The sequence below is a fragment of the Taudactylus pleione genome, unplaced genomic scaffold (genome assembly GCF_031769625.1).
Source record: "Taudactylus pleione unplaced genomic scaffold, aTauple2 ptg000080l, whole genome shotgun sequence".
NCBI lineage: Eukaryota > Metazoa > Chordata > Amphibia > Anura > Myobatrachidae > Taudactylus > Taudactylus pleione.
In genome coordinates, this window is record NW_028284482.1 from 9,778,706 (window position 1) to 9,922,884 (window position 144,179).

General features: G+C 44.9%; 1 protein-coding gene and 1 long non-coding RNA gene across 2 annotated transcripts; one reads left to right on the forward strand and one right to left on the reverse strand.

Annotated features, from left to right (window-relative positions):
• Positions 1-3,134: 3,134 nt before the first annotated feature.
• On the reverse strand, positions 3,135-98,154 carry LOC148532292 (cytochrome P450 2D15-like). The gene is made up of 9 exons (XM_088468061.1): positions 97,900-98,154; positions 73,930-74,095; positions 59,139-59,291; positions 44,550-44,710; positions 39,727-39,900; positions 31,719-31,857; positions 15,358-15,545; positions 7,730-7,871; positions 3,135-3,638 (listed from the first exon to the last, which is right to left on the reverse strand). The coding sequence occupies exons 1-9, from the start codon at positions 98,098-98,100 to the stop codon at positions 3,457-3,459; spliced, it is 1,506 nt and encodes a 501-aa protein (XP_088324187.1). The 5' UTR covers positions 98,101-98,154; the 3' UTR covers positions 3,135-3,456.
• LOC148532293 (uncharacterized) lies at positions 65,912-77,369 on the forward strand. Its single transcript, XR_015877750.1, has 3 exons — positions 65,912-66,270; positions 72,987-73,155; positions 76,488-77,369. It is a non-coding gene; the product is annotated as an uncharacterized LOC148532293 (long non-coding RNA).
• Positions 98,155-144,179: the final 46,025 nt, after the last annotated feature.

Genomic DNA, 144,179 nt, shown 5'->3' on the forward strand with positions numbered 1-144,179 from the left:
ACCTCCTGCCAATGTAAAGCCACATACCTGAGGTTGGTATAACATACTGTACACCTGTCAAATAGATCTTTTGAACTTCAATACACTCCCCCTGTGAATCTTAGATGTCTTCCACTAAGTATCGTCAGTGGATAAAGATAAAATGGCCTATAGTGTAATATTGTCTAATTTATTACCATCAATTTTAGTATTTCGTCTTCCAATTTCCTCAAGAGGTGTGGGAGGCTAGGAGCCGATGTAAAAGTGCCCCCTTAAATAGCAATTATAAGTCCAAAATAAATTATCCTGAATGGCATTTCTGCCCAAAGAAATAAGTGTTCCGGAATCGGAAGTTTGGAACCATACTCCTGCCTAGGCAGTATGTGCTGGTTGTACTTCACTTACTCTTGTTTTCATTTTAACTTTTATATGAATTGTTTTCCTCACACTGTCACTGCAGTAGAGCCGGCAATTATCCACCTACTACAGTGGTAATCACACAGAAAAGCCAGCAGGCGCTACGATAGCTAACGGGGACTGAAGCATGCATTTGTGTTGTAGCTGATCTTCCTAAAGGAGCCTCCCAAACCCTGCTATTGCTGCTGCATTTGGGGAGGTGGGATGACCAGGAGAGTGTGAGACACACAGAACTATATGGAGATGGAATCTATCAGAAGTGTCCCATGTTGAGATATGGAGTACGCTACTATGCAGTCTCCATGATGTTCTTTTAAGGAGACATCAACACATAATCAAGATGGCTGCAGTTAAGTATACAGTGCATGTACAGTGCTATCTTGCACTGTGAATGAGCACCACTGTGGGGCATGGACATGTCCCACATAGAGAGACCTTGCTATATCCTGCATTAGATGCCTGTTGTCACCGCTACCCATATACAGTCATCAGTTGGTGACCTGTACGCTCCGCACTAGCTCCACTCCAAGAGTCTGTTTGTACATAACTGTTAGTATGACTGTACAAATCACATTAATGCTTAGTAAATCACCCCACTGGTTAAGTATTGGGCTGATCCACTAGTGTATATGTCCACAAGAGGGTGCACCATTTTCTAATTCTATTCCTTTTTGGGACTCGCCAACTGGAGGACACTAAAGGTGGCCATACACGGTGAGATTCAAAAGTTGGTCAGATCAATTGTATGATTTCCCTTGAAAATTCTTCCCTTCAGATACAGGATGATTTGAATTTAAAATGCAACTATTTCACATAAGACCATACGATTTGATCAATCACATCACATAATGTGTGTCAATTCCTACACGAAACCATCTGATCTGCGATCCAATTAGTTGACGGCGGGGACGCGCATCGGGGTCGCAGAAGACTCAAAATACAACTATTTTCAAATGATTGGTCTGTCCAACCAGTAGAAACTGCCCAAATCATGTGATCAATTGTCCCGTGTATGGCCAGCATAAAATAAACAGCCCAAATTTGTTGTGTGACAGCCAATGCTGGGCAGAAATACAATGCCATTTGAAGTTGAATGAATGCAACCCTTTTAAAAAGTATACACTATTCATTATCTCTGTTTTATTTTTTTGGACAGGAGAATCTTCGCTACAAGGTTCAGTTATATTTGAAGATTATAGGATTCTGGAATTCCTAAGACCTTCCATAGTAGCTCAGTTGAAGAGTGTCTTGTTTACCTGATTACTACCTTTGATCCTCTTCAGTCTTCAATTGTTCGTAGGAGGGAAGCAGGTACTATTTACCGGACCTGGCATTGCTTGAGGAGCACAATGAGCTTTGAAGGAGACTTGACTTCCTCCATGGTGGATGGTGCCCATTCCCGACAGTGCACATAGTAGTTTCCTATTCTTTTTTCTACTGGAGTCGTGGTCATATCTCCCACATTTGGCCATGACCCCTGTATCACCCGGGTCCGCATGTCTCAACAGCTTTAGTAAGTGCAAAACCAGCCCCAAAAATGTCAGAAGCCACTCTTGATACAACAGTTAACTGTTTAGATAGATAGATAGATAGATAGATAGATAGATAGATAGATAGATAGATAGATAGATAGATAGATAAATAGAGCATCCCCCTTGGAACTTGGACACACTTGAGTATCAATATAATTTAATTAGGCAGCAAATGCAACACAACAAATATGACCTAAACCTTGAATTTGGACTACATTAAGAGCCACGTGGACCTGGGGGGCTCTGACCAATGCTGTGTGGGGGAGCCACCAGTGTCATGTGGCCTGTACATCCAATCTATGGGCCTGATTCTGCAAGGATCGTAATTGCAAAGCTGCACGCAGACAGCTTTGCAATTGCGATCCTTGCAGATATGGTAATGCACAGGAGGCATCACGTCTCCTGTGCATTACTTATGTGAGCTGCGTTGTACAATGCAGCATCGGATAATCTGCGTACCGTCGGCCGGCTCTGGTGACCCATGGTGTCCCGCAGCCGGCCGCCACAGTTTAGAGGAAGAGGCCAGGAAATCTCCATCAGCTGACAGAGACTCTGGCTTCTTCCATCCCCGCAACGGCGGCGAAACGCCACCGTTTCGGCTAATGGAGGGCATAGCCGCCCACTTCCCACCCACAAACGGCAGAAGACTGTCAATTACTGATCATCTGCTGCCAGTCCTCGAGCGAGTTAGCAGGACCCATTCTGCACACTTGCAGAATGGATCCTGCGCCTGTGCAGATTCCCAAACATTGGGAATCGGCGTTCAGCAGTGCACTAGCTGAATCAGGCCCTATGTCAATATCTACTTAAAAGTATAAAAGTAGAAAAATTCCATAACTTTGTGAGGAAAATAGAAATACAATATGAATATTTATGATTTATGGCCACCCATGTGACCAGCTGGGCTGCAGATCATCATATTGTCATGATGAAGAGTCTATTTTCATGTGGAGGCCGGGAGCTGTAGTCCCACTCTTCCCATTGTTAATCTGGTCCTGCCTTGAATGGGTATTAAACTATCTTCACTCTAAACAAACCTACCTGTCGGACACTCTTGCCTCACTCTCGGGATGCGTGCCTTACTTTTAAAAGCTCCGGTCATGTGCACATTCTTCCCACATGCCTCACACCTCAAGGAATGTTACACAATAAACTGAATACAACTTTTTCCAATTGATGGTACATTTTTAATTATATTTACATCACCAAAATGGGCATTTCACTGATTTTAGGATTTATCGTTTTATCTATTGTCAATTTGAAAAACATTATAAAAAACACATTATTATCCATAACCATGTACAGTATCCATTTTACTACCATTATATTTATTATAATGTACTGAATGTTTGATATAAGAGTTATCCCAGTAGTTTAAGTGGTTACGTTTATATATTATAAAAATTACATTCTCAACCTAACAAATGGGTTTTACGATAATTAGGAAACATCTATTCTAGATGGAGTTAAAGTTAAAAAAAAAAAAAGCAATGGAAATTTAATACAGATCTCTCCTCTGTTTAGTAAATTATATTCTGGCTACAGCACACACATCATAAGGATATGGACTTAGTGTAAAAGCATAGGAAGGGTCGTCCCGTGGGCGAGGTTGGTCACTTGGTATCTCAAATGTAAATTGCTGCAGGAGGGCTGTGAAGAACAGGAAAAGTTCCATCCTAGCTAGTTGCTCACCCACACAAGCTCGCCGACCTGCAAGAGAGCAAAACAGTCAGTGCCATATTATCAACAAGAGTAAATATATTTTTTTTACACTATACTTGAAAGAGTATCTTAAATTCCACTTTTTTCCCCTTTTGCCCAGTCTCCCTTGACTTATAGGGTATTATGTAGCAGTAAACTGTGGCAAAACACGAGAGTTTTAACTTTTAAATAAGAAATTTAATTCCCCCACCAAAATATATATATATATATATATATATATATATATATATATATAAATAAAACAAGTTTAAAGTCTGGCAGTTAGGTGATATAAATTAAAAAAACACCTCCCTTAGCAGTTCTGCCCCTATCTTTCTGGCAGGGGAACGCGGTTGGTATAATGGTTAGTATTACAGCACTGATGTCTAGGGTTTGAGTCCTACTACAACCCTAATTGTATGGAGTTTGTATACTCTCCCCATGCTTGTGTGGACTTCCTCCAGGTAATCCGGTTTCCTCCCATAACCCAAAAATATACTGCTAGGTTAACTGGATCCCAAGAAAAATGTACCTTAATGTGTATATGTGGTAAGGAATATAGAATGTAAGATCCACTGGAAACTAAACACCAATAATCTTACATACAGGACACCATAGAGATACTGAATACTATACATACATCAAGTGGCAAGAGGATTACTGGTTATGCATAAGTGATCATTACACACAGTCATCAACCACCAACAATTATAGAAGCTACACAACACTATATAGAAAGAGACAAATCAATAAGACCAGAACAATCCCGCTTCATTGTCCAGAGATAAAAGTACATATTAGAACACAATTACGTGTCGTTTTTTGAACATGTTCTACAGACAGATCACAGTTGATGTGATGGGGATCACATTTGCCCCAAGTTACAATAATTTATTCTTGACCAGGTGGGTGGATCTCTACATTTCGTCTGAGTATAACTTTGGGGCAAACCTGGCACTCTGGAGGAGTTATATAGATTACATTTTATTTGTATGGCAAGGAGATGAGCTATCACTAACAGCATTCTTTAAAAACATCAACAACAACAGCAATTTAATATTCACAACAGATTTCAGCCAAAACACTTTAAACTTCCTGGGCATTACCATTTTCATAGAAGACAACCACCTCAACACCAATTCAAACAAAAAACCATGGACATTAATAGCTACATCCTATCGAGTAGCAGATATCACACAAACTGGGTGAACAAAGTCCCTATGCGCCAATTTATGAGGATAAGACATAATTGCACCTAACTAGAGAACTACAGATCTCAGGAGGACCATATCAAACAATTCATAGGCAAGATATGTGATAAAACACTAGTCAATGAGGCATACCATAGATCAGAGGCGATAGACAGGAAATCCCTGCTAGAATACAAATCCAAACCTCTAGACAACAAATGTAAATACGTCACTACATTCAAAACACAGTACAGTAGGGACTCCAAATATCTGCAATTAAATTTAACCAACCTTTTGCACATCCTTCTAGAAGATGAACCACTAGCAGACTCATTACCACCCAAACCCATAATGACATACAGAAAGGCACCAGACATCAAACAGAAAGTAATTGCCAATCAATGAAGATAACGACCAGAAGACAATCCACATGTACAAACATTTCAAACATCAAATGCTTTTATCATTGTGGTATGTGTCAGAACTGCACAACAGCCGGATGAACAACCAAAGGAACCCTCACATTCAAATCCAACCAAACACAAGAAATATTCTAGATAAAAGAGCTCATCACATGTAACAGTTTAGCAGTTATTTATTCGGCAGAGTGCCCCTGCAAAGTGCAATATGTTGGAAGGACCATTAGACAACTCAAAGTCAAACTCAAAATAAACAAAGAGAAGCTGTAATGGACGTACACACTAAAAATATTCACACCAGCAGGTCTTAATAAGGATAATTTCTACAGCACAGCTGGGTGAATACCTGTCACACAAACAGACAGAATCCCATCCCAACATCAATACAAGACAATTACCACAAGCAAGAGCTGTAACTAGACTTTTTGATGCCCTGTGCCAGAAAGAGCATTGGCCAGGAGATGCTGGGGATGAAATAAGAGGAAGCTACAAGCAAGAATGATAATAAACAAAAATTTGACAGGCCCCCTGACCTGTGGTGCTCTGTGCGATGGCACCGGCCGCACTACCCTAGCTACGGCACTGACCACAAGCAGAACCCCATTGGATGTTATATCCACTTGACCAAAGATCACATGATGCAAAACGAGGATATAAGGCAAAAACCTCCAACAACACAATCACTCCCTGAAGAAGGCTGATACATGTTGTAGCAGCACAAAATAATTTTTATTACCTATAACATACTAAATCCTTCTCCCCGGCTGGGGAGCCTGAGCAGACACCGCACAGGGAATTTTGGGCCCTGGGCCACAAACTCTCATGGGAAGGCGGACCTGGACATCATGACACCTCCAACAGTCACTACTACCCCCACCCCTAAAGTCTCCTCCTAGATAGGGTTAGAGCACGCACACCACCATAAGTGCCAGGGTACAGGCAATGCTAATTCACAGATCGTGCAAACCAGTATATCCAAAGGCACTCAGAGGTCACTGCAGATTACAATAACACCAACAAGTCTCCTCCCACTTGAGCAGTCTGAGTGCGCACACCCCCGGGAGTTGCTAGGCTATGGGCGTGTAGTCCCGCAAAAGCACGGACTTCAAGCCTTGACAGCAACCGGAGGTCACTGCGGTTTATCTGCAACAATTACGACAGAGAACAAACAAAAGCCATGCCCCCTAGACCCTACCCATCATATGGGTTTTCACAGGCTATGTATTATACAGTTGTATTCTGCTTTTTATCTATGTTTGCATATAACCATTACACATGTGATTTACCATCTGTACTAGAGGGCAATATTAGCCATTTATTCCACAGAGCATTTGTTTATAACACCCTGTTCTGCATGTGCAAACATATCATATACTGTGTTAAACACTAGATGCAACAATAGTTGTGAGCACTGTGACTTCTCAAATAAATATTTTTGTATCCAGCAACCATTATCGCATCATACTTTATTTTAGGGATGTGCAGGCTCGGATAGGTTCGAGTTTGCACGTTGAGTTCGGATTTTTCTCTCCTAAAAAACGGAACTCAGAAAGAGGCTAAACGTCCAGGAATGATGATGTTGGTCCATGTAAGATGACGTTTAGCCTCTTTCGAACCTATCCGAGCCTGCACATCCCTACTTTATTTACCAACACATTAGCGGGTCACTAAGAATTCTGCACACATTATAGTGCAGACGAAGATCCTTATCTTTATGCTAATATCACAGAGTGGGACCTTTCTGCTTAGTCTGCAGCTTTAACACTTAGAAATCCATTGGTGAGCACTAAGGCCTCATTCAGAGCCTCTCGCAAAACGCGAGTGCTCGCTATGAATGGGGGCGGCCGCTTTTTTTTTTAAAGCCGGCCTCCTGGCCGCTCGCTAAGCTGTTGGTAATGGTCGCGATGGTCAAGACCATCGCGACCATTGGGGCTCGCGACGAGACCCTTGTGGTAGGATCTCGTCTGCAGCAAGCCCCAGTAAGCTTTCGGCTCTAATAGAGCCGGAAGCTCACTACTGACATCACTCGTTTCTCCCAAACGGCAGGCGTTCCTTCGGGAACGCCTCCGTTTGGCCAGCTACCCCCCTCCCCGCCTACAAAATGGGGCGAGCTGTTGATCAACATCGATAGCCACCCCGTTTATAGCGAGCCCGTTTGTAGCGAACCCCGGAGCGAGAGAATTTCTCTCTCGCTCCACGGCTTCCCCCACCATCGACCCGCTTGCGAGTGCATAGAGCTTGCGAGCGGGTCTGAATGAGGGCCTAAGTCCAACAATCTTTGCACTGGGGCAGGGAGAAATGTGAATGGTAAAATATTCTCTGGTAAGCACTGCAGAACAGGTGTACGCTATATATAACTGGTAATAAATAAGTGTCAGGTCCCGCAATCCCTCTAATTGTCTCAAGCAGATTTCAAATTCACTGGGCATGGACATGACAGCTCTGTATATAGTAAACTCTTCAATAAACAAAAACAGGTTTATAAGTTTACCTGCAGAAAACGGCATGAAGGCTTCTCGCTTTACAAATTTGCCATTTTCATCAAGGAAGTGCTTTGGATAAAACTGCAGAGGTTTCTCCCACACTTGCTTATCCTTCAGCACAGAGGACAGGTTGGTGATGATGGTGGTCCCCTTTGAAAATAAATATTAGAATATGTAAATCATAATGAAATAATTATATCTGATCAGGTAAGCTCTCAGAATGAATTTCCAATCAAATAATGACAGTTTTGTGGGTTAGAAAGAGGAAAAAACTTTTAGGAACCTTCCAGCCCACATCTGCCAACACACTTGCCAATGTGCTTAACTATAGCAGGGAGTGGTGTCTTGGTCTCTAAGGGGTCAATTTCAATATTGCATGGGAGGTGATAATTAATGAACTCCCAGTTTTGCAATGCAATTGTTCTCGGCGCACATTAATTATCGCCCTCTTCACACCCAGTAGACCGGGTTTAGCCGTGTAAAATGGCTAAACCCGTCTAAAGTTCTGGTTAGGGTGCCCTAACTGTGATTAGCATTCCCTATAACACATTTCTTATTGCACCCTCCTGAGGGTGTGAGCAGAAATGTCGGCGCTGGCAGCTATTGCGCTCAGATGGAGCAACAATTAAATTGCTCCATCGGGCGCTTTAAAAAAACAGCCACTGGCAAAGCAATTGAATAACCACCTAAGAGTGTTATATATATCCCTAGTTTCCTTTCTGTGTGTTCACCAAACTGAACAAGGCAAGATAGCAATGGTCTTGGAGATACCACGATAGTAATTTCATGTGAAACAAAGAGACTGGCCTGTCTAAGATTTTTGAGTACATATACAAAACTGGGAGGCATCTTATAATGCATTTGATATTGGTCCCCACCACTGTGAAGATAATATCTTTGGTAAGAACCACCACAATGTTGGCTAAGGGAATAATCATAGTCTGGAATGTCATTTACACATGGTTTTGCAAAAAATCCTGGAAAGAGCATCTGCTTTTAGCTTCATGGAGCCATGACTGTGTGGTTCAACCTGGAGAAAAGAAAAAAAAAAAAGAGTACCCACTGAGAATGCCTTCAAATTAACCTTTTAGTTATTTCAATCTAATGAATATTTTTTGTCAACGTGGTGGTGTATGTGGCTTCTTTCAGCCAATGTCTACGTCTTGAATGCCAATTTGATGACCAGTAATTCCTTGTTGCCAACATTGTAGTTATTTTCTACCGAGGACAAGTTAATCAAAACAAAAGTATAAGGATGACATTTTTTTTTTATTTTCTGGATTTACATGAACCAAATTGTTGTCAAATCACAAGTGCCAGCATAGCCGGACATCAATGGCTTTGTGGCACCTGTACTCTAAAAAATATTACACAAAACAGAGTAGGCACTAACTGAATATTGAAGTATATTAATAAATAAAAACACCCCCATTTTTTTCACACAATGTAGGGATTCACATTTTTTCAGGTCCATGTAGCATCCCCAAATCTTGGTAACACATAAATAATGCTACTGCTTTCCTTGAGCCCCACTGCGCATGAGAAGACACTCGGGGACAATCTCCATTGGAACGAGCTGATTGGTCAGTTCGCTCTGATGACCATTTCCAGAACTTAGTGCTGTAATCTTTAACTGATATATGGCCCTGTCTCAGAGACCAAGGATGTGACTGAGCCATGGCCAGTCTATCAGTGTCATTATTTTGGAGGCCTAAGACTGCAAAGATGAGTTGACTGTAAGAAGTACAGGACTATTAGGGTCTAGTGCAGATGCCTGGGACTTCAGGTCACCTTACAGATGTGAAACTATAAAACCAGTTCAATGCTGCTTACAACCTGACAAGACTGACTTTACATTAAAGTACAACTTGCAGCTCTGTCTACAGTCAACAGCAAAAATGGCTGGCAGATTAACCGTGGGCTCATTTTTGTGAAGGACTAGTGGCCTGGTGGCTCATGTTGGCAGAGAAACCTTCTCCTGAGCTAATACATGCAGGGATAAATCCTGGACAAACTGTGAGAAGACCTACAAGATCCTGGTCAGAACCTGCTCAGGACTGTGTGATTCAGCCACCATTAGTGTTAGGCCCAAAACACATTTTTAGTTATGATAATGTTATGGCAATGTTGAGATAATTAAATCCCTAGAACTGTTTCAAGAAGTCTTCCCCTGTAGCAAGCTGCCTTTTCCTTACAGTGCTATATAACGACTGGTAGGTTTTTAAGCTCTGAATAGTATGGACTTATTATCTCTGAGTATTGTGAAGTTGGTATGAAGGGCAGAACACATTAAGAGGCAGGCTCATGACAAAATGCTCACAATGTGTAAAGGCACATATCCACTACACGATATAAATGGACGATTGAACGATAACGACATCGTAATCATTCATTAATCGTGCAGTGAATATGCCGGCAACAACCAGTGATGCATGCTCCCGCTGGTTGTTGTCAGCATCTGTCATCTGTCATCACCTGAACGTACTGCCAAACCTGACAATATCGTCAGGTTGTGCATGTTCGGGGATGAGGGAGGGTGCCGGCACTGAACGACATATCATTCATTGTGGGCACAATATCCACTGCACAGTATAATGAACGATTGAATGATGTCGTTATCGTTCAATCGTTCATTCATCGTGTAGTGGATATTCCCCTTTACGGTGCTAAACATGGTATGCTTTCTATTGTGGTTATATCCTTTAAAGGTCATATATACTGTATATATCACAACCTGGGAGTAGGAAGGCTGCTAGTTGTCATCTCTTTATTAACCAGCACTGAAGCAAGAAAATAGGCAGCATCTGAGTGCAGGATGCCAGCAGCCATTTCTAGGCAACAGCTGTGAGCTAAGAGGTGGCCTCCACTGATAACAACAGTAGAGGGACAAGTTTGTAAAGTGATTTGCAACAGTGGTCTGAGTCATAAATTAATAATACATTTCACAGGGGGGGACCTATTGGTTCTAGGCAGTATATAGAGTTTTGTTGGGGCTGAAATTGCTTTCAAATAGGGGTATGTGCATGAATACTGTAGGTAGACTGATATCATAGGAACTGGGTAGTTGACAAATAAAATAAATCTGTAAGAAAGCAAAAGTACATTGATAAAAAGCATGTGGAGCAGTAATGAATGAAACAAGTGGATAAGGAAAGGAGAGTGGAATTTAGTCTAATAATGGTGGAAAAGTATTGTGTTGAATATAAAATGTGGTAAGGGAGAGAAGAGAGGGAACCAATAGATCTTAGCAGATCCTGTAATTCCTTTCCACACACAGTACCCTCATTAAACTTAGCCTACATGTGAACACCCTGTTACCAACGAATTACACATATTCTGCCATAAGTGGAGATACGACTGAGATTTGTACAACTTAAAATCACCCACAGATGAGCACACTTAGCTATGGAGCATCTGCAAATGGATTCTGTGTAACTCTGCATCAGTTCCACTATATTGCATTCCAAGTCCAAACTTACTCCCACCCCCTAATTTCCCTTCCACAGCGTGAGCCCCCTCCTCTCTGGCAGCGCAGTAGAATTTGGTTAATGCAAGAATCTACTACGCATGCACGGGTTCCTGGGAACTGCGCCTTATTCCTGGAGACATCTCTACAGTGCATGCGCAAGTCTCTGGTAAAATGGCCATCGCCATTCTCCCTGTGATTTTTGGCCCGGTGTTGAAGCCGCAATCTGAACGGGGTCTGTCCCAGGTTGGAACAGTGTTTCAAATACTGGGTAAGACCAGGGATTTTGGTGTAAAAGGGGTATAACTCTCTACCCATCTTGAATCTCCTTTATACTGTAGATGTACCAATAGCCCTAGTTCTCCAATTCCTTGTCTCTTAAGACTACCTATAACTTTAAAAGCATACTGCACTGTACTTAACATTATAATGTTTCTCCACAGTTCTCTAATACCCCTTTCCACCAAAATGGTTTGTCTGAGCCAGGTTTTTGAATACAGGTCCAACCTGTGTCATAGCCAAGTCAGAACACTTTTAAACTGCACCGTGTACCCGGGTTATTTCCGGGTTGGCCCCGTTCACACTGAACCCAGGTCTGCCCTGCAAAACTTGGATATGTCATTAAAAATAACCTTTTTGTCAGGCTCACAAAGATGTGGTCATAAAAAGTGGGTGGTTACTGCATAATGAAGCTCCAATTAGCGGCTTTTATGCTTGACCCGGTCGAATATCCTGGGTGACGCTGTTTAAATCACACCATTACCCAGGTCTTTCCAGGGTTCGACTTTGGTGGCAACCAGGGTTGGATTCCCGCATAACATGCCCGGGTTATTTTTCTTAGACCCTTTTACATCAAACTTCGAGCTGGGTTGCCTCAGCAATACCCCGAGTTATTTGTTTGGTTGAAAAAGGGTATCAGCTATCTCTATTGCTAAGCTTACAGCTGTTTGCTAGATACAGAATAGAGCTCATAACCCCTTTAGTGTGTTGTAAGGGGTTATTATAACTTGTTCCTAAATATAGCCCTCAGTGACAAGACTTTGGTTATCTGCATAAACCCTAGGGAAGCAAGATGCCCTAAAGATAAGGAGCTGCCAAATGGAGGAAATCTAGATGCAGCAGAAGAACCATTATTCCCTGGGATAAGTATGAGATGTTAAATAAAAAACTATTTTTGAAATGATTGATTTTTGCTGTTGTCTATTCTGTCATGCTTAAATGCTTATAACATGTATGCACCCTGTGTTGGAGGTCACGAGGATGCAATCTGTATTGTATTGTTGTCTCAGGGATGCAGTCTGTATTGCATGGTAGTGTCTCTGGGAAGCTTTCTGTAATATATAATAGTTTCTTGAATGCTCTTTATACTGTATGGTGGTTCCTGGGATTCTCACAGAAATTGTTAACAGATCCCTAAAATTCCTTCCTTTGGCATGGCTCTGAAAATACATAGTGCTGGTGGTTGGGGGGAAGGGGGAGGGGTGCCACAAATGTATTGGCCTAGGACAGCCGATACCCTTAAGCAACAGGATGCAGTTAATATGCGGGCTGACAGGATGCCAGCAACCAATATACCAAAGCCGGAATCCCGCCAGCCGGCAAAATGCCAATGCCGCTATCCCAAAGGATATCACGATACCGGCATTGGCATCCCGACTGCCGGAATCCCAAATGAAGGATCCGGGTACAGTAAGTATCAGCGTTAGCCTGGGGATGGGGGAGTTAGGTTTAGGGACCCCCACTGGGAAGTTAGATTTAGGCACCCCCCTGTGGAGGGTTAGGCTGTGGGGAGAGGGATATGGGTTAGGCACCACCAGTTGAGGTCAGGGTTAGGCACCACCCATGGAGAGTTAGGTTTAGGGTGTGTGAAGGGGGGGGGGGTTAGGATTAAGTATCACCAGGGGAAGTTAGGGTTAGACACCACTAAAGGAGGGTTAGGGTTAGGGGGGGAGAAGGGAGGAAGAAGGTACTTACCTGCCCCTGTCGGGATGTTCACTCGGGCTATATAGCCACAGGTATTTCATACCCATTCCCAAGCAACCTATATTTATGCAGCAGATGCATTTAACATACTGTAAAATGCTAAGTTATATGTACAGTATCTTAAGATGTAAGTACGTAATTGCATGAGGCCCCTATTTAATATCAGTAAAAATACATGTACATTGATTTTCTTGTACACATTTAAGAATATTTCTACTTCTTTGAGTCTTGTTTTAGTTAGAGAAAATATATTTTCAGGCACACAGTTTTGAATATGTGCTGCAGCTGACAATATTGTGTTGCATTTTATATGAATTTGATTTCCCTCTTACAGTCTGTCCACCTTCGCATTGCCATCATATACAATCCCCCTGGTCCTGTCTACCAAATGCTCAATAATTTCTCTCATGTGAACTCCCCTCCCTCATTCTGGTAAACTCTAACATCCTGATTTATGAACCCTAAAATCCTGCTGCTTCTAAGCTTTTCTTCCTCTCCACCTCATTCAGCCTCTGTCAATCAGTCTCCTCCCCCTCACATCAATAGCCACTGCCTTGACTTGGTCTTCTCTCATCTCTGTACTATCTCCCACTTCATTCAATTCTCCCCTCCCTCTCTCTAATCAACATTTCCTCACTTCCAGCATGTCCATTCCACCTACAACTCACCCCTCCCCTGAGACCACCTATTACCATACCTTCACCATTGCCCTTTACTCTGCTGTCCCAGCTGTCACCATCAACCTGTGATGGTCCCCACAGCAACCTTGCACTCTTCTCAGAATGCTCTATTGCTGACTCCTTACAGTTCAAATGAATTCTCTCCTCCTATAGTTCTGCTCTTTCACTGGCTATACAGTCCTACTTCAAGGTCCTCATCTCCTCCCAGCCCTCTAACACTTGCCACTTCTTTGCAACCTTCAATGTCCTCATTTCCCTTCTACCAGTTTATCAGCCAAGATATATTTTTCTCTTTACACTCCTCCCAAACAGGGCTTCCTACCATGTCCTCATTCTCACATCTCTGGTGTAGAAATTCATGCCCTCCAATCTATCCTGCACCTGCTCCCTTGACCCATCCCCTCCCAGGTCCTTTGCTAACTCCCATCTAATTCCTCCTCCTGTATTGCCAACCTGGTCCATATATCCCTCTCCATTGGCACCTACTCCTTCAAACATGTTCTGGTCTTCCCTATCCCTAAGAGACCCTGCTTGACCCATTCTTCTCTAATTACCATCCTATCTCACTGCTTCCCTATGCCTTCAAGCTCCATGAGCTGGAGGTGTGCAACTGCCTCTCTTCTTTCCTCTCCACCCACTCCATTCTTGACCCACTCCAATCTAGTTTTTGGTCCCTTCCCTCCACTGAAATTCTCCTCATTAAAGTCACTGATAACCTCAACATGGACACTTCTCTATTCTAATACTCCTCAACCTCACAGTAGCATATAAACCATTGACCATCCCCTACCCATGCAGACCCTCAAATCTTCCAGGTTCCATGAAAGCTCTCTACTGGTTCAACGCCTCCTACAACTGCTCTTTCACTGTCTCTACACCCACCTCTACCCTTTTTCAACTTCAATTTCCATTCTGGGTCCATTACAGCATTGTCCTTGGCCCCCCTCTCTTCTAATTCTACAGCTCCTCCATTTTTGAATTCGCCAGCTCCTTTGGCCCCATTATCAACCTTATGCCAATGATACCTAAATTTACCTCACTTCCCCTGATCTTTCCCCTCAAATATTGTCGTGTCACCTCTGATCTATTGGCTGTCTGCTAGATATCACAATGCATCCTGAAACCCAGACAAGGGGTCTTCACTCTCCTCCTCTCCCTCTCTGCTGATAACATCTCCATCTCCTCTTTTCCCTAAATCCATTGTCTGATGGTCATCCTTGACTCTGCTCTCTCTACTTCTTCCTTGAAACCCAGAGTACAGCATTATTAACAGAATGCAGCTGCAGAGAATAACTTAACTGGAGGTGAATCCAACATGTTATAGAAAAATGAAACTACATACAAAAGGAGGAAAGAGAAATGCATATAATGAAGAAACATACACAATTTTCATTCTAGCTTTCCGTAATATAGTATCTTCTAAAACAAAATAATTATTAATAAATATATGGCAGTCTAGAGAAAAGCAGATTAATTACATATTAGCCAAAAGTCAGCTCTCATTTACCTTTGGTATAAAATGTTCTTGAATTTCCATGTCTCTGTAGGTCATATGTGGCAAAGCCAAGGGAGTGATATCTCCACACCGTTGTATTTCATGGATCACAGCATTAGTATATGGCATTTCTAACACATCTCCCATTGCAGGCTTTCTCTCTCTCCCAATCACTCGATCAATCTCCTCATGGACTTTGGCTGAATCACAATGATAATTTCTACATGAAATCAGAGCCAATGACTAGGAACAAATGCAATCCCACAGCTCATTATTTCATTTGAATAAATGTTCACCATTGAAATTCGTACTGATGCTAGGAAAACAGGACACAATATACAGTATAAAGGACAAATATTGGATGATTAAAATAGTTTAGTTTGTGAAGAAAAACATGTCCTCTGCCCTGCAACATGCAAACAGGTTTAAATTCAATAAAAATATTATATTTATATCCTTTGCTGGTTTCCAATGTGTATGCATTTATTTATTTTGTATCATGTGCTTTTGCTTATTTAAATTATCAGAGAGTCTTGTGCATCATGCAGAGCTTTTAAAAATTGCAAAAGGAACGGGTTACTGTAGTGACATTTTTCGGTGTATATTTTCTACCAACAAAGTATTTAAGACTTGGACATCAGAAAAGAAAATTGTGGTATACGTAAATGTATGTAAATGTCCCGAGAATCACCCTTTAGTGATGCAATCAGATTTAAAGCCCATAGCCTTCTGGTCATTGGGACAGTACAGTAAAACTAAACTGGCTTCAATAAAACAGCAAACACCTAGCCTCCATTCAGGGCACTTTCTCAAATCTACTATCCAGCAGGCAGCAAAGCCACTTGCTACTTTCACTGAAGGGGCACAACTAACAAAAAATGCTACACAGTCCTTGTATTGCAAAGGTTCCCTTTTCAGCTGCCTACTGTGGTCTCTCTTTTGTTTCTCTAAGACACATGATTCACCTGAGTACTAACTAACTTAAGGGGCCTATCAATTAGGCGACCTGAAAAACTGAATGTCTAGCCTTCAGTCCTTCAGGTCGCCGGGTGCGGTGCCCGCACTGAACGGCGTTCACTGAACCTCATTCAGTGCAGGAGACCGACCTATCTGTGAACATGTGGAACCTGATGCTCGTCGTCAGGTTGACGAACATGTTCCACAGATAGTCGGGGTCGGCAAGGACCCAGCATGCACGCGCTATCCTTGCTGGCTATCCATTAGACGACTTGCTGAACATTCCGACCAAACCTCCATCGTTCAAAAAGTCATCTAATGGATATGCCCCTTTACAGTAATTCCCTCAGTCTTTTCTGGCAACCTCTATGTTTCTATGTGTAGTACAGGACTCTCCTGAGCTCTCCTCTGGTTGAAGCCATTTCTCTTGTGACAGACCTCTTGTCTACCTCCAACTGGTTTTCTAAGATTTATTTCACTTCCTATGTGCACAGTTAATCACTTGTTCATCTTTAGAACAGTTTTTTTCAAAAATGAATTTACAATTCTTTTGAAGTTAGGAACTTTTTTTTGTAGATGTGGGTGTAGAAAGACTGAAGTGACAATGCTCAGGAGTGAAACCAAATGTTATTACTCAGCATGACAAACATACCAGACTGACCAGGAAACAGGGACCTTCTAGCAAACCGAGCACAAATGACTCAGTATCTGCCCGGCCCAGGTCATACTGTACATTTACATCCTTTACTTCAAGATATAGATAATGGGGTGAACAAGGGCAACAGGTTAATGGGAGAGAGAGAAAGAGTGACATGGAACAATTACCACTATGTTAGTGGTAAAGTTGCTGTAGGAATTACCTCAGGCATACCTAGCAGGTGACAACATTTACACTCACAGATGGCACCCTCAGCTTGTACCACATAATATTTGGGACGTATAGATTAGCAGGATGGTAGCAGTTCTATCATATCCACAAGGATTTTGCATTTGGACAGCTTGGACTGGAACAAGATGTAGAAGATGTTGTGCTGCTCAGTCATAACTTCTTTTGTTGGACATCAGCTTTCAGGTAAGTACTGTTTGTGCTTGTGTTTGTACTTGCTGTTACAACTGCTGAGCAGGTGATGGTAGACCATCTTGTGGTATGTTTATTAAATTAAGCAATGCTACAAAAATATTGGTATTATCACGTGTGAATATTTCCAAGAGCTGAACGGAGAGCTCTTTTTGCTAGCCCATTGAATTGATGATAGGGGACTGCTGGTAGTGTGTGTGAAGTCCAAGGTATTTGCAAACTATGAACTCTCAACTCATGAAATGCGAAGCAAAGTGTCTCTTGAGTTTAGCAATAACAGTAGTACTAGAGAGATTGGATAGGTAATCAATCTCAAACCACCCTATAAGAGTCCACCAAAACTAGATGTTCTTTTCCTCTCCATTCAAACACATCTGCAGCAGACAGACCAGGGCAAATCAGGAATATTGGGTAGTTGTTCCTTTGGTTGATGTGTTTTGAGAGCATAGCAGGGACCACATATGGAGACTTGTCTTTCAATATTACTGAACATAGCGGACCACAATAGTGATTCTCTAGCCCTGTGCTTGGTGGCTTCAAGGCCTGGGTGCTCCAGGTGGAGCTGCTTTTTATAGTATTTCTGCTGGGTGCATGGTATTATAAATCTGTGATCCCACGGGAAGACACCATCAGGCAACATAAGCTCATCTCTCATGGCACAGAAAGGGTGCAGATCCTGTGAGATCTCACTAGAGGACTGGGGCCACCCATGTAGTATGAGTTGAGACAGTTGTTTGGCACAGATCATTTGCCAAGATTTCATCCATTTAGTGTGAGGAATATATCTGCACAGACATGGCATCATATTCATTCTCAACTTATTGGCATTCAGTGTAAGGTAAGTCAGCCCAGGAGAGGGCATTAGCCACAAATATTTTTTTGTCATGCTTGTAGACAATATCCAGATTGTATCTCTGCATCTTGAGCATCATCCTTTGTATGCAGGCATAAGTATTATATAGAGGTTTCCTCAGTATGGTAATGAGTGGCTGATGGTCCATTTCAAAAGTGACAGGTCGCCCATTTATTTTATTTATTAACAGTTTCTTATATAGCGCAGCATATTCCGTTGCACTTTATAGTTGTAAACATTAATTGAACAAAACTGGGTAATAACAGACAGATATATAGGTAGGAAGGCTCTGCTCGCAAGCTTACAATCTTACAATAGGCGCATGCATAATCATTGATCTTGTGGCAGGCAAATACTAGTGCTCTGGAGTAGAAGGGTAAGGTATTGCTATTCTGAAAGCATTCAGAACCTATGCAATGCTTTGAGACATCTGCAGAAATCACCCCCGGTAAATACACATTGAAATACTGAAGTACTGAAGGACATGTTAGCATAGGTTGAATTTTGTAACTGCAGCCTGATGTTGCTCCTGCCAGCACCATTCTGAATCTTGATGAAAGAGCTGTCATATTGGTGCAGTTGTTTCATTGTAGTTGATAAGAAATTTTGACTGGTAATCAATTCCCAGGAATCGCTGTAAATGGAGTTTGTTCTCATGGGATGGCATTTACTGAATACTCACCATTTATTCAGGGTCTGGCTTGCCCCTCTTATCAGTAAGGAGGTGACCCACATATGGAACTTCCAATGCATGAATCTGCATTTGTCTGGGTTGAGCCCTACGTTTATGGCACAGATCCTTTCCAGCACTTGACAGAAGAGCTCATCATGTTTTTGCATGCAACTCCAGATGAGGGTGTCATCGATAATTATTTCACATAGAAAACCTGCAAACAGCTGTTCCATGAATCATTGGAAAACATCACTGCTGGTGGTCAGGCCATAAGGCATACACAGAAAAGCATATCGTTAGCGGGTGTCATTAATGTCGTAAACCTGGACGACTCTTTATCCAGTGCTATCTTGAAAAAAATCCACATTTAGCATCCAGGGTGCTGAGGATTTTTGCCTCAGGCATGTCAGCAATACCTTGCTTGACCATTCTCAATGTGTATCGATGCCTCAACAGTGCTTTGTTGAGGTGCACAGAGTCTACGCATCTCCTGACCGATCCATCTTTTTTCACTGTGGCTACCATGGCTGAGACCCACTGTGTTGCTTTGTCTGTCTATTGGGGTGATTACAATGAACCTTGTCATGCAGTCTAATTCAACAAGCACATTGTCCTTCATGGTGACTGGGATGCACCTGGGTGCACAAACTGTGTAGACAATCGACTCATCTAGTCGCATATGGATAATGACAAAGAGTTTACCAATGGTATCAAAGTGAAAAGATCTTCGAATTTCTTGAGCTCTGGAGTTTCTTGCTGTACCACATGGACTTCAGCTTTGAGGTGTATCAAGCCCATTTTAAACTTATCAGGCAGTCCTAGTCCAGTCCTAGTAGTGTTCTGTCATTACAATCAACTATGTGAAACTGTAATGGCGCCCATGTGAACTCTAATGTGGCTGTGCCCATAGTCTTAATGATTTGACCTCTTTACACCACAAGCTTTACAGAATCTGGTCAAATTAGTGCCTGTGGGTTTGTTCTGTTCAGAAGAGTTTTTGACATAACATTTCACTTTGCACTAGTTTTGATTTTTACTTTAAGCATGTTTCCTGGTTGTGCGACCAGATCTACACATTAATGACTCTATGCGGCTGCCTGTCCCACTGTCACGTCTGAGGGTTGAGGTTGGCTGGAACAAACGTGGGAGGCTGAAGTGGAGACTGAAGAGGCGTGTATGAAACTGGATGGTTTGAGCCAGCTCTTCCTCATGTTTTGAAGAGAGAGAGAGGAAGCAGAGGAACTGCTGGAGATGGTTGACCTGAAGATGAAAACAGATATGGAACAAATTTATTAAACTGGAAGTTGAATTGTGAACTGTAGTTGATTATATCAGAATTGAACCAATGTTGAAGATATCGGACTGGGATCGATGAGGTAGAACTAATGATGAGGAATTGTATTGGAACTGATGATGTTGAATCGGATTGGAACCAATGATGCAGTGTTGATGAAGTAGAACCGATGATGCAGAACTGAGATAGAATTGGATAGGAGTCAATATTTGTAAATTCGGATTGGAACTGATGTTGGAGATATCGGATTGGGACTGATGTTTGGAGATATCAGATTGGGACCGTGTTTGGAGATATCAGGATGGAACCGATGTTTGGAGATATTGGGATGGACTGATGCTGGAGATATTGGATAGGAACCGATGGTCGGAGGTAGGAACAAGTCTCTATGGAAATTCAGACTGGAGTACTAATGAAAATGGAGACTTGCATTAACCAGACTTAGAACTGGAATTTCACGGACTGGAACCATTCAGATACAGAGTACCTGGGAGCTCAGCACACAGCTGTAACTTAAGCAGAGCGACGTTGTGCTGGCAATGTGGGCCAGTCAGGAAATGGAATTTATCCGTCGTGCGCATGAGCGAGACCCGAATAGGAACGGGCAAGCTGTCGCTCTGGGTCTCGCTACAAAGGGGGCGTGCTGTTGATGTTGAGTGACAGCACGCCCCCTTTGGTGGGCATGCCGGGGGCGTGGCTGCCCAGATGGAGGTGTTCCCATGGGAACGCCTACCGTCTAGGGCCGGCCCCACTGACATCACAAGTGATGTCAGTGGGTGGACTTCTTGCTCTGTAAGAGCAAGAAGTCCACTGGGACTTGCGGCAACGAGACCCTTCCATAAGGGTCTAGTCGCAAGTCCGATGGTCGCGATGGACTTGACCATCGCAACCATCATCCTGGCCGCTCGCACTAGCTGTGGGTGGTCATTGTTCTTGGGGCATTTTCCCTTCAGTTTTGTCTTCATCAAGTGAAATGCATGCTCAATCGGATTCAGGTCAAGGGATTGACTTGGCCATTCCATAACATTCCACTTTTTAGCCTTAAAAAACTCTTTGGTTGCTTTTGCAGTATGCTTCGGGTCATTGTCCATCTGCACTGTGAAGTGCCGTCCAATAAGTTCTGAAGCATTTGACTGAATATGAGCATATAATATTGCCCGAAACACTTCAGAATTCCTTCTGCTGCTTTTGTCAGCAGTCACATCATCAATAAATACAAGGGAACCAGTTCCATTGACAGCCATACATACCCACGCCATGACACTACCACCACCATGCTTCACTGATGAGGTGGTATGTTTTGGATCATGAGCAATTCCTTTCCTTCTCCATACTCTTCTCTTCCCATCACTCTGGTACAAGTTGATCTTTGTCTCATCTGTCCATAGGATGTTGTCCCAGAACTGTAATGGCCTTTTTAGATGTTGTTTGGCAAACTCTAATCTGGTCTTCCTGTTTTTGAGGCTCACCAATGGTTTACATCTTGTGGTGAACCCTCTATATTCACTCTTGTGAAGTCTTCTCTTGATTGTTGACTTTGACACATATACACCTACCTCCTGGAGAGTGTTCTTGATTTGGTCAACTGTTGTGAAGGGGTTTTTCTTCACCAGGGAAATAATTCTTCTGTCATCCACCACAGTTGTTTTCCGTGGTCTTCTGGGTCTTTTGGTGTTGCTGAGCTCTCCAGTGCCTTCTTTCTGTTTAAGAATGTTCCAAACAGTTGATTTGGCCACACCTAATGTTTTTGCTATCTCTCTGATGGGTTTGTTTAGATTTTTCAGCCTAATGATGTCTTGCTTCACTGATAGTGACAGCTCTTTGGATCTCATATTGAGAGTCGACAGCAATTGACTCCAAATACAAATGTCACACCTAGCATCAACTCCAGACCTTTTACCTGCTTAATTGATAATTAAATAATGAGGGAATAGCCCACACCTGTCCATGAGATAGTTTTTGAGTTGATAGTCCCATTACTTTTGGCCCCTTAAAAAGTGGGAGGCACATATAGAAACCGTTGTAATTCCTACACCGTTCACCTGATTTGGATGTAATTACCCTCAAATTAAATCTGAAAGTCTGCAGTTAAAGAACATCTTGTTTGTTTAATTTCAAAGCCATTGTGGTGGTGAATAGAGGCCAAAATATGAAAATTCTGTCAATGTCCCAATATTTATGCACCTGACTGTATATACATACAGTGCCTTGCAAAAGTATTCACCCCCATTTGCATTTTTCATGTTTTGTTGCCTCACAACCTGGAATTAAAATGGATTGTTTGAAGGTGTGCATCATTTATTTCACAGAACATGCCTACAACTGTGAAGTTGTGTTTTTTTATATATTGTGAATCAAACAACATTTAGGACAACATAACTTGCCCCTGGGATTTTTGCCCATTGCTCAAGGCAAAACTGCTCCACCTCCTTCATGTTGGATGGTTTCCGCTTGTGAACAGCAATCTTCAAGTCTGACCACAGATTCTCAATTGGATTGAGATCTGGGCTTTGACTAGGCCATTCCAACACATTTAAATGTTTCCCCTTAAACCACTTGAGTGTTGCTTTAGCAGTATGCTTCGGGTCATTGTCCTGCTTTAAGGTGAACCTCCGTCCCAGTCACAAATCACAGACAGACTGAAACAGGTTTTGCTCAAGAATATCCCTGTATTTAGCACTATCCATCTTTTCCTCGACTTGAATCAGTTTCCCAGTCCCTGCTGCTGAAAAACATCCCCACAGCATGATGCTGCCACCACCATACTTCAATGTGGGGATGGTGTTCTTGGGGTGATGGGATGTGTTGGGTTTGTGCCAGACATAGCGTTTTCCTTGGTGGCCGAAAAGTTAAATTTTAGTCTCATCTGACCAGAGCACCTTCCTCCATACATTTGGGTAGGCGCCCACATGCCTTTTGGCAAACTCAAATCGTGTCTTCTTATTTTTATCACTAAGTAATGGCTTTTTTCTGGCCACCTTTCCATAAAGCCCAGCTCTATGGAGTGTATGGCTTATTGTGGTCATATGCACAGATGCACCAGTCTCGGCTGTGGAACTCTGCAGCTCCTTCAGGGTTACCTTTGGTCTCTGTGCTGCATCTCTGATTAATGCCCTCCTTGCCCGGTCTGCGAGTTTTGGTGGGCGGCCCTCTCTTGGCAGGTTTGTTGTGGTACCATGTTCTTTCCATTTGATGATGATGGATTTGATGGTGCTCCGGGGAATCATCAAAGATTTGGCTAATTTTTTATAACCCAACCCTGAATTGTACTTCTCAACAACTTTGCCCCTGACTTGTTTGGAGAGCTCCTTGGTCTTCAAGGTGTGATGCCTCTTGCTTAGTGGTGTTGCAGCATCTGGGGCCTTTCAGAAAAGGTGTGTTTATACTGACAGATCATGTGACACTTAGATTTCACACAGATGGACTTCATTTCACTAATTATGTGACTTCTGAAGGTAATTGGTTGCACCAGAACTTTTATGGGGTGTCATAGTAAAGGGGGTGATTACATATGCACATGTCAATTTTCAGAATTTTATTTATAAAGATTCTATTTTATATATATTTTTCTAATTTCACTTCACCAAATTAGACTATTTTGTGCAGATCCACCACATAAAATTCAGATAAAAAAAATAAATAAATTACAGGTTGTAATGTAACAAAAAAGCTAAAAAGCCAAGGGAGTGAATACTTTTGCAAGGCACTGTACATATTATATAATAAGGATGAGCCGGTTCAGATTTTTCGAAATCCTAATCCCAAGAGCCCCCCCGATCCGAGCCGGGAACCGAGTCCGGCTCGGGTTTTCCCGCCAGACTAGGTTCCCGGAACGAGGCAAAACGTCATCATCCTTGTGTCAGATTCTCACGAGACCTGGACTTTACACATTTCGCGCCTCCAGTCTATTTAATTAATCCAAATATTTTTTACAGGGGCTGCCCTAGGTGGTGTGGCGGTACACTGCCCTGTGCTATGTATTCACTCCAGTCTATTTAATTAATCCAAATAATTTTTATAGGGGCTGCCCTGGGTGATGTGGGGGTACGCTGCCCTGTGCTGTGTATTCACTCCAGTTGACTCTATTTAATTAATCCAAATAATTTTTACAGGGGTTATTCACTCAATAAAAATAATGCACTCCATTAAAATAATGGAGGACAATAATTTGGAAGATAAAATAGGGAAAGATCAAGAACCACTTCCTCCTAGTGCTGAAGCTGCTGCCACCAGTCATGACATAGACGATGAAATGCCATCAACGTCATCTGCCAAGGCCGATGCCCAATGTCATAGTAGAGGGCATGTAAAATTCAAAAAAACAAAGTTCAGTAAAATGACCCCCCAAAAAATGTTAAATCATCTGAGGAGAATCGTAAACTTGCCAATATGCCATTTACGGTACGGAGTGGCAAGGAACGGCTAAGGCCCTGGCCTATGTTCATGGTTCAGCTTCACATGACGATGGAAGCCCTCCTCCTCCAGCTAGAAAAATGAAAAGAGTTAAGCTGGCAAAAGCACAGCAAAGAACTGTGCATTCTAAGATATCACAAATCCCCAAGGAGAATCCAAGTGTGTCGGCGGTTGCGAACACTGGACGGGAAGAGGTGGCTCCTTCCACCATTCGCACGCCCTCTGCAAGTGCTAGAAGGAGCACCCACAGTCCAGTTGCTGCTATTCAAATTGAAGATGTCACTGTTAAAGTACAACAGGATGAGGATATTGGTGTAGCTGGCACTGAGGAGGAAGTTGCCGAAGAGGATTCTGATGGTGATGTGGTTTGTTTAAATCAGGCACCGGGGAAGACAGTTGTTGTTCATGGGATGAAAAAGCCCATCGTCATGCCTGGGCAGAAGACCAAAAAATCCACCTCTTCGGTCTGGAAATATTTCTATCCAAATCCGGACAACAACTGTCTTGCCATATGTAGCTTATGTAAAGGTGTAGTAAGTAGGGGTAAGGACTTTTACCACCTAGGAACATCCTCCCTTATACGTCACCTGCAGCATGTTCATAAAAAGTTACTGTCAAGTTCAGAAACTGTGGCTAAGACCGTAAGCAGTCCAGGGACACCTAAATCCCTTTGTCCTGTTGTATCCAAACACCTGCAAACCACACCAGCAACTCCCTCCTCATTAATTTCCTCCTCAATCAGGATCAGAAGTAGTCCTGCAGGCCATGTCACTGGCATGACTGACTCCTCTCCTATCTGGGACTCCTCCTACTGCTGCTCCTGTTGCTGCTGGGAGTTGTTCATCATCCCAGAGAGGAAGTTGGAACACCACTACTTCTTTTACTAAGCAATTGACCGTCCAACAGTCCTTTGCGAGGAGGATCAAGTACGACAGCAGTCATCCTGTTGCAAAGCAGATAACTGAGACCTTGACAGTTATGTTGGTGTTAGACATGTGTCCGGTATCCGTCATTAGTGTAGTGGGATTTAGACAATTGGTGGAGGTAGTGTATCACCGGCAGCAAATCCTGTCTAGATTCCACTTCACTGGGCAGGCGTTACCGAGAATGTACAGAGACGACAGAATAAGTGTCCTCAGTGTCCTAAAAATGCGGTTGTACCCAATGTCCACTTAACCATGGACATGTGGACAAGTGGAACAGGGCAGACTAAGGACTATATGACCGAAGGCCCACTGGGTATATGTATCACCTTACGCAGCAACAACAGCAGCGTCACCAGTAGCAGCATCTCAGAAACGCCAGCTCGTTCCAAGGCAAGCTATGCTGTGTATCACCATTTTCAGTAAGAGGCACACCACCGACAAAATCTTAGAGGAACTGAGGGAAATCAATGCCCAATGTATTACCCTACTTAGACTCTCCTGGGGATTTGTGATATCTGACAACGTCACCAATATTGTGCGGGCATTACATCTGGGCAAATTCTAGCTCGTCCCATGTCCCATGTTTTGCTGGTGCAGAATTTTTTTAAAAATAACAGGGCCATGCAGAAGATGCTTTTGGTTTTTTGGGCCACTTTCGCCATTCAGCGACTGGTGGCCGAAGTTTGGAGTGCCAGCAAACACTCTTGAACCTGCCCTGCCATCACCTGAAGCAAGAGGTTGTAACATGGTGGAACTCAACCCTCTATATGCTTCAGAGGATGGAGACACAGCAAAAGGCCAGTCAAGCCTATACATCCACTTATGACATAGGCAAAGGAGGGGTATGCACCTGACTCAAGTGCAGTGGAGAATGTTTTCTGTGTTGTGCAAGGTTCTCCAGCCCTTCGAACTTGCCACACGTGAAGTCAGTTCAGACACTGCCAGCTTGAGTCAGGTCATTCCCCTCATCAGGCTTTTGCAGAAGCAGCTCGAGAAAGTGAAGGAGGAGCTAAGATGGAGCGATTCCGCTCAGTATGTGGGACTTGTGGATGAAGGGCTTCATCCACTTTGCCGGGATTCGAGGGTGGTCAATCTGTTGAAATCAGACCACTTCATTTTGGCCACCGTGCTCGATCGTAGGTTTAAAGCCTATGTGATGTCTCTCTTTCCGGCGGACACAAGCCTGCAGAGGTGCAAAGACCTCCTGGTGAAAACACTGTCAGCTGAAGCAGAACGTGACATGGCAACAGCTCCTTCTTCATTTTTTCCCACAACTGGGGATGCCAGGAAACAACTTAGATATCCTAACCAACCCACTGGTGGTGATGCAGGGCAGGCAGGACCAAGCTTGGACATCTGGTCCGGACTGAAGGACCTGCCAACAATTTCTGACATGTCTACTGTCACTGCAGATGATGCTGTCACCACTGAAAGAATAGTGGAGGATTACATCAGTGACAGCATCCAAGTAGGCATGTCAGACAGTCCGTACCTATACTGGCAGGAAAAAGAGGCAATTTGGAGGCGCCTGTACAAACTGGCTCTATTTTATCTAAGATGCCCCCCCCTCCAGTGTGTACTCTGAAAGAGTTTTTAGTGCAGCCAGGAACCTCGTCAGCGAAAGGCATAGGAGGTTGATTCCACATGTGGAAGAATGTGGAGGAGATGATGTTCATCAAAATTAATGATCAATTCTTTTGGGTAGACTAGCCTCCAGAAAATACAGAGGGACCTGTGGTGGTGGATTCCAGCTGGAACGCATTAATACTCTGTGAGGATTAGGATGTACACAACACTGAAGGATGAGGAATTGGTGGATGAGGATGAAGTGTCTCTGTAGAGCCAGGGACAGATTAATTGCCAGCTTGTTTTGTGGGAGCCTAAATGAACCAATCATTTCAGCCACCGTCGTGTGGCAGACCCTGGCCCTGAAATGATTGGTTTGTTAAAGTGTGCATGTCCTGTTTATACAACATAAGGCTGGGTGGGAGGGCCCAAGGACAATTCCATCTTGCACCTCTTTTTCTTCTTTGCATTATGTACTCTTTGGGGCCCAGTTTTTCAAACTGCCATCCTGTCTGCCACTGCAGTGCCACGTGTTTTATGCCGCCCACTTGTGTCGCTTAGCATAGCCATCCAGCTACCTCGGTGCAACCTTTTGGCCTAAAAACAATATTGTGAGGTGTGAGATGTTCAGAATAGACTGGAAATGAGTGGAAATTTATGTTATTGAGGTTATAGCATAGGAACAAAACAAAAACAAATTCTGTGATTTTTAGCTGTTTTCCCAAAAAATACAGATCCAAAACCAAAACCCGGAAGGGTGGTTTTGGCAAAACCAATCCAGATTCAAAACACGAAGGAAGATCCAGATCCAAAACACGAAAAGTGGCCGGTGCACACCACTAAAATTATATATATATATATATATATATATATATATATATATATATATACATATATATACTGTATATATACACACACACACATACAGTAGGGCAAAAAAGTATTTGGACAGCCACTGCTTGTGCAAGTTGTTGCACTTTAAAAGATGAGAGGGGTCTGTAATTTCCATCATAGGTACACTTCAACTATGAGAGACAGAATCAGAACAAAAAATTCCGGAAATCACATTGTATGATTTTTAAACAATTTATTTGTATATTCTTTCTGAAAAAAATATTTGGACAATCAAAAAGTTTAACTCAATACTTTGTAAAGTAACCTCGGTTGGCAATTACAGAGGTCAAACGTTTCCTGTAGTTATTGACCAGGTTTGCACACACTGCAGTAGGTATTTTGGCCCACTCTTCAATGCAGATCTTCTCTAGATGTGTCATGTTTTCGTCGGGCAACACGGACTTTCAACTTCCTTCACAGATTTTCTATTGGGTTGAGGTCTGGAGATTGGCTAGGCCAATCCAGGACCTTGAAATGCTTCTTATGGAGCCACTCCTTTGTTGCCCGGGCGGTGTGTTTGGGGTCATTGTCATGCTGGAAGACCCAGCCACGTTGCATCTTCAATGCTCTTACTGAGGGAAGGAGGTTTTTTTCCCCAAAGTGTCACGATACATGGCCCCTTTCACCCTCTCCGTAATACGGATCAGTCATCCTGTCCCCTTTGCAGAAAAGCATCCCCAAAGCATGATGTTTCCGCCCCCATGCTTCACAGTGGGTATGGTGTTTTTGGGATGCCACTCAAAATTCTTTTCCCTCCAAACACGGCGTGTGGAGTTTATACCAAAAAGTTATATTTTGGTCTCATCTGACCACATGACATTCTCCCAATCCTCCTCTGGATCATCCAGAATGTCACGGGCAAACTTTAGATGGGCCTGGACATGTGCTGAGTTAAGCAGGGGGACCTTTCGGGCACTGCAGGATTTCAATCCATGACGACGTTGTGTGTTACTAATGGTAACCTTTGTGACTGTGGTCCCAGCTCTCTTGAGGTCATTGACCAGGTTCCCCCGTGTAGTTCTGGGCTGATCCCTCACCATTCTCAAGATCATTGATACCCCACGAGGTGAGATCTTGCATGGAGCCCCTGGTCGAGGGAGATTGTCAGTGATCTTGTATTTCTTCCATTTTTTAATAATTGCGCCAACAGTTGATCTCTTCTCACCAAGCTGCTTGCCTATTGTCGAGTAGCTCATCCCAGCCTTGTGCAGGTCTACAATTTTGTCCCTGGTGTCCTTAGACAGCTCTCTGGTCTTGGCCATGGTGGAGAGGTTGCAGTCTGACTGTTTGAGGGTGTGGACAGGTGTCTTTTATACAGTTAACCAGTTCAAATAGGTGCCATTAATACAGGTAACAAGTGGAGGATAGATGAGCCTCCTAAAGTAGTAAGTAACAGGTCTGTGAAAGCTAGAATTCTTGCTGGTTGGTAGGTGTCCAAATATTTATTTTCCGCAAGAATATACAAATTGTTTAAAAATCATACAATGTGATTTCTGGAATTTTTTGTTCTGATTCTGTCTCTCGCAGTTAAAGTGTACCTATGATGGAAATTACAGACCTCTCTCATCTTTTAAAGTGCAACAACTTGCACAATCGGTGGCTGTCCAAATACTTTTGTGCCCCACTGTGTGTATGTATATATATATATATATATATATATATATATACACACACATATATATATATATATATATAAAAATACAGAGCTCCGGCACTCCTTCACACAGTGTCAACTGGACATACAGTCCAAACCTCGCTCCGGTGCCCTCCAGGAGGACAGCACCCCCACTTTACACTGCACAAAAAATCACAGGCGGCACTCGGATTTTTTGTGCAGTATATATATATATATATATATATATTTGTAACTCCCCCCCCCATAAAGAGCCTGCGACCAATAGCCCTGGGCTAATAAATTAAACAAAGGCTCTTCTACAGAACAATATGGTGGTACCTAGAAACCATGTTGGATTATCCACAAAACTGTCACAGAAAGATGTTTGCCAAGGTTCAGCATTTCTGAGTCGAGGAGAGGCTAAAAAAGAAATCACTTTAGAGATGTGAGATTAAAAAGACTGAATTGGCTGTCCACAAAGGTCTGGAGATTCCATGTGTAAAAGTATGTTTTGTGTATACTGACATATAGGGGGGAATTCAATTGTTAGGACTGGGATGTCTAACTAATGGGTGTCTATCTGAGCTATACAATTGTTGCGCTGATTAGACACCAATTAGCCGTGGCAGTCACATTTTTTCTTGCAGCCTCCAGGGTTGTGAGAAAAAAAAAAGTGTGAAAAGTCCTTAGTTTAGGCGCCCAAATGGTTGTCTGGGTGCCCAAACAAGTACTTTAGACGCCCAAAGCAGGATTTTAGGGGTGGTTAGATGCCCAGTGCTAACAACTGAATTACCCACAAAGATTGTCAGTATAGGTCATTAACAAAGTTGCTATTTTGTGAAAGAGTATAATTTGTCTACAACAAATGGGCAATCCTTACAAAGAAAACATTAAGAATTTGTGCAATAGTACTGGCAAATAAAAGAGTAGCAAATGCCAAATCAGAGCCGTAACTAGACTTTTTTGTGCCCAGTGCCAAAGAGAGCAGGCCCAAACTGCACCCCTGCCCTGCGGTGCCATGGCACTGGTCGCACCACCCTAGGTACGGCCAAATAATGAGACTCACCAGTTATCTAACAGGTCAGGGGGGGACAAAGCGATACCAATAGGATATAGCACCACAGGAAGAGGCTGTGGTAAGTCTGGCTAGGATTTGGGGTGGGGGTGTACAAAAGACAGCTGGGGTAGTGAATATTTGATTCTACCAGTGTCTGAGCTGAAGGTAGTAAAACCAGGCTGAGGGGCAGAAGTTAATTTTGCACAGAGGTAGGGAAAATGGAGAATGGAAACCTGAGAAAACAGGTCTGCCAAGGTCGTAATGCCCATGTGCAGCCAATAGGAGATGTGGAGTTTGTCTGTCTACCCACTTTTTAATCCCCAGAGCAGAGTGCCAGGATACTATATGATTGACTAGACATGTCAGACAATATGACAGGGAGTCCCAATCCCTCCAAATGTGCAGGGGTAGCTAGAATAGACTTTCTAAAGCTGACTTTTTGGCTGGTCAGAACAAATTAATTGCACAGTTTCTGCATAGAGGTGAGAGCAGACACAGGTACTGTACCATAACTGGGAGAGTGAAATAGATACAATAATCGGGGTAGGAGATTAATTTTAATACCATTGATTCTGCCTATCCAGGATATACACATACGGTTTCATCTTTAAGGTCCCGCAGTATCTGAACATGGGGACATAATTAGTCTGGTATAGCTAGGAGTAAGGGCTTGTGATGGAAACCCCAAGATATTAAATGGCTAAAGGTCTCCATAGAAACTTACATTAATACTTTGTGCATTTGTGGGGGTACATTGAAAGGCTGAGGTCTCAGATTTGGGGTGGTTCCCTTTGCCAACCTTGATCTCATACAATTCACATCAGCAAAGCGTTTTGACACGACATATGAAAAGAAATTCTAAATCCATTTTAACAAAGCTGATCAGCACTACAACAATCAGGTATGTAAACCACCCAGGACCAATCCTTCCAGCATCTGCTAGCCAGGCTGTACTTATTCTAATTTGGCTGTTATCACCTCATGACTGGAGCAAACTTAATTTGCCCCTAGCCCCTAGTTAGACAATGTTATAGTACTACTACTCACACTGTACGTCTGGGTAGAGGAGCATGTATAAGATTGCCCATCTCAATGTGGTACTTGTGGTTTCTGTCCCAGCTCCAAATAAATCAAAAGTCGTCAAGAGTAGATTTGTCTCATTGAAACTACTGCCAGAATCTTTTACCTAGAAGAAATGAATTGCTGTAATAGCATATATTCCAGGATTACACTTGAATTATAAATTCTTGTCAGTTTTAAAATATAAATTGTAATTTCATTGTATTCTTTTATACATGGCAAACAAATTGAAAATACTGTAACTTTAGCGTTTTGTGTATTTTAGTTAGAGTGAGAGAGTTCTGATTCTAGTCCCAAAATAATGTAAGGTGACTGGAAACAAAAAACAAAGTCATAAAACCTCATAATTAAGTTTTATTTTTTTTCAGTGTAGTCTCCAATACACTTCTGCATAAATTACCCTGGTAGCAGTGCTGGTCATTTACAGATGTGGAAGTTTTTTGTAACTGGTGTCCCAAACCCTCTACACATACTCTAAACCTGCCCGAAAACAGGACAGAGGTAATCACATAGGGACCAATTCAGAGGAATCGGTATGAATCACTGCCGGACCTAAGGCCGGCAGATTAAATACAGACGCTGTAAGTCCAGAAGATGAAGATCCCGACGGGTAAGGTAAGTTAACTATCCCTAACCTTCTCCCCCCCTAATCCTAACCCTTGCTTAGGGGTGCCTAACCCTAACCTCCCCCCTTTGTGCCTAACCCTAACCACCCCCCAGGGGTGCCTAAACCTAACCCTCCCAGGGGGTGCTTAAACCTAACCTCCCACCTTAATGCCTAACCCTAACCTTCCCCCCAGGGATGCCTAAACCTAACCCCCCACACTTCCCGCACCCTAAACCTAACCCTCCCAGTGGTGCTTGACCCTAACCCCCATTTCCCTAGCCTAAACCTAACCCTCCCGGGGGGATGCCTAACCCTAAGATCCCCAGGGAGTCCCTAATGCTAACCCCACCCCCTCCCCACGGCTAAGCCCTCCCGATGCCCAGCTTACCTACGATCAGTATGCCAGGCGTTGGGATTTCGGCGTGGGGCTGATGATAGGCATCAGCATTGTGATACCTATCATCATTCCAATGTCAGGATTTCACAGTCGGGAAGCCCAGCGGTTGGCATTTCGACCACCGGCTTCCTAACTACATCCCAATTCGTAGTTGAATGCAAATGTTGAAGCCAGGTGAGCGCTACATTGCAGTCTCCATATTAGCTCCTTTAGGGAGGCTTCATTCCCTAACCAAGATGACCACCATCTGTACTTCTGCACATGCACATACCATCTTGTCACTGTATTAGAGCACCACAGTGGAACATAAATGTATTCCACTTAGCTCAGTGAGGCCCTGAAATATGCTGCATCCACATTGTTGTTCACCCCTTACAACCTGCTCCGCTTCTGGTGGTTTGTATGCTCTGCTAAAGCTCCGATCCATACTGAGAGTCTGTTACATACATAACTGAGTACAGCCGTACATTCAAGTTATTGCAAAATAAACCACTCCACTGGTTAAGACTATTCAGTGACTTCAGGGTATCTGCTGGTGTGTACATTTACTCTTCTATACCATCTGCAACAGTGCACACATATTCCAACAGGTTATGAGCCCAGGCACACAAGCACAAGTCACACAGACCCTAAGCACTTAGAACACCCAGCAATGCACAGATGCCTTTAGACACATGCAAACAGTGAAGACAGCACAGAGTGTTTCCAAACACAGAATCAAGATAGCACAGAGTGAGAAGATTGTGGAAAGTTACAGTTGATCCTGGTGACAGTCCAAGCACAGATGATGTAGAGAGAGCCATGGGTACAATTGGATCAAGTGTAGATATCCTATCATACATGGGAAAATGACAGCAAAAGACATGTTAATGGCACTGCAGGCAGCATATGAAGATGGGGGGTCTAATAAGAAGAATTGATCTGAGGCGAGTATTATATAATACCAAGCTATATGAATGCAGCAGTGTGAGTGATTACATTGAGAGAATAATGTCCATATCACAGTAGCTAACATCTGTAGGAGTCCAAGTAGATGATGAGGAGATTACCTTGGTGATACTGCAAAATTTATTGTTCGAGTTTGACCTTCTAGTAGTGATGTTGGAAGCAAACACAGCCAAGTTAACTACAAACATTGTTAGAGAAAAATTGCTACAGTCAGCAAGCAGAGCTGAAGCACCACTGCAATTAATGCATACAGATGTGTGTGGTCCGATGGAAGTCAGTAAGTGGAAACAGATACATCATAACATTCATTGATGACTTCACAACAGTTACACACATATACTTCAATAAAGAGAAGTCTGAAGGAGCAAAAAAGATTGCAGACTACAAAAGGCTACTTGAAAATCAAACCTGTCACAGATTAAAGGTCATGAGATCTGACAATGGTGGAGAATTTTTAAAGAAAGATGTGGAATTCTTCCTAAAGAAGTATGGAATTTAGCTTCAATTAACCATAGCCTACACTCCAGAGCAAAACAGTGTAAGTGAGCATGCAAACCACACATTAGTGGAGAAAGTCAGAGGCATTCTGAAGGACGCAGGCCTAATCAAGCAATTTTGGGCAGAAGTAGTGTCCACAGCAGTTTATTTGAAATTGTTCTCCCACAGTTGCCTTAAATGACAAAACACCAATTGAAGCATGGTCAGGAAGAAAACCAAATGTATAGCATCTCAGAGTTTTTGGAATACTGCCTATGTACACATGCCAAAAGAGAGAAAACGCAAGCTGAATTCAAAGTCCATGAAGTGTATCATGCTTGGTTATTGCCATGAAAGTAAAGGCTATAGACTTTAGAATCCAAGTACTAGAAAGCTTGTCAAGTGGCGTGAGATGTCTGGCGTGAGTGAGCTGCAACTCAGGCGACTTTTTTTGCTGAAAAGTATTGCACATCAAATTAATTAGCACAGTCTCTTAGTGCTTTCTTGTCGCATCACGACTAAGATGCATTCTCTTGAAAAAAGATGCAAAAAGAGACACCCAGTGCTAGCAGAGTAGCACAGGACATGGCGTGCCAAGAGGGGTTTCGACTGCCGCAATGATGAGGGAGAACACATCTGTATGCTAACGCTGCAAGAGGCATCTGAAGGAAAAGACACCTCCAGCAAGCATCTCAGATATGATGCCTGCATCCGAAGATGTAGGATCGGATCAACATTGCGATTGCGACCATCAGTCACAATGTTTACATCATAGGCCATCTGAGTAGGCCTAAGCTTACTCAGACTGGCTGCCAAAACTGCTCAGCTGGGCCAGGAAGTCTGAATCAAAAGTCACAGACCCTGGCCTCAGCACTCCAAAAAACTGAGGTGACACGCCTCCATTTTGTGAAACGGTCTTGTCCCTGCCCATTCCCTACCAACATCTTGCTGCAGCTTATCAATCAGGCTGTGGCGTCCAGGGCACTGCACTTGGGGTCACAGTGGCATTGCAGCACATGCGCACTGTGGTCATCGGGTTTGCGTAGAAGTCTAAATCATGCCCATAGTCCACGCAGTCATTGAGAGGAGTCTTGCTGATGTCCGAATCAAGAAATGTAGACTAGAACTGTTTGAAATGTTGATATTTACCTGCTTGACTAACCTTCAATTTTTAACAGGTTGCTGCAAGAAAACTAAAATTGTGTGCATAACATGGCAAAACTTGTAGCAAGGAGGAGGGGGAGTCTCCATGTTGGTTCCTTTAAAGTCTGTTTAATGCTTTGACATATACCGTAACAACAGAGCTTCTATGTACTTGTGACAGGAAGAATGAGGTGATAAAAAAAAACTTCACAGTCATGAAACAATATTATTAAAAGACCATAAAGGCACATAGGGAGCGCTTATTAAACACTTATTTAATATAATTATTTAGACATTTATACTCGAAATACCACATAGAATGTATAAAAGACATACAAATATTAAAGGCTAAAAAATTAATACAGTCAGGTGTTCCAGGAATAGCAGGATATTAATCCACTTTGTAAGCTCCGTAGGAAACAAACCACAGCATAATAATTAAATGAAAGAATTCCAATAGTAATAGTCACTTGAAAGCAACAATGTTTCTAAAAAACTGACATAAATCTCAACCTCCCCAATGTAAGATCAGCTCACCACCTGCGCAGATATCAATCCCCGGACACAGTCAAAGAGTAGCAGCAGTTGGAGACATCCTCAGTGCATTACTCTCTCCGCTTGGTGGAGTAAGTCACCTACCTGAAGTAGTAATAGAACAACGTCTAGCTGGAGCAACACTTTGATAGCCGGAATGAAGGGGAGGGAGAAAGCCACTCGCGCTGGAGTCAGACATCCATATTATGATGTAGCAAAGGAACTATAAATAAATATAGAAAGGGCGCTGACATAAGATGCTGCCCCAAGCAGCTGAAAAACAGAGATAGTTAGTCTCTTGGAATGTATAGAAAAACGATAAGAGCAGCGCTTGAGAATTAAAAAATATTTGTATCAAATTTAATCTTACAGTCACATGAAATAAAATCAATAAAAAGAGCAATATATGATTCCAGATAAAGGCAGTGTGATAGTAAACACCCTAAGACACCAACCAGTCACATAAATAAGCCCAAAGCACTGTATCTTAGTGGATGAAAGTCCAGCAATGAGGCACAGGAAATCCTTAATTAGCGATGGTCCCACACTGAGGTGTACTAGAACGCAGAGGAACAGAGCCTTGTATTGGTAAGTGGTCTGTGCTGGAGATAGTCGCTCAAAGTCCCAACGACCAGAGAATAAACTAGGAGCTTACAAAGTGCTTGGTGATGCTTGCAATAAAGTGACAAGTGCCAAAAGAATGTCAGAGTTCGTCCACCTATGCGTTTCGCTGTATCTGGGCAGCTTTTTCACCCTGGGATCGCAAATACAGCAGGGGGTGTCATGCATGTACTGCTGCATTTGCATATTTGCAAAGACAGAATTGTAAAGTTGCATGCGTGCAGCTTTAAAATTCCATCCACTGCTGAATCATTCCCTTAGTTCACATTAAGGAACTCCCTGATTAACCCAACTCTCAGGAGAAGCACCTCCAGCAGCACATGGATCAAGGGAATCTCCAGTGATTTGCAAAGGGTGGGGAAGGGGATATAACATTTTATTTGACTATATTTCAATTTAATTTAATTTGGGGCACTGAATACAGCATTGCTCATTTATTGAACAAGAGTGCCAGATTAAGGGGCATATGTATTAATGCTTGATGTGAGATAAAATTGTGAAATATATATCACCAACCAATCAGCTCCAAACTATCATTTGCAAAATGTAATCAGCCTGCAAAATGTAAGTTAGAAGCTGATTGGTTGGTGATATATATATATATATATATATATATATATATATCACAATTTTATCTCACATCAAGCTTTGATACATATGCCCCTAAGATCTCAAAATTGTTTGGGAACATTTGTGAAATATGCTTGAAGTTCTGTATTTACAGTTCCAACCTAGCACATTACATACTGCTTGGGATGCATGTCCATCATGTCCTTAACATAGACCTAAGTTCTATATTTAGTCCTGGCTCAATATTTGAATCTCAACTGGTTACACATGAGTGTTCAGAAAGCATCTAAAATGAATTTGAATTAAATTAATTTAACAAAATCCTTAAAGCTTCTGGGATCACAGGCCCCCAGTCATTAGGTGTTTATTGCTGTGGTAGTAATGCTGTGCCTTGCTCTCACACTTACATCATTTGTGTTTCCTGTGTGTGTTTATTTCTGTAGCTTTTTTTTTTTATTTGCCCTGGGCACCATCAACCTAGCTAAGCCTCTGCTCAACTCAGCCTATGCGCGAATGCCCCGATATCACTCAGTTATGCCCATTGAGCTGAAAGTGTAGATGCCACTGAGATGCGTATGAGTCTCTGATCGGTGGAAGTAGCTCATATCTGTGCATATATTATGTTAGTTTATGTTTATAGCCTCTTTTGCCGATATGGGCAGTTCATAAGTCATATGCGGGGTTCCTATATTATGCCAATGGCGTGCCGCTCCGGGATGGTAAGGACTCTAATCTGCCTGTCCCTATTGCTGCTTACCTTCCAGAGATGTAACACACAGCGTCGGCTGGTTCCCTTCTCCGCATGCCTTTTTCTCCGCTGTTGTGCCTCAGATGAATATGAGGATCATGGTGACCGCTTAGAGGGTGATGCTGTGGTGTCCGTGTAGCTTCTCCGTGTGATTGCTACAACGCGTTTCAGGCTGTCTGCCCTTTTTCAAGCACAACAGCGGAGAAAAAGGCATACGGAGAAGAGAACCAGCCGACGCTGTGCGTTACATCTCTGGAATGTAGGAAGCAATAGGGACAGGCAGATTAGAGTCCTTACCATCCCGGAGCGGCACGCCATTGGCATAATATAGGAACCCCCCACAATGGAGGAGCCGTTCATTGGCTGAGAGGCGGGGCCTGACCTCTCAGCCAATGAACGCACAGACAAGGAGCTTCAAAGGATGAAGTCGCATCTGTGCGCTTCATTCGGGAGTGATTAATCATTCTGGTTAGAATGATTAATCCTTAGTGCGAGGGTCCAGTTTTCATTTTCTTATTTTAACCCATGGATGCCTACTGGAGAAGGGGACCACTGGAGGTAATATAGGTGAGTATTGTGTGAGTGTGTGTATGTATGTATGTATGTATGTATTAAAGTTATACTTTGTATGTTTCTTGCAACATTTCTTTACAGGTGAACTACAAGTCCCAGTGGGCCCTTAATGCCCCGTATGCTGGTACTTGTGGTTCTCCCAAGTACCAGCATGCAGGGGAGGCTTGCTGGGACCTGCAGTTCTACTGGAAAGACAATGTTTATTTTTATCTATTTTTACACAATCAACCCGCCACCCACCTCCCAGGGATGGCAGGGATAGCCCCGGGCTATCAGCCCAGGCTAGGGGTGCTCTGGAGAGGGAGACCCCTTTTTTTGAAGGGGTCTCCAACTCCCCAGGCCTGGGCTGACTAACGGTCAGGGCTGATGCTGCGGCTGGGGGGCTCCCCTGGCTGTGGCATCAGTCCCCCGTTAGAAAGGGTCCAGGGCTGGTTCTGGATCTTACAGGGGAACCCTACTCAATTTTTTCCCTGTAAACCAGGACCAGCCCTGCTTCCCATAGCCCAGTGCTGGTTGTCCTAAGTACAGGGAGACCCTACATAATTTTTTCCCTGTACTTAGTCAACCAGAACTGGGTTTCAGCAGTCCGGGGCTGGTTCTGATTTAGGGGGTGACCTCACGTTTTGTTTTGTTTTTTACAATTTAACTATTTACACACTTTTTACAGCCAGATACATGCAGGCATCTCACTGATGTCTGCATGTATCTGTGTGACAACGAACTTCTCATGCTGAAAGTGAAAGCATGAAGCAGTTCGTTTGTCGGGGATTTGCAGTTCGTTTTGAAGGGTGATTTGCCATTCGATTTGGACATGAACATGTCAAATCGAACAGCAAATCACTCTTCAAAACCGACTTAAATCTAATTTTTTTGCCAAATCGACCTTCAAATCGAATATTAGTAAATTTGGCAAACTCACTGGTTTTCAAACATTTGATTTGAGTCGATTTGAGAAGTGCTAAATCACTCCTCAAATCGACCAATAGTAAATTTACCCTTAAACCTCCTTTGCACATTCAACAAACAACTGACAAGAAATAGGTAAGACCACCTCCTACCTCAAATTCCCCACCACACTCTCCCCCTCACAGGACCCCCTTCCCATGGGATGTGTCATGGTACAACAACCTAACTACTAGAAGGATTGGAACATCATAAAACCACTGTAGGCAGCAGCTTATCATAAAACTCTGACACAATAAGCGCAAACGGTCTAAAATGAACCTCCAAGCTACCTAGCATTATGCTTGATGGCACTTCCATTATGAGTGCAGAAGTGCAGATAATGATGTAGGAACAAATGATGGAACAGTTGCTCAGCTCTACAATTCATTAAAAGAAATTACACAGTGCTTACTCTTTCAATCTCCAGTAGGTAGGCATCGATAAAATCCCGAATGCAATTAGGATTCCAACTTTTCTTATGTTCTGAAATCATTTCCTTTAGGAAGGCTATCAATTTATACTCTGGTCGAAGAACATAATCAACAAGCCATGAAATATTCATTAGCCAAGGAATTTCATTTAGAATCTAAAAAATAAAAGTAAAGATGTTTCTATGTCCTGATTTACAGTGACTTATCAATAACCAACCTTGTAAGGGCCGGTCTAGGATGTTGTCACTCAGATTCATATTACAAGGTAGGAAATTGGACGCAAGGATTGTGACCACTGTAGAACGCATGAGTTCAAAACAGATCCCAGGGCATGTAATGTAAGTGTAATATTAACTATAAATATTTTGCTGTGTCATAGTTCCATGCAGTGGCGGCTCTTACCTATCTTGAGGAAGGGGGCTGCTGACGTGCTGCTTTCCGGTCCCAGACTGCACTGGGCACTGCAGACTGCAATTCTTGTGTCATTGTTGCCTGCCAGGTCCAATGCAATGCGCAATTAATCTGGCAGGCGCTGGGACCAACACACAAACACAGGAAGACCGGGGAATGCGCACAAGCCCGGCTTCTAGGGACTGCATCAGCTGCAGCCCGTAGAAGCCGGGTGATGCTTGCAGGAAGGCAGGTAGTGCTTCCAATGGGAAGTCACTGCCAGTGTAGCAAGTGCAGTCACGGACTGTAACATGCACAGCTGTGCCATCTTTACTGTTTTGAGGGTCGCAGTGCTGTGCAGCACTTACAGTAGCTCCTTAACCACTTAACTGGCTAATATTTTTTCCAAAAAATCCTCAAAAATTGTCATTTATTTATGATAGAATTATGTCAAGAACATCTATTTAACACTTATCAAAAACCATTTTATTTCAAAAAGGCTATTGAAAATCTACATATTGGAATATCTCAGCACACGAGGGAGGGTGGTAGACACTGCTATGTTTATACAATGTGGAGGAGAGGATCAGATTACTCTCCTCTCTGCAGCTGTCGGGTATGCACTATGGGCCTGATCCTGACCCGGTCGCAAGCGCCTGCGCTCGCAACCGGGTCGAAGGTGGGGAAGCGCACATGCGCACGACAGAGCCGGCTCCGTTGTGCGCATGCGCGAGACCCGGATAGTGACGGGTAATCCGTCGCTCCGGGCCTCGTACCAAAGGGGGCGTGCTGTCGATGTTGAGTGACAGCACGCCCCCTTTGGTGGGCGGGCCGGGGGAGTGGCTGCCCAAACGGAGGCGTTCCCATGTGAACGCCTCCGTTTTGGGCCGACCCCACTGACATCACGAGTGATGTCACTGGGAGAGATTTCGGCTTTGTTAGACCCAACCACAAGGGTCTCGTCACAAGCCCGATGGTCGTGATGGTCATCTTCCTGGCCGCTAGCTATAGCTGTGGGTGGTCAAAAAATAGCCCAGCCCTGATTCAGATCGAGCGCTCTGTCAGATCGTTCGGCTCTGAATCAGGGCCAATGATTTGGGGCAGTCTGCATTTACATTACTCCCGACCCCTGTGAGCCCATGGCTCTTCCTCCAGTGTAGGCTTTCCATTGATGGTCACCATTGATGGCACCATCAGTGATAACCATCAATGGTACAAAAACAATAGAATGTTTGCACCGCATGATGGCCATTGCTGCCGGATGTATGGCGGGCCACGGGCCAATCAAAGTGGGGAGCAGGGCTTAGTGGGATGCTGGGGGACAATGCTAAGCTCCGTGTAAGTAAAAGAAAAATATGCCATCGGGTTCCACTTTGCCATCGATGGCGGAGATCTATTGGTTCTCTGCCATCGATGGCAAACCATTGACCATCATTTATAAACCATCAATGTTTGTTAATCGATGGTCGATGGCCATCCCTAACCCAGTGTGTGCCGATCACTGGTTCAGCCAGCCTGGTGGCATCCCCCAGTGCTGCTTCAGGTCCCCAGTCACAGTGCTGCTACTATACTGTACATAACTCAGGTGGCTGCAGAAAATATCAGCCATCAGCCGCTGGATATGTACAGGAGCAGAGCTGCTCCTTCAGTTCATTTTCCCGGTGGCTGTAGAGAAGAGCAGCCACCGGGTATGTACAGTGACAGGAGCAGAGTGGCTCCTTCAATACAATATCCCGGCACCTGCAGAGAAGAGCGGCCGCCGGGCAGAGTGGCTCCTTCAGTTCATTACGTCGGCGGCTGCAGAGAAGAGCAGCTGCTGGTCATACACAGAAGCAGAGTGCCTCCTTGTAGTATTTTACCCCAGCGGCTGCTCCTCTCTGCTGCCAGATGGGGGGGTGTCGCTGGGCCGGTGATCACTGCGCCTAGCAATGATCAGCGGAGACTGGGATAGGAGGCACGGGTGCAAAGGGGCCAGAAGGTCCCTCTGAAACTGGTGGATGCTGGAAGATTATCTTCTGGCACTGCCCACAAGGCGTTTCTGACTGATTGCATCAGATGCGACCATGTCAAGGAAAGCCCAGCCTAGGGATGGCCATCGACCATCGATGATTCATGATCATCGATGGTTTATGGCTGATATTGAGTGCTTTTACTATCGATGGGGGACAGCCATGGCTAAGTATAACCGAATGAGGTTTTTTTTTTTTTTTTTACAAGGTGCCGGGACATGGACCATAACTCCACCCCACGGGCCAGTCAGTCAGAGAACAGGGATGACCATCACTTAGTGAAATCATCCATTGCATAGTTGGTAACCATCGATGGCCACTTGCTATATGGCGATTGATGGCAACCATCAATGAAAAACGGCACCGATGGCCAGCCCTGGCCCAGCCTGGTTTGATCGCATCTGATGCGACCATGCCAGGCAAGTGGTTAAAGGTGTGAGTACTTATTACCACTGATATCACCACTGCAGCATAGTCACAATACAGCTGTGTGGGATACGTTTAGGAAGCCAGCGGCCGCAATACCGACCGCCGGCTTCCGGAATCCTCAATCCCGGCTAGGGTTAAATGACAGGCATCTAAAATCTAGACGCCTGTCATTTTCCCGACGCTGGGAGACAGGCGCCCGGCATCCCGATCAAGCGGATGCCAGGCGCCGCAAGCGGACAGCTGCGGGGGGGGTTAGGTTTAGGGCACCCGGGGGGGACTTAGGGTTAGGCACCCCGTGGGAGGGTTAGGGTTAGGCTAGGGGGAGGAGACGGTTAGGGTTAGGCACCCCCCCAGGGGACTTAGGTTGAGGCAGCGGGGAAGGGGGGGTTAGGGTTAGGCACTTAGAGGATGGAGGTTAGGGCTAGGCACTTGGGGGGGAGGATAGGGCTAGGCACCCCTAAGGAGGGTTAGGGTTAGGGGGGTTGGTTAGGTTAGTAAGTACTTACCTTAGGGACGATCGGGATTTCCAGCGCTGTCGAGCTTCCGCTGCCAGGCTCTGCTCTTTTGTCGGGCTGCCACTGCCAGGAATTGAACTGCCGTCCATGCGGCAGCCGGGATTTCATACCGAATGCCAGCTGTGTATGTTACCACTGTTACCGCTGTTCCTCATTAAACCTGCACACCTGGTTAAGGATCACTGTGCGCACTAAACACCATTTCACAATTGTGCTGATGCCTTTGTTAACCTCCTAGGATCTATACCAATATTACATGTCAACAGAACTACACATCACAACTTTCCTTACCACAGTTTTTTTGTTAGGGTATTCTAAAACGGTGACAGAGCATGCTGGCATGTGTAGTTCCACAGCAGCTGGAACGTTGCTTATCCCTAATCTATCTCATTAGTTTACGTATAGTTGTGCACTTTATACACTTTAGAAAAATGTATGATAGATACAAACACTTTACACCTTATATATAATACTAACATATATGGTAACAATTATCACATAACTTACCCACCTACATCTACAATTGTTATTATGTGTCATTCATTATCTCCACACAAGCTAGTGCGTAACTTCACTGTATGAACATTAGATAGATCGATTTTTACTTTCTGATTCCGATGGTATGTACATAGGGCATGATTCAGAGCCGCTCGTAAGCAGCCGCTCGTTCGCTCCAAGCGATGTTCGCACATCTGCACATGCGTATGGGTCATAATGCGCATGCGCCAACCAGTCATTGCGGTCGGAAATCGAGCGCTCGCAAAATAGCGAGTGCCTGCTAATTTGAGTGACAGGATGAGGCGTTTGTGGGTGGTAACAGGGGAAGGTGCTTGAAAACGGGGAGTGGTGATCCGAACGCAGGCGTGCCAAAAGGTCAAAACGGGCGTTTTAAGGGTGTGCATAATTAACAAAGCAGCGTCATCGACCACGTCACTTGGTTGTTTCTTAGCCTGAACTGTTCGCATGATTGCGGTAGGAAAATCCTACCACAAGCACTGCGAGCAGTTCAGACGCCTTTCGATGTACTCGATTAATCAAATAAATAGCGGAGATGACGTAGGATGCGAGCGGCCAGGGGGCGTCTTTACAAAATAGCGAGCGCATATTTAGTTCGCTCGCTCAGACATAGAGGCGTCAACAGACCGCAAAGAGCGAGCGCTCAATTTAAATAGTCGGCCCCTTTTGCTGAACGAGCGAGCGCAAATAGCGTCCAGCTCTGAATCACTTGTTTGTATAAAGATCTCCTCTATTTCCATCCCTGCATTATATGTCAGTGCTTTATCAAGGCTAATAATGAATAATAATTTAATAACACATCATCAAGAATATTAATAAGTTCCAATCAGAAGGTACATTCTAGATTAGGTTTGTGAGGTGTTCAGTTTAACTTTTTTGGTATCAAAAACTTGGAACGACAGAGTATAATATAGCAACACATTAATATAAGGCATTTATAAATACCTGGGCCAAAAGTCCAGACTCAGATTTCAAGGCTGCATCAAAAAGTCGTAGGAGTCTTTGAAATTTTGCATCATCATATTCAAACCGATCTCCAAATGCTATGGAACAGATCACATTGCTAACTGCATTGATAATGTGGTAACAGGGATCAAATGCGTGACCTGTGGAGAACACAATATTGTTTTGCTTAGATATAGTTCTCATTGATCAAGGATTGGGTTCTGATAGCCCATTTGAAGCTTTAGAAGGAAGAGGATAGTCTAAGGGGTATATTTACTAATGGTCGATTTTAATCGATTTTGATTTATTTAAATCACACATTTACTTACAGACAATTTTTAATTAGTTTTTTTAAGTATTAGTAAAGCCATGATATTAGTATAGCTTAAGTGACATACAAACAATCGGTTCCAGACTTTAGATAGACAGTAGTTAGACAATGTCTAGATAGACCCCAGATGTTAACAGTCAATAGGTTGACAGGTACAAAAGGTTGACACAATAAATGTTGACATGTAAAAAGGTCGACAGGTACAAATGGTTGACAGCGTCAAAAGGTCGACATGAAAATGGTCGACACAAATATGATCGACACATGATTCTTTTTGTTTTTTAGGGTTAGGTTTAGGGTTAGGCACTTACTTTAGGGTTAGGCACTTACCCCCACGGTTAGGGTTAGGCACCAGGAGGGAGGGTTAGGGTTAGGCACTTACCGGAGGGTTAGGGTTAGGCACTAGAAGGGATGGTTAGGGTCAGGCACCTACCTTGATGGTTAGGTTTAGGCACCAGGAGGGAGGGTTAGGCACCAAGAGGAGGGTTAGGGCTAAAAAAAATAAAAAAAATCTCATGTGTCGACCATTTTCATGACGACCTTTTGACCCTGTCGACCATTTGTACCTGTCAACCTTACATGTCGACCTTTAGTGTGTCAACCTTTTGTACCTGTCGACCTATTGACTGTCTAACATCTGGAGTCTTTCTAGACAATGTCTATCTAATTACTGTCTATGTCTTATACCACACCCACAAACAATATGGTAAGAGATAGCCCAACCGTCACCAAAAGATTGGGCAACCCAAATGTACACCCTCGCGGTACTGAGCTACCATATAGTAAACAACTTCCAGGAAAAATACATTAAAACAACAAAATACACATTCACCATTAGTTCAAAACAAAATAAATATTTGGATCAACAACAACGTCATTTTTGTCCCATATCGGCCCACCCAGTATACCTAACCCCCAACCTAGGCCTATGTGGATCTCTAAATGACAACAATTAGCTAAGTATAGCAGGCCTCCCTGAAAAATATTGGAATTCCACATAAACAAAAAGGATACGTCAATAAACAGTACAATAATAATCAAGTTCCACAAGGATAAGAGGTTATCTCTAACCATTTGTCTAATGTCCTTCAGGCCAAGACAAGACTGCCCACCCCGGCACCCAGGATGAAGAACCAAAAAAATATACAAATACTCGTCAAACAGGAGAAATACATAACATTACAGACAATGTAAAAAGGACAATAACAAATAAAGACATCTTGGATGGGTAGGCGTTGTACAATATAAAGCTGACTGTATATAAGGGGGACACCACAACATGTGGTTTTACATGCTTTTATACTTTTATGAAATGTGAGTGTATTATATGAATAAATTATTATTTTCTGTATCAACGGTTTTGCACTACTACTCTCTTTTTTGAGATAACAAGTACATGAAAGAATTATGGAGTGAATTAACATACAGTACCTGATTATTCCTGTTGAGGATCCCAGACTGGAATAAAGTGAATGGATTAAGGCCCTCATTCAGAGCCGTACGCTTTGAGCAGAGTGCACGCTCTGAATGAGGGATGCCCTCCATAATTCTGGAGCGTCCTCCTGGATGCTCGTATAGCTGTGGGTCACCACCCACAGCCTATACGAGCGTGCAGTTTGATGGCTGCGATGGTCGTGACCATCGCGACCATCGAAACTGCGAGCCGGAGCCTGCGGTTGAGGTTTTCAACCGCAAGGCCCGGAGTGATTTTGGCTCTATCAGAGCCAAAATCACTCCCACTGACATCACTAGTGATGTCAGTGGGCCGGCTTCTGACGGTAGGCGTTCCCTTGGGAACGCCCCCGTCAGGGAGGCACACCCCCGGCACGCCCACCAAAGGGGGCGTGCTGTCAATCAACATCGACAGCACGCCCCCTTTGATCAGACACAACAAGCGAAGGACTTTCCTTCGGTCGTCGCGTCTGACGCATGCGCACGACGGAGCTCCCGCCGTCGTGCGCTTGCGCAGTGCACAACATCGACCCACTTGCGAGCGGACAGCCGCTTGCGAGTGGGTCTGAATCAGGCCCTAAGTTTTTTATTGGATGGAATCTTAAAAGGACTATGTATGACCTTTATTCATAGAGTAAGAAATTTACCGTCTGTTTTTGGATTCTTGTTGCATTCTGGTGGACATTCTTATATCCCATGATAAGTAGCACCATACCCTAACCGTGTATTTATGTTTATTTATGTGATTGGGAAGTGGTAAAATTCTCTTGGTTGTAGTAGGCTGCTTATTAGTGTTTCTGCAGAATCTTGTATTTATTTGATTTATAACGAACGACATCATCCAGAAATCAACACATTCCACCCGGCAAAAAACTCTAGTCAGTCTGGAGGAGCAATTCTGCCAGGGTAATTGAAGAATAGAGACCAACCATCTGCCGCAACCCGCAGTTGGACAGGAAACAATATGGCGTAAGCGAGCCCCAGTACACAGAGTCACCTTTTAATTTGGATAAACTGGGACCTGGACTTCTGGATAACCGTAGAGAAATCAAGATATATTATATAGCCACCCTATGCTTGTTGCATTACATAGGGCCATGCAGATGAGCTAAATGGAGGCTGGCATTCTTGTCTTTGAAATGCAAAATCTTCAGAATGAACGTGTGAGGAGGGGCACTAGACAGGACAGCCCCAGTGGGGATAAGGTGTGCCCTTTCCACTGCAAGTTGGACAGTGAAGTCATTACAGCCAAAGGAGTAAACCAGCCACTTTCCCAGAAGATTATCCAGATGGGAACTTTCAGAGTTTACAGGGAGACTATTAATACAAATAATATAATCTCTCGATGTCAGAGATTTTGTAGCAACAGGCCTCCATCGGAGATTCTAAAGCAGAAAGCCCTCCAACTTCAGGAGCAGTTGCATCCTCCAATGTGGAGACACGAGTCCTGGCCCCCATCACATGAAACAAACACACACACACACTGTATGTCCTGTTGTAGCAGAGAAAGCTCTATATGAACTTCCAAATTCTTGCCTGGCACAAATTTCTCCAAAAAAGTAATGACTTGCATGATCTATTACATAGTGATTTTGAGCTCCAGGGTGGGATCCACAGGAGCAGGCAGAGAGGGAGGCCAGGAGGATTGAGGCAGAAAATGTAAAGAACTGGTACCTGCGGCACCACCAGTGCTCAAGTGAGAGAATCTCTCCAGCATGCTGCAACCAATGCCTTGGAATTTTGTCCCATATTTCAGAGACACCCTATAAAACCTCTTTTTGAGAGTCAACCTCCATAAAAAGGGGTAGGAAGCAGCATCAAGTCACAGGAGGGTCAAGGAGGTCACACTGGACCCACTATCACCTCTCACAATGCAGAAAGGGTAAGGAATAAGCAAGATGACCCAGAATCTGCAGGATCTGTTGGCAGGAGAGAAGAAAATGCAAGTAGGGACACAGGACTGAAACAGCAGGCTCATTCCTGTTATAAACATCTGCTGCCTCTCTGTGGTTAGCGATAAGGGGACCTGCACCAGAGGAGATCACCTCATCTCTAACCACAGAGAGGCAGCAGATGTTTATAACAGGAGTCAGAAACCTGCATAGGCGCTATTGCTTAAATCTAAAATGGCACCTGCAACTGAGATCCGCAGTCTCCAGGAGGCGCCAACATTAGGATGATGATAGAGAGATAAATACAGAGGGCCCGATTCAGACCCACTCGCGAGCGCACAGCGCTCGCAAGCAGGTCGATGGTCCCTCACTGCACATGCAAACGCCGGTGTGCACATGCAAGAGCCCCAGCGAGCGACGGCAGCTCCATCGCTCCTGGGCTCACTACGAGATGGGGCGGCTGTCAATATTGATTGACAGCTTGCCCCGTTTTGTAGGCGGGGAGGGGGCGTGGCTGTGCAAATGGTGGCGTTCCCGAAGGAACGCCTGCCGTTTGGGGGTGGCCCCACTGACATCATGAGAAATTCTCTCACTCCGGGACTCGCTACAAAAGGGGCGGCTGTCGATGTTGATCAACAGCTCACCCCGTTTTGTAGGCAGGGCAGGGGGGTGGCTACACAAATGGAGGCGTTCCCGAAGGAACGGCTGCCATTTGTGGGCGGCCCTACTGACATCACTCGTGATGTCAGTAGGTGGACTTCCTGCTCTATTAGAGCCGGAAGCTCACTGGGGCTTGCGGCAGACGAGACCCTACCACAAGGGTCTCGTCGCAAGCCCAATGGTCGCGATGGTCGAGACCATCGCGACCATCACCTGGCCACTCGTAAAAGCTGTGGGTTGTCACCCACAGCTTAGCGAGCGGCCAGGAGGCCAGCTCCAATTAAAAAAGAGCTGAAAGAGCGTCCGGCTCTGAATCAGGGCCATCGAACGACTAATCAGAGAAGTAGGAAGACAGCCAGGAGATGGCAGTGTCAGCCAGGCCAAAAGTGTAAAGGATTTGCAGGTGGAGAAAGTGGCTTCACAGTGTCAAAAGCAGCCAAAAGATGTAGAAGAATGTGTAAAGAGCAATAAGGTCATTAATGACTTCTATTGTAGTCAGTTTCTGTGCAAAGGAGAGGACTGAAAAAAACGGACAAATGTGGGTCAAGAAAAGAGTGGGAGGAAATATAATTTGTAAGGCAATTGTAAACAATATGCTCAAGTATCATAGAGGCAAAGAGGAGGAAAGAGATGGGGCAGTAATTAGAGAGAGAGTTAGGGTCAAGGGTGGGTTCTTAAGAAAAGGAGACAAAACGCATTCTTAAATGCAGGGGGGATATTCCCTAATGAGAGAGAACGGTTGCAGAGGTGTGAAGGTTGCAAACAAGCACTGTGAAAGAGGGAACAGAGGAGACAGAATAGGATAGGATCCAGGGCAGGTGGAGAAGAAGGAGGCCAGATAGGGGCCCTGACTTAATCACCATAGACTGGGAAGAAGGAAGACAAGGTAAACTAGTTGGAGGTGAGGGTCAGTGGAGGTTGGAAGGAAAGGAAGGGAGTGTGCTGACAGGAGCCTGGTGAAGGTGATGTCATTATGGATGAATTACAATTGGTTTTGAAATGGGTGGCAAAATTGTGGGGAGAGAGAGAGAAGAGGAGGGAGAAGGAGTGGCAGAAGATGTAGTTGAAGATAGCAAAGAGATGACGAGGATTGGAGGACTGAGGTTAGATAAGAGTTTTGGGTAAGTGGTCATAATGTCAACACTATGTGTACAGTAAGTAAGCAGTCATAATGTCAACAACAGAAGGTGGACATAGTTAAAATGTTTACATCATTAATGTCGACACCTGCAAAATGTTGACATTGTCATAATGTCAACATTGTCATATGTCGACATTTCCATTAGGGTTAGGGTTACCGTTAGGGATATAATTACATAAAGAAATTGTAACAATGACAACATTACATCAGTGTCGATGCTCCTTACAGCATTTTACCTGTGAGTCTTATAACTTTAAACATGCCACTTACTGGCAAAGAGCATTATACCTGTGTCGAGATCCCAGTGCTGGTATTGTGAGGTTGACATACTAACTGTACACATACTGAGTGTCCACCAAAGGCAGTGGTATAGGTGGAGAGCATGGCTTTGATGTGGAGGAAACACATAAAAGCATACATGCCGACTTTTAATCTGCCCTCCCCGGAAGAAGCTTGGGGAGAGGTAGCAGTCGGGCAGTGATGGGGACGGGGCTAGACCATTCGCGTCATTATGCCAAATGACGCGATTATAATAGAATTGTGTCATTAAGACCCGCCCCCTAATCACGGACTGTAGATTTCAGGTAAGTTTCTCCCCATTCTCACTAGGAAGAGGGAGGGATGCGGGAGAAGTGCCTACACTGCCGGGAGTGTGGGGGGTTGCCCGAAAAAACGGGAGCCTCCCGCAACTTTCAGGAGTGTAGGCATGTACTGTATGCATAAAAGCACTATTTGCTCCAGTGCTGTTCAGTGGTTCAAGTACACTTTTGGTACCTGTGGAATGCCAGGATTGTTTCATGATTTTCCTAAGACTACTAGTGACAGCTGAAGCAAAAGAATTTAGGACAGAGGTAAGTGTGCTGTCACAGAGGAAAATGGCAAGTTCGGGCAGAGTAATGTGGAAATTGGGGAAAGAAGTGAACCAAGTTAAGAAGTAAAGAATCCAGGTGAATCGCTTTAAGGCTTGATGATACTGTGCCTCATGGAGTTCAGTAGGAGAAAGGGAGATGCTCTGTGCAGTTCTGAGAACTACTGTATGTAGCTGTATTGCAGCAAGGAAGAATGGTAACAGCTGTGCAGAGGGAATTAGCTAAGGTGACACTGGAGTGGAGTAACAGAATGCCCATATGAGAGGACTTGAAGATAGGGACGCTGATGCAGGTCAGCAAAATACCAAATATAGGAACACTGATGCTGATTAGCAAACTATCCAGTGTAGGAACACTGATGCGGGTTAGCAGAATATCCAGTGTAGGAGCACCGATGCCGATTAGCAGAACATGCAGTGTAGAAGCCCTGATGCGGGTTAGCAGAATATCCAGTGTAGGAGCACCGATGCCGATTAGCAGAATATCCAGTGTAGGAGCACCGATGCCGATTAGCAGAATATCCAGTGTAGGAGCACCAATGCTGATTAGCAGAATATCCAGTGTAGGAGCAGTGATGCAGGTTAACAGAATATCCAGTGTAGGAGCACTGATGCCGATTAGCAGAATATCCAGTGTAGGAGCACTGATGCCGATTAGCAGAATATCCAGTGTAGGAGCACTGATGCGGGTTAACAGAATATCCAGTGTAGGAGCACTGATGCGGGTTAACAGAATATCCAGTGTAGGAGCACCGATGCCGGTTAGCAGAATACCCAGTGTAGGAGCACCGATGCCGATTAGCAGAACATGCAGTGTAGGAGCACTGATGCCGATTAGCAGAATATCCAGTGTAGGAGCACTGATGCGGGTTAACAGAATATCCAGTGTAGGAGCACTGATGCGTGTTAACAGAATATCCAGTGTAGGAGCACCGATGCCGGTTAGCAGAATACCCAGTGTAGGAGCACCGATGCCGATTAGCAGAACATGCAGTGTAGGAGCACTGATGCCGATTAGCAGAATATCCAGTGTAGGAGCACCGATGCTGATTAGCAGAATATCCAGTGTAGGAGTACCTATGCTGGTCAGCAGAATATCCAGTGTAGGAGCACCGATGCCGGTTAGCAGAATATCCAGTGTAGGAACACTGATGCCAGTTAGCAGAATATGCAGTGTAGGAGCACCAATGCGGGTTAGCAGAACATGCAGTGTAGGAGCACTGATGCGGGTTAGCAGGATATCCAGTGTAGGAGCACTGATGCGCGTTAGCAGAATATCCAGTGTAGGAGCACTGATGCGGGTTAGCAGAATATGCAGTGTAGGAGCACCGATGAGGGTTAGCAGAACATGCAGTGTAGGAGCACCGATGCGGGTTAGCAGAATATGCAGTGTAGGAGCACTGATGCGGGTTAGCAGAATATGCAGTGTAGGAGCACCAATACAGGTCAGCAGAATATCCAGTGTAGGAGCACTGATGCTGGTTAGCAGAATATCCAGTGTAGGAGCACTATGTGGTACCCCAGATCCTGGGAGCACCACTTATAGTAGTGTGCCCTTGTATAGATGTTAAAACATATATCAGATTTGTATATAAGTAGGGTACTATGGATGATATAATATGATAGTATTTATATTGTCCTTTATTTAATATGTTGGGGCTCTGGACCCCACAAGGGTAACCAGAAGCCAACAGGGAAAAAGAGGAATGAATAAAGCAGTGGGGAGCCAGCAGCAGGTCACATGACATAGAACCGGCTGGAACCAGCAGCAGGTGGCTGAGGTGGACAGTTAGGGAAGTTACAGGGGGTCCTGAGGAGGCTGGCAGTAGTGATGGGAAATGCAGTTCATTTTGGTGGTCAGTTCATTTTGATCTAGTTCACTGAAAAGAATAGTTCAAATGATCAGTTCATGTAGTTCATTTAGGTCATTACATCACTGGCTCTGAAACACTGCTGAGAGAAGTGATTGGAAACTTAGAACTAGTCTATTAAACAAACAGTAGGGATTTCAACTACTAGCTCATTAGGTGAGTTATAGTCTTGTTCAAATGGTCAGCTATGTTTAATATGTCTGATCTTTTAATATTTTAAAAAAACAATATATAACAAACTACTAGTAGTAGTGACATGTTTAGCTCTGCAATGTTAATTTAATTGTTGATATAATTTTTATTTCCATAATATACAAGTGAGAGAGACCCAAATTCAGAGTATTGAAACGTGTCACTTTTTTTTTTCTTTTAAAATACAGTAATTACAAGGAAAAAACTTTGCCTCATTTTTTAATTGCACCCATTAATGTCACTTAATGCACACCAGAGCTATTGTAGATTAATAATAGGGTGGGTGGGATTACAGCCTCCACATAAAAATAGGAGGATGGTCTCAATATGGGCAAGTTCTCCACTTGTCCTCTTTAGAATGTTTTATACATCACACCTATAAAATTGAGATCAGTAGAGTAAAGATAGAAGGAAGATGTATCAAACCTTAGAGAAAGAGATAAAGTAAAGAAGTTATGCAAAGCATAGTTTATAAAATGACAGAAGCTGATAGGTTCCTTTTTATCTCTCTCAAAGGCTTGATACATCTCCCCTTATGTCTTGTAGAGTAAACAGAAGTACAGTATATAGCATGCAGCACTCTGCACTGTGGACCTCATTCAGAGGCGCTCGCAAAATGCGAGCACTCGCTCTTAATGAGGGTGGCCGCATCTATTTTCTGAGCCGGCCTCCTGGCCGCTCGCTAGGCTGTGGGTGACCACCCACAGCTTTAGCGTGCGGCCAGGTTGATGGTCGCGATGGTCAAGACCATCGTGACAATCGGGGCTCGCGACGAGACCTTTGTGGTAGGGTCTCGTCTGCCGCAAGCCCCAGTAAGCTTTCGGCTCTATTAGAGCCAGAAGCTCCACTGACACCATGAGTGATGTCAGTGGGGCGACCCCAAACGGCAGGCGTTCCGTCGGGAACGCCTCCGTTTGGCAAGCCACCCCCCCACCCCGCCTACAAAACGGTGCGAGCTGTCGATCACCATCGACAGCCGCCCCTTTTGTAGTAAGTCCCGGAGCGAGAGCATTTCTCTCTCGCTCCGGGGCTTGAGCACGCGCACTGGGTCTGAATGAGACCCTGTGTCTTAAGCTGATTAGGAGTGTATCTTGTAAATTAATATACTAGGATAATGAATCCTGACAATATACATCAGATCCATACAATGCATATGTCTGATCACAGCAGTGCCGCCTGTGGTCGTTTAGCAGTATTGACTCATAACTGTATGTGAGAGAACTAATGGGGAATGTATCATGTGACTTTTGAACTACTCAATGAGTCATCATGACAATCTATTTCAATCAGCTCCACCTGAGTCACTGACCTATTTGAACTAGTGAACTAGAATGCCTGAATCTAGTTCAATGAGCTGCACAGTCACACACAGTCTGAGCATAGCAGTGCCACCTGTGGTCATTTAGCAGTACTGACTCATGCCTAATGGAGCTGCTGTGCTCTCTCTGTCACTGTGTCTAACTCCTCCCACTTGTTTTAGCTCCTGATGAGCTGATCTTTGCCAGAGCTGTGAACTAAGTGAACTAGTTCATTTTGAAGATCAGTTCATTTTGAATTGATCATTCGTGAACTACCCATCACTAGCTGGCAGATGGAGAAGGGCTACGCAGCTTTACTTACCAGCATCCAGTAACCGCTGATTGTGACCAGGATGCAGAGTAACGCTAATAATTGCTGCGGTCATCGGAGATCTCTGGAGGAGTGACCCAGACTGACGGTCTTTTGTTGCGGAAGCTGAGAGGAGGAGGCGGATCGAGGCGGCTACAGTCAGACAACGCCCTGCACACTACCCAGTGTAGCCGGGGGTAGTTCCCGGTGAGCAACACTGCAGGAGATGGGTAAGCAGGAGGAGTATCTCCCCGATTCCTCCACCGAGACATACATACCCAGTATAGTACTCTGAGGAAAAGTAATTACCCAATCAGACAGCACAGGAATAACGCTATCTACATATAGATAATTACAATATACTGTAGCTGCTGCCAGTTACAGAGACTAGCCATCTTACGGTATATGGAGCTAACCAGCAAATTGTGTTCAGGAGAGAAGTGGGGTTCTTCGTACGCATTAGAAAAGGATATATTCACTGTGCAGCGGTAACCCCATAGTTGCAGGGAGGAAGGAAATCCACCACAGCTACATATACTAATTGAACAAATTCATCTCGGGCAATGGAAAATAACTATAATACAAGAATAATTGACTTAAAATCAGGATATAGTTCCAGCAAGTTTGCACCAACTCTAAAAAATTAACTGGCCAGCAACGTGTGTAATGTTTTGACTTGGGTTGAGCCAGTATACATTGTTTAGGCAGATTATATGTTACAGAGAGCAGGATCTGGTCTGATGTGTCTTGATTCGTATTGTATACCCTGATCTAACCAATTTTGGCTCCACAGACGCACAGCCCAGAGACGAGATTGTTCCACAATAATAAAACTTCAGTTATTTTGTGTATTTTATGTGCCAAACTGTGATTGATTGTATTCATCTAATTCATATGTTCAGAAAAGTATAAGCACATTTGCTCAAACCTTGTCTTGTTATCAGGTAATTGTTAATAAAAGAAATGTGTTAAAGTACCAATTGACTGTTACATTGGGAAAAAATGTGAGACCGCATACTTCATCGTAAGGTAACTTTTAGCAACATTGCCATTAGGTGTAGCTGAAGGAGAATTGTCAAGTTATCAGAAGCTTCATAATACTCCACAGTTTCGAGGTACTGCACACTGATGTGGATTAGCAGAATATCCAGTGTAGGAGCACTGATGCCGGTTAGCAGAATATCCAGTGCAGGAGCACTGATACAGGTCAGCAGAATATCCAGTGTAGGAGCACTGATGCGGGTTAGCAGAATATCCAGTGTAGAAGCACCAGAGCCGGCCCTAGCTAATTTGGTGCCCTAGGCAAGATTTATGCTGGCTCCACCTAGCAGATATATTTAGATACATATCAGGCTTGCATACAGTCCCGATCTGGCTGGGAGCCTCCTGTATGGCCACCGCCCCCCCCACCGCAGTGATGATAGAAACCCCTGCAGCAGGGAGGTTGGGGGCGGTGATCTTGGCCCCGCCACCTGCTTCACAGTGCTGAAATTAACATTTAAAATGTGTGACGTTTCTATCTTTTTAATGTCACAGTACATACACATGATCCATAATATACATACCATGACATAGTACATACATATGAATCTGTAACAGGGACATTCTTGGTGCTGGAGAAGCCTCTGAGAATGGGGACCAGATCCGTCCTAGCAGCAGTCCCATAGAACCCGGAAAGGTCATACTGTATATGCAGAACCTCATGGCTCATTGTCCTGCAGCTGACACACAGTGCACATTATCACAGCACAGAGAGCCCTCATCTACGCCCTGGCATAGGACTACAATAATGTCAGCCATAGAAGTACAACTAGGAATTCAGGCAGCTTTTGGAACTTTGTGCATGTGTAGGTGAGTGTCCCTTCCTTGCAGCATTCTCTGATCTCCCCTCTGCCCATATATGAAGCTGCCACTGTCAAGAAGATCTGACAGTTCTGCTACAATACATTTAATCCCCTCTGCACCCCCTTAGAGTGCAGTTCTATTAACCCACCTTGCACTGTGTGGTCTTTCCAGACTGACACACATAACAGACCTCTGACATATCCTGCACACAGACCCTGTTCTGATACAGGACAATATAAGTTGTTTCTGGTACCTCTATAATGTAAGTTGTTGCTGGTTGCAACAGCTGGCACAGTGACTGAAATGCATGCCCATTGCCCCAGGTAGTGAGGGGGTAAATGGGGGCAGTGGATACACTGCATCACAAAAGCAGCAGCAGCATTCCTCTTCATAGAAAGTTTTCCCAGCAGAACTGCACACAGTTTGTTTTGGAAAGCTATAGCCAGACACTGCTGGTGCTGGGGGCCCTCGAGGGGATTGCTGAAGGACAATGCAATTCCTTGAAAGTTGCCATGAATCCTGAAGAGTACAGAGAGGAGGAATTACCCTCAACATCCCCCTGCACTGGCCTGATCAGAGAGCTGAGCTATCACTGCAGCCAGCAGTAGAGCTGTGGAATGCCCCCAGGAATTCCAGATGCCCTAGGCATTTGCTTAGAATGCCTATGGCTAGGGCCAGCTCTGAGGAGCACTGATGCGGGTTAGCAGATTATCCAGTGTACTGATATACTGTTACAGGTCAGCAGAATATACAGTGTAGGAGCACTAATGTTGGTTAGCAGATTATCCAGTCTAGGAGCACTGATACGGGTCAGCAGAATATGCAGTGTACGAGCACTAATGCGGGTTAGCAGATTATCCAGTGTAGAGGCACTGATACGGGTTAACAGATTATCCAGTGTAGGAGCACTGATACAGGTTAGCAGAATATCCAGTGTAGGAGCACTAATGTTGGTTAGCAGAATATCCAGTGTAGGAGCACTGATACAGGTCAGCAGAATATGCAGTGTAGGAACACTGATGCAGGTTAGCAGAATGTCCAGTTTGGAGCAGGCAGAGGTTGATAGTGTTGGGATGGAGTGGGAACCTGGGCAGGGAGTATAATCTGCCAATGGTTGTGGGAGAGGTGGTTATATGTCAAGTGGTGGTAGAAGGAGGTCAGATGTGAAGGGGTAAGAAGTGTGAAAGCATGTATTTGTGAGGGAGGAAGTTTGAATGGGAGAGTGAAGAGATAAGATTGAGAGCAAAGGGGAAAGTTAGGAAGGGGAGGGCGACATAGTGAAGGAGGGGAGACAAAGGTACAGATATGGAGAGACAAGCGGGAGCAGTGGAAGAAGAGTATAGCAAGGTGGTAAGCACGGAGAGAAAAGAAAAATGGGGAAACATGGTGTGTGAAAGTGGAAAGGCAGTTGAAGACATAAGTGGAAAAGGCAGGACTGAAGCAGAGAAGAAGTGGTATAAAAGCAGTAGTAAAACAGTATGAGTAATAGTATGCAAACAAAAAGTATGGTGGTCGCTCATATCAGCTTAATGACATTGCACAGGTGTTTGTAAAGGGCGGGGTTTACACTGAACCACAGAAAAAAAGATTCCCTCTAGCTCACTGCAGCAATATCAACAAAAAATGCTTAAATCCTACATGATAATAGAGATTCAGAGGTATTAGTTACATACATTTGCAAATATATGAATAAGCGCCAGGCCCTCGTCAAGGCTCCTCTATACTGGCATCCCTAATATTAAGGTTTTCACGTCCAAGAAGCAATCTATCTTTTGGCCCTATGGAGGGGTTATGTAGGCCATAAAAATATTGGGGAAGGGGGCACCCATTGTCACTGGGGGTGAAGGTGGGGGTTCTGCCACAGGTACCTATTATAACTAAGAGGGTGGGGGTTGTTATTGCTGGGGATCTTTTGACACTTGGGGGTTATTTTTGATGTTAAGTTACAATTGGGGCCTATGGACAGGGGGGTTGGGGGGATGCAAAATATCCCCAAGGTATATATTTTTAAAATAAAATATTTAAATATATTAAACAACACTTTTTAAACTTAATTAAATAAAACAATAAGGACAATTCCTGTGCGGTTTTAACGTTATGTGGTTAAGCAATAATACAGTGGCAGTTAAAGTAAGTGCAAAGGAAAGTCAAAAAGGCACAATGAAGGGAATATATTAGGTTTAAATGTTTGCATTTTAAATTTATTTATTTATTGCCAGTTATTTATATAGCGCACACATATTCTGCTGTGCTTTACAGAGAGTATTTTCCCATTCACATCAGTCCCTGCCCCAGTGGAGCTTACAATCTATGTTCCCTATCACATGCGCACACACACACACACTAGGATTAATTTGTGTTGGGAGCCAGTTAACCTACCAGTATATTTTTGGAGTGTGGGAGGAAACCAGAGTACCCGGAGGAAACCCACGCAAGCACAGGGAGAATATACAAACTCCACACAGGTAGGACCGTGGTGGGAATCTAACCTATGACCTCAGCGCTGTGAGGCAGTAATGCTAACCATTACACTGTCTGTGCTGCCCGTAATATGGTAACATAATTTCATCATTTTAGTATTTATTAATATATTCAAATAATAGGAGTATACAGCTACTATCACTACTGCAATGTCAGTTCAATCACTTATTCATGGTGACATGTCAAATAAGTTTACATAGTAACATCTGGTGTGGTGTACAATCTCTATACATACATCTGTGACTGACCTTTCTGGGATTTGAATACAGAACACAAACACTGCGCTTCCTCTGCCACTCTCTCCTCCAGGGATTTCTTTCCCATCCCAAAGTTTCTCAGCGTTGACAGCGTGAATCTTCTTTGCTCTTTCCAGGAATTTCCATATTTGACCAACACCAATCCTAAAAATAATACAGGAGTCATTTTCATTTAAGGTCAGTGTATTGTAGAGAAGGATGATATCAGACAGAGCTACAAATGTCATTTATTTGTATATGACGAAATGTAATGTTTAACTGTAGTATTTACTTCCTAATAGGGTAGATGTACAGTACTAAGCATTGGAAAGAGATAAAGTACCAACCAATCAGCTCCTGTCATTTTTCGAACACAGCCTGCAAAGTGACAGTGACTGGTTGGTACTTTATCTCTCTCCAAGGCTTAGTAAATATACAGTACCCCATTATGATTTAAGAAGATTCTGGTTTTCAGTCATACAAGTATTTTACACGTACGTGTGAGTATTTGTCAGCTCTACATTTAGAATTAGTGATGAAAAGGCTGAGATTAAATGATGGTGAAATTTAAATAGGTTGTACTGTTGATGCGCTCTTAGTATGGGTACAGATGTGTGGTATACAAACACTTTTGATCTGAAAAACAACATAGTAAAGGTAAAATGTGTGTGAATAAAATACCAGGGTATGGGAGAATTAAAAAAAAAAATTGTAAAAATAAATTGTAAAAGGTATGTGTGTGTCTAGAAAAAAATAATAAATATATTGAAGTGTTTGACTAAAAATATATAAAATATACACAATTATGTAAAAAAATAATTTGAAAAACTAAAAAATAGTGAAGAAAAAAACATAAAAAGTAAAAATAGTAAGAATAAAGAAAAATTTACAATAAAATGAAAAATAAATAACAATGATATACAAAATGAAAGTAAATTATAGACAATATTGAAAGAATCTATAAAGTTATAGAAATGATTGTACTCAGATTAAATATGATTCACACTCTCTGCTACATGTGATTCACTTCTATACACTTTAAAAGATATACAGTGTGTATATATATATATATATATATATATATATATATATATACTCCCCCAAAAAATCGATGAATAAGGGGTGCACTCACTAGTCTTCATTCGAATAATATTTATTCCAGCATGTTAATGTGTAAAGTTACAGCATTACCACAATAACATCAAAGTTTTGGTCACTCACATGGACCTTTGTCAAGATATCTACATAGTGATAATGTCCCACATATATACCCAAACATGAGTAAAGACACACCCCAAGCAATTAAATAATCATTAAACAATTAAAAACACATGGAGGCTCTTAACGTCCCACTTTATACAAATCACCTAGATCCATTATGTGCTGAAATAAACACACTATTCATAAGATAATAAGCGATCTTAACCTTTATGTCATAAACAATAAATATGATGATATGTAGATCAAACTTAGGACCTAATTTACTAATGAGTTTTATCACCAAAACGAGTGAAATTTTACTGTGTATGATAAATGGTGCTCCAGCCAATCAGCTCCCAACTGTCAACTGTTATAAAAATTACAGTTGGGAGCTGATTGGCTGGAGCACCATTTATCATACACAGAGACATTTATCACTCGTTTTGGTGATAAAACTCGTTAGTAAATAGGGGCCTTAGTACTTACATCCCCCGATCACCAGCATGCGCTCCACCACAGGTTAGGAACCTTCCTCTTGTGGAGCGCACATGTGACCACATACAAAGCGGCACTGTGTTACCACTTCCTCCATCTGGAACGCACAGGTCCGCCAATCGCAGCAGCGGTATTGTGCACTCCACAGAGGAAGTAATATTAATCCATATATTGGTCACAGACTAAATCACAGTAGACCACAAAAAATGTAAAAAATAAAGATGAAAAATTAAAATTAAAAATTTTAAAAAGAATACAAATATTTATAATTAAAAAATATAATAAAAAATGAAAAACTCCAAAAATTTATTATAGGTGATCCACCCCTTATGTAAGGTCATTAATCCAGAAATATTCCAATATTGGATCGATCCGTTTAGTCCACGAGGCCAGATAGTATCAAGTTTGTGTATCCACATCGCTTTTTTTTGCAACAGCATCTTCGCTCTGTCACCACCCCTCTTTGTTGGGGGCACCCAGTCTATAATCATACATTTTAATGATACTAGTATATATACATACATGTATATATTTACATTTTATTCTAGTCACACACATACATACCTTTACAATTTGTTTTCAAACTCACCCATACCTTGGTATATTATTCACACACATTTTAATTTTACTACGTTTTTTTTCAAAATCAAGAGTGTTTATATACCAAGAGCTCTCCTACCTATTTACATTTCAGCTTGTTTTATATGAAGGAAACTGCCAATATTCCACAAACAGGTGCGCTCTGATCCTTGTACTGTTATTAATTTCCACCACGCTGATATATTTCCTGCATTCGCACATGTGAATTCGTTTTTAATTTTGTTCCAAAATTAAATAAACTTTCAATGTGGATAAAATGTAACTTATAGAGTTGACTATTTAGATAGGTGTTTAAGCACTAGACTTATTCACAGTTGAATAAAGAGACAGGTCCTTATTCAGATGGCACATCTGCGGTTTTACACACTGTACATGCGTCTCTGCGGATATTTATAATAGCGTATGTCATATGGAAATCTACTTGCAGCTAAATGAGAGTAACTGGGTGGCAATGGGTTATACGCACTTACAATAAGATTGTGGTGGACATGTAGATAGAATTGTAGACTATTCAGAGGTGAGTGTATGCAACGAGTCAGCATTGTCAGATGGATCATTTGCACCAAGGATTGGGCTGGTGCACATGCATGCTGATAATGATAGATAGATGCGGATAACTCTGAATACAGGTAGAAATCCGTAGCTATTATCAAGCATGCAGCATGGACAATTTATGTGTGACTCTAAACAGGAGCATTTTAAGAGAGGAGGGGTCCCGTGTGCAGCCTCCGTTTGGGCCCCCTCCTCTCTAACTGCAGCTCAGCGGCACTGAGCACTGTAGATTCTGGCTTCATGCCAGAATCTACAGCGCATCCGCGGGTCTCTGAGAAAATGGTGCCTGCGCCTACTTTATCAGGGACATCTTTTCTGCGCATGCGCAGATCACTGGGAAAATGGCCGACACCATTTTCCCAGTGAGTGTTTGCTGCTCTACAGTGCCGGTCTGGCACTGCGGAGCAGCACTTCGGGAATCAGCGGAGAGGTAAGTATAATAACCTATGGGTGCAGGGTGTGCGGTGTGGGCCCCCCTGGACCCAGGGGCCCGTGTGCCCCACACACCCTGTACCCATTATAGATATGCCCCTGACTCTAAATCAATCCCACAGATTCTGAATGATCCTTTGGAATTTCTCTAGTGTCTGGGTTACCAGCATAGGAAAAAGAGGGTCGTGTGTCCGCACAAGATGAAATTCACTATATATCTATTCACTGATATTTATATGAGTTATTGATATGTCTACCCTTTGGGAATAAACATAAAAGGAAAAGCACAAGTATTTTCATGGTGGGGCACTCACGGATGAAAGAAATTCTTATGTTTAGGTGTATTATTGTATTCATTGTATTGGTGATGATGAATAATTTTTATTTTACTTTACTTTTATTGTTATTTGCAATTAAATGTTATGGGGGGATATGTAGCAAAGCTTAGAGAGAGATAAAGTGGAGAGATATAAAGTACTAACCAATCAGCTCCTGTATATTTCCAATCACAGACTGTAAAGTGACTGTTAGAGGCTGATTGATTGGTTGGTGGTACTTTATCTTTCTCCACTTTATCTCTCTCCAAGCTTTGATAAATCTGCCCCTATTTCATAGTCTTGCTGAAAGTAGGTAAAATACTTACAACAACAGCAAAAGGTGAAAATTAAATAAAAGGTGGTAAACCAACATCAACATATTACAATGAAAATAAAGTTCTTAAAGCTATGCTGTTGTCTCCTCATTCATCATGGGGATTTTAATTTCAACCTTGGAATTTTCGGTGTCATTGTTTCTCGGGTATCCTTATTCTTAATCATGTTGTTATTCCTTTACATCAGTGGTTACCAATCTTTCTTGACTCATGGCACCTGTCAGCAATTTTTTCTTTGCACCCCTAGGCCACAAGTTTATTACTGAAAAATTCAGTAAAAATTATTAAATGAAGTAAATTCAGGTTGAGTTATGTGGCAGTGGACAGGGTTACGCTTCTGTTTGTCCACGTATTTTATGATTGGCAGCCACCAGCACTGGTTTTGCCTATCACATTGACCATAAATAATTTGTAATGATACTGGACCACAACCTGTGGCACTAATGCAGGTGCCGTGTGGCACCTCAGGGTGCCACGGGACAGTCAGTTTAAATTGCTGGGATTATATATTTATGGATGTTAAATACATTGGACATACAGTAAATATAACTAATTCAAGTTAATGTTAATTTACAATGTTGTCATACATATTCTACTGTACTGCATCCTTTATCATAAATATGATATCAAGGATTTATATATCTTGAGGGTATAACAACATATTCATGATTATTTCAGCACAGTCATGTTGAAATAGTTATAAATCAATTTGTTATTGTACCCTTGGGGGAAATAATTCTTGATTAAACAGTGGCCCTGATTCAGCAGCAGTTAGTCATTGCACATGCGTATAAGCCGCACTGCACGTGCGCTGTGATTGCACTGCAATTACGGATGCACAGAGGAATCCATCGCAGAGTGAGTGACAGGCTGTGAGCGTTTGGGGTGGTAACGGGGGAGTGGTAGGAAAAACACAGGCGTGCCTGTCCATTTGAATGCCGTTGCTTGGGCGTGCATAAATTAGCCACTGCGATTACATATGCAGCTTGAGAACCCACTGCGTGCGTAAAGACTTGCAGTGTCTGCGGCAGGTCAGACCTGGTGTATATGCTGCGTGAGTGGTCAATGTGTGTCAATGGTACCAATGTTTAGACAGAAGAGCGTGAGTGGTCGGATGTGAGAAAGCAGCAGTGGGCGTCTTTATGTCGGCGTTGCTTTTGCAAGCATTAGCATATTTTCACAGCTGTGTTCCGTGCAAATTCACAGCTGCGTTGGCACTGATCACTGCTGAATCAGGCCCAGTATTTGATGTATTGAGATGCTACATCATGCACCTTTTCAACTCACTCACTCTCTCTTTCTCTCTCTCTCTTGTTTAGTGGTCTGCCTATTCGTTTGGGCAAATCTCATGAACCACTGAATGCATTTTGATGGGGTTTTCACTATTCTATACAGCATTGGTCGAGGAAGGTTTAGGTGTATGAACCATTCATCTGTGACAAAATTGAGCTAAGCAGTGACGATTTTAGTGAAGCAAGTGACAGAAAAATATCTTGAACCAAGCTGCTGTATAGGAGCTGGCCAAGGTGCTGAAATAGCAAGAGACAGTGGGCCTGATTCAGCATGGATCTCTACTGTGATCGCAACTCCGTAATTGCACAGAGGTCTGCTGCGAAAATATGATAATGAATGCAAATGCAAAGCCATCGCACAGCCAGCAAGGAGACACCCACTACCGCTATCTTACATCCGTAATACCTTGCAGTCCTGTGCATACATCGGTAACATCGGCCCCTCATGCAGAATTACAGCAGGTCTGACCTGCCGCAGAAACTGCAAGTCTTGTTGAACACAACGAGTACTCAAGCTGCATATGCCATAGCAGTGGCTAATTTATTCACGCCCAAAAAACTGCGTTCAAATAGAAAGACACGCCTGCGTTTCTCTGACCCCTCCACCGTCACCACCCCCAAATGCTCACAGCCTGTCACTCACTCTGCGATGGCTTTTCTTCTGCTTGAGTGATCACAAAGCAATTGCTATACTAACTCACGAATGCGCACCAGTACGCACCATTGATCGATCTGCGTACGCTGTTGCAGTTGCGATCCATGCTGAATCAGGCCCAGTGAGAGCTAATAAGAAATAGCAATGTGCCCTGTTGCTTAGCATCATCCTAGATAGGGGAGGGAGTCAGGGACTGAGCAGGGTCATGTCTAAGGCAGACAGAAAGTGAGATTCATAGATTAGTACTGGTTTCTCCGTATTCCGTTACAGTCTGTTTTATGCATTCTGTCTCTGTGTGTGCCTTATAGATATATATATATATATATATATATATATATATATATATACTAGTTGTATAGCTACCTGATGGTAGTTATCGTCTGAAACATGTCAGATCGTTTATATATTTTATATATATATTTTTACATATTCTTAATAAATCATTGAATGAGCAAACCATTGAGTGGACAAATAATAATCGATAATGAGAAATAGTGGAATTATAAAGATTCCCCCCTCTTTGTCTTTTGCTACAAATAATAACACAATAAAAGTTAAAGATCTATTTATTTATAAACATGTTTGCTCGTTCAATAAGAATATATCATATATATATTTTTATTATTTATAACTGTCTATGTTTATTAGTGTCATTGTTTGTGTGTTGATTGTTTTATGTGTATATCTAATTATTATTAGATATTTTTTATTAGTCAGAAGAAGTGGGAGTTCTCACTGCTTATATATGTATCTTTTAAAGCAATGATAAAAAGGTATACAACTATCTTTTTAAGCTACATTCTGGAAAACCTGTTTCCTAATTGGATTAAAAACACCTGAATTAATGAATTGACTCCACTATATAGGATTGCATTTTGTACTGCTCAGCCAAACACCTGCTTCTTGAGAAAGCCGTGCAGCACTGGGAAACGCGTCGGAGCTTTAGGTGTGTGTTTTTTTCTGGGGCTCATTCTACTCTTGCTACGCTACTATCCACGCTAGTGCCAGCTTGCCGGAGCAAGCGCTACATCCTTTGGAGTCACACGGCGACCAGACCTTGTGTGTGGACTCCAACACAGGGGCAGACGAGCGCACCAGCGGGGAGCGGTTTCCCGAGGACATACACCCACAGGCTGCTCAGGCTGCCTTTTGTGCCAGATACGGGATCCGTGACACCCCTTCCCCTGCTGGAGGCGAATTCGGAGGAATACCCCGCAGAACTGTGTCCTTTCTACAGACCGGAGTCTGTCACAGAACTACGGCGGAGTGAGTACCTAGAGCAGGTTGCTCTTACATCTCCGCTAGTATACATACTCGATTCTGACTGTGGATAGATTATTAAGGAGACTGATCCCCTTACATTTATTGGATATCTCGGTGTTAAAGAACTTCCAGTTGCATTTTTATGCAGTGGATATGTCAGTGCCATTGATTTCTAGCTCCCAACTGCAGGTGTATGGACACATTTTTTTATCTTTAATTCATTTTGACATTTGATATCTCTATGTGGTTTTTTACTTTTATATTTTGTATGGTTTGTCTGTAATTTCTATGTGATGTTATACATGTGCTCCCGGGAGTTATCAATTTATGAATAAATATTGCTTAAAATTGTACATTTTTGTCTAAGCTCATGAACACCTAGCGCCTTTGCAGAAAAAATGTTTGATTTAGAAGTCTCGACAGCCACCTGCTTCTATCCCCCAGTCACAGGCAGGGCCATCCTTGGCATTTAGTAAATTGCTGGCAGAGTTTTATCTATACAATGATTGGAGGCTGCAGAATCCCTTCGGTAGAGACCATACTTATTTCTCTTCATTTCATAGGGCCCAATTCAGACCCGCTCGCTAGATATGTTCGCACACTGCCAAAGAATGCAAATACAGCGATTGCACAGCAAGGCATTAGAATGCCCACTATGTCTTGGCGTATGATCGCGGTGTGTATTTAGATTCCACCAACCTGTCTTAAGACACCCACTTTCCCTTAGTGATAACGTCATCTAGAAGAATTGTATGCAACAATCGGTAACATCGAGAACCATCGGATGCATTCGCAGCACTTGTGGCAGACCATACCCTACCGAAAGCACTGCGAGTGCTTCAGTATGTAATTCAACCAAGTGACGTGCACTATGACGCTGCGTCTTAATTATGCATGCCTTTGAAATGGCGTTAAGACGCTCAGACACGCCTGCGTTTGCACCACCAATCCCCCATTTCCATCGACCAACCCCTGTCACCACCCAAAAATGCCTCGTCCTGTCAATCAAGCTAGTGAGGCTTCTGGGTGCATGGGGCTATCGCATGGACCACGCGCACTGTGATGCGCACATTGCCAACATCGTCAGGCTGCGTGCAAATGCATCCTAGCGAGAGGGTCTGAATCGGGCCCATAATTCTTACTCTTGTATAGATTTACTTCTATCTGCCAAATGGACTTTGCAACATTTTAGATCGATTTCCATTTTACCCATTATGTGGTCAGACCATTCCTGTGGTCCTGGGATATCTCCACCCTGAGAGAGCTCCGCTAGGACCCTGGAAGCTGTCCCCTCACCTCCTACAGGAAGTTTTTACGTGTGTTCTTGAAGCAGTTGTCAGGGTACAACCATCCAAACAGGTGCTAGGCTCAAATATCAGGCTGCCCAATCTCAAATGGATTTAGAAATTAAGCTCTATAAGAAATTGTCCTCTATTAGGATCCAATTGCAGAAATCATTGATGGCTCATATTCATATAGCCGTAATAAACTGCGCCAGACGTTTTACTATGTTGGAAATAGAACTAGGAAACCATTAGCATGCAAATTGAGATCCCAACAAGCCAGGAATCAGATTAGACATATATTTTCCCTGGGAGCTAGAAATTGCAAATCAATTTGCAGATTATTATTCTAAACTACATAAATTATCTAGAGACCCATCCATTGTTCAACCCTCCTCATCTTCCATTCAGTCCTTCCTAGAAAGCTTAGGACTTCCTTTCCTATCCCTGGACCAATTGACTGCACTCAATGCTCCTTGGACGGCTTCAGAGGTGACGTTTGTAATTGATGCTCTCCCGTCAAGCAAAGACCCAGGTCCAGACAGTGTTATTAATGACTTCTATACTTCCTTCCGTGACTCCTTATTGCCTATATTGACATCATTCAATGAGGTCACTGACTCCGGGAAATTTTCATCTGAGATGTTAGAGGAACAGGTAGTGACTCTTCCTAAGCCTAGGAAGCATCTTGCATACTCTAAACTACCATTCCATAGTTCTTTTGAATAGCGATGTCAAGATTTCTGCAAAGTTAATTGCCAATCGTTTATGTCCACTTCTCCCTTCTTTAATTCACCATGACTAGGTAGGATTCGTATCGGACAGACAGGTCTCCGACAATACCTGAATTTTTTTTAACTTGATTGATTCTATTTTGGCCTTGAGAACTGGGCTTGTGTTATCACTCAATGCTGAGAAGGCATTCAATAGGATTAATTGGCTGTACATGCATACGGTGCTCTCTAAATTCAGCTTTTGAGACCAAATCTTATTCTCTGTCTTAGCTCTATACAATTCCCCCTCTGCTACAGTATTATTTAGTAATGGGTTCCTGTCCGATGCATTTCCCATCTCCAATGGCACTCGTCAGGGTTGCCCACTCTCCCCCTCATATTCGATTTAATTATTGAACCATTGGTTGTTAAGATCTGCGCTACCACGGATTTTCCTGGACTACAGGTTGGTGATACCATTCATAAACTTTGTCTGTTTGCAGATGACATACTCCTTTTTGTTTCAGAACCAGTTGCAGATTTTACCTAGGGGCTGCAAGGCTGCAGCCCCCCCCCAGTAACATCCTCCACTTCAGTGAGCCACACTGACAGGAGGTGGCTTCCTATTGGAAGCGCCACCTGCCAGTCACGCCCAGGACAGGCAGCACTAGGGACTGCCAGTCCGAGCTGCCATAAGCAGAGAGCGGCCTCCAGTGGAAGCCGCTGCTCTGCCTTTCGGGCAGCCCTACAGGGTTTCTCGGGGATGTTACCAATGTAGCCTCGAGAAGCTGGTCTAGTGTTATGTGCATGCGCAAGTCCCGGTGCCTGACATTCATTGTGCTGGTGCTGGGACCAGAAGCAGCAGCATCCCCCCTCAGGTAAGAGAGCAGGAGCAGCTGCTGTTCAGAACCCATCACCTCTTGACTTGCCTCCATAAATTATTGGACAGTTATAGTGATGCTTCCTACTATAAATTAAATACTTCCAAATCAAATGCCCTACCTTTAAACCTTCCTGAATCCTTTGTGTCCACATTACGCTTCCGGTTTAATTATAACTGGGAAACTACCTCAATGCAATATCTCAGTATCCATTTCTGCTGTGTTTGATGTTAACCTTCCCTCCGTTATCACGCAGCTCTCCTTATTTACTAAATCCTGGCTTTCCTACAACATTTAGTGGTTGGGCAGATTAGCAGCATTCAAAATGACTCTACTCCCTAAACTCATGTATATGTTCCGTACAATCCCGTTTTTATTTACCAAACACTCTCTAAATAAGGGTCAATCAATTTTATCTTCATATCTGTAGAAAAATCGTCCTCCTAAAATAGCGTATTCTAGAATGATTCTAACTAAACAACAAGGCGGTCTGACACTCCCCAATATAATTGGTTATCATGATGCCTGCCATCTGGCCAATCTTCGAGATTGAGTTTGTCTCCCCACAGTTGAAAGCTGTTGCACAGCTTACCCATTAGCTGATTTATTATGGACACCTAAATCCCTCTGACCTGCGTATCCTTTGATCCTTACATCCACAAAAGCCTCATAGTGTGTCTGGGATAGTTTGCTTTCTCAAATTCACCTAGAGGTCCTCCTTACTGCTCATCTTTCTTTTTTGGCCCTCTCTAAATTAGTCCTCAATTTACGAGTATTTGTATGGACCTCTTGTGGCGTTAAAAGCTTGGGTGAACCTTTGGAAGGTGGCTTCTTGCTACCCTTTTCCAGATTCAAAAGCCACTACTCCCACTCATCCACGGTTTTATACCAATATGATCAGATTAGTAATTGGTTTAAAAGTATCACTAAACTTTCAGGATCAATAGGTGTACCACCGAGAGACCTAATACCTCATTTAATATCTAGTAGAGGTCGAGATTACATTTCCTACTGGTATAACCTTCGACTTAATTTGCAACAATGTGTGAATCCACCTCTCAGGTTCGGTGGGAATTAGACCTGGGCCAATCTATCTCAGACGCTCAGTGGAAATTGGTTTATACTACCTCTTATCGTATGTCTGAAACATTCGGAAATGCTTATTAAATTATTGTATAGATTGTATCTTACCTCTTATCATTTACGCACCATTTGGCCAACACAATCTAAGTTTTGTTGGCGGAATTGTGGGGAGGTGGGCCATATCTATCATGTTTTTTTGACATGTCCAGCAATTAAATACTTTTGGGAAGAGGTTTTCTCTTTGATAAAGTGTTAGGACTTGTTTGTCTCCCTCTCCTGATGTGGCTCTTTTTCACTTATACCCTTCATCTTTACTTATACCCTTGTGTTGTGTCCCTCTCCTGATCTGGCCCTTCACTTATACCCTTCATCGGTTCAAGCATCTCAACTATGTGTTGGGTCATATTTGTATAGCAGCATGGGCAGCACTTATTCAGAACTGGAAATAATCCCATCCCCCTACCCTACTCAAGGTATTTAAAAAAAAATCCAGTTCCATTTCAAGATGGAGACCGCCTCAGTACCTAATTCATTCCAGACTTCCTCCCTACTTGTAAAATGGTGGCCACGACATGAGTTTGTTAAGGTTTTGTTCAGTGTTTTACAAACTACTTTATAAAAAAAAATAACCCTGGGGCAAACATTGTAGAATGCATGTAAAATGTATAATCACTATCAACATCACTGGTATCCAGCCAACATATGGCATGTTGTGGATGTGGATATCTGACAAGAGATCAGAACTCCAAGCTCACATACTGACTTGTGCTGCTCTAAGTAAAGTGATCAATAATCTCATGCGTTATTACTGAATAACTTTACACAATTGTCTTCCTTTGTATCAACATCAGCAACATAGTGATGTCAGGGGGATAATATATTCAGGGAATGTATACAATTGCCATTGGAGTCTGGAAGGATTTTTTATTCCCACATAAATTTTCATAAATTGGCAACTCTGACACTGGGGATTTGTTTTCCGTTCATCTGGGTCAACATAAATTATAACAAAATAAATGAACACACACCGCGCTGGTATACAATAGAAATGGATAATAAATAAATTAATTTATTAGTTCTCAAGAATATGGTAAAAATAGGGATAATATATCTGAAGAAATCAAACAAATATATATCAACAATAAAAATACACGATCAGCAATAAATATATATAAATATGGATAAAAATAAAGAATAAAATATAAAGGAAAACCAAGCATAAATTGAATATGGTAATGACTAGCTGGTGTGGAATGATGATGATGATTGTGCTGGGTTGAAATCACAAGATAGTTCCTATATGGAAAGTTCCAAATGAAGAGATAAAAAGGCGTTTTGACACACTTGCTAGTTAATGAACAAATTTTTTAATGTTGTCACCGCTTAACCTGCAAACAATGTATCCGTTTAAAGCCACAACGATGAACAGTCTGAGGCTTGTGTAGCACAACAGTTTAGTAACTTTTTGGAATAATGGATGTGTTATCCCGTCGAGCACATGTTGATAAAAGAGGTAAAGTACTGACCGGTCTCTAGGTTTTAAAACAGCAAGGTGGGGATAGCGTGATTCTGTCACCGGCTGTGCTGTAGCAGTACAGACAGGTCAGGATATACTCGAGATCACACAGCTTCAAAGATGCAGTACAAATGAGGATGACTAATGATCAAGAGAGCCAGGGGAAGAGAGAACGGGAGATTCTATAATCTCCCGTTCTCTCTTCCCCCCTGCCTCTCTTGATCATTAGTCATCCTCATTTGTGTCTTCATTTATTATCTTTTTGGGGGCTTCAATTTGTTTTAGACCATTATTTATATCAATATAATGTGTGCATCTAAATTAGTCTTTGTACATATCAGACAATTAAATAAAATAACTAGTTACTAAATATTAGATTGGTATTTGCGTTCTCTTTTTCTCCTGGTTTCCCATATCATTTCGTCCTCTTAACACACTAATATATAGTATAAGCTAATCCCTATTATAAGATAATTTGGTTGATATCAATATATAATCTACTATTAATACTGTCGCTCTAATGTTGCAGTTTCTCTGGATCTTTGTGGTAGTAAGTTTTATTTTTTTTTTTATTTAATTTATGTATTTTTTTTTTTCTCTATTATTTTTTCAAACTACATTAAATGAATATTTGTGCTACTTTTCTTTATTAGCACAACTATCATCTAATATATAATATTATAATAAATTTGTATACATATGTGTATCCCATAACTAATGTCCGCTTTTCATTAATAGATGAAATTACTAACATTGTGGATGATGTTCGTTTGCTTTTTGCCTTTGATTTGGTGTGTGTATAATAGAATATATATTTATCCCCAAAGGGTTGTTCACATTTCCCTAAAATGTTCATGTGGGTGTGCTCTATGCACATTTATATGGATGTACACACATTTATTTACTGTTGTCCTTATCTACACATGCGCCTCCTATAGTATATATGTTTAGTATTTTATGTTGGATATTGCAATCATTAATCAGTATTCATTATTAATATATGATATTTGTCTAGGTATAGACTTTGGTCTTTTTATATATATATATATATATATATATATATATATATATATTTTTCTATATTATCAATTGATTTATTCCTATAGATTTATATATTTCTAGATATACTAAAGTTGCTAACTATCATGTGCTGACAAATGGACAATCAGTGGAGGATACCTTGATTAGCTACCTATGGCCACTAATTTGAGACTGATTAGATTCATTATGACTCCTATTTAAGATGAAGGACACTGACAGAGGCATCCAGCTTGAAAAAGTCCCAGGATTGGGACGAAACGTGTTGCTGTCTCTACCTGCCTCAAGTGTCCTGTCTTGTACCCGCTCCTGCAAGCATCACCAGCATCTGCAGTCCTTGATTCTGGTGCGAGGAGAATAAAACCTAGAGACCGGTCAGTACTTTACCTCTTTCTATCAACGTGTGCCCGATGGGATAACACATCCATTATTCCAAAAAGTTACTAAACTGTTGTGCTACACAAGCCTCGGAGTGTTCATCGTTGTGGCTTTATATGGATACATTGTTTGCAGGTTAAGCGGTGACAACATTAAAAAATTAGTTCATTAACTAGCAAGTGTGTCAAAAAAGGAGTTTTATCTCTTCATTTGGAACTTTCCATATAGGAACTATCATCTTGTGATTTCAACCCAGCACAATTATTATCAACATTCCACACCAGCTAGTCATTACCATATTCAATTATTTATGCTTGGTTTTCCTTTAATTCTTTATATTTTATTCTTTATTTTTTATTTTTATCCATATTTATATATATTTATTGCTGATCATGTATTTTTATTGTTGATATATGTTTGTTTTCTTCAGATATATTATCCCTATTTTTACCATATTCTTGAGAATAAATTAATTTATTTATTATCCATTTCTATTGTATACAGCACGGTGTGTTCATTTATTTTGTTGTAGTGCTTGCGGGGTTGCAATTGTTCCCCATTTTCATACCGCTGCAGGTATCTTTAGACTCAGTTACCAGTGTGATATATAAGCGATAGGATATCTTCTCCTGTTCAACATAAATTATAAAAAGTGCAACTTTTACTAAATTCTGTTTTTGTTTTTTTGACCCTCACGAAATGTAATTTAAACAATGGAACATACTAACCATTCTAAATAAACAATATGATCGGAAATATAAAAAAATTACCTTGGGATTCTCCTGCATATTTCTCAAAGAGCGGAAATCGGGGACGATCTGCTATTTCCTCAGACCTGTTGATCAGAGCTTCCTTCATCACTTCAAATCCATTGAGCACCACAATTTTATTCCAGAAGTACTGCAGGCTAAATATGTTCCCAAACTTTTTGCTTAGCTGTTGAAAAATATGAATTTAATAAAAAAATCGGTGCTGATGTGAATAGAATATATCTGTATATATTAAAAAACAAACAAATAGGATTTTTGTACTTAGCGATAAATATTTTTTTCTGATTCCATTGGGGACACTGGAGAGTCTGGGGAGAAGCTGGTGGCATGAGAAGCTCCTCCCTCCACCAACAACTGTCTTACAAGTAAATGTTTAACTAACAAACTCCTTAAGACAGAGGTAAGGTAGAAAAGAAGTAGACTATAAGAACCGGAACAAAATAATGTGTTGAAAAAAAATAACACCATAGGTTGTAGAAGTTACTATGTAAAAAGAACAGAGAGCCCGCAAAAGCCATCTGATTGTTGTTAGGCAAGGAGGGAACTACAATTTCCTGATTAATATGATAATTGTTAACTTCCAGAGGTGGGGCTGCAGCGCAGTTCAAAATTTGGAATGGGTATGAAATACGTATACAGTCCCTTTTCTCTACCCCTCCCCAACCCTAACCCTCATTTTGTGGTACATAGCCCTAACCTCCCTGGGGGGGTGCCTAACCCTAACCTCCATTCCCCACACCCTAAACCCTAACCCCCCTCCCCGCAGCCTAACCCTAACACTCCCAGGGGGTGCCTAACCCTAACCCCCCTCCCCGCAGCCTAACCCTAACCCCCCTCCCCGCAGCCTAACCCTAACACTCCCGGGGGGTGCCTAACCCTAAGTTCCCCCAGGGTGTGCCTAAGCCTAACCCCCCCCCCCCCCCCCCCCCATGTGGCTAATACTTATCTGCGTCTGGTGACATGATCTGGATGCTGGCTGTTGGGATTCTGACACCAGTATCCTGATGCATAAGGGGATACTGGTGTCGGTATTTTGCCCAGTGGCGGTATATCGACCACTAGCATCTCATCTACCGGGATGTAAAATACATCCCCAAAATTCAAATAGGAGAGCCACACCAACTGCCGACTAAGGGCCCTGATTCAGAGCCGGACGCTCTGACAGAGAGCTCGCTCTGAATCAAGGCTTTTTTTTTTTTTTTTTTTTTATATGGAGCGGCCTCCTGGCCACTCGCATTGCTGTGGGTTGCCACCCACAGCTAATGCGAGCGGCCAGGATGATGGTCACGACCATCGGGCTTGTGACGAGACCCTTGTGGTAGGGTCTCGTGGCCGCAAGCCCGCAGAGAGCTTTCGGCTCAAACAGAGCCGAAAGCTCTCCCACTGACATCACTTGTGATGTCAGTGGGGCCGCCCCCAGATGGTAGGCGTTCTCATGGGAACGCCTCCATCTGGCCAGCCAGCCCGCCCACCAAAGGGGGCACGCTGTCACTCAACATCAACAGCACGCCCCCTTTGGTGCGAGACCCGGAGCGACGGATTGCCCATCGCTATCCGGGTCTCGCGCATGTGCATGACGGAGCAGTCATTGTCGTGCGCATGTGCTCTGGGCCACCATCGACCCGGTTGCGAGTGCTCAGCACTTGCGACCGGGTCTGAATCAGGCCCTAAGTCTTGACTGGCAATGTTTGGCAGTGTATGGAAGGACAGTTGGTGTGGCTCCCCTATTTGAGTTTTCTCTGGAGTCACCACTGGTAACTACTTTAGGCTAAATGGATGATTTGGTTCTTAACACAGCTATACCTTCATGGAAGATCAAAAAGGGTGACACAGGAAAGAGATAAAGCTTGGAAACTCTTCTAGGAGAAGAGATAGTCAAGATGAAAATGGTTTTCCATATTAATATCTTAAGGTCTACTGGTTTAAAGAAAGAAATGTAAAGCATTCAAAATTAAATTTAATTCCCAAGGCACTACATGGGTAACAAAGAGAAGCTGTATGTGGAAAAAAAAGTCTGAATTGCTGGCATTACTGCAATTTTGTTCTGAAAAAAGACAAAGTGCAGAGATCTCTTCCTTTTTAGTAAATTTAGTCTCAGACCCCATTTTAACCCAGTCTGCAGGAATAAAAGTACCTTGGAAAGAGAAATTCCGCAAGTCTGAAGCCTTTTTCCTGCACCAAGCAAAGTAGGTTTTCCACACCATATGATATGTCTTGGCCAACAATGATGGTTGCTGTAATAGCCACTAAGTTAAAGCAAGCTGAGATAAGGTCTTGTGCAGGATAAGATGCCATGTTGAGTACTGAAGCTCTGCAATACCATGAGCTACAGTATGTGGGCAATCAGAATGGCGCTTACGGTCTCTCTTTTTTATTTTTTTAGAACTCACGTGAGCATTTCCATTGGTGAGAATAAATAAACTGGAGAGAAGTTCCAAATAACCATCACTGCATCAATGAGAAATGCCCCCGTGATCTCACATTCTGGAGCAGTACCTCTCCAGTCTGGAAGCTATCAAGTTGACTCAGTCCATTTCAAGATCTTTTCTGTTTTCCAGTACAGCACCAAAGAGGTCTAGACAAATCGCTATGCCTGTCATCCAAGAATCCACAATTGCCAGCAACCCCCTGTCCCTGTACTGAAGAAGACGGCTGCTCACAGAAAACAGATGAAAATGGTCGTCAGACAAGTTTGTTAAATGTTTGATCTAAACAATTTGTTTAAACAACAATTTTTATCCATTTTCTGGTATTTGGGAGCAAATTGCTGAATGTCATTTGCTTTCATACCTTACCAGATTTTCATTCCAACCAATCAACTAGTTGGATGGTTGGACAGAAAATCTTTACATGTGTATGCAGCCTTAGTCTTGTGAGATCCCTGCTAACCGTACAGACTGCACAGCAGACTGAGAACTGCGCGTGGCCGACACATTGAAATGACAGGCAGCAAAGCAGATTTCCTGCCTGACTCGCATGTATAAGTCACTACAGGGCAGGTACTGGTGAGTACAGACACCTGCCCGAACACTCACCCTTACCTAGCTAAATAAATAATAATGAAAACTATAATAATTTTGAAAAAAAAAGACAATACAACAACAGTTGACCCCAAAAACTGCCCTCCAAAGATGAATCCCTGTTCCCCAAAATGGCAGCCATGCTTGGGAACCGTGGGGAGAGCAATATTCTCCTTTTGTTGGTCACTCTTCCATTAAGTCCTCATGGATCCAACACCTGCCTCCCTTAACTGTAACAATGTAATAAACACCTCCACAGGCCTACTATACTGTAACCGACCTCTACCCTCTGAAATACCCCTAACTATAAAACTTGTTAAACTACAGTATAGTTATAATATCATTATGGATATCACCGGTTTCCTGTTCCAAATATGGCTTGTATGCACTGTCTATTCCTTATGATTTTCTATAGCTTATCTACCAATACAGTAAATAAAGAATTTAATAATCAATAGACAACTTTTCTGTTTTTACTAAACATATGGTGTAAACAGACATATAAGTAAAATACTGGCTATAGTATATAGAGTATTGCTGATTATTTATTGTTTAAAGTTAGTGAGTTGGGACATGGGATAGACTTTCATAAACTGATTCCAGCGTACAGTGAATATTTTTTAGCTGTTCTGACGAAAGGACAGGTGAAACATTCCAGTTCATGATCCCCTACAAGGGATGTGCGCCGACCCCCGTGTTTTGGTTTTGGATCTGTATCTCCTGCAAGGTTTTGGATCTGGATTTGGTTTTACAAAACCACCCTTGCATGTTCTGGTGGTTTTGGATTTGTATTTTTTCTAAAAAATCATAAAAACAGCTGAAATCACATAATTTGGGCCTGTTTTTGTTCCTACAGTATTATTAACCTCATTAACATTTATTCCTAGTAATTTTCACTCAGTTTTTACCACCTCACAATATTGATTTCATCTACTTTAGGCCAAAAGGTTACATCGAACTAGCTGGCTGACTAAGCTAAGCGACAGCAATGAGCAGCACTAACATGTGGCAGTTCAGCTTCCAACATGGCCCAGAGTGGTACTACAGTGGAGACAGGATGGCAGTTTAATAAACTAAAAAATTAAAAATGTAAGGCAGCAATGCCCCAAACAGCACATAATGCAAAGAACAGAGGTGCAAGATGGAAATGTCCTTGGGTCCTTCCACTCACCCTTATGTTGTATATAGTAAACAGGACATGTACAGTTTAACAAACCAATCACTTCAGCGACAGGGACTGCCAATTGTGGCTGAAGCGATTGGTTTGTTTGGGCCCCCTCAAAACAAGCTACCAATGGGCAGCTGACATTACTGGCAATGATCTCTCCATGCACAAACTGGCTTTACAGAGGCAAGATGTTGTCGCCATCATCATACAATTCCTCACCCTCATCAGTGTGTACATCATCTTCACACAATATTAATTTGTCCCAGCTGGAATCCATCATTACTGCCGTAGGTGCCTCTGTATTGTTTGGATGTAATTGGCGGTAAAGGTCTTCCTCGTGAAATTTGTAGTTAATTTTGATGAACATAATCTTTTCCACATTTTGAGGAAGTAGCCTCCTACGCCGATTGCTGACAAGATTCCCAACTGTTCTGAAAACTCTTTCTGAGTACACACTGGAGGGTGGGCAGCTCAAGTAAAGCAAAGCCAGTTTGTGCAAGGGCCTCCAAATTGCCTTTTTTTCCTGCCAGTAGTCAAACGGACTGTCTGACATGCCTATTTGGATGCTATCATTAAAATAGTGACCATATCAGATGGAGTCACAGAAGAGGTCTCATTAATTGTAGGCAATTCTTTTAAACCCGACCAGATGTCAAAACTCATCTTTTTGGGAAAGTTTAGTTTTTTCCTGACAACCACACTTGCTGGAGAAACTGAAGGAGGAGCGTTCACTGCATCACGTGCTGCTTGAGCTGACAATTTACTTACCAACAGCTCTTTGCATTTCTACAGATCTGTGTCCACTGAGAAGAAAGACATGATGTTTGAATTAAACCTAGGATCTAGCACGGTCCCCAAAATGCATTGATCAGACTGTAAGATCCTAAAAACTATTGGATTCTGGCAAAGCGAATTAAGGACTTGCTCTACCAGTCAGACATACTTAGCGGAATCGCTTAGTTTCAGTTCCTCCTTTAGTTTCTCAAGCTGCTTTTCCAACAGTCTAATTAGGGGAAGTACCTGACTCAAGCGGGCAGTGTCTGAACTCACTTCACAGGTGACTACTGCGAAGGGTTTCAGCACTTTGAACAACACGGAAAGTATTTTCCACTGAGCTTGAGTAAGGTACATTCCTCTCCTCTTTCTATGTCATAGTTTGTTGTGTAGCTTTGGATGGCTTTTTGCTGTTCTGCCATCCGCTAACATATAAAGGGTGGAGGTCCACCTTGTAACTACCTCTTGCTTTAGCTGGTGACAGGGCAAATTTAACATTTCTTGCAGGTGTTGCAATCTTCTACATGCACCTGCTAAATGGCAAAATGTCCAGAAATTTTGCGGGCCACAGAGAGCATCTCCTGTACGGCTCTTGTCATTTAAAAAAAAATTTGCACCACCAAGTTGATTGTGTGAGCAAAACATGGGATGTGGGGATGTGTTGGAATTCACTCTGCTGTAATGCTCTCACAATATTGGTGGTTATCAGAAATCACAAATCTCGAGGAGAGTCCAAACTGGGTAAGCCATTTCGCAATGACTTCGCTGAGTTTTTCGAAGAGGTTGTCAGCGGTATGCCTCTTAGTGAGACCAGTGATACACAGAGTAGCCTGTCTTTGAATGAGCTGCTGTTTCATAGATGCTGTTGCTGTTGGTGGTGCTGGAGGCAATACACCCACCCAGTGGGCTGTTACAGTCATGTAATCTTGCGTTTGCCCTGTTCCACTTGTCCACATATCTGTGGTTAAGTGGTACAACGGCATTTTGGAGGGCACTAATTAAGTTGCTTTTAATGTCCCTGTACAGGCTGAGAATTGCTTTTCTAGGGTGACTGCTGTCATACATGCTCCCCCTTGCAAAGGATTGTATAACTGTCATTTGTTTTTTAACTGCTAATAGTCATCTTCCTGATCTCCTTCTGGGATGAAGATCCACTCCTAGCAGCAGGCATAGCGCTCAAGGATTCTTCTGAGGAATCCAGTATAGGGTAGGACTGAGTTAGCCTTATCAAATTGGATGCAGGACTAGTTCTGATCATGATTGAGGATATTATTTATGAAGGTGTTGGTGGTAAAGATGTCAGGTGCTTGGATCTAGCAGAGAGAAGAACTCTAGCTGATGCTGGACAGTTTGTTGTTACTTTTTTAATCAAAGTTTCTGAATTTTGCAAACCGTTTTGATGGATGCACTGTAGATGACCTCTTACTCTAGCATAACAATGAGTACAGATGGCTTGTCCTGATTTGGATAGAAATTATTTCACAAAGTGGATTTTTTTGTTTTATGCCCAGGCATGACAATGGGCTTTTCCTTATCATGGGCAACAACTGTTCCACTGGGACCTGATTTACACAAACAACATCAGCATCCTCATCATCTGCACCCTCATTAGCAGCAGATACACAAATATCCTCATCCTGGTGCACTTCCACAGAAGCATCCGTAATTTCTATGTTAGCATGTTGACTTGTGCTGCTCATCCCCACATTTTCAGAGGACGCACAAGTGGTTGAAGGAAGCTCCTCTTTGAGTACAGTTTTGGAAAGGTCAGGCTTACACATGGCACCTGCCAACACACTTAGACTCCCCCCAGGGATTTGTGACATTTCTGAATGCACAGTTGGTTCCTGTGCCTTAACTATTTTTTTTTTTTTTAAACGTCTACAGGGAGAAGGGCTTACATCATCATAAGAGGCAGAACCACCAGTCATAAATAAAGGCCAAGGCCTTAGCCTTTCCTTGCCACTTTGTGTGGTGAAAGGCATATTGCCAATTTTATGTTTTTCTGCAGCTAACTTTCCCTTTTTAATGTTTTTTTTTCTTTACCAATGTAAAAGACTGCTTCTTTGATTTTAGAAGCCCTGTATGTCCTTGGGCATCGGCTTTAGTAGATGATGTAGACAGACTAGCATTGTCATGACTGGGGTGATAATGCTTTTGGCCCTGGAGACTCGGTAATAGGGTCTCCGGGCTGTGGCATTACACCCCAGTCATTTTGGGTCCGGTGCTGGTTTTAAATATAGGGAGACCCCTATGCAATTTTTCCCCCCTATATTTGAAACCAGGACTGGCCCTGCAGCCTGGTTCTGGTACCTTAATTACCGTGGAAATCTACTAATTTTGTTCCCCATAATTTTAAGTAACAGGACAGGCTATCATGTCCGGGGCTGGTTAGGCTTTTGGGGGGGGGACCCTACGTAATTTTTTTTTTTTTTAACAATTAACCCATTTTTTATAGGCACAAAACACAAGCAGCTTACATATAACTCACTGATATGTGCAGGCTACTTGCTCCGGAGAGTTTTGCAGATAGAAGACACTGCAATCTCAGGTGAGTAATCTCCTTCCAAACTTGATACTCGGGGGAGAAATCTCGATCTGCTTCACCATCGGCCATCTCACTCTCAGGTAAACTCGCTTCTTACTAAATTTGTGAGTTTCAGGAGCCTCAAATCACCCAAGTTTCGGCGATGCTAATCGAGTTGGAAAAAAAAAAACTCGACCAGACTCGATTCTTAGTAAATTTACCCCTTAGTGTCACTATTTTTTATGAATAATATACTGTGTTTCCACTTACAGTGTCAATATTTTTTATGAGTAATACACTGCGCTAACACTTACAGTATCACAATATATTTTATGAATTGTACACTGCATTTCCAATTAGTGTCACAATATTTTTTATGAATACACTGCGCTACCACATACACTATCACAATATTTTTTATGAATACACTGCTCTACCACTTAGTGTCCCAAAATATATTTTATTAATAATACACTGCGCTACCACTTATTGTGTCACAATATTTTTTATGAATACACTACGCTACCACTTAGTGTCACAATATTTTTTTAGGAATACACTGCGCTACCACTTAGTGTCACAATATTTTTATCAATAATATACTGCGCTACCACTTACAGTGTCACAATAATTTTTAATAATAGACTGCGCTACCACTTACAGTGTCACAATATTTTTTATGACTAATACACTGCATTTCCACTTAAAGTGTCACGATAAGTTGTATTACCGTATATACTCGAGTATAAGCCGAGTTTTTCAGCACATTTTTTGTGCTGAAAAAGTACCCCCTCGGCTTATACTCGAGTGAAGTGTAGCGCTAACCGGACGGAGTTCGGTCAGCGCTACACAGCACAAACACACAGCCGCCGGAGCCGGCAGCTGTGTGTTTGCTGTAATCAGCAGCCGCTGAGAGTCTGTCAGACTCTCAGCGGCTGCTGCTGCTCCCACTGCGGGAGCCATCTTCCGGCTCCCGCAGTGGGTAATGGGAGACACGTCGTCATGACGACGTCTCTCCCATGCAAAGCGGCCGGAGGAGCGGATAGCGGCGGGACACGGAGCAGGAGTTTCAGGTAAGTGATTTTTTTTTTTTATTCTTATCACGTCTCTACTGAGGGGGGACTACAGGGGGCACTACCAGGGGGAGATTACTACAGGGGGCACTAAAAGGGGGGATTACCACTGGGGGAACTACCAGGGGAGGATTGCTACAGGGGGCACTACCAGGGGGGGATTGCTACAGGGGGCACTACCAGGGGGGGATTGCTACAGGGGGCACTAAAAGGGGGGATTACCACTGGGGGTACTACCAGGGGGGGATTACTACTGGAGGCACTGAAAGGGGGGATTACCACTGGGTGCACTACCAGGAGGGATTACTACTGGGGGCACAACCAGGGGAAATTACTACTGGGGGCACTACCAGCTGCTGCCATTTCCCACACTAGGCTTATACTTGAGTCAATAAGTTTTCCCAGTTTTTTTGGGTAAAAGTAGGTACCTCGGTTTATATTCGGGTCGGCTTATACTCGAGTATATACGGTAATATTACACTGCGCTGCCACTTACAGTGTCACAATACTTGTATGAATAATTGTACAATGCGGTATTACTGACCGACAGCATCACTTACAATACTTTACGAATTATACACTGCATTACGATGAACCTACAGCATCATTCACAATATGGCCAGCAGCATCACAGTGCTTTGGAAACATTGGGGGGGTATGGCATACAACATCACAGTGTGGGGTACAGCACAAAAAAAAATTTAACATTTTTTTTAACACTTTTTTTTTTTTAACTTTTAGTTACTTTTTTTTTTTTTTACAGCCTGTGAACGGACAGCACAGTGGATGGACAGCACACCCCTGGATTACCAATGATAAATAAAACAGCCCCCTGGACAGAGCACAGCACACCCTGTCTGGATTGGACTACACAGCCCAGCACAGCAAACCCCTTGATGGGCAACACAGCACCCTGGACAGAGCACAGCACAGCACACCCTGCCTAGATTGGACAACACAGCCCTGCACAACCCTGTATTGGACAGCATAGCCCCCCTTGGATGGAGCACAGCCTGACAGCCCGGGACTCAGCAAGCAAATGGCGCTGATCACCGCTGGGAGGGACTTATATACAATCCAAAACCCGTGAGAATCCGACTGCAGGATGATGCCGTTTTGCCTCGTTTTGGGATTTGAGTCAGGCGGGAAAACTCGAGCCGGTCTTCGTTCCCGGCCCAGATTATGTAGTTAGGGTGGGTCTGGTTCTCAGAGAACTGGACCCGCTCATCTCTACCTACAATAGAGTTTCTCAAACTATGTCCTCATGGAGTGCATGTTTTCAAGGATTCCTCAGGAATAATTAGTACCACATGTAGATCTTTTGTGTTAATCAAATAACACACCTGTGCACCAGCTAGATGATCTAGAAAACATGCACTATAAAGCTAGTTACACACCTATACAATCACCGGACAGTTCTTCCAATTTCCGACCCATTCATGAGATACAGATATGTCCACATACATCTTACTTCCTTGAGCATTAAACAGCCATTCTAGTCATGCCATACCGTGGCACAACTCTTTAGCGCTCAGCGTCTTTTCGTACCACTTTTTGTTTTTACTTTCAAATGCATCTTATTCACAAAGTGATGCAATTAGGATGCACAAACAGCTTCTGCTGATTAAAATGATATGCAGCACACCATTATTCTGTGTGCGATTGCGGGTGTGTCTGCATGCAAAATGCTACGTTACAGTGTCACAGCCGCTGACACTGTAACATAGTATTTCGCATGCAAATGCACCCGCAGTCACACACAGAATACATGCATGCCACATATCATTTTAATCAGCAGAATCTGCGTATGCGTCCAATTCGCATTGCTTTGCAAATAAGATGCATTTGAAGGTAAAAATTTACACGATAAGATTGTAGGCACGACAGAGTCACACAACGCTCACATGTGATGTTAAACACAACTTGTAGCGCACGGAGGTAAGATGTATGTGGACACATCTGTATCTGAAGAGTGTGTACACACCTACAAACATGTTTTATCAAAAGAAAACTGATCGCATCTTACTCAGCGAAATTTGCCCCTATGCTTAAAACAATTAAACTGGACCTCCTCCGATTGCAAGAACTAATCAAAAAAGAAAGAAAAAGGAATCCTATAGTAGTGCACTCACAGACAATATATTACTTTCCACTTATTATAATGTCAAGTGTATCACTCAACCCTTCCTATCACCAGAGAATGAGTAAAAAAACATAACCTTTAATTCATCCTTAAAATTCAGTCAGCAAAATATACCTTAATATTTTTATTATTTTTTAATTTATTTATATTTATATATGCAGTGCATCCGGAAAGTATTCACAACTCTTCACTTTTTGCACATTTTGTTATGTTACAGCCTTATTCCAAAATGGAATACATTCATTTTTGGCCTGAAAATTCTACACACAATACCCTATAATGACAACGTGTAAAAAGTTTTTTTGAGATTTTTGCAAATTTAATAAAAGAAAAAAAAATCACAAGTACATAAGTATTCACAACCTTTGCTCAATACTTTGTTAATGCACCTTTGGCAGCAATTACAGCCTCAAGTCTTTTTGAATATGATGCCACAAGCTTAGAACACCTATCTTTGGGCAGTTTCGCTCATTCCTCTATGCAGCACCTCTCAAGCTCCGTCAGGTTGGATGGGAAGCGTCGGTGCACAGCTATTTTCAGATCTCTCCAGAGATGTTTAATTGGATTCAAGTCTGGGCTCTGGCTGGGCCACTCAAGGACATTCACAGAATTGTCATGAATCCACTCCTTTGATATCTTGGCTGTGTGCTTAGGGTCGTTGTCCTGCTTAAAGATGAACTGTCGCCCCAATCTGAGGTCAAGAGCGCTCTGGAGCAGGTTTTCATCCAGGATGTCTCTGTACATTGCTGCATTCATCTTTCCCTCTATCCTGACTAGTCTCCCAGTTCCTGCCGCTGAAAAACATCCCCACAGCATGATGCTGCCACCACCATGCTTCACTGTAAGGATGGTATTGGCCTGGTGATGAGTGGTGCCTGATTTCCTCCAAACATAATGCCTGGCATTCATGCCAAAGAGTTCAATCTTTGTCTCTCATGGTCTGAGAGTCCTTCAGGTGCATTTTGGCAAACTCCAGGCGGGCTGCCATGTGCTTTTTACTAAGTGGCTTCCGTCTGGCCACTCTACCATACAGGCCTGATTGGTGGATTGCTGCAGAGATGGTTGTCCTTCTGGAAAGTTCTCCTTTCTCCACAGATGAATGCTGCAGCTCTGACAGAGTGACCATCGGGTTCTTGGTCACCTCCCTGACTAGGTCCCTTCTCCCACGATCGCTCAGTTTAGACAGCCGGCCAACTCTAGGAAGAGTCCTGGTGGTTCCAAACTTCTTCCATTTATGGATGATGGAGGCCACTGAGCTCATTGGGACCTTCAAAGCAGCAGATATTTTTTGTACCCTTCCCCAGATTTGTGCCTCGAGACTATCCTGTCTCGGAGGTCTACAGACAATTCCTTGGACTTCATGCTTGGTTTGTGCTCTTACATGCACTGTCAAGTGTGGGACCTTATAGAGACAGGTGTATGCCTTTCAAAATCATGTTCAATCAACTGAATTTACCACAAGTGGACTCCAATTAAGCTGTAGGAACATCTCAAGGATGATCAGTGGATACAGGATGTACCTTAGCTCAATTTTGAGCTTCATGGCAAAGGCTTTGAATACTTATGTATATGTGATTTTTTTTATAGTTTTAATTTTTAGCTAAATTTGCAAAAAACTCAAAAAAACTTTTAACACGTTGTCATTATGGGGTATTGTGTGTAGAATTTTGAGGACAAAAATGAATTTATTCCATTTTGGAATAAGGCTGTGACATAACAAAATGTTGAAAAAGTGAAGCGCTGTGAATACTTTCCGGATGCACTGTAGATGGTAAGTACAAGTGCACAACTCCAACATTACTAATTATATATAATACATTATGCAATAGAATTTTGTAATACATAGAAGTTTTAGCATAATCATGTCATTTTCCTTTTTGCACTTTTAGTACCTTTATTGTTTGTTTAATATATATGTACTTTTCACCTTCTTATATATGCAGTAGTAGCTGCTCTAATCTATCTTACACTTCACCTTCTCTCATTAGAGTGATGCCCTGGGGTGGTTCAGCTGGGTCTGTTTGGGGGTGTCCTGTGCTCTGGATTTCAACCCGAGTAGGTTAGGGACCTACCCTCAGAGGTTACCTGGGCGCAGGGCTGCCATCAGAAATTCTGGGGCCCGGTACTTACAAAACAGGCAGGGCCCCCCCCCCTTGGATATGGGGAGGGGCCACAGGGAAGGCAGGCTGGCTGGACTGGGGAGGGGCAAGGCAGGCTGGTTGGACTGGGGAGGGGCACAGGAAAGGCTGACTGGATATGGGGAGGGGGCACAGGGTAGACAGGCCGGTTGGCTGGACTAGGATGGGGCGCAGAGAAGACTAGCTGGACTGGGGGAGAGGCAAGGCAGGGAAGGCTGGCTGAATGGGGGGCTGGGCGCAGGAAAGACTGGCTGGACTGGAGGGAACAGCGCTGGCTGACGAGAAGGGGGGGCACAAGGCAGGGTCAACATACCTGCATTCTCCTGAGAGAGATTGGGCTCGGCTAGCTGCGGCGAGGAATGCACCGGGCGGCTGGCAGGGGCCAGGGAGAAAGCATCAGCGCTATGGAATTCAAATATTGTAGTTGGACTGGAGCCGTCCGCCAGCATCCGCGCCGCTGCAGCATCTGAACTACACAGCCGGCTGCGAGCCGATCACAGCACGCGGAACGGCAGCCAATCAGGAGCGGCCACTCCTGATTGGCTGATAAGGAGCTGCTGCTCCTGATTGGCTGCCGTTCCACGAGCCAATCACAGCTCTCGGCCGGCTCCAGTACTTACTACATAGGTGAAGTTCCACAGTGCTGGTGCTTTCTCCCTGGCCCCTGCCAGCCGCCCGATGCATTCTTCGCCACTGTCAGCCGGGCCCCCTCTGTCTCCGGGCCCGGTACTAGAGTCCCGGCAGCCCCCCTGATGGCGGCCCTGCCTGGGCGCGGTGGGTAGGCCCATAACCATGGCCATGATTATGATAAAACCTCTATGTATTGCAAAATTCTATTGCATAATGTATTATAATTAGTGATGTTGAAGTTGTGCACTTGCACTTTCTTTACTTATGTTTGCAACAATAGTCTCCACAGGTAGCACCTCCCATTATATATATATTCAGGGTGTGCAGTCTAGGGCCCCCCTTTCTATATGCACTGTAGATGGTACCTGGTGCTGTCCGTATGCACAGAATGTATCATTCAGGCTCTGACCAGTGTTGGAGAGGTTGTGGCAAGATGGGTATTTACATATATGGTGGTGACGCCCTAAAATAGCCTAATTCTGGGATGGGGTTACCAGACTCCTATCAGAAGTTCTTAAAGTACCACTGACTAAGTCTCCCTGGTCTTTCCTCCTTGATTGTCCACTTGAGGGCCTTAACATACATTCTGATAAACTCTCTTTACATATTTGAAATGCAGCTCGATGTCTAACTGCAAGACAATGGAAGGGTATTGACCATCCTTCCCACCAACAACTTATAAATAAAATTTGGCACGTGGTGTCCATGGAAAAGATATTGGCTTATCTTCACAATACCTCTTATATAAGAACCAGTCACACCAAACTATAAGAAAGTTATAACAGCACCACGCCACATGGGACCCTATCCTCAGGCTTTTCGGATCTCCTGCTTTAATTATTACAATTTATTTATTTTCATTTTTTAGTATTTATTTTTTCTTCTCCACTCTGCCATGGTGATTTTTGCTTAGACTTCCCCAACGTGTAACATAGACCCGGAATAGGCCTCCTTCCTACTTACCCCTCCTCTCCCCCAACACACTCCTCTTCTCTTCCCTTTCTTCTTCCTATCTCTCCATTTTCTCCTTTCCTCTTTTCTATGCTCTTACGATTCTCATTTGCTCTCTTCTTGAGCTTTGTAATGTTATTTACAGTTTATTTCAATATGTTCTTTGATATTTAGTGGTTTTCATTTCTCTTTTTAGATTAGAAAATTCATTTATTTTTTAGATCAGTCTTTTCGCTATATATGTGCCTATGGGGTCTATTCATCATCACTTAAATCTACAAAATTAGGGGAAAATTAAGATTTTCACCTATTTTTGTGGAAATTAAGTGTCAGTGTTATTCATCAAACATGTAACGGAGGAGATATCACTGATATCTCCTGGTTACAATTGTCCCCTGATAATTTTCACAGTCCCCATACTATAGTATGTATGGGGATAGTATACTTTAGTATGGGGACATTGAAATTATGAAATTCATCAAGTTAAAATAGGCATTTTTATGGGAACTTGATAGTGATGATGGATGCCACCCTGAGATGGCGTACAGCATCCAATACAGCAGAGGGATCTGAAAAGAAAAGATCCCTCCCTGCTGTGTCCTCTTACTGCTCCCTCCCAGCTCCCAGAGCAGTCCTTTGAGCTGGGGCCTGAAGAGGGCACAGAGCTGCAGGTCTGACCAGGGGAGGAGGGGGCAGGCTAAGGGCCTGATTCAGAGCCGGACGCTATTTGCGGACGCTCGTTCAGAAAAAGGGGCTGGCTATTTAAATTAAACGCTCGCTCTTTGCGGTTTGTTGACGCCTCTATGTCTGAACGAGCGAACGAAACATGCGCTCACTATTTTGGAAAAAACGCCCCCTGGCCGCTCGCATCATACTTCATCTCCGCTATTTATTTGATTAATCGAGTACATCGAAAGGCGTATGAACTGCTCGCAGTGCTTGTGGTTGGATTTTCCTACCGCAATCATACGAGCAGTTCAGGCTAAAAGACAACCAAGTGACGTGGTCGATGACGCTGCTTTGTTAATTATGCACACCCTTAAAACGCCCGTTTTGACCGTTTGGCATGCCTGCGTTCGGATCTCCACTCCTCGTTTTTAAGCACCTTCCCATGTTACCACCCACAAACGCCTCATCCTGTCACTCAAATTAGCAGGCATTCGCTATTTTGCGAGCACACGATTTTCGACCGCACTGACTGGTTCGCGCATGCGTACTACAACTAGGGGTGTGCACCGGCCACTTTTTGTGTTTTGGTTTTGGATCTGGATCTTTCTTCGTGTTTTGGATCTGGATTGGTTTTGCCAAAACCACCCTTCCGTGTTTTGGGTTCTGGTTTTTGTGTTTTGGATCTGTATTTTTTTTTTAAAAAGCATAAAAACAACTAAAATCACAGAATGTGTGGGTTTTTCTGCTCCTATGCTATTACTAACCTCAATAACCTTAATTTCCAGTCTATTCTGAACACTGAACACCTCACAATAGTGTTTTTATATCCAAAAGGTTGCACCGAGGTAGCTGGATGACTATGCTAAGCGACACGAGTGGGTGGCACAAACACGTGACCCATCTAGGCGTGATACTGCAGTGGCAGACAGGATGGCAGTTTGAAAAACTAGGGCCCTCATTCAGAGCCGTACGCTCTGAGCAGAGCGCACGCTCTGAATGAGGGCCGGGCTCCATTTTCATGGAGCGTCCTCCTGGACGCTCGTATAGCTGTGGGTCACCACCCACAGGCTATACGAGCGTGCATTTTGATGGCCGCGATGGTCGTGACCATCGCGACCATCGAAATTGCGAGCCGGAGCCTGCGGTTGAGGTTTTCAATCGCAAGCTCCGGAGTGATTTTGGCTCTATCCGAGCCAAAATCACTCCCACTGACATCACTAGTGATGTCAGTGGGCCGGCTTCTGACGGGAGGCGTTCCCGTGGGAACGCCCCCAGCAGGGAGGCACGCCCCCGGCACGCCCACCAAAGGGGGCGTGCTGTCAATCAACATTGACAGCACGCCCTCTTTGATCGGACACAACGAGCGAAGGAAAGTCCTTCGCTCGTCGTGTCTGGCGCATGCGCACGACGGAGCTCCCTCCGTCGTGCGCATGCTCAGTGCAGACCATCGACCCACTTGCGAGCGGACAGCCGCTCGCGAGTGGGTCTGAATCAGGCCCTAGGTCCCAAACTGTACATAATGCAAAGAAAAAAAAGAGGTGCAAGATGGAATTGTCCTTGGGCCCTCCCACCCACCCTTATGTTGTATAAACAGGACATGCACACTTTAACAAATCAATCATTTCAGCGCCAGGGTCTGCCACACAACTGTGGCTGAAATGATTGGTTCGTTTGGCCCCCCACAAAACAAGCTGACAATTAATCTGTCCCTGCGCAAACTGGCTCTACGGAGGCAAGATGTCGTCCTCATCCTCCTCATCCACCGATTCCTCACCCTCTTCAGTGTTGTGTACATCCTCATCCTCACAGAGTATTAACTCGTCCCCACTGGAATCCACCACCACAGGTCCCTCTGTACGTTATGGAGGCTGGTCTCCCTGGAAGAGTTGATAATTCATTTTATGAACATCATCTTCGCCACATTTTGTGGAAGCAACCTCCTATGCCTTTCGCTGACAAGGTTCCCGGCTGCACTAAACACTCTTTCGGAGTATACACTGGAGGGGGGGAAACTCAGGTAAAATAGAGCCAGTTTGTACAGGGGCCTCCAAATTGCCTCTTTTTCCTGCCAGTACAGGTATGGACTGTCAGACATGCCTACTTGGATGCTGTCACCGATGTAATTCTCCACCATTCTGTCAATGGTGACAGTATCATATGTAGTGACAGTAGACATGTCAGAAATTGTTGCCAGGTTCTTCAGTCCGGACCAGATGTCCAAACTTGGTCCTGCCTGCCCTGCATCACCACCAGCGGGTTGCTTAGGATACCTAAGTTTTTTCCTGGCAGCCCCAGTTGCGGGAGAAAATGAAGAAGGAGCTGTTGACGTGTCACATTCTGCTTCAGCTGACAGTGTTTTCACCAGCAGGTCTTTGCACCTCTGCAGGCTAGTGTCGGCCGGAAAGAGAGACACCACATAGGCTTTAAATCTAGGATCGAGCACGGTGGCCAAAATGTAGTGGTCTGATTTCAACAGATTGACCACCCTGGAATCCTGGCAAAGCGAATGAAGAGCTTCATCCACAAGTCCCACATGCCGAGCGGAATCGCTCCATCTTAGCTCCTCCTTCACTTTCTCCAGCTGCTTCTGCATAAGCCTGATGAGGGGAATGACCTGACTGAAGCTGGCAGTGTCTGAACTGACTTCACGTGTGGCAAAATCGAAGGGCTGGAGAACCTTGCACAACACGGAAATCATTCTCCACTGCGCTTGAGTCAGGTGCATACCCCCTCCTTTGCCTGGGTCATAGGTGGATGTATAGGCTTGAATGGCCCTTTGCTGCTCCTCCATCGTCTGAAGCATATAGAGGGTTGAGTTCCACCGCGTCACAACCTCTTGCTTCAGGTGATGGCGGGGCAGGTTCAAGAGTGTTTGCTGGCGCTCCAGTCTTCGGCACGCAGTCGCTGAATGGGGAAAGTGGCCAGAAATTTTTTGGGCCACCCAAAGCGTCTCCTGCATGCCCCTGTCGCTTTTCAGAAAATTCTGCACCACCAAGTTTATTGTGTGAGCAAAACATGGGACGTGCTGGAATTTGCCCAGATGTAATGCCCGCACAAAATTGGTGGTGTTGTCAGATATCACAAATCCCCAGGAGAGTCTAAGTGGGGTAAGCCACTGTGCGATGATTTCCCTCAGTTTCTCTAAGAGGTTGTCGGCGGTGTGCCTCTTACTGAAACCGGTGATACACAGCGTAGCCTGCCTTGGAATGAGCTGGCATTTCTGAGATGCTGCTACTGGTGACGCTGCTGCTGTTGCTGCGTAAGGTGATACATCTACCCAGTGGGCTGTCACAGTCAAATAGTCCTTAGTCTGCCCTGTTACACTTGTCCACATGTCCGTGGTTAAGTGGACATTGGGTACAACAGCATTTTTCAGGATACTGAGGACACTTTTTCTGACGTTTCTGTACAGTCTCAGTATCGCCTGCCTAGTGAAGTGGAACCTAGACGGGATTTGGAACCGGGGACACACTACCTCCATCAATTGTCTAAATCCCACTGCACTAATGGCGGATACCGGACGCACGTCTAACACCAACATAGCAGTCAAGGCCTCAGTTATACGTTTTGCTTCAGGATGACTGCTGTCGTACTTCATCCTCCTCACTAAGGACTGTTGGAGGGTCAATTGTTTAGTAAAAGTAGTGGTGTTCCTACTTCCTCTCTGGGATGATGAATGACTCCCAGCAGCAGCAACAGCAGCAGCGGCAGCAGGAGGCGTAGCAATGCAGGATCCTCCGGAGGAATCCCGGATAGGAGAGTCAGTCATGCCAGTGACATGGCCTGCAGGACTACTTCCGATCCTGACTAAGGAGGAAATTGACGAGGAGGGAGTTGATGGTGTGGTTTGCAGGTGCTTGGATACAACAGGACAACGGGATTTAGGTGTCCCTGGACTGCTTATGGTCTTAGCCAAAGTTTCTGAACTTGACAGTAACTTTTTATGAACGCGCTGCAGGTGCCGTATAAGGGAGGATGTTCCTAGGTGGTTAACGTCCCTACCCCTACTTATTTCACCTTTACATATGGTACATATGGCAAGACAGTTGTTGTTTGGATTTGGATAGAAATATTGCCAGACCAAAGAGGTGGAATGTTTGGTCTTCTGCCCAGGCATGACCGTGATGGGCTTTTTCATCCCATGGACAACAACTGTCTCCCCCGGAGCCTGATTTAAACAAACCACATCACCATCAGAATCCTCCTCGCCAACTTCCTCCTCAGCGCCAGCTACACCAGTATCCTCATCCTGTTGTACTTCAACAGTGACATCTTCAATTTGCATATCAGCAAGTGGACTGTGGGTGCTCCTTTCAGCACTTGCAGGGGGCGTGCAAATGGTGGAAAGAGCCACCTCTTCCCGTCCAGTGCTGGGAAGGTCAGGCATCGCAACCGCCACCACACTTGGACTCTCCTTGGGGATTTGTGATATCTTCTTAGAACGCACAGTTCTTTGCTGTGCTTTTGCCAGCTTAACTCGTTTGATTTTTTTAGCGGGAGGAGGGCTTCCATCGTCATGTGAAGCTGAACCACTAGTCATGAACATACTAGTCATACTAGTATGACACACACTAGTCATAGGGAAAGACCTTAGCCGTTCCTTGCCACTCCGTGTCATAAATGGCATATTGGCAAGTTTACGTTTCTCTTCAGATGATTTAAATGTTTTTTTTAAGGTAATTTTCCTGAACTTTGTCATTTGGGATTGTATGTGGCCTCTACTATGACATTGGGCATCGGCCTTGGCAGACGACGTTGATGGCATGTTATCGTCTATGTCATGACTAGTGGCAGCAGCTTCAGCTCTAGGAGGAAGTGGTTCTTGATCTTTCCCTATTTTATTTTTATCGGAGAAAGTTTGGTCCTCCATTTATGTTATATCGATTTGATATATACGTGCGGCTAAGGCGCACACAAACACAGAAAATATTTTTTTATTTTTGCTGGAGAGTAGTGCACTTTGTGGGTTACACCACCCTTTAAGAAATGAGCCAGCCGGCTCTTTACTTATGGGACACAGGCGCACGCTTGGCGCTGCTCCTTTGTTGATACACGTGCAGCCACAGTGCACACAATTCACAAACACAGAAAATATTTTTTGAATTTTGTTTGGAGTGTACTTTGGGGGTTACAGCACCCTTTAATGGTCAATCCAGCCGGCCCTTTACTTATGACACAGGCGCACGCTTGGCACTACTTTGTTGATGCACGTGCGGCTACTGCGCACACAATTCACAAACACAGAAAATATTTTTTATTTTGTTTGGAGTGTACTTTGGGGGTTACAGCACCCTTTAACAGACATGCCAGCCGGCCCTTTACTTATGGGACACAGGCGCACGCTTGGCGCTGCTCCTTTGTTGGTGCAAGTGCAGCCACAGTGCACACAATTCACAAACACAGAAAATATTTTTTATTTGGTTTGGAGTGTACTTTGGAGGTTACAGCACCCTTTAACAGACAAGCCAGCCGGCCCTTTACTTATGGGACACAGGCGCACGCTTGGCGCTGCTCCTTTGTTGGTGCAAGTGCAGCCACAGTGCACACAATTCACAAACACAGAAAATATATTTTTTTTTTGTTTGGAGTGTACTTTGGGGGTTACAGCACCCTTTAACAGACAAGCCAACTGGCCCTTTACTAATGGGACACAGGCGCACGCTTGGCGCTGCTCCTTTGTTGGTGCAAGTGCAGCCACAGTGCACACAATTCACAAACACAGAAAATATATATTTTTTTTGTTTGGAGTGTACTTTGGGGGTTACAGCACCCTTTAACAGACAAGCCAACTGGCCCTTTACTAATGGGACACAGGCGCACGCTTGGTGCTGCTCCTTTGTTGATGCACGTGCAGCCACAGTGCACACAATTCACAAACACAGAAAAAAAATATTTTTTTTAGCACTTGGGGGGAGCACCCCTGATGGACAGAGCACCCCCTGGACAACACTACAGCACCCCTTTAGAACTGGGACACTGCACAGGACTTTGGAGTGGACACAGCCCCTATGGACAACTGACTGCACAACACAGTCCAGCCAGCCCCTATGGACTTTGCAGTAGTGGACACAGCCCCTATGGACAACAGCAGCACAGCGCAGCACAACACTACACTACACTACACTACACTGCACTACACTACACTACACAGCCCAGCCAGCCCTAACTCCCACCCTCCCTCTTCACTGTCCACAGCCGAGTGAGAAAATGGCGCCAACGCGGGTACCTTTATATAGGATCCTAAACCCGCGAGACCCGGAAGGCGGGATAATGACGTTTTGCCTCGATTTCAGATCCGAGTCAGGCGGGAAAAGTCGAGCCTGACTCGGATCGGCCTCGGATCGGGGGGCTCGGGGGGGTTCGGATTTCAGAAATCCGAACCCGCTCACCCCTAACTACAAACCATATGCATGCGCAGATGTGCGAACATCGCTCGGAGCGAGCGAATGAGCGGCTCTGAATCAGGCCCTAAGTCTCCGGTGGAGGCAGATGCAGGAGCATTGCAAAGGATGAAGGGGGTGTTGGACACTGCACAGCTGCACGGGGGACCAGGGCTGCAGGTCTGAGGAAAGTGAGGGGGTCACACTCTGGTGGTGGCTGCAGCAATGATGGGGGGAACGGGACAGACACACACCGGTGGGGTTGGTGGGCAGGCAGGCGGGCAGACACCGGTGGGGTTGGAGGCAGGCAGGCGGGCATGCGCAGCTTGAAGACAGGCAGTGAAATCTGACCAGTTGCAGGAGAAAGGTTTATCACTTCCGGAAAACTGCTTCGTCGAAACAGCGGTTTTTCAGAAGTGATAGCTTAGGACAGGAGGCATGATGAATGCCTCCTAAACTGTCTTTGAACTCGCAGCAAGTTCAAACCGTAATTATCACATGTGATAATTATGTTTTGATGAATAGGCCCCTAAATGTTACTATGCAATTCCATATCTTTTGTTTTTGTATATTCCTGATATTTTCTTTGCCTATGCACGTATTGTTGTACTATTTTATTTTTGTAAAATTCAAAATTAACTTGTTAAAAAAAAAAAAGATTACATCTTAAGATCAGGTTTTATGGGCTTCCAAATTTTCGCCAGTTGCGATGGTGCAATATTGGACAGAATTTGAAGTGTGTGTACACACTTATGACAGTTCTTGTTCTTCTGCCGATATTCGTCGCCGCCTTTGAGGGCATGCATAATTAAATCTCTAATGTGTTGCTACTTGCTCTCATTAAAACATCCCAACAGCATCACATGGAATAAAGCCGTTGTGTTTATAGAGAATCGTCATTTCATCATTGTTTATGTGTAATCTAATTCATAGTTGCTGACATTCTGGCTGCTCCTTCCGGGAGGGAGCAGCCAGATTGGCAGGGCAGTGGGGGGCGTGGCCAAAAAGGGGGCGTGTCCGGGCGGGTGCCTGGCATTTGTAGGCGTCATGGGGCGGGGTCACGCAATCATTTTGGCCCCGCCCCCGCTACACAATGCCGATAATACAGGCATTGTGAGGCAGGGGGCGGGGCCAAAATGACACGAATCGCATCACTGGCTGCCCTCGCAGCAGGGGTTAGGTGTAAATTGCGGGGGGATGTTGGGGGATCGGCAGCCGCCGGGAGGCTTGCCTGCCTTTCCGGGGGGGGCTCCCGCCCAAATCGGGAGGGTAGGCAACCCTGATCTAATTGCTTGCAGTGCTGTCCCCATAACAACAATACAACAAGCAAGAGATGTGTTTCAGTTTAAACTCAAGTGATGGAGGTGTTAACAGAACGTAGTCGCAGCACTACTGTACAGAAATGGTGATGCTTCCAGTTCCACTCCTGTATGTTCCTGTTCAGTCCAGCCTATTATGCTAATTGTGTTTATATGTGGCAGTAGCGTCACCAGATATCTGTGGAGTGTGTACGGAGTGGGGAAAAGCAGATGCACACTCTAAGCAATAAGAACACTTAATATCACAAAATACAGTATACAATAAACTGTCAATAAACATGGTTTTAAATTGAGTTTCTTAGTACATTTTTGGCCAAAGATGTTTGCCCACCTACCGCATCAAGGTGAACCTCATCAGGTGGGTCCCTAACATCCCTAATACTGACACATTGTATAAATTTATCTAGGACTTACCTGTAATAGCGCCCATTACATGTGTGTACTGCAATGCACAGGACCCATACTAATTAAAATCACCTGGGGAAGGTAGAAGAGTGCTTGCACCAACAAGTGTACCTTAAATACACGCACACACAGAAAAAAGGAAAGGGGGTTGGGCTGCACATCCTAATTTAAATACAATATGAGGTGCTACCTTGTTGAGATCTGTAGTTCTACAGCAGAAATAGAAGAAGGGAAAAGCAGATGCACACTCTAAGCACTAAGAACACTTAATGTCACAAAATACATAATAAACTGTCAATAAACATGGTTTTAAATTGAGGTTCTTAGTACACATTTGGCCAAAGATGTTTGCCCACCTACCGCATCAAGGTAAACCACATCAGGTGTCAGAATTAGGGATGTTAGGGACCCACCTGATGAAATTCACCTTGATGCGGTAGGTGGGCAAACATCTTTGACCAAATGTATGTACGGAGTGACAATGTTTTCAACAGATGTTTTTGACAGATGAGGATTGTGGATCGGTAGGTAGAGCATACAGGTGAGTACACACGAATCTGCATGTCGATCAGGACATCTGATTGTGAGTGTAATCGCAAGAAGAATCACATCTGAAGTATGATTGTACCTAGTTTTAGGGTTCCATGAGGACCGGGTTTGAGAAACACTTCTCTACAATATGTTAAATATTTAACATGCATAACGTGACTCTTTTCAGCATATTGCTGTTTTGGATATTCTCCATATCCTTAATGTTAGAACATTTAACATACCTGGTAAAGAGTGACTTGTGGTTTCTTGAAGTCTATCTGCAGAATGTTACCCAGAAAGGGCACACCTCGGGGACCTTTAGGGAACCGTGAACACTTCTTTCTTCTCTTCACAATGTCAAAGAGGATAAGACAAATAATGAAGGAGATTCCCAATAAAAATACATTGGAAAACAAAAGGGATTGAACCTCTGGTTTTCCCATATCTTTATGTTAAATTGTAGACTCAGTATTTGGTGTCACATAAGTGCGTGCCAGATCCAGCTGCCTAAGCAAAGTACAAGTTTACAGCTTTTACTAGACAACTCCCTCTCAGTATATAGCCTCTCTGTGAACTCTCAGGAATTCCTCACCGGACAAATTTAAAGTGATACTACACATATGAGTCCACTTATTTACACATAGAAGCACTTAAAATAAGTGTTTGTGGATGTTTATATCCAAAAGCATGCAGCATTTTTGCATAAGTTATAAAACTAAGGAGAGAAACGTCACCACCTGTTTAGGACTGAGAATGATAAACGGTCTTGTGTAAAACATCCTAAGGCCGGCTACACATCTGAACAACTTGTAATTGGACCGATTTCATATCCAATTTCCCTTGAGGGCAGAACATACAATATTGAGCGTACACACTGTCCAATATCGCATACAATCTAATGGTTTATTGTATCGTCAGATTGTATACGATTTATCGTTGCTACCATATACACTAGAACAACCGTCCATAGGATCCCCTGGAAATTAGAATAATGGGCTGTACAGTGTTCAGTGGGCATTGTTCTGTAAAAAAGGAAATAGGGAAAATGCCATTTTATCTGTGCAGTATTGCTCTGTATTTGCTGAGGTTAGGTTATCCTGCTGAACGCTCCTCATAGCTTACTGCTCTACTTTGTTTTGCCTTGCTCTACAAAGTGCTTCTTTTCTCTGAAAGTATAGATAGTTATCGGGGATGTAGTCAGCAAACCGACGGTCTAAACACCAACCGCCGGCTTCCCGACTCTCTAATCCCGGCGTGGTACTAATGACAGGCGTTGAAAACTTGACGCCTGTCATTATCCATACGCCAGAGGACCTACGTCCAGCACACCGAACGAAGGCGCAGACAGCCGCAGGGGGGAGGGTTAGGTTTTAGGGCTCCTGGGGGGCCTTAGGGTTAGGTACCCCCACGGGAGGGTTAGGTTTAGGCTAGGGGAAAGGAAGGGTTAAAGTTAGGCACCCCAGGGGGGAGGTTATGGTTAGGCACCCACCCGGGAGACTTAGGTTTAGGCTGCGGGGAATGGGGGGTTAGGTTTAGGCACTTAGGGGTGGTTTAGGGTTAGGCACTTGGGGGGAGGTTAGGGGAATTAGGTTAGCGATACTTACCTTTTGACGATCTTGATTTTCACCCTTGCCGGGCTGTCGCTGTCGGGATTTGAATCGCCGGCCATGCAGCCGGCGGTAATACCTACTACACTCAGTTATCACCATCAAGCTGTGGCTGCCTATGCTGTCATTGTGGCATCACTCCCTGACACCCAGAAGGCTCGCAAGAGGAGGAGAGTGGAGAGGGCCTGCTGGACAAAGGAGTGGCTGCTGCAGAGAGACTCCACGTCTCATTTGCCCTTGCTCACAGAGATTCGTGAGGACAATCCTGATGACTTTAGGAATTTTATGCTGATGGATGATGACACTATTGGAGAGTTGTTTACTCTGGTGACTCCATACATTGAGAAGCGAGACACCAAGTTCTGGAAGACCATCACTGCTGAGGAGCGACTGGTGTTAATCTTACGTTTCCTGGATACTATCATGTTCCTGGCTGATCTAAAGTTTGGATCTCTCATATCTCCGTAAGCTTTGGGGATCATCATCCCTGAGACCTATAAAGCCATCATACATGTGCTGAAACAGCAATACCTCAAAGTAAAAAGAAATAAGGACCAATTTTTTTGAACATTTATTTCAAATGCTGCAATTGGTGCGAACAATGCAGCTTATATTAACCATTGCACTACCAGTGCATAACATTTGGAAATATTTTTTGTTTCAATAAAGGACATTATGTCCAACATACTATAAACTAGGGGTGTGCACCGGCCACTTTTCGTGTTTTGGTTTTGGATCTGGATCTTTCTTCGTGTTTTGGATCTGGATTGGTTTTGCCAAAACCACCCTTCCGTGTTTTGGGTTCTGGGTTTTGTGTTTTGGATCTGTATTTTTTTTTAAAAAAGCATAAAAACAGCTAAAATCACAGAATTTGTTGGTTTCTCTGCTCCTATGCTATTATTAACCTCAATAACCTTAATTTCCACTAATTTCCAGTCTATTCTGAACACCTCACACCTCACAATAGTGTTTTTATGTCCAAAAGGTTGCACCGAGGTAGCTGGATGACTATGCTAAGCGACACGAGTGTGCGGCACAAACACGTGACCCATCTAGGAGTGACACTGCAGTGGCAGACAGGATGGCAGTTAGAAAAACTAGGCCCCAAACTGTACATAATGCAAAGAAAAAAAAGAAGTGCAAGATGGAATTGTCCTTGGGCCCTCCCACCCACCCTTATGTTGTATAAACAGGACATGCACACTTTAACAAATCAATCATTTCAGCGCCAGGGTCTCCTACGCCTTTCGCTGACAAGGTTCCCGGCTGCACTAAACACTCTTTCAGAGTAAACACTGGAGGGGGGGCAACTCAGGTAAAATAGAGCCAGCTTGTACAGGGGCCTCCAAATTGCCTCTTTTTCCTGCCAGTACAGGTATGGACTGTCTGACATGCCTACTTGGATGCTGTCACCGATGTAATCCTCCACCATTCTGTCAATGGTGACAGTATCATATGCAGTGACAGTAGACATGTCAGAAATTGTTGCCAGGTCCTTCAGTCCGGACCAGATGTCCAAACTTGGTCCTGCCTGCCCTGCATCACCGCCAGCGGGTTGCTTAGGATACCTAAGTTTTTTCCTGGCAGCCCCAGTTGTGGGAGAAAATGAAGAAGGAGCCGTTGACGTGTCACGTTCCGCTTCAGCTGACAGTGTGTTCACCAGCAGGTCTTTGCACCTCTGCAGGCTTGTGTCGGCCGGAAAGAGAGACACTACATAGGCTTTAAACCTAGGATCAAGCACGGTGGCCAAAATGTAGTGGTCTGATTTCAACAGATTGACCACCCTGGAATCCTGGCAAAGCGAATGAAGGGCTTCATCCACAAGTCCCACATGCCGAGTGGAATCGCTCCGTCTTAGCTCCTCCTTCACTTTCTCCAGCTGCTTCTGCAAAAGCCTGATGAGGGGAATGACCTGACTCAAGCTGGCTGTGTCTGAACTGACTTCACGTGTGGCAAGTTCGAAGGGCTGGAGAACCTTGCACAACACGGAAATCATTCTCCACTGCGCTTGAGTCAGGTGCATACCCCCTCCTTTGCCTATGTCATAGGTGGATGTATAGGCTTGTATGGCCTTTTGCTGCTCCTCCATCCTCTGAAGCATATAGAGGGTTGAGTTCCACCGCGTCACAACCTCATGCTTCAGGTGATGGCGGGGCAGGTTCAAGAGTGTTTGCTGGTGCTCCAGTCTTCGGCACGCAGTCGCTGAATGGCGAAAGTGGCCAGAAATTTTTCGGGCCACCCAAAGCGTCTCCTGCACGCCCTGTCGCTTTTCAGAAAATTCTGCACCACCAAGTTTATTGTGTGAGCAAAACATGGGACGTGCTGGAATTTGCCCAGATGTAATGCCCGCACAATATTGGTGGCATTGTCAGATATCACAAATCCCCAGGAGAGTCTAAGTGGGGTAAGCCACTGGGCGATGATTTCCCTCAGTTTCTCTAAGAGGTTGTCGGCGGTGTGCCTCTTACTGAAACCGGTGATACACAGCGTAGCCTGCCTTGGAATGAGCTGGCGTTTCTGAGATGCTGCTACTGGTGACGCTGCTGCTGTTGCTGCGTAAGGTGATACATCTACCCAGTGGGCTGTCACAGTCATATAGTCCTTAGTCTGCCCTGTTCCACTTGTCCACATGTCCGTGGTTAAGTGGACATTGTGTACAACGGCATTTTTCAGGACACTGAGGACACTTTTTCTGACGTTTCTGTACAGTCTCGGTATCGCCTGCCTAGTGAAGTGGAATCTAGACGGGATTTGGAACCGGGGACACACTACCTCCATCAATTGTCTAAATCCCACTGCACTAATGGCGGATACCGGACGCACGTCTAACACCAACATAGCAGTCAAGGCCTCAGTTATACGTTTTGCTTCAGGATGACTGCTGTCGTACTTCATCCTCCTCGCTAAGGACTGTTGGAGGGTCAATTGTTTAGTAAAAGTAGTGGTGTTCCTACTTCCTCTCTGGGATGATGAACGACTCCCAGCAGCAGCAACAGCAGCAGCGGCAGCAGTAGGCGTAGCAATGCAGGATCCTCCAGAGGAATCCCGGATAGGAGAGTCAGTCATGCCAGTGACATGGCCTGCAGGACTACTTCCGATCCTGACTAAGGAGGAAATTGACGAGGAGGGAGTTGACGGTGTGGTTTGCAGGCGCTTGGATACAACAGGACAACGGGATTTAGGTGTCCCTGGACTGCTTACGGTCTTAGCCAAAGTTTCTGAACTTGACAGTAACTTTTTATGAACGCGCTGCAGGTGCCGTATAAGGGAGGATGTTCCTAGGTGGTTGACGTCCCTACCCCTACTTATTTCACCTTTACATATGGTACATATGGCAAGACAGTTGTTGTCCGGATTTGGATAGAAATATTGCCAGACCAAAGAGGTGGAATGTTTGGTCTTCTGCCCAGGCATGACCGTGATGGGCTTTTTCATCCCACGGACAACAACTGTCTCCCCCGGAGCCTGATTTAAACAAACCACATCACCATCAGAATCCTCCTCGCCAACTTCCTCCTCAGCGCCAGCTACACCAGTATCCTCATCCTCTTGTACTTCAACAGTGACATCTTCAATTTGCATATCAGCAAGTGGACTGTGGGTGCTCCTTTCAGCACTTGCAGGGGGCGTGCAAATGGTGGAAAGAGCCACCTCTTCCCGTCCAGTGCTGGGAAGGTCAGGCATCGCAACCACCACCACACTTGGACTCTCCTTGGGGATTTGTGATATCTTCTTAGAAAGCACAGTTCTTCGCTGTGCTTTTGCCAGCTTAACTCTTTTGATTTTTTTAGTGGGAGGAGGGCTTCCATCGTCATGTGAAGCTGAACCACTAGTCAAGAACATACTAGGGATCGACCTTAGCCGTTCCTTGCCACTCCGTGTCGTAAATGGCATATTGGCAAGTTTACGTTTCTCTTCAGCTGATTTAAATGTTTTTTTCAAGGTCATTTTCCTGAACTTTGCCATTTGGGATTGTATGTGCCCTCTACTATGACATTGGGCATCGGCCTTGGCAGACGACGTTGATGGCATGTTATCGTCTATGTCATGACTAGTGGCAGCAGCTTCAGCACTTGGAGGAAGTGGTTCTTGATCTTTCTCTATTTTATTTTTATCGGAGAAAGTTTGGTCCTCCATTTATGTTATATCGATTTGATATATACGTGCGGCTAAACACCGCCACTGAGTGTACTTTCGGGGGTTACAGCACCCTTAACGGTCAAGCCAGCCGGCCCTTTACTTATGACACAGGCGCACGCTTGGCACTACTTTGTTGATGCACGTGCAGCCACAGTGCACATAAGTCACACACACAGAAAATATATATTTTTTTGGTTTGGAGTGTACTTTGGGGGTTACAGCACCCTTTAACGGTCAAGCCAGCTGGCCCTTTACTTATGACACAGGCGCACGCTTGGCACTACTTTGTTGATGCACGTGCGGCTACTGCGCACACAATTCACAAACACAGAAAATAATTTTTTTCTTGGTTTGGACTGGAGTGTACTTTCGGGGGTTACAGCACCCTTAACGGTCAAGCCAGCCGGCCCTTTACTTATGACACAGGCGCACGCTTGGCACTACTTTGTTGATGCACGTGCGGCTACTGCGCACACAATTCACAAACACAGAAAATAATTTTTTTTTGGTTTGGACTGGAGTGTACTTTCGGGGGTTACAGCACCCTTAACGGTCAAGCCAGCCGGCCCTTTACTTATGACACAGGCGCACGCTTGGCACTACTTTGTTGATGCACGTGCGGCTACTGCGCACACAATTCACAAACACAGAAAATAATTTTTTTTTTGGTTTGGACTGGAGTGTACTTTCGGGGGTTACAGCACCCTTAATGGTCAAGCCAGCCGGCCCTTTACTTATGACACAGGCGCACGCTTGGCACTACTTTGTTGATGCACGTGCTGCTACTGCGCACACAATTCACAAACACAGAAAATAATTTTTTTTTGTTTGGACTGGAGTGTACTTTCGGGGGTTACAGCACCCTTTAACGGTCAAGCCAGCCGGCCCTTTACTTATGACACAGGCGCACGCTTGGCACTACTTTGTTGATGCACGTGCGGCTACTGCGCACACAATTCACAAACACAGAAAATAATTTTTTTTTGGTTTGGACTGGAGTGTACTTTCGGGGGTTACAGCACCCTTTAACGGTCAAGCCAGCCGGCCCTTTACTTATGACACAGGCGCACGCTTGGCACTACTTTGTTGATGCACGTGCGGCTACTGCGCACACAATTCACAAACACCGAAAATATATTATTTTTTTAGCACTTGGGGGGAGCACCCCTGATGGACAGAGCACCCCCTGGACAACACTACAGCACCCCTTTAGGACTGGGACACTGCACAGGACTTTGGAGTGGACACAGCCCCTATGGAGAACTGACTGCACAACATAGTCCAGCCAGCCCCTATGGACTTTGAAGTAGTGGACACAGCCCCTATTAACAACAGCAGCACAGCACAACACAGCCAGCCCCTATGGACTTTGAAGTAGTGGACAACAGCAGCACTACACTACACTACACTACACAGCCCTAACTCCCACCCTCCCTCTTCACTGTCCACAGCCGAGTGAGAAAATGGCGCAGACGCGGGTACCTTATATAGGATCCAAAACCCGCGAGACTCGGAAGGCGGGATGATGACGTTTTGCCTCGATTTCAGATCCGAGTCAGGCGGGAAAAGTCGAGCCTGATTCGGATCGGACTCGGATCGGGGGGGTTCGGATTTCAGAAATCCGAACCCGCTCACCCCTACTATAAACTAGGGATGTGCAGGCTCGGATAGGTTCGAGTTTGCACGTGGAGTTCGGATTTTTCCCTCCAAAAAAACGGAACTCAGAACGAGGCAAAACGTCATCTTGCATGGACGAACATCATCATTCCTGGACAAAAGACCAGGAATGATGATGTTCGTCCATGTAAGATGACGTTTTGCCTCGTTCTGAGTTCCGTTTTTTTGGAGGGAAAAATCCGAACTCCACGTGCAAACTCGAACCTATCCGAGCCTGCACATCCCTACTATAAACATACAAATATTATAAATAAAACCTTTACCTATACAAATGATTTGCCGTCAGCAGACATATAAAGCGGATGGAGATAACGCACTCAGCAATCAGCTATTTTACTAATCACAGGTTGATGTATTACACAGTGCAGGGGATTGGGCCAGTGGAAAAGCCGCCCACAGCAACCAATCGGCCTTTAGCCAGCAATTGGCTGAATGTACATGCAATTGGCAGATAGAGGCAGATCGAGGGGCAACTTCACCAGTGGTCCACCTCCCTGCACTGCGTGATCCTCCATCTTCTTTTGCAGCTGATTGTTGAGTGCTGCATGTCCATACACTTTAATGTGATTAAACTTAAATTGAACATGGAAGTCATCCTGTGAGCAATACAATATACCGCTATAATTTGTTGTATGTATGTGACCAGCGGCCCATTGTGTACTGTTGGTCTCTCCATCATAACACCTTTTTATACATATATATATATATATATATCTGCAAACAATACAGCTATATAAAACTGTACACTGCCTGTGCACAACGATGGCAAAGCCAAAATTTTACATAAAGGACATTTGGTAGAATATTGTATAAACATACAAGTATTAATACAAAAACAGCATGGGGCTATAAAGATTACTGATTTTTACATGTGATGAAAATTGGACTGACGATGATTGTCATCCTGTGACCCATAGCATACCACTATTAAGATAATACATTGGTTTATTGCTTCAAACCCTTAACAACCTTGTATAGCTTACTTAATTAACCTAATACATAACGACACAGACAACAAGATCTTGGCTAAAATGTCACAGCTTTTATTTATAATTAATTAACCTAACCAGGGTGGCAAGAGACGCTGCAGACTCAGGACCTCATTCAGAGCCGGACGCTATTTGCGCTCACTCGTTCAGAAAAAGGGGTTGGCTATTTAAATTGAGCGCTCGCTCTTTGCGGTCTGTTGACACCTCTATGTCTGAGCGAGCGTCCGAAACATGCGCTCGCTATTTTGTAAAGACGCCCCTTGGCCGCTCGCATCATACGTCATCTCATTTTCCTACCGCAATCATGCGAGCAGTTCAGGCTAAAAGACAACCAAGTGACGTGGTCGATGACGCTGCTTTGTTAATTATGCACACCCTTAAAACGCCCGTTTTGACAGTTTGGCACGTCTGCGTTCGGATCTCCACACCCCGTTTTCAAGCACCTTCCCCTGTTACCACCCACAAACGCCTCATCCTGTCACTCAAATTACAAGCCCCTCGCTATTTTGCGAACACACGATTTCCGACCGCACTGACTGGTTGGCGCATGCGCATTACGTCCCATACGCATGCGCAGATGTGCGAACATCGCTCGGAGCGAGCGGCCGCTTACGAGCGGCTCTGAATCAGGCCATCAGTTCCAGCTTTCATCTCACTGAAATACTCAGGTAATGACTGACACGGGACGCACTAAGGATGCGAGAGTCTCACTTCCTCTTTGGGCCAATCCGAGGCCCTTTCACACTGAAAAGCGCCCGGGTCCCCCCGCACGGAGGACAAATTCACCAGGTTCATCGAGGGCAAGTGCTCCAACAAAGTTATCTTATGCCACATAAAGCCACTGAGCTGCAGCGTACTCCCGCCATGCTGCGCCTCACCTATTTGGGAAAGAAAAGGTTAGTGTGACACAACAAAATTCATTAACGGGTGGGATGGTGGGTTTCAAAGATCCATAACCAAAGAGGCTGTCTTCATGCAAATGAGCCCATATATAGTGATAAACCGACCACTCCCTCAAGCAATGTCATTGGCTCTACCAAACATCTGACCAGCCAGCAATATAAACTGCCCAGCAACAAGGCTGTCCTAAACAGCCATACAGCAAAACATCTGACTAACCAACACTAGAAAACTGCCCAGCAACAAGGCTGTCATAAACAGCCATACAGCAAAAACACCAGTAATCTTACATATTCTCATGCTTATGCAGCCTTCGCATACTATAAGATAATACATTGGTTTATTGCTTCAAACCCTTAACAACCTTGTATAACTTACTTAATTAACCTAATAAATAACGACACAGACAACAAGAGCTTGGCTAAAATGTCACAGCTTTTATTTATAATTAATTAACCTAACCAGGGTGGCAAGAGACGCTGCAGACTCAGTTCCAGCTTTCACCTCACTCAAATACTCGGGGAATGACTGACACATCCCCCCTCAAGACGCACTAACGATGCAAGAGTCTCACTTCCCCTCTGGGCCAATCCGAGGTGCTTTCGCACTGAAAAACGCCCGGGTCCCCCCGCACGGAGAAGGACAAATTCGCCAGGTTCATTGAGGGCAAGTGCTCCCACAAAGTTATCTTACACCACATAAAGCCACTGAGCTGCAGCGTACTCCCGCCAAAGCCAGACTCCAAAGGAAACTGGCCAGCCATCCAAAACGACCGAGCCCCAGAAACACAAGTCCTTATTGCTCACAAAGACCAAGGCTAATTAAGATGCCTTCCAACCAGACAGAAAATTCCAAGTTTCATCACCAACAAAAAGCTATGACACAGAACCAAGCTACCCAGCGACACAGCAGAAATGGCTACTGGCACATTCACTCTATCCTTGACACACCATGCTTACATACTGTTCCCCACGTCAAAAAACAAGTCACCCGATTAGACTACACAAACCTCCTATCCGTTCATAATTTCCAACCAACCTCTCACCACAAACAATCAACTCCATCTTCCAACTGCACCATATCATTGCTCCCAACTGGCAAGCCCACTCACCAAGCACCTAATGTGGCCACCAAGGACACGGCAAATCAAGCACGAAACTCACATCCAAACCTCGCACACCTTTCTACTATCTGTCACCCATAAAACAACCAAACCATGTTGCTCCAGCCCAAAATTATAAGAGCGGCCCACAAGCCAAAGCATACTGTCAACTGCAGCAATTCCTGTGAAAATCAAAATTCCGAACCATGAGCACTTCACCAAACCCAACCATCCCGACACAACTTTGAGAAGAACACATAGCAACTACCTAGCAGGGATGAATAAGAGGGGAAACAAGTAACTCAAGTGAAGAGGAAAAAACTAAAAAACCTACCCGTGAACCAAATTGGGTCAGATCAAGGCTCCCAGGAGGAAAAATTTAAAAATCCCTTCACAACCCCATAATTGTTGAACACTAGTCATTCAACGATTGGCTGGTAAACAACGTTTCAGGTTGGCGCCGGGAGCTCAACTACTACCTGTCTCAACATACAAGTCTCGTAATCAGCTCACTTAGAAAACTCTAAAATCTGCATGTACACGGGAGATGCCCCTTTAAACGCTGCGCCAATAACTACCCCAATTTGAAAGAATTAAGTACCAAAAGCTGAATCATATGATCTCCAAACAAAACCCTGTCCTAACTGAGTAACTGAAATTTGGAAAGCAGGAGAAGATCGTGATGTAAAGCACCATTATGACCCACCAGCAGGGAGCCACCACTATAATGCCCCGAAAGGTGTACCAGGTAAATAAATATCAGGATGTTGAAAAAAAAAAAAAAAGAAAACTATCTTCCTTTTGCAGTATACAAACACTGATTGAGTAAATTGTATATGCTATAAAATAGATGATGTGTGTAAACAGGAGACCCCCATATCAGCTACACCCTGAATAATGCATTGCAGTCATTCTTACCCCATAATCTACTTAGACAAGATCTTTAAAAACAAAATCCTTGACGATGAAGATACTTTATTGACAGCCACAACTGTCTCCACCTAAAAACGCCCCAAATTTTTACAGCCAAAACGGGAACGAACGAAAAAGATGCCTGAATCCCACCAGGAACCACCTTACCCCTAAACAAGCAACACTATTTAACAGCTGCATGTCATTAGGACACCAGGGGATGGAGCAAACGGGGAAACTACAAACCAACCTGAATAACCTAGCGCCAAATGACTGGGTTGGGTCATGACTACCTTCAAACTTACAATAGATGGGATCCCAGCTGGTGCCGCCACCAGGCGGTCCCTGGACTGACCCTGTACTAATGGTTCCAAACAAAGGAGCAAAGCAAATATTCTAAGACGTAACCTCTGTAGATGTCTGAGCCCATAAGCTCGTCAAGCTCGCCAGCCTAGCTATTACCTCCGTAGCATCATTGTGATGAGAAGCCGCAGCACCAACTGTAAGGTAAAATATAAAATACGACAACGAAATGCACAAAATTAACTGACCCAGGAACGCAAAACGAAAATTGAAGATGCTTTTGGTTGTTGATGGCATTAATGAATAACAAGATGAAAAATATGTCACCAGACCAGAGAAAAAAGGCCACGGCAATTGGGAACAGCTTAAAACAGCAACAAATAACTAGTCAGACCTACTTACGCCAAAACCGAAACCAAGTAGCCACGTTTTCATGTGCAATTGGAAAACCCCAAAACATGGAACAGGTGCCTGCGCAGAAAAGAGGAGGTCCAAACAGACGACACTCCTTCCTGTACCTATGAAGAGAAATCAGACTAGATGATGTGCTACACCGACCTGTGCAGTGCCGGAATGAACACACTCATGCAAAAGAAAAATTGGATTACTCTAAAATAGGTGTCGGAAAACCGCACAGCCCGAAGACAAACATTTATTTGCTAATTCACCTGAAACCCACTGACACCCCATGCATTACACCACCTCCGAGTGCAAAACAACAAACGAAAAGCCAACCCCGAATAAACGTAACCAGAAACTCATCAAAACCAAAACTGTGAATTAAAACAAAAAACTCATCAAATGTATAAACTGTTCTGAAGGACCTACAGGGATGGTATAATTAATGGAACTCCACCTTGTACAGGATACCACCATGTAAAGGAATGAATGCTGTACTAACCGAGACTAACCCGCAACCTGCGTGGGGTCCACCCAATCAGAGAGATAGAGATCCTGCAAGGGGGGAACAAGGAAAAGCACCTCCACCCGCCCCTGCAACCCCTCTGCCCCAACCCTGGGCGCAAACCTGAGTAATAAATCCCGACATAATGCAAACTACGGGGAGTCCCATCAAGGAGAGGCTATACAAACATACAACAAAAATTAATGAAACCTACAACCACAACGAAAATCAACCAACCAAGTTAGCTATAACCACAGAGAAAAAAAAAAAAGCAGCCAAACAAAATGGTGACTGAGCCTTAACTAGCTCCCTCGGAGCTAAACCCTAAGTCAGAGGCTAAAAAACCTACTATTCATGTCTGCAATACTTGACCAGGAACTCGCCTGCGCAGAGACGTCAGGAAAAGCAACCGACAGCCCGACACCCGAGGGAATCTGGAATTATAACAGGCAAAAAAATCCGTCTACCGCCACCTACAAACCAGGTTTATCCACATTTAGAAGAGGTTATACGGGCGGCCCAGTGACCAAGGTGGGTCGACGCTGCTGCAACACCTATAAACAAAACATATTTTACCCCCAAAAGGCATAACCACCCTACTGTTGTGGTTCCACCCGCATTGGGCATAAAACTCACCCCCTGCACATTTCTGTACCAGAGAATCATGTCAATCACAAAATTAATTAATAAAATACCCATGCTCCGTAATACGCTCGCCAAATAGCTCCTGGCAAAGTTGAGTACGCCCTACAACCAAAATATTATATTTATAAAAATTGCGATAGTTGTGGCTGATTCTACCCTATAACATCCCATAATGATCGAGAAAAATCAGCAAATATACTTCTGCGGATCCATAATTTTGCTGAGGCGCACAGAAAAAGCTGCATTCACACCATGTACAGTATCCTTGTGCCCTAACTCCCATAACCTGCGTCATCAGCCTACCTGAAAGTATCGCCTGACCCTTTGCTTAACCGTTGCGCAACCCTCCTGTCAATCTTAGGCGCGCGCGCCAGGTAAACGAAAAATGAGAGACAAAACTGGAGTCATGCAAAAATTGTGACATAACCATACTCACTAGGACCAGGTGGTCCAAGAAACCTTCTCTACCATGTTCTCGCGCGGACTAACCTATGGCTCGACCGCCGGGACCGCCTCAACTTGAACAGCTATCATCACCTATACGAGCCACCGAATCTTCTCTCAAAACTTCAACCGCAACCACGTCACAACACCACCAGATGGCACGCGAACCGCATCTTCGGTGACTTCATGCAGAGGAGTCACTGGATGGAAACCTGGGGCCATCTCAACGTGCACTGGAACAGAAGCCGCACCAACTCCTGCATCATCTTGAGGAACCGTCGCTGAGTCCGGCTGACCTGTAACTTAATGGAGAGAGATGAGCAGGAGAAGGGGGTAGAAGCATGGGGGGGGAGCAGAGGTTGCAGAAGCCGGGGTGCAGGCAGGGGGTTACAGGGCACCAACAGTGGGTGGAAGGATGATGGATGAAAAAGGAAGATGGAGTACAGGGAGAAGATACATAAAAGAGGGGCAGGGTCCCAATTAGAGATAATTATATGCAGGCAGGAATGAAGGTAAAAGGAAAGATGGCCTGAGGCATTAGGGGCAGCAGATAGAAGAAAAAATGGGGAGGGAGAGGTGTAAGAGCAAAACAAGAAAAAAAAAAAGAAAAACAAAGCACCTAAGGATGGGGGGGTGGGGGGGCTGGAGTGAGTAAAAGGAGGACTAAAGGGGACATGTGGAGGACGTAGCATGAAGGGGCATGCGCTGCCGGGGAACTGTGAGAGTGAAACAAAGTGACATGCAGGGGAAGACAAGGGAGGCCGGATGAAAAACATAACGGGTGGAGCTGAGGAGCGCTGTGCACAAAAATGGCCGGAGAAGTGTAAAATGGAGAAGGACAGAGCAGGGGGGAGAAGCAGGGGCTGGTACTGGTTCCCACTACAAAGGTGGGACACAAATTGACCGAGACCATAAAATGGGCACCGCACCTACAGGGCTGTTGGCTGGGTGTCGGGGGGCAAAAGGGGCCCCCCAAGCTTGTGGGACTAAGAGCACGGGGGATGGGGGAGGTAGTGGCTGATGCTGCCAAATGCAGCAAAACCGGGGCTGGGGGGGCGCTTGGGCCGGGTCCCACTGCAAAGGTGGGACCCAAAATGGCCACCGTGGGTAATCCCGCCAGCTAACAGGGATGAAAGGGAGGCTGGAGGGGGAGAGGAGTGCACTGGGGGAGGGCTGATGGGGCTTGGCGTAGGCGCCGAGTGCTGCGAGAATCAGGGACTGTGGAAGACATATTGGGGAGAGGGAGGAGGGAAGCACTGCTGCTCTAAGCGGGCAGGTACATGTATAAGCCAATATGCAGGGGGGGGGGGAATGAGGTGATGGAGAATACTACAGGGAGGGAAACATTAATGGGAAAAGAAAGGGAGAGAGAACAAAAAGAGGGAGGGGGAGGGAGGGATGACAGAGAAGAGAAGGTTAAGGATAGAAAAGAACAGTAATAAAGCTGCAGAAGTATGCAGCAGTGTACTCATCTTTCAAAGATCCATAACCAAAGAGGCTGTCTCCATGCAAACGAGCCCATATATAGTGATAAACCGACCACTCCCTCAAGCAATGTCATTGGCTCTACCAAACATCTGACCAGCCAGCAATGTAAACTGCCCAGCAACAAGGCTGTCATAAACAGCCATACAGCAAAACATCTGACCAGCCAACACTAGAAAACTGCCCAGCAACAAGGCTGTCATAAACAGCCATACAGCAAAAACACCAGTAATCTTACATATTCTCACGCTTATGCAGTCTTCGCATACTAAAATAGCTGAATGTATGGGAGTAGAGGCCTGTTGTGTACTGAAGGTCTCTCCACCATAGTTGTGGTATGGCTGTAACATGTGTTTGGGGAGATGTGGTTGGGGCTGAGGCGGCCGTGGCATAAATGTATGCTCAGGCCTTGTTTGGAGGCTGGAGTGTTGCGTTAATTGGCCAGCTAAGCCTATCCTAAATACATCAAAAATAATGCGCTCTGCATGGGTACATTGATCATCTGTCATGTAGCGTATTTTAAAGGCCATTGTGGTTCCGAATGCGTCACACTCATCAGGGGGCTTTTGGAGGCAGTGGATGACCCCAGGGAGAAGTTGACAGGAAGTGGGTGAGAGGGTGACAGGCAGCGGGTGACAGGGAGAGAGTGATCAGGAGAGGCAGTGGGTGATATATAGGGGGGCACTTGGCTGGGTGGCAAGAGGGCAATGAGAGGGGGCAATGAGAGGGAGGAACACTAGGCTGGAGAAGGGGGTACACTGGGAAGAATGAGGGGGGGACACTGTAATTGGATTGGCTGGGAGGTTCTTGCTGAGGGGCAGTTAGATGGGGCAGTGGGCTGGTTTTGGAGGTAAAGGGGGAAGACACTGGGATGGGGGATCAGTGAGATGGTGGGAGACACTGGGATGGGGGATCAGTGAGATGTTGGGAGACACTGGGCTGGATGGGAGGCATTGCTAATCGGGAGGTCCTGGGCTGGATTGGAAGTGTGGCAGTGAGAAAGGGGTGGGAGGAAGAAACACTAGGCTAGATAAGGGGGTACACTGGGCTGAATGCGTGGAGGACAGTGGGATTAGACTGACTGGCTAGGGATTCTTGCTGGGGGCAGTTAGATGGGAGCAGTGGGCTGATTGGTGAGGGAAGGGGGAGGCACTGTGATGAGGAGTCAGTGAGATGGTGGGGGACACTGGGCTGGATAGGGGTGACATCTTGTGATGGGTGGCACAGGGCAGGATAGGAAGGAGATAGTGAGATAGGGGTGGGAGGGGGGAACACTGGGATGAGTGAGGGTGATCACTGTGACTGGACTGGCTGGGGGTTCTAGGTGGGGTCAGTGAGATAGGTGTAGTGGGCTGGTTGGGGTAGGATGGGGGAGACACTGGGCTGGCAGGATGGGAGACACTAGGATGGGGGGTCAGTAATGGTGCGGGACACTGGGCTGGAGAGGGGGAAGACACTGGGATGGGAGCACTGACCTGCTGGTGTACAATTTCTGCACACTTGCTGCACCACTGCATGCTCACACAGCAGCCTCGTGAGAAGCTCTTCTACCTCCGACTGCTGCTGGGATCTGGGAGACTGGATCTCATTGTCTGTTAGAAGTGACTGCCTTTCCCTGGCGGTGCGGCCTGGGTAGGTGGAAGGAGAAGGGACTAGTTTATGCCAAGCCCATGAGTCAGTCTAAGGCAGCGGCTGTCAATGAGAGGCTGAGCTGTGAGGAAATGAGGCGGGCCTCTCTCCTGCTCAGTCTCTAGTAAACATGTGATGAGGCCAGGTCGGCTCCTGATCAACGCCGGCCATGGCACGAATTTTATGAAAATTAAAATAAAATAAAAAATACACAATAAAATTATTCTACCTGCCCAAACACAGCAAAGTCAACTCTAATCTGCTCCTGACAGTGGCTCAGTTTGCACAGGCAAGACTTCATCCGGGAGGAAGAGCCGAGCCGGGTACAGCCAGAGCCAGGTATAACTTAATGGCAGGATGTAGCATAAGGCCAGCGTAGCGGAGCGTGGTGACGTCACCTCTCCAGCCCAGCACCATCCTGCAATGCATACCCTGCTTGCCGCTTCACACTGGCCCCACACCAAGATGTTACTTATCCAGGCAGCCAGACGCTGACTGCTTTCCCTTTGACAAACTGCGTATGACTGTTTGTTGCTGGCACAGTACTTTGTGTGCGAAGTGGGAACGGGTTGCCTCGGTCTCGCCAGAGAACAGTGGCATCCTCTCTCCTTCCATGGTGGGCCGCTGTCAGCCACCAGCGGGCTGCAGTCCACCTGGAATTTTCCAGATGAATCAAATGGCCAATCTGCCCCTGCGTGTGTGTGTGTATATATATATATATTCCCACAGAAGAGCGGCACTCCAGGGTCCTCCAGTCACAGATACAGGATACCAAGATAATATTATCTGTGACTGAAGGACCCTGGAGTGCCGCTCTTCTGTGGGAACATATTGGGGCTTGGAACTTGGTCCTGAGATGGCACCTGGGCAAGTACATGTTAAACATATTGGAGTGCCGGCCTGTCTCTTTGTTTATATATATATATATATATATATATATATAGTGATAGAAACTCTGGTAAAGTAGTCAGTGGTAGATACATTTATCCTAGGTTTTTGACCTATGTGTTCTAAAAACCCCAGGAGAAAAGTCTGCAGTGAAGCAGATTTGAGTGTCTGCTTTTTGAAAAGCCGGTTTGGGACCTGGGGGGTGTGGATGTGAGGAGAGGGAGGGCTCCATCCACAGGCCACTCCAGGTTTTGGCCTTTTTGGCCTGTTAGCAGGCTCATTAGGGTCTGCACCTGGAACTGGCTGATATAGGCTGTGTGTGATTGTAAGGTAGTGTCTCATACCTGGGAGAGCAAGCAGACTGGCTTGCTCAGAGACACTTGGTGAAAACTACCTGTAAGACTTGTGTATACGCTTGTGTTGATGGTGGAGGCAGTAGGCCCCACTATTTCTTTAGAGAGGGAACCTCTTGTCTAGTAAGCGCCCAACCGGCTAGCGTTTACTTTTTTGTTGCACAATAAAGACTGGTACCGACCAGCTAGTATGAGACCCCCGACTGGTGTACTATTTTTCCGTCTGCTGTGTGTGTGAAGAGGGAGTCCATCTACGCCAGTAGAGGGACCCCTAATCCGGTCTTCTTAAAATTGGTGGAGAATGCGGGTACACACACTGAAAAGTGCAGCAAGGAAAATTTGTCCTTTAAAATTTTAAGGGGCAGACACGTGATTATTGAATCCCTGAAGGTGGCGTCAGCCAATTCTCAGAGAGGCAAGGTTCAGCTTCCAGCCAGCACCTGGAGGTAAAATGAAGGATGTTGTAAAAGCCCTGCTTCAGGCTACGGCAGCTCAGCAGGAGACTAATAAAGTACAGCAGGAAACTATCCGGGCTCAGCAGGAAGCTACCAAGGTACAACTGATGGCCTTGGAAGCAGCAACAAGTCACCCTCGAGGAAACCCGCCAGGCTATTAAGGAGGTGGTACAGCACCTGGTCGCCTGGCCTGGAGATGCTACTACTGGTCCTCCCACCACCACTCACTCCATACGAGCCAGTCACTTCCTACAAAAAATGACTTCAGGCAATGATGTGGAGCATATCTCACCGCATTTGAGAGAACAGCCGAAAGGCAGAGTTGGCCCAAGGAGCAATGGGCAAGTCTGGCGGCATCTTTCCTGGCTGGGGAGCCACAAAAGGCTTATTACGATTTATACATATATACGGTGTGTATGCTGTTATATATATCATAACAGTGTATATTCTATGTTTATTAAACTAACACATGCATACATCACACACACCCTAGCACATACATACACCCTAGCACAGTATACATAGATTCACACACTCTCTTTTTGATGTAGCTGATGCTGCAGGTTGTTGATGGGGGCAGGCACCTCGCACTATTAGGCCCTGCCCCCTCATGGCATTTTGTCGTGATTTGCGGGGATCTGAGAGGAGGCAGGACTATTCACAGTGGCCCCATCTGCTCCATCCAGGGAATATCGGGTCGCAGGGAGGGGTTACTGCTCTGACGAGAGGGCTCCTATTTGCAGGCTGCTCCATCTTCCTTTTGACAGGGAAGTGCTCTATGACTCCGGTTCGAAATATGAAACTTGGCCAGTGAAGCTGCATGGAGCTGTGATGGACAGCCAGGACCAGCCACTCTGATTGTGTTATAAACACAATGGGGAGTGACTGCAGACTACTGTGTAACTGTGCCTCAGTCACTCAGAGCGGCATATTATTATCTGCTCAGCTCATCTGGGCTTCTCGACGGCTGACCGGCCCATCTGGTCATCGGCCCTTCTGGCATATGCCAGAACTGCCAGATGTCCAGTCCGGCGCTGCCCCCAAAGGACACTTACCAGAGGGAATCGGTATGATTTACCGCCGGATGCAAGTCTGGCGGTTAGAATCCCGACAGCGGCTGGCCGACATGGATGAAAATCCCGATCATCCCTAAGGTAAGAATTCCCCGCCTAACCCTCCTTAGGGGTACCTAACCCTAACCTTTCCCCCAGTGCCTAACTTTAATCCCTCCTCTAAGTGCCTAAACCTAACCTCCCCTTCCCCCGGGGGGGTGCCTAACCCTAAGTCCCCCCCCGGGGGTGCCTAACCCTAACCCTCCCTTCCCCTAGCCTAACCCATACCTCCCGGGGGGGTGCCTAACCCTAAGTCCCCCCTCGGGAGCCCTAAACCTAACCCTCCCCCCCGTGCGGCTGTCTGCGCTCGGTGCCCGGCATCACTTCGATCGGGCGTCGGTAAAATGACAGGCATCTAGATTTAGACGCCTGTCATTTAACCCTCGCCAGGATAAAACAGTCGGGAAGCCGGCTTCCCGACTGCATACCTACCAGAGAGAGGCAAATGTTTAATCATAGACTGTCAAGAGCACGCCACATTGTGGAGAGTGCTTTTGGGATTTTGAGCAATAAATTCCGCATTTTCCATGGACCAATCAATCTGAGGGTGGACAAGATTGACTGGGTTGTCATGTCATATGTGTGTTGCATAGCCTACTACACTCTAAAAGCCAACAGAAAGGCACACTAGAATATTTATGTCTGTTCGAGTGGATCAAGCAGACACTGAAGCAGGGGCGTTTAAAGAGAGGAGGGGGCCCGTGTGCAGCCTCCGTTTGGGCCCCCTCCTCTCTGTTGGTGGCTCAGCATCAGTAAGTGATGTAGATTCTGGCTTCATGGCAGAATCTACTGCGCATGCGCGGATCTCCGGGAAAATGGTGTCCGCGCCTACTCTCCTGGGGACATCTTTTCTGCGCATGCAGAAATTTTCCCAGTGAGTGTTTGCTGCTCTGCAGCGCCGATCCGGCACTGTGGAGCAGCACTTCGGGAATCAGCGGAGAGGTAAGTATAATTACCTATGCGTGCAGGGTGTGCGGTGTGGGCCCCCCTGGACCCAGGAGCCCGTGTGCCCCGCATACCTTGCACCCTTTATAAAGACACCTATGCACTGAGGACAGATTGACATTAGTGGGTATTTCAAGTGTGCAAACACTCCGTGCACGTGCAAAGCAGACACAGGAAGACTACATGGCATATTTTAATGGTGTGGGGGCTGTGCCATGGCAAGAGAAGTCTAATTAGATAAAAATGTACACCATTTTCCGCATAAAATAAGAGTTTTTTCAGTTTCTTTGTATCTTATCTTACTACACCACCTCCCTGACCTCTACATACTCACCACTACCTCCCTACACCACCTCCCTGACCTCTTCATACTCACCACTACCTCCCTACACCACCTCCCTAAACCCTCCATACTCACCACTACCTCCCTACACCACCTGCCTAAACCCTCCATACTCACCACTACCTCCCTACACCACCTCCCTGACCTCTCCATACTCACCACTACCTCCCTAAACCCTCCATACTCACCACTACCTCCCTACACCACCTCCCTAAACCCTCCATACTCACCACTACCTCCCTACACCACCTCCCTAAACCCTCCATACTCACCACTACCTCCCTACACCACCTCCCTAAACCCTCCATACTCACCACTACCTCCCTACATCACCTCCCTGACCTCTCCATACTCACCACTACCTCCCTACACCACCTCCCTAAACCCTCCATACTCACCACTACCTCCCTACACCACCTCCCTGACCTCTCCATACTCACCACTATCTCCCTACACCACCTCCCTAAACCCTCCATACTCACCACTACCTCCCTACACCACCTCCCTGACCTCTCCATACTCACCACTACCTCCCTACACCACCTCCCTGACCCCTCCATACTCACCGCTACCTAGGGCCTAATTAAGCCTTTTATGGGCCCAGGGCACTCAAAACATGGGGGCCCTCTCACTGTTGTCAGCACTACCCCCTGGCTGTGCCCACTGTTTGGTTCCACCCCCCGCACCACTATGAGGTAGTAGCACAGGTCCTACCTGTACTCCTGCAGCAGGGGCAGACTTGCAGATTCTGAAGCCTCCTCTTTTACAGCACGGGGAGCAATTCTACTCGTCTACTGTCTCCACAGCCAGGAGCAGCTCTCTCCGCGGCAGTGCTGCAACTGTTGCCACGCTGCTGCTGGCGGAGCTTCGTTAAAAACGTTAAAACAAAAAAAATAAAAAAAAGATTACCCTGGGAAGTTTATTGTGAGGTGACTGCAATTACTCAGACTCAATGTAAGTTGTCCACAACTGTGATGCCAATATGTACTGTATACTGTAGGTGGGGGGTACATGTGGGGTCCCGCTACTTCTAGTATATCTTGAGACTTCTACTTTATTTTTAAGATTCCTAAGTTGCAGTAACTGCCCCAAATATCCAAAAGAAGAGTTATATATTAATTATGTAGTTGGAATATGACAGTCATATGATTTTCATTCTTACAGCTTCTACTGTCAGGGAAAGAGTTAATTAATGGGACATATCTGCAGATAATAATACACACATAAGTTTTGCGTGGACAATTGCAGAGTCCTTTCGGAACTAACCACAAGAAGTATGCCTCCGAGTCCACCTTTACGTTTTTAAGTTAATTTCAGCAATATGAGCGATATAAAAAAAAAACTAAGCAGACAAAAATGCCTTTTAATTTCATCCTATAAAAATAAACTTTCCAGTTATAGTAACCTTAAGGAAAAAGCTGATGTTCTGCACAATGCTACAGTAAGACCCACCAGCGCAGAATGCAATCACCACACTAGGGGACTGATTCAGTATAGATCGCAACTGTGATGGCCAGGGCCGCAACTAGGGGGGGGCTGGAGGTGCACGTGCACCGGGTGAGCCGCTGTACCTGGTGCCAGTGACCTCCAGCCCAGCGCTGCAGAGAGGCTCCAAGCCGGACGTCCGCTGGTAATGTTTATTACCAGCGGGCGCCCGGCTCCTTCTCTGCAGCGACGCGGTGTAGCCGGAGCCGGAGGCTGGAGTTCTCTCCCGAACTCCAGCTTCCGGCTCTCCCCACGGGCACTATGGGGGAGACGTCATGACATCTCCCCCATAGTTCCAAGGACCAGCCGGCGGACCGGACGCGACGCTGGATGCAGGAGCGGGGTTCAAGGTAAGTATTTTTTTTTTTTAATAAGCTGCACTACAGGGGCATTACTATTGGGGCATGGGCACTACACGGGCATTACCACAGGGGCATTACTGTGGGGGCATGAGCACTACAGGGGCATTACTGTAAGGGCACTACAGGGATATTACTATGGGGGCATGGGCAATACAGGGGCATTACTATGAGAGCATGGGCACTACAGGGGCATTACTATGAAAGCATGGGCACTACAGGGGCATTAATATGGGAGCATGGGCACTACAGGGGCATTACTGTATGGTGGGCACTACAGGGGCATTACTATGGGGGTATTAACATATGGGCATTACTATGGGGGCATTACAATATGGGCACTACTGCAGGGGGAATTACATGGGGGGCGCCAAATTACTGTCTTGCCTCTGGTGACAAAAATCCTAGTTTCGGCCCTGTGATGGCAATAGCGATTCCGCACGCAGTCTCACTGCAATGATATGCTAATGACTGCAATCGCTATGCCATTGCAGCACAACATAAAGACGCCCCCTTTACCTCATCCACAACCGTAATACTTAGCAAGACTACGAAAGCATCGGTAACATCGTGTACAATCGCAGCCTCATGCACACTTGCACAAGGTCAGAGCTTACTCAGGAATTGCGAACTTCATTGCACGCAGTGAAAGGCCAAGCTGCGTATGGCATCGCAGTGGCTAATTTATGCACGCCCAGGTCTAAATACACTGACACACCTGCGTTTCACCTACCACTCCCCGTCACCACCCCCAAACGGTGCTTCCTGTCAATCACTCTGCAATGGGTCTGCGTTGTCACTTCGATCGCAATCCCGATCACAGTGAGGTGTTTGCCCACGCGCACTGCGATGCACACACCGTACATAACAGTCGCCCAATTGCGTGCGTAATAGCAGCTGCGATTTGTAGTGAATCAGGACATAGGAGCAAAGTTACTGGGATGACTAAATGAAGCCTATTATAACTGCAATTAGTTCAGACTAAAGATAAAAATAAATATTAAAAATGTAAATTAAATTGTACAAGTATTTACCTGTGTGAGTAGCAAGTGGTGCAGATGGGAGATGTGACAAGGAATACTAGGAGGAACTGGCTACTTTCTCATAGGGTCCCCAGCCTGGGCCACACAGGTAGTTGTAGCTCTGTCCAGCCACACTCCTCAGTCAGAGAAATAGCAGCAGCACATAGGGAGCAGCACATAGGGAGCTGCAGTGCACATAGGGAGCAGCACATAGGGAGCAGCACATAGGGAGCTGCACACAGCAAAAAGAACAAACTTGCAGCAGGTTAAAGTGTATTCTGCAGATACTAATGTTCTCATGACACCTGCCAGACTAGGGAGTCTGGCCCTGATTTAGAGCCGGACCCTCTGACAGAACGGCCTCCTGACCGCTCACTTAGCTGTGGTTGTCCACCCACAACTATAGCGAACGGCTAGGAAGATGGTCGCGATGGTCAAGATGGCTTGCGAAGAAAACCCTTGTGGTAGGGTCTCGTTGCCGCAAGCCCCAGAGAGATTTCGGCTCTAACAGCTGAAATCTCTCCCACTGACATCACTCGGTAACACCTCCGTTTGGGCAGCCACCCCCCCGGCCCGCCCACCAAAGGGGGCGTGCTGTCACTCAACATCGACAGCACACCCCCTTTGGTACGAGACCCAGAGCGACGGATTGCCCGTCGCTATCCGGGTCTTGCGCATGCAAGCCACCTCCGTCGTGCGCATGCGCTTTGGGCCACCATCGACCCGGTTGCGATCGCTCAGCGCTTGCGACCGGGTCTGAATCAGGCCCTTGTCTGTCCCCATCAGCAGCAGCATGTCTCTCCTCGCGGACCCTGACTCCCTGCTTCCTCCGCGTGGGTGCACACAGCTAGGCTGACTCACGTGACTTCCTGACCTGGCTCTAACTCTCCCCACTGACTCATCCTCACTGAAATGACTGACAGACTCCTGAACCAATAGGCAGGAGTCTGCGGCCATTTTTAAAATGAAAAAAAAATAAAAAAATCAGCTCCAGCTGGGGGGCCCCTTGAGAGAGGCGGGCTCAGGGGTACTCGCCCCCTATGCCCCCCCTTAGTTCCGGCCCTCCCGCTACCTCCCTACACCACCTCCCTGACCCCTCTATACTCACCACTACCTCCTTTACACCACCTCCCTGACCCCTCCATACTCACCACTACCTTCCTACGCCACTTCCCTGACCCCTTCCTACTCACCACTATCTCCCTGACCCCCCCATACTGACCACTACCTTCCTACACCACCTCCCTGACCCCTACATACTCACCACTACCTCCCTACAACACCTCCCTGTGCTCACCATACTCACCACTACCTCCCTACACCACATATATATATATATATACACACAGACATACTGTATATATATATATATATATATATATATATATAAGGCAGTAGGACTGGCACTCAGAGTACAGCAGTGTAACTTTACCGGGTGCCTCCACGGCAGATTGTAAGTAGAGTTCAAAGAAGGTGCGGCACTCACGGATAGAATATACAGGCACAAATGGTTTTTAACATTTCAGTTTTTTATAACTGTCCTCAGAATAAAAAAAAATTCTGAGGACAGTTACAAAAAACTGAAACGTTAAAAACCATTTGTGCCTGTATATTCTATCCGTGAGTGCCGCACCTTCTTTGAACTATATATATATATATATATATATATATACACATACATACACACACACACACACTATAGACTTGCCAAATAACGTCAATATATCCTGAAAGAAAATAGTATACAACGCACTATATTAATGTACCACACTGCATAAAATATTACTACACAACCGCCCAGATATACTACAACCCTTAACCCATCTCAATCCCAAAAAAACTATTAGTATACGACCCCCCCACAATACCACACACCCTAACCTACCTTCCCTACCAGATAAAATAAGTATACACCCCCCCTAATATATTACATCCTTAAGCCTATCTCAATTTACAGATAATATATTAGTATACACCCCCTTCATACATTACTATACCAGCAGGACAGTCCCATTTTTCGGGGACTGTCCCGCGGTGGGGGGGGGAGTTGGGAGAGCACAAACCACTGCTCTGCATAGCAGAGCAGCGGGGGTGCAGGAGGAGAACAGATGCCGTGCGCATGCGCACGGCATCTGTTCTCTTCTGTACGGAGAGCCTGGGAGCTGCCCAGCATCTCGGAGAGTGCTGGGCATGCCCCCAAAGTGACGAAGACGGGGGAAGCCGCAAGGCTCCGCCCTGGCTTTCATTGGCACCGCCCCTTTCCCGGAAGCCATGCCTCTTTTCGGGTACGCACACCTTTGGCGCGTGCCCTGTTCCTCTTTCCCATTTGGAAATGTTGGGAGGTATGCTATACCCCCCAAACCACCTCACCCCCCCATACATTACAACCTTCAACCCCCAGACAATATGTATACCCCCCATACATTACACCCCTCAACCCACCTCACCCTCCAGGTAATATAAGTATATACCCCCACCTCACCCACATAACATGAATAAGTACTGTACATCACCCTAAGGTACTTACCTCTGATTGCAGCATTATGTGTCCCTCACACATCGGCTGCTGGCTGACATGGGCAGGCCCATCAAAGCAGAAGGGGGCGGGGCCTCATAGAGGGTAGTAGACTATGGAAGAAGCAGGGAGAAGGGACCTCATATTGAGACAGACAGGCCATGCAGAGCAGGTGAGGAGGGGGCGGAACTCAGTTAGGGGGAGGGGAGAATGGATTTAACTCATCCCCTGCAGGGGAGAAAGAACAGGTGGCCTTGCATAGAGGCAATATCACAGATTGTGAATGGAGCAGTGCTGGAGCCTTTGCTCTGCCGCTAGTCACAGTAACAGGGGGCCCGCAGGGCGCCAGTGATCCTAACAGCAAACTGCTCTGTACTTACAAGCAGACATCTGCCTGTAGCAGTTCCCAGGCAGGATCATCTGCACTGTGCCAGCCCCCTCTGAGCCCGTTACATAAGCTCCGGCTGTACCCCCCTGATGACGTCAGTGACTCAGACTACACGAACACACTGACAGACACTCACAAAGAATACACACACACCGACACAGATTACACACACACATAAAGGCAAACAATGACATCATCATTTATTAAATAAACCCCACCCCCTCACCTGCGGCTCCAAGATAGAGCGCCGGGAATAGAGAGCCTCTCAACCGCCTCTCACCATGCCCCATCGGAACTGCCTGGGAGGAGCTGCGCACTGCCGCTACAGCGCTCCCTACATTCAGCCAGTTGCAAATTAGCTGAACTCTGGCTGCTCCTTCTCTTTATAAAAAAAATTTAAATCATTCAGCTGCGTGGCGATGGGGCAGCGGCCAGGGGGGGTGTCTAGGTACTCTAAACCCCCCCTGCGTGTGCGTATGTAGCCCCATAGCTGCTAATGGGCTAATGCCAACTGAAGATCAGCAAAGAGAAGCTTTGGTGATTTTGTTAAATACCACCCCCAAAGAAAACTATGGAGATGGCTGCTGCGGGAGACGTGGAGTTATGTCAGATATGTACTGCTTTTCTCTTTAGTACATCTGAGAGGTATTAATTCCTCCCTTACACATATATACGGAAAGAGCAGGTTCCTCATATTATAAAGGCAGAACTGACAATAAATATGCCCCATAGTAAGAAGATATTAGATCTACACGCCAAAATGAGAAGTAAAGAAAAGAGACATCTGAGAGGAACTAGAAACCTTATGGCCACAATTTGCGGAGATAAGGATTCTTCATTTTCGGGGGCAGACCACATATTTTGATAAATATACCTTTATAGCTAATAAAAAGGTATGGTGTCTCTTTTTTATATTGAGAGATTTCACATGACTGACATCACTAAGTGACCCATATGGCCTTTAGTAGAGGGTTTCACATTTACCTCATCATTAAGTGCAATTTTTTTTGTCACATTATGGTCATGGTAACAAGGGGTATTTCCACTTGTTTCTTTATAGACTCACATTATACTAATGATCTAAGCAAGGGGGAGGGAGATTGAGGTTTTTGAAGGTAGGCGCTAGGCACACCCCACGGCACAAGACAACCTCACCCCCATAACATTGGTCACATCCCCTGGGTGCTGGTCACACCCCATGCAGCATCACACAATAGGCCCTTCATAACTTCCAGCTCCAGGCCCATGTGGACCATAATCTGGTACTGGAGCACTGATGTGGCCCCCTCCTCCGATGCCCTTCTTCCCCCAATGCATCTAGACTGGAGGCCTCTTCAGACTGCAGGGCATAATGTAGCAGTGTCCTGCCTGTGCACAGCCGCTGTGTCATTACTGACAGTGGGCCTGATTCAGAGCCGCTCGCAAAAAGCGAGCGCTTGGTCTGAATCAGGGCGGGCGCTTGTTTTTTAAGTTGCGGCCTCCTGGCCGCTCGCATAGCTGTGGGTGACAAGCCCCAGTGAACTTCCTGCTCTAATAGAGCAGGAAGTCCACCTACTGACATCACGAGTGATGTCAGTAGGGACTCAGGAACGCCTCCGTTTGCCCAGCCACCCCCCCCCGCCCGCCTACAAAACAGGGTGAGCTGCCCAGTTTGTTGCGAGCACTGGAACGAGTGCTTTTTTGCGCTCGCTAGTGCTTACTGGCCCACCATTGACCCACTTGCGAGCACTATGCGCTTGCGAGCAGGTCTGAATCAGGCCCAGTGTGCAGACTATAGGAGCCCCTGTATTTGGTTCCTCTTTATTATTTAGTGGGAGCAATTAAAACTGTGCCACTTATTACACTTCTGGTCATCCGCAGGGTATTTATGTGACCACCCACAGCTATGGCGAGTGGTGGTCGCGATGGTCAAGACCATCGCGACCATCGGGCTTGCGACGAGACCCTTGTGGTAGGGTCTCGTTCATCGCAAGCCCCAGAGAGCTTTCGGCTCTAACAGAGCCGGAAGCTCTCCACTGACATCACTCGTGATGTCAGTGGGGCCGCCCCCAAATGGCAAGCGTTCCCTCGGCCACCCCCCTGGCCCGCCCACCAAAGGGGCGAGCTGTCACTCAACATCGACAGCTCGCCCCCTTTGGTGTGAGACCCGGAGCGACGGATTGCCCGCGGAGCTGGCTCCGTTGTGCGCATGCGCTGTGGGCTACCATTGACCCGGTTGTGAGCGCTCGGCGCCCTAAGTGTGATCTTTAATAGTTATGTAGGATGGGCCTGCTTGGATTCTCAAATATTACTACAAATATTATGTTAATCTATATGTATGAGCATTTAATGTTTCTTATTTCTTAAATGGTGCTATCTTCCTCTTATCCCTGGAACGTGTGCCAGGTACAGTAAATGACCAGGGTGCCGGACTATAGATAGACAGTAAAAAGGTCAACAATGTCTAGATAGACACCAGATGTTAGACAATCAATAGGTCGACTAGGACAAATGATCGACAGGTACAAATGGTCAACATGGTCAAAAGGTCGACACAAAAATGGTCATCTGGTGTCTATCTAGACATTATCTACTTTTTTACTGTCTATCTGTTAAACCACACACAAATGACCAGACTATAGTGACTCTATTTTGAATTAATTATACTTTTTGTAGGTAATTGGTCCCAAAAACATTCAATCACATGGCTATAAAACAAATTATACATAGAAACCTATTTCTAGCATAGATACAGAAAGACATCAATGTAAAACGTCAGAGATACATAGATGACCCTAAATCTAGAAGTAAAACTAAAGTCTTTGCTCATGAGAAAAAGATTGTACAGAGGCATTTACAGTATCTGCTCTGAGGGGTGTAAATGAGATAAATTCCCTGTAAGGATCTATGACTTCCTTACACACTATCTATTTATTCCCTTGTACTTAGATGAATACTTTCAGGAGTAAAATGTTATGAGGACTAAATGGTGGATAACCCTCAGATGATGAGAATTTGGTATTAATCTCGTTGGAATACAAGAAATGGTAACATTTACCCCTCCTAGTTACTTCCTATCGCTGGTGACAGGATACCATTTACTTTGTAGAACAATAATTATAGTGTAAGTAACTATTACTGCACACAGCCTAGGGAGTAATGACAAACAGTGCTATTTAGTCACTGCTAGTCATATAGCCACTGTTATATAAGATGAGCCAAATCCCCAGACAATGGTTGATGTGTGCAGGAAATAACACTGAATTGTTACCTATACTCCTTGGAATAAAGGGCCTGATTCAGACCCACTCGCGAGCGGCTGTCCGCTCGCAAGTGGGTCGATGTTCTGCACTGAGCATGCGCACGACGGAGGGAGCTCCGTCGTGCGCATGCGCCAGACGCGACGAGCGAAGGAAAGTCCTTCGCTCATTGTGTCTGATCAAAGGGGGCGTGCTGTCGATGTTGATTGACAGCACGCCCCCTTTGGTAGGCGTGCCGGGGGCGTGCCTCCCTGACGGGGGCGTTCCCACGGGAACGCCTCCCGTCAGAAGCCGGCCCACTGACATCACTAGTGATGTCAGTGGGAGTGATTTTGGCTCTGATAGAGCCAAAATCACTCCGGAGCTTGCGGTTGAAAACCTCAACCGCAGGCTCTGGCTCGCAGTTTCGATGGTCGCGATGGTCAAGACCATCGCGGCCATCAAACTGCACGCTCGTATAGCCTGTGGGTGGTCACCCACAGCTATACGAGCGTCCAGGAGGACGCTCCATTTTCATGGAGGGCAGCCCTCATTCAGAGCGTGCGCTCTGCTCAGAGCGTACGGCTCTGAATGAGGGCCAAAATCCCATTATTTTCCCTCAGAATTAAGCTCTGCCTCTCTTCCCCAGCTCCTCTAATTAGCAAAGCTTCCTTTATTTACCCCAGGCTCACCACCTCCAGGTTGTTTTGACTGTCAGATGCCTGTATGCCTAACTTTCTCCCTGAGTCAGCAGACCAACCTCACATCACTGTGCTGTTCTTCTTTCAGTATAGAAGCCACTACCCCTAGCATGTGATTGTCTCAACGCTGCTGACACGTCCTTCCTGCTCCAGAGCTCTGATGGTATAGCCGGCTCTATGGCTGACCTATTCTGCCAGTCCTCCCTGCCGCCACCTGCCCTGCACACCACCAGCACCTCTGCCTCAGGTACCGGACACTTTAGCCCACACAAGCTGCACTGAGCCTATCACTCTGCTGCTGCCCCTTAATGCAATGCCCCCTGTAGCCAGGGCCGGCAGCAGAAATCTCGGGCCCCGGTACACTGTCGTCTCTGGGGTCCCACCTTCTCACCACCAGCCCCGACCTCGCACCCTGCATGTATGATATGTGAGGATTGATAATGTTAACTAAAAGATACTGTATGCAAGCCTTTTAATAAAGTAAACTACACTATAGCTTACCACACTGTCACTGATGATGTATGCAGGTCTTGATCACAGTGCTGTGGATGCCTCAGTGGTAGGAAGGATGGAGTCTGTAGCCAGCCATCCTTAGTCCTCAGCCCCTCATAACCTTCTTCAAATTCAGCCTCTCATCACCATTTTCATCCCAAAAGTCCCTTAACATAGTACACAGCCTCAGACCCTCATCACCATCTTCAAACCATCATCACCTCCCTTAGCCCACAACCCCCTTCATCTTCTCCAGCCCTTAGTCCCATCACCTTCCCCAGCCTTCAGCCCCCTTCACCTTCCCCAGCCTTCAGCCCCCTTCACCTTCCCCAGCCTTCAACCCCCTTCACCTTTCCCAGCCGTAAGCCCCCAACTCCTGCCTCTGCCCCTTCTTCCGCACTCAGCCCCTTCCTCCGCACCCAGCCCCTCACCACCAAAGAGCAGTCCACTGTGTGCCTGACCGATGGAGACCATGTGCGGTGGTGTGACCTATCACACTGCTGCGTTGCTTACTGACGAAGTCATGACCGGCCTGGGTCGTGTCTGAGCCACTGGCAAGTCAAGCCCAGCGCTGCCCAGGCCAGAGTACAAAAGAACAGGGTGTCAGATATGGGTACCGGCGGTCGCGGCTGGAGCACTAAGTCTGCTGTCCGTGGCCCGGCTTTGTGCCCATCTGGGCCTTGGGGACCCTCTGGACCTCGGGGCCTGGTACGGGTGTATCCTTATTCCCTCCCTGTCGCCGAACCTGCCTGTAGTAGTGCCCCTTATGCAGTCCTCACTGTAGTAGTGCACCCATTAGTATTGCCCCTTATGCAGTGCCCCCAGTAGTAATGTCCCTTATGCAGTGTCCCAGTATTAGTACCCCTTATGCAGTGCCCATAGTATTAGTACGCCTTATGCAGTGCCCCCAGTAGTGGTAGGGCACCTTATGCAGTACCCCAGTAGTAGTAGTACCCCTTATGCAGTCCCCCCAGTAGTAGAAGTGCCCCTTATACAGTGCCCCTAGTAGTAGTGCCCCTTTAGCAGTGCTCCCAGTAGTGGTGCCCCTTATGAGGTGCCCCCAGTAGTGGTTCCCCTTATACAGTGCCCCCAGTAGTAGTAGTGCCCCTTATGCAGAGTCTGTAGTGCCCCTTATACAGTGCCCCCAGTAGTGGTGCCTCTTACACAGTGCCCCCAGTAGTAGTGCTCCTTATACAGTGCTCCCAGTAGTGGTGCCTCTTACACAGTGCCCCCAGTAGTGGTGCCCCTTATACAGTGCCCCCAGTAGTAGTAGTGCCTCTTACACAGTGCCCCCAGTAGTAGTGCTCCTTATACAGTGCTCCCAGTAATGTATCCCCTTATACAGTTGAATAAAAAACAAGCAACCAGTGCCTGCACCCGGGCACTGTTTGAAAATATCAAAACACCTTTTCAACACCTGCTGAAAGTAATTATGTCATGTTGAGACCACAAAAGAAAACCTCTCACAAACAAATCAATAACAAATTGATAACTGCGTTAGGTGGTGAATAAATTGCGTTAATAAAATCTCTTGGTAATAAATCCGCTCTCTATTAATGAATATGAGGCCAGTTTTAATAACACCATAATAGGTTTTATTTTAACTCGCAATATTGCAAAAATTATTAAACAGCATGTATCCATATACAAAAATACAAATAAATAGTAAACATAAAATGAAAAAGTAGAAAATAAAAATATATATAAATAAATTTGGTTAAAATAGCACCGAGACTACGCACTAGGACGAAACGTGTTAACCTTTGACTCCAGCCTCCAGACTGGATTGAATACAGCCACTGCTCACTGTAAACCAGCGGACTGTGCCGCATGCTTCATTGAGAAGCTGTTCCGGAGGGACCATTTGCCGTATACTGACATCACTGCATCACTGTGTTAAAAGCCGCGATTTCCACGATTACACTGCAATCATCCCAACAGTACACTATGCTTTTGTTGTGGGTAAAGCTGCAGTTCCAGCGAAGATTCGGGGTAAATACCAGAGTCACGCCAGCCAGCGGACTAAATCAGGCGGGGCGAACGGAGACTAGTTGAGCGGCAGTCGGTTGGGACTGAGGTAATTCAATCATATAGTGTGCACTGGGACGCCAGTGCACACGGATACTCTCATTTTCAACCTCATTCAGAAAGTGTGTTTATTTCCAATAAGAACTGCTACATAGTCACGAATCTAAAATACTATGGACATTGGGCCTGATTCAGAGCCGCTCGCTGCTTGCGAGCGCTCGCTCTGAATCAGGGCGGGGATTTTTTTTTCTTTTGTTCTCCTACCCGCTCGCTAAGCTGTGGGTGCCCACCCACAGCTTGTGAGAGCAGGCTGGAGATGGTCACGATTATTGCGACCATCGAGCTTGCGAGGAGACCCTGTGGTAGGGTCTCATCTCTCGCAAGCCCGAGTGGACTCCCTGCTCTAATAGAGCAGAAAGTCCACTACTGACATCACGAGTGATGTCAGTAGGGCCGCCCACAAACGCCAGGCGTTCCTAAGGGACGCCTGCGTTATGCAGCCACCCCCCCTCCCCACCTACAAAACGGGGCAAGCTGTCAATCAACAACGACAGCCGCCCCGTCTTGTAGCGAGACCCATAGCGATGGAGCTGACGGGTCTCGAGCATTCGCACACCGAAGGCGGCGCATGCGCAGAGGAGGACCATCGACCCGCTTGCGAGCGCTGTGCATAGAATCTGATTGGTTGCTATGGGCAACATCACTTTTAAAACTCACTTCTAAAAACTCACTTTAGTAAATTTACCCCATTGAGTGCCCTCTTGTAGGTTTTTCATTAGTATGTCAATTCCTCAGGAAGCCCTGAGCAGGTGGTCTGGGGTAGTCCCAATTTAATTGTACATTCAGTTATGCTAACCCTGTCAGCAGGAAGATGCAATTACCTGACCGGACACCTTGTAGCCAGTATTGCTGCGGCAGTGCCATCTGTAGCGCCATTTGGACACGCCAGGCAGGCAGCCTGCAGTCTGTGCATTGGCTGAGAGCGTCCTCAGGATGTTACAGGTAGTGCTACACTTCCAGGTGCCAGCAGCCCCACACCCTCTGCGTGATATCATGCGCTTAGGTTGCAGGGCTAACATAGGGCGCTCCGAGACCCTGCTACGCCACTGAGTGGGAGTTTGTGCCGCAGGGCCTGCGCAACTGTTTTAAAGTGTACACTACAACTGTTATTGTTGCTAGAAGCAGGGGGAAGAACAAACTGCATGGGAGTTTGTATCGACAAGCCTGCACCATTGTGATAGTGTTTGAAGACTGCTGGCTCTTCTGTGTAATTACTACTGCTAGTTGGCAATAAAGAAGTGTATTGTATAACAGGCAGAGTAAGTGTATTAAATTCGTCTTTGCCCTCACTGCATCAGGATGTGAGGATCAGTGTGATTGCAGTTCTGACGCTAGTGTGATACAATCTGGTAAATCAAATTACAGCCTCTGCCCATAATCAGGGGGCCAATGCCAGGGATACTTACTAGGGTCCCTGACAATCCCCATCCTATCCACCCAATATATAGCTTCTTGTTCATGTTCTCGATCTTAACACTTATGAACTTTCAACAAGAGCTCTCTACTAACTAATACCCCTTTTACACCGGAGCTAAAACCCGGGTTTTTGAAGGGTTAACCCGGGCATCTCCCTGGTGTAAAAGGGCAGAGGGTTGGATCGCCGGGTCGAGTGACCCGGCAATCCAACCCAGGTAACTAGCAGGGTTTAACACGGGCGTAGCCCGTGAAACCCTGCAATGGGAACAGCGCACTCCGGGTCACGAAGACCTGGAGTGCGCTGCTAGCCGGCCGATTGGTCCGGCTTCAGTGGCGCTTGGAGATGACGTCATCTCCAAGCGTCCACTTTCACTCCGCAAAAGCCGGGTCTATGCAGACCCGATTGCGGTGTGAGCGGCGCTGACTCGGGAATATCCCGAGTCAGTGCCGGCAAAATTCCGGGTCTGATCCGGATAGGAACTTTGGGTCTGAATCAGAGCCGTTCGCTATTTGCGGTCGTTCGTTCAAAAACAAGGGGTGGCTATTCAAATGATCCGTTCGCAAATTGCAGTCTGTTCACACCTCTAAGTCTGAACGAGCGAGCAAAACATACGCTCGTTTATTTGATAAAAACGCCCCCTGGCCGCTCGCACCATACGTCATGTCCGCTATTTATTAGATTAATCGAGTACATCGTACAGCGTATGAACTGCTCGCTATTCTTGTGGTTGGTTTTTTCAACCGCTATTTTGCGAGCAGTTCTGAGTTAAAAAAAAACAAGTGACGTGGTCAATGACGCTGCTGTATTAATTATGCACTCCCTTAAAACGCCCGTTTTGACCTTTAAGCACGCCTGCGTTCGAATTCCACTCCCCCGTTTTCAAGCACCTTCCCCTGTTACCACCCACATACGCCTCATTCTGTCACTCAAAATAGCAGGCACTCGCTATATAGCGTACAAACGATTTTTGGCCGCACTGACTGGTTCGCGCATGCGTACTAAAAACCGTACGCATGCGCAGATGTGCAAACATCGCTCGGAACGAGCGTACTGCCGCTAGCGAGCGGCTCTGAATGAGGGCCTTTGTTCCAACTCCGGGTCAGACCCGGAATTTAGGTGGAAAAGGGGTATAACATTACTATTGGTACTTGTGTACTTTACGGACTCGTACTTTACGGACTCGTTACCTTATTATATAGAACTTTCGGTGACGTCCGCTGCTACTTCTGATTCCTCGGTTGTTTTTTTTCAGCCAAAAACTGGAAATATCTTCTAAAATCACTTCACAAGGATCATGGTTATTTAGGCTAGTCCTTCACATAAATTCGGGACGAGAAAACATTCATTGGGTTCTCTCTGCAATGAGTCTGTACACAAGTACCAATACATCATAACAAATGATTGTCTAAAACACAGGTTATCAAACTCGGTCCTCAGGACCCCAAACAGTGCATATTTTCCAGGTCTCCTCACAGAATCACAAGTGAAATAAATAGCTCTAACTGTGGATTTTTTAAAAATGTGTCAGTGAGTAATGAGTACACCTGTGCACCTGCCAGGAGACCTTAAAAATGTGAACTGTGTGGGGTCCTGAGGACCGAGTTTGAGAACCATTGGTCTAAAAGATTCCCCTAGGTTACCTGGCTTTGTGGACTATTGCTTCTGGATTTAGAAGGTACGGCTTTTAGGCACCATGTAACCCTCCAAAACCTGAACAGGGGCTTTATATCCTTTAGAAGCAGTCAGAAGTTAACAAAGCCCTGGGTCTCTTGTTTAGAAAATATGTAAGCCATTCTAACAAATGTCAGTGCGGAGTATAAGGAATTGTTTTATTTGGTAATCATGAAGCTTACAGTCCTAAATTATTCTAACACAGTGAACAGTGTTCAAACGAATGGCATACTTGCCTAAAGTATGCTAAATTAGATTTAAAATTGACCGTCTGGTCCCCTATATTGGCCCCAGCGTTCCCGTAATGTAGTATCTAGGATGAGGCTTTTGAAAATGAATTCTGATGTTATCACAGAACTGCCAATTACCAACTTTGGGGTCTATTTACTAAGCCTTGGATGGAGATAAAGGGGGTCATTCAGACCTGGTCGTTTGTGCCGATGCGCTCGGACCGGGTCGATGGCCCCCCACAGAGCATGCGCACGACGGAGCCGGCGCCGTCGTGCGCATGCGTGAGACCCGCTACGACCGACAGCGCCGATCGTAGCGGGTCTCGATCCAAAGGGGACGAGCTGTCGATGTTGATTGACAGCTCGCCACGTTTGAAAGGCGGGCCGGGGGGGGTGGCAGCCCAAACGGGGGCGTTCCCATGGGAACGCCTGCCGTTTGGGGGAGGCCCCACTGACATCACTAGTTATGTCAGTGGAGAGCTTCTGGCTCAGACAGAGCCAGAAGCTCTCCGGGGCTTACGACAAGGGAGACCCTACCCTAGGGTCTCGTCATAAGCCGCGATGGTCTCTGACCATCGCGACCATCGCCCGAGCGGTCGTTAGAGCTGTGGGTGTTAACCCACAGCCTAACGACCGCAACAGGGGCGGGCGGTCAGGATGCAAGTGGCCGTCCAGTTTCTGAGCGACCGCTTGCATCCTCCGACCGCCTCTGAATGAGGCCCAAAGTACCAGCCAATCAGCTCTTAACTGATATGTCACAGGCTGTATTTCAAAAATTACAGATAGTAGCGATTTGGCTGGTACTTTATCACCATCTACTTTATCTCCATCCAAAGCTTAGTAAAGCAAGGTAAGGTGCTCCAACCAGCACACTCTCCTCTTTCTTCATGGGCAGTGGCCCTGGGAGTGAGGTACATGTCTTCTGGGTCATCAGACTCCTCATTAATATGGTTTTAGCCATCTGTAGGAGGGGAACCTTGTGTGTCATAACAGGGCTGGTTCTAGACAAAGTAGAGCCCATGGCGAAAATTCCTTTTGGCGCCCCACTTAAAACAACAAAAAAAAAATCTATACTGTTTTTGTGTGTACTGAATAAAAATTCACCTTACCTATATGGAAGTTTCTCGGTAATGGGGAACCTCTGAAGAAATTGATCCTCCGTGGGCAGACAGTGGGTCTCATTCAGACCCGGTCGCAAGTGCTGAGCGCTCGCAACTCGGTCGATGTTAAGGCCCTGCGCACGCGCAGCGGCCACACTGCACGTGTGCAAGCCCCGGAGCGAGAGAGAAACTCTCTCTCTCCAGAGCTCACTACAAAAGGGGCGACTTTCGATGTTGATCGACAGCTCGCCCCGTTTTGTGGGTGGGGCGCGAGGGTGGCTACACAAACGAGGTGTTCCTGATGGAACGCTTGCCGTTTTGTGGGCGGCCGTACTGACATCAGCAGTGATGTCAGTGGGGAGCTTCCTGCTCGATCAGAGCAGGAAGCTCCCTGGGGCTTGCAGCTGCAAAGACCCAACCTTAGGGTCTCATCGCGACCATCAACCTGGTCAGTCGCGAAAGCTGTGGGTGGTAACCCACAGCTTAGCTAGCGACCAGGAGGCCGCACTTAAAAATAGAAGCGGCCGCCCTCATTCAGAACGAGCGCTCGCTTCTTGCTAGCACCTCTGAATGAGGGCCAGTGTCCTTAATCAGTAGTCACTATTCATGTTGAAGATCACGTGGTCCAGATGCCTGTTGGAATGTAACCAATGTCATCATACAACAGAAGTTCAACCAGACTTATGTCCCGTGTCCCCCCCAGCCACCTGTTTCCTCCAGCCCCCTCTGTCCCCTCCAGCCCTCTGTAATTTCAGCCTCCTGTGTCCCCTCCAGCCACCTGTCATTCCAGCCTCCAGGGTCCCCTCCAGCCCAGTCATTCCAGCCTCCAGCCCTGTCTTCCCTCCAGCCCCGTCATTCTAGCCCCCTGTCTCTTCCAGCCCGTCATTCCAGCCTTTAGCCCTGTGTCCCCTGCAGCCCCATCATTCCAACTGCCAGCCCCCCAACATTCCAGCCTCTTGTCTCCCATCCATCCCCGTCATTCCAGCCTCCAGCTCCGTGTCCCCTCCAGCCCACTTTTCTTTTCAGCCTCCAGCCCACTGTGTTCCCTCCAGCCCCCTGTCATTCCAGGCTCCAGACCCTCATAATTCCATCCTACTGTGTCCCCTCCAGTCTCCAGCCCTGTGTCCCCTCCAGATCCATCATTCCAGCCCCTTGTCATTCCAGCCTCCAGCCCACGGTCATTCCAGCCTCCTGTGTCGCCTCCTGTGTCCCCTCCAGCCCACGGTCATTCCAGCCTCCTGTGTCCCCTCCAGCCCACTGTCATTCCAGCCCCGTGTCCCCTCCAGCCCACCGTCATTGCAGCTCCATGCCCCCTACATCCCATTGTCATTCCAGCCTCCAGCCCACTGTTTCCTCCAACCCCCCAGCCTCTTGTCTCCCCCCCCCCAGCCCACTGTCATTCCAGCCTCAATTCCCATGATTAACCTCAACAACCAACCCACTCCCCGGCCCCATTCATTTTACCTTAATTTTGCCAGCTGGTCTGCTCCTTTTCCTTTCAGACAGTTCAGGCTCTTCAGCTGTTCCTCTTCTTGCCAAGCACTTGACACAGCCACACAGAGAGTATGTGCCACGTGATGTCATCACTGGGGAATCCCGGACCCACATTTCAGCTTCCATTCAGTCGGTGCAGGCCCCGCCCACATGCCCAATAAGCAGCAGCAAGATCAGTAAGCACTGCTTGCCAAGCTGCCCATCTCCTGATAGCTGCACAGTAGGACAGAGCGGCGGCGACGGAGATTGGGGATCATAGTAAATCGGGATCACCCTGGATGGAGGCGATTCATAACAGGACGGGTCATAGGAAAGGCAACAAGGAGGTGTGCCCGCAGGCTGGCAGGGGAGAGACATGGGCGGAGGCGGAGCTGCGGTGTCCACAGAAATTATCTGTGCTGTGACAGCACCGACTGAGCCTGACAGCCGGGAGGCAGGTAGAGGAACTTTCCCAACTGTCAGGTATATGCAGGTAGAGCGCACCTACAGTATATAGATGGCCCTACCACTGCTGAACTTTAAAAAAATAAATTGTTTAGTGCTGGAAGTGCCGGTATGCTGTACCATTGCATACAGGCACACTTCGGGCACTGCCTATAACTGTGTAAGAATATAATTTATCTCTGTAAATCAATATGAAATGTACCATTTCTTCAGATACGATCTACAGGTCAAGTCATTTTTCTGTAAGGTTTAAGGAAAATTATATTATTTCACCTTTCTTCTTTAATTCGTGCATAGGGTGGTCCAGTGAGACGCATACAATGGTGCCCACGACTGAACAAGGAGCAGAGCCCTGTGTGATTGACCAAAAGCATCCTGCGATTGATTGATATTGATATTATCACAGGTTAGTAAATCTCTTAATCTTTCTGGCTATAGAGACATTCCAGGCCAGATGAAACCTTAATGCAATGGCAGATCCTTACAAAGACTCATGCAAATAAGAAAAATGTAGTATTACCCATAACAATCACATTCTGTTATTCTACTAGTGCAGCTTTGTAAAGTGAACATCTGATTACTTTACACCTCATTTACTTTAAGGTGAGCTGTTATGTAGGAGAGGGATCAATGTCCTTTTTATGAAGTTTTAAATGGATAATCCACTGTTGAACTTTTTCATGTTTAGAAGGTGTAGAGACAGATACCAATTTTGTTGGCCATCCTGATATTTTATTATCCATGAACATTTGCTCTTCAATGTAAACAATTATGTCTATCTCATACATTTGTTTCCAGTAAATAGGCGCACAGGCAGGAATACCTCAGAGGGAGATCTCATCGTGTCTCCACATTTTAAGATCGAAGATAAGAACATCAGACAAGATTAGCCAGGAGAAAACGCCATTACCCTAATTATACATCCAGTACCTCACAGTACAGATATATCATCTGGTCCATCTAACCATGGGGAATGTTCTGATAACTCAGGTCTTGCTATACAAAGTACAGCTCATAAAGATGATACAATATTATCTGTAACTGGTAAACGTTCTATACGTCAGTCAGTTTTAGTTAAACATCAAAAAACGCACAAAGGTGAGACAGCAATACCATGCTCTGAGTGTGGGAAATGTTGTACACAGAAATCACATCTTGTTACACATCAGAGAACACACAGAAGAAATACAATTACATTGAGCTGATATACATGAAACGGGTGCATCTATGCTACTTATTGTAAAAGCTGTGTATAATTAATGTAATAATAAAAGCAGGCATGGATACACTTACAGAGCATATACTCTTAGTCATAGTGATTACACTGAATTACTGAGGGCTGTTAAGTGCATATACACGGTATGATCTCTACCACCAACGACTTGACAGATCTCTTTCTGTCATCCTGTCACATCTCTGAACAGGAAAAATTGAGGATATCATCCAAGTTGGCCTGCATGTATGGACTGTTGAATTTGTCAATAAACCTTTTAATACATTCCTGCCTATAAACCTCTAAGATTCACCTGCCTAGAACCTTCTGAAACCACAAGACGTCGCTAATTAGCGCTGTGTTTGATTATACCATTAATGGAATACTGAGACAGTTGAATAGCGGTCCAAAGCGCTAAAGATTATTATTCAGGTAAAAGTACAGATGTTACAACGCTATGATCTAATAATGAGCGCAAATAAATTGTACAAATATTAGGTCATAAGGTACAGTTAATATACATGAAATGGTTATTAAAGATCAAAATACAATGAGCAATATGAGACAGGGAGACAGAGGACAGAGAACAAAGAGAGAGAGAAAGAGAGACATTAAAATACAATGAGAGATATATATCAATGTCTGCTGAGAGCACATGTTCAAGATGGCTGGTGATTGTGTGTGTGTGTGTGTGTGTGTGTGTGTGTGTGTGTTGCTTCCTGCCCTATTGTCCAAACCGCATGGTCTCTAAACACAAACTCCATTTTGAAAACTCACATTAAGTTGCAACTCCGCAAATCATACATCCATCAATGACCACAACCACAACAAAGACAATATACCTATCTGACCCACACAACACCACAACTGGGCAGAATCACAATTTCCCTTGTTCACCCCACATGGAGGCAAGCCATCTCCAACAAACCGCAGACAACATACCCATCTGACCCACACAACACCACACGGCAACCACCCACGACCATTCAAAGCTGCCATCAATTCAACCTCCTCGATACAACACTGACACCACCCTATGATCACATTCATGAGTATACAGCACACACCAAGCCCATCTCTCCCAAGCAGAGATACCGTTCAAGCACATGGGAAGGCCCCAACACAGAGCACACCAGAGGATCTCAATCAACCAGCATCAATCATCCACAAATATCACGACAACTCCACAATCAATCCCTTTCCTGCATGCTGACAACAGACCACTGTACCCTACAGTGCAGATGAAAAGCACAGACCAGACAACACATCATCCACTGCATGCCAACACAGACCCATGACTATCCCCAGAAATCCACAAACCATGCCAAGCCAACAACAGACTAACACCAAAAACAGCCACAGACACCCAAATAGGCTAAATATTGCACAATTTATACTTAGCTATAACCCAGGGGAACTGAGATCCATTTTCCGTTGTCTTGTGAGAGAGGAAACCTCTCTCTCCTCCAAAGATCTGCCAGTGTGTGTACCAGCTGCCGGCCTTTGTGTCCTCAGAATGTGCATGCTATGGTTCCCACCCCCCTTTTACCTGTGAGGTCATCAGAAAGGGAGTATCCTTTTGGTTACCTGAAACTACTGTTAATTAAATCCTAGTCCCAGTTAAACAAGCCTACACAATGTCATTGTCTTCTGGTAAAGGTTAGAAATCTGTTACAGGGCATTTATTGGACAATTTCAAATGGATACAAAAGGTCTCCAACCTCCTTTTGTATCCCCCACATGCAAATCTAAGCTGCTATGGCAAACAACATTTCAAATAGATATTCTCTCTAACATTCATATTTCATAGCCGCATGTTCTGATCTTCATATTGATGTCACCGGAACGCTGTGGAAACAGAGTAGATCAGTACTTTTCCAAACACAGTCCAATTGTCATTTACTAAGCCATAGTTACAGAAAACATTCATTTCTTTATATACTGACATTGCGTTTAAACCAAGTAATAATTATCCTTTTTTGCGTTACGGGGACCATTGCTTTTAAATGTATGTATGCGGGGAAAACAGCACTGAATTGCGTTGTGCGTCTGAGGGTCGGTGGGGCACTCAGCGAGCAGCACTAAGCTGGAAGGGCATCTATGTGTGTGTGTGTGGCCATGCCAGTATGATTTTGGGAAGCATCACTAAAAAACTGACTGTGTTCTGTTTAACATTGTGTGTATGAGTTGCAGGGAATTTTGCTACTTTTCAAATATAAGTCTGTGTGTGATATTATACACATAAGTCCATGCATGATGGGCCACATGTACACACACACACATTTTATATATATATATATATATATATATATATATATATATATATATATATATATATATACACACACACACACACAAGCACACATGTATTTTTCTGATGTTTTTAAACTGCAATTGCAAAATGTGTTTATACAGTGAATTTAATCCTCATACAGGAAGGAGGCTTCCAGCTGTGCTGTCGGAGCCTCCCTGTTTAGTCTGCCTGTTCCAAATGCTAATAAGTTAGTGTTTGTGTTAAACACTGTCTGCCTGTGTTTGAGGAAGGCTGACTATGTACCTTTTGTTTACAAAATAGTGCTGTGAGATTTTATTTCTAAGATGGAGTCTTGACGCCCTTTACAAGATAGCATTGCGCAGATTCCGATTGCAAACAGATTCTGTCTTCGCCAATTATCCGGTTTTGACAGGACGATGAAAGATATCTATATCGTCCATGTGAGAATGCGCATCGTTGGTCATCGTCAGGTTGGTGACTGTAAAAAAGTGAACTATATCGCTACCGTTCATATCATTCATGAAAGTCGTACTATGTGTACTCACCATTACAAGCTCCAGGGCTAGATTTACTTATAAAATTAAAAACTGTGTTCTGCATTTAATATATTTATTGCAGATTGATATTACGGGGTGAAAACTGCAGAGAATCACACAGTATAATAACATATTATACTGTCATTACCAGCCACAGACATACATGGGATGGGAGTACTCAGTATATGGCTGAGACAGATCCATCAGATGCAGAACTTATTGCAGTCTCATTATTCTATTAGAGATTGGTATCACTGACAGTAATAGCAGACACATGTCCCTGCAATGGGCTGGTGATATAGGGAAGCATATAGTTGGGCTCAAATGCATTTTGCTCCTTTTCTTACTGCGCATGCGTTATATATAGGTGTAGCCATGCCGACTGATTCACATTTATTGTGTACATCTCTTCGCTATAGGGGAGGAGGGGACATGCAGATGTGACCAAAGTCCGAGAAGCCTGCTCTCATGTAACATACGGCTGTATGAGGGCTGGTTACTTGCAGTTTCTCCACCCTTGGTGCTAATTACACACCTGTAATGATGACGGCCAGCAGCCACATCTGATTGGCTGAATGTGTGTAACTCATTAATGCTAATGGTTTAGTCATATTGCTGCTGTGAGTTATTCACATGATTACAGTGAAATGAGCAATCGGTTTGTAATAAGAATCCATGTTTCCTCACCTGCTTTTATATGGGAAAGTAACTGATATATTTATTACTGTGTAAATTAAAAGAAACTTAATTGTAATTGTGTTTTTTTTATTTAGCAATTTCCCTGCAACTTATGTATTTATTACTGACACTGTCTGACCCTGTGCTGTAATGTGTATGGATTGTATACTGGTGTCTGAGCCATCACTATGATGCTGCACCTCTTGTCATACCCCGGGCACCTTTGTTGTGTGTAAGAGTGAGGAGGTGCGTGTGCTGGGATTTCCTGTTACTCACAGCCCCAGCACCAGGCACCTGTTATGGAACGCATTTTGTATTTGGGAGATAGATGCAACATCCATCCTACTCCACATGAGCCCCATAATGAGGGATCTCGCACACCCATACATTGTTCTGTCATACTCTACATTATATAGTCCCTCCTGTTATCGGTTACTCTCTCACTGGGGGTCAGAGTTCGATTACTCTCTCACTGGGGGTCAGAGTTCGCACAGTGCAAATGCAGCTCTCTGATGCTATGTGGCCAGTGCTATACAGATGCCCCCATTACATACAGTAATAACATGGGACACACAGTAACTGTATTCCTGGTGTCCCCTTACTCATTGTCTGAGACATAGACACAGCTTTAGTGTATTTGGGGATAAAAGAAAGTGAACAAAGAAGGTGTCCTACATTAGTAGCAGTGTTATAACCATATAGATGTGCCCTCATACGCCCGGCCGCAATACGCCATGTGGTGCGAGACACCCAGTGTGACAGAGCAGCCAGGTCCTGTGCGACCCTGCTTGTGCTGAGTGTCTATTTCACCTAAAAATGTATCTTAGGGCCGTGTATTCAATTAGGTGCGAAAAGTCCAAATCTGCAAAAAAAAAAAAAAAAAAAAGTATTGCGGATGATGTCATTTCGCCAGGCGGAAACTTTCCACCTTATTCAATTGTTGCGACTTTTCGCTGGTGTGAATAGTTAATGCAATTGGACCCGGCCGTAAAGTTTCGCCTAGTAATAGCAGGCGGAAAAAAGTGCAGAATTATGGTTTTGGGGTGCAAAGGTGCGGAAATCACTCTGCATCCTTTGGACAGTCCCCCCAAAAGTAAACTGCGTAAAAAAAAAAAATATGAAAAAAACCTTAACACTCCAAAAAATTACTTAGAAAATGGGGGCAAAAAAGTGCAAAGTAGGGGGACAAGTGTAAAAAGTAGCAAAATAGATTTCAGGGGGTCCCCAAGTATGGGCCAGGTGTTTGGACCATTGCAGGTGCTTGCTGAAGGTGGGTTTTTTGCGTCACTTTAAACTTGACTTTAGTGATTTTTAACTATGCTAGCACCCATTTTCAAGTACCCCAAATTTCACAGGACTACTTATTTTCACCCAAAAAAACTGCTTAATGCTATTCTTCACCACTTGTGCAAAGACACCATTTTGGAGCAACTGGTAGCACTTAAGTACCCCAAATAGCTTCAGTAGGGCTAATCGGGGACATCTACATTGATCTCCAATGTTAGTTCATCTTTTGGGGCAGGATGATACCCCAATTCTTCAAACACTTTTCGCCTGTTTCAGTTTCGCCAGGACGCATTCTGCATCCTTTGGAATTGAGCGCGTCTGATACTTTTTGACATGCAAAATTGGTGATGTCGGCGTTAAGTCCAGCATGCGAAAAGGTATCACGGGTGCGAAATGAATTGCATAGTTCGCTTAGCCGCAAAGTTATGTGAGTAGGACGCACCAGGAGACAGCGCTGATTTGTGTGATATGAGGCATTTTATATCTGTGTGTGCCCAAGTCTGTAGACAAAGCACAAAGGAACTTGGCGCGGTAATATGCCGCTCGGTTGTAGCACTTCATATACAGATTCAGACCCAGTCACACACAGATATACAAGTGCCACATAGCAAATTAATCAGCGCAGTGACTAAGACGCACAGGCTTAGTCACATCCGTGTGCGTGTGATGGTGATATAACGTGTTCCTACATGTGTGTGGTGTAAATAGTCCCCATGGTAAGCAGCATGTGATTGGCTGTGCTGGAATGACCAGCAGCTGTGTAGGTGATTGGGATATATAGCAGCAGTGTGGCCACAAGCCTGTAACATGGAGGCTGCCTTATAGTCCTGGGCTACAGTCCACAGATTAGTTAGTTATGGGATGCTCAGAGCTCGGCAACTAATGGTGCATACACACGATCAGATTTTTCCTTCAGATATGAACGATAACGATTTAAAAATCGTTCAGTCGTTCATATCTGAAGGAAAATCGTTCATATCTGACATGCCTGAACGATGGCCGATCAACGATGCGCGTTCCCGTTTGTCAGATAACGATATCTGACATCTGATGGGTTTGCAGTCAGACTTGGACGA

Excerpts from the sequence above, each read along its gene's own strand:
- LOC148532292 (XM_088468061.1), bottom strand. The coding sequence starts at position 98,100 with ATGGGAAAACCAGAGGTTCAATCCCTTTTGTTTTCCAATGTATTTTTA. Across the intron at positions 59,292-73,929 it reads ATATGCAGGAGAATCCCAAG|GATTGGTGTTGGTCAAATAT; the intron begins GTAATTTTTTTA and ends TATTATTTTTAG. Across the intron at positions 15,546-31,718 it reads CCTCTACCCAGACGTACAGT|CCAAAGTCCATGAGGAGATT; the intron begins GTGAGTAGTAGT and ends ATTGTGATTCAG.